The sequence below is a fragment of the Grus americana genome, chromosome Z, assembly GCF_028858705.1.
Source record: "Grus americana isolate bGruAme1 chromosome Z, bGruAme1.mat, whole genome shotgun sequence".
Classification (NCBI taxonomy): Eukaryota; Metazoa; Chordata; class Aves; order Gruiformes; family Gruidae; genus Grus; species Grus americana.
The window spans coordinates 81,010,704-81,154,882 of NC_072891.1; the positions used below are offsets into that span (position 1 = coordinate 81,010,704).

The 144,179-nt window shown below is 40.5% G+C and overlaps 1 protein-coding gene across 4 annotated transcripts; it reads right to left on the reverse strand.

Annotated features, from left to right (window-relative positions):
* Positions 1-20,616: 20,616 nt before the first annotated feature.
* HAPLN1 (hyaluronan and proteoglycan link protein 1) lies at positions 20,617-91,232 on the reverse strand. Of its 4 annotated transcripts, none has more exons than XM_054810472.1 (5): positions 90,872-91,232; positions 54,432-54,552; positions 41,801-42,172; positions 31,929-32,231; positions 20,617-24,627 (listed from the first exon to the last, which is right to left on the reverse strand). In XM_054810472.1, exons 2-5 carry the CDS (start codon positions 54,529-54,531, stop codon positions 24,338-24,340), a joined length of 1,065 nt encoding a protein of 354 aa, XP_054666447.1. In that variant the 5' UTR covers positions 54,532-54,552; positions 90,872-91,232; the 3' UTR covers positions 20,617-24,337. The 4 variants fall into 4 exon arrangements, with proteins under 4 accessions (XP_054666447.1, XP_054666445.1, XP_054666446.1 ...); XM_054810470.1 differs by having other exon boundaries at positions 41,801-42,175; XM_054810471.1 differs by having other exon boundaries at positions 90,778-91,232.
* Between the last annotated feature and the right edge of the window lie 52,947 nt (positions 91,233-144,179).

Consider the following 144,179-nt stretch of genomic DNA (forward strand, 5'->3'; position numbering starts at 1 on the left):
CATCTAGTTCCAACCCCCCTGCCATGGACAGGGACACCGTCCACTAGACCAGGTTGCCCAAAGCCCCATCCAACCTGGCCTTGAACACTTCCAGGGAGGTGACAGCCACAGCTTCTCTGGACAACCTGTTTCAGTGCCTCACCACTCTCATAGTAAAGAATTTCTTCCTACTTTCTGATCTAAATCTGACTTCCTTCAGCTTAAAGCCATTACCCCTCATCTTGTCTCTCCCTGCCTTTGTAAACCGTCCCTCTCCAAATTTCCTGTAGCCCCTTCAGGTACTGGAAGCTACTCTAAGGTCTCCCCAGAGCCTTCTCTTCTCCAGGCTGAACAACCCCAACTCTCTCAGCCTGTCCTCACAGGAGAGGGGCTCCAGCCCTCTGACCATCCTCATGGCCTCCTCTGGACTCTCTCCAACAGCTCCTTGTCTCTCCTGTACTGGGGCCTCCAGAGCTGGATGCAGTACTGCAGGTGGGGTCTCTCACCAGAGTGGAGTAGAGGGGCAGGATCCCCTCTCTCGACCTGCTGGTCACGCTGCTTTTGATGCAGCCCAGGAGATGTGATGGAAACTTGATAGCTGGTGTCCCCTGTCCTCTGTGTTGTACGTCAGTAACACTGGCCAGACTAGTTGGACACATCCATTTTGGTGTTTGTAAGTATGAAAAAAAGAGTGGATGAAACCTGAAAATGTCACTGAAATTAGATTCGTTTAAAACAAATACCACATACTACTTCGAAGGTCTTTAATTCATTTTTGTGAAGCAAATCTGTACAGTGTCTTTGTGGGCCATGTCAGCAGTGCTGCTAACACAGCATGAAGCAATAATATTTAAAAAAGAGATTCCACCCTTCCCAGGATAGTGCTTGCTTTATCTCCTAAACTCTTGACGCTGTGCTGATCAAGAGAAGAACAATTATTTCTTTGCCTTATTTCGTTGTGCAGTGCACTTGATACAAGATAAGCTATCTGCGGGCACTTGGTCTGACAGTATGAGTAATATGAATTTGCTGAATTTTCAAGGCTGTAAGTTTTCTTTCACAAATGGGTGGTCTTTGATATCTTTCTTTGATAGGTGTCCAATTCCTGAATGCTGCTGCATTTTTGAAGGTGGCATATCTCAGCAGGTGCACTTCAGAAGTAAGAGCTCTGTGGTTTTTAACCAGAAGATGTGAAAAATGCTGCATTCCTCTGCTTTCCTCCTCATTTTCTTTCTTATGATCAGTCTCTGAGACGACCTCCTATTTCATTAAATAATCTACTGAGCCAAAACATTATTCAGTCAAATGTAGGTGCCAACGAAAACTGAGTCACATACACAATGCAATGAATCATTTGAGGTTCAGCCTCAAAGACCTTGGTCTTTAGTGCTTATAGCTGACATATATGATTGTCCAGCACAATGACATGCTTTGCTGTGGTTTGTGTTCAAGGGTGCTTACACTCTGTGTCAGAACAATAATATTTAGAGGACTCACACTGGTCTGTATAAGGTAAATCCAAACCTACATAGGTTTTGATGCTGTTTTCTTAACCCAAGTCTGCTGCATGTACTTGGAGCCTTCACAGTCTACACTGGAAATATAGCTAGGTTAGAATGCAAGCCTGCACTGCCTGCGAGGCTTTGGGGAGCCAGAAAGGGGTGATTCAGCCAGCACTGCAAGCGCTGGACCTGGAGACTTTAAGGCAACTGAGCTTGCAGGTCCAGGCACTCAGGAGAAGAGGTAGGAGGCAGGAGGTGCATCCCCAAACTATGGCAGAGAACCAAATGCCGACCAAGGCCAGAAACCTGGAAGCACCTGTATCCACTTCTAAAGGAATCAAAATTTGTGGGCTGTATGCATCTGGGCAAGAAAACTCTGCTTTACTGTGTTGAATTTGCCTTTAAGGATGTTGTCATTACACAAACTGCTGACAAGTTATCCTGGATTGTTTAGCTTAGGTTTTGTTTTTGTTTTCTGCACTCTGCCTGGAATTAGGAGCAGCCAGCCAGGCAGTTGCATGTCAAAAGCAATGCCAAAGCCTGGCTATCCCATACAGTGAGATGTTGTGCAAGATGTCCGAGTGAGCACAGTGTGGTGAATCCTTAGAGCCAAAGATGCAGCACTTTGTGAGGGCATGGCTCAGTTCGCAGAAGTGGTGGGATTTGCTTTATTAGTAGGATGCTCCACCACAGCTGATGAACCCTGCCTGTCTTCAGGCCCAGACCTCCTAGGCACAAGGTTTTGCTGCTTCACAAGGATATTTCTTCACAAAGATATGTCCATTGTGTAGGAAAATGCACCCTTGAATATTCCTGGAAAAATATTTGTCTCTGCACTTGTTCCTAATTCCAGGTAAAACTGATTGAATCAGACTTAAGGACAAGTCCGTGACAAATGGGCATTGCAAAAGTAGCTGCTAGGGTACATCAGCCATACTCGCTGCGCTGTGAAATGCACTCTGCTATCCCCTTTCCTCCTCCCTCTTTTCTTTGGCACAGGCCTGGAGATTGCTCAACCTCTGTGCTGTCTGGAGCACAAACCTCTGCATGAGTGCTCTCCAATAAGGCAAGGAGAAAAATCGTCTGCAGTCAGGGTAGATAAAAATGTGTACACTCTCTTCTCAGTCACTTCAAGACCATGCAAGAATCAGGATAACAAATCTGGAGAACCCATCAAACAGATAAGTTTGTAGTAAACATATACTTTCTTAATGAACTGGAGAAGTTAGAGGAATCCTTTCTCCCCGTTATGACAAATTCCCAAAATGGGAAGGAGTGGAGTGAGAAAGCTTGATTTTGAAAAGTCCCATTATTCCTGAAAACAGGACTTGTTTTTTTATTTTTTTACATAAAACATGCTGACACATGACACCCCCATCCCAACTCAGTTTCTTTTTTCCCTTTCAGACTGTGCTAGCTCAGTTCTTCCTGTACAGCAGGACACGTGCTGCAGGTAGAAAAGATGTTGCAAAGAAATACCGGTTCCCAAATTGCCTGTACTAGGTGTGGCAACATGGATTCATCTTGTGTGAATTAGGCTTTTATTCTGGCACTTTTATGACAGTAATGGAGTTACCTTGTCTGTTCCAGTCAGACCAATTTCCCCTGTATGCACTCTGTTGCAGACCTTACTTGTCATTGAGGCCCTTTTTTCTGGCCCAATCCTGACAGATTTCCACTGATTTGTCCTTTGGTCCTTGTGGATACTTGACTTTTGTTAGAAAGCCCCCACGCTGGTCAGAAAGATGTGACCTGAGAAATACCTGCTGCCTTCATAAATGCCATTAGGGCTATGGGGCTTTTTTTCAATTCAGAAGGGACAATTTGCATTATCTTTTATGTAGAATTTGGACTCTACAAAACCATAAAATTCATCTAGTGCCTTCCAGTTCTATCCCAATTATTTGTTAAGAAGTCATCTGGTCTTGATTAAAAGGCTAGGAAATTAATGTAAACTGATGGAGAATTTCCACAAATGACAAATTCCATCAAACTGATTGGTCTCAATCTGATTAAAACAATACTTTAGAATTTGTTTGGCATAATATTTATTCTTCTGGGGAGTAAGGGAAGAATGAATAGACTCTTTTTTGAAATTTTGCCTTGAAACTATGGGTTTGTACGGCCAAGTTTTCAGTATAATTACTTTTAACATCAGAAGTTGGTCACTAATACAATATAAACTTAATGCAACGGCAGTTTCAAATATGTTCAAAGTGAGGTTCTTAAATACTGATCTAAACTTGTTATGAGCATGAAATAACATAGAGTTATTACTGTGTGACTTCAGAAATAAATTAAGCCAATAAATGAAGTGTAGGAATTAAATGGCACATCCCAACTCTGTTTTTATTCATTTTTTTCTTCATTAGCCTCAGTGCATAGGTCTCTCCCTCTAAGTGCAGAGGGTACGATGGGTCTGGTAGCACAGAGATCAGAGCAGCAGCTGGGACTCTGCTGTCCTTCAGGAAGGTCACAGGATTATATCATGGCTCCGTCCAACGGATGGTCGGAGTCTGACAAGACAACATGTCTCAGCAAATTTATGTTTCAGCCACAGATTCCAAACATCAGTAATTCAAAAGCCATCCTATGCAATGCAGGGTAAAAAGGGTAACAGCAAACACAGGGTTTCAAAGTTATCCTGGGAGGTGGCAGAAGTCATTGACCTCTCTGGTGTCACCTGGCAGTCACTATTCTTGGACTTTCCTTCCCAAATCCCCCTTCCATAAATAACAGAAGAGCAACAAAAACAATTTGGAGTCCGTTTTGGAGGATGTCACAGTGCTGAGCTCTGTAGTGACCTTGCTTTGAAGGACTTGTGGTATTCTAGTGAGGGCTTCTGGGACCTGAGTCTTTTTGTTGCTCATCTGGTGGGGTATCACAGTAAGCCCCAGCTGAAGTCAATCCAACGTGAGGGTGTAAACTTAAAGAAAGTAAAAGGAAAAACACGTTAGGAGTTAAGTATGGAGACAGAAATGTCAGGATCCCGAACTCCCCAGACCTCAAGTAAAAAGTGTGCAGAACTGGCCTCTGGTTTCTCCTTGCCTTCCAGAAATGATACCCACTTGGCTCTGTGGCCCCTAACGATGAGGTCTCCCTCCCTGTGCTTTTCTGAGAAATCAGAGAGAAACAGGCAATAAGGAATCCCTGCCTGCTGTAGCACATTACAGAACCAGCCTATTTTATTTTTCCGGTGTGGAAACGTCATTAAAAGGCATTTTTCTTGTAATTGGTTGGGGCAGCGTTTTACTCATGTCTAGATCTAACTTCCTGAGCAGAAGTTGTACCTTTACAGACAGCTGTACATTAAACTCAGAAAAAAATTAAAGAGGTCAGGAAAAATACTATCTCCTTTAGCTTCTAAAAAATATAATATCTTCTGTATTTTTTTTTTTTTTCATTTTGGCAAAGACTGCAGTGGATACCAGCCAGCAAGTAAGTAAAATACAGTCAAAGACTGCCCTTGTTCACATGTTTAAAATGGACTACCAATAATGCATCATTTTTTCCAACATTTTTGTTGAGTGGAGTGCGGAAGGTGATTCCCCCTTCACACCCTTACACAAATATTTGTACAGAACAGCTTTAGCTTAACCTGAAAGGAAAATTCTGAGAGTGCTTCAGAAAGCCTGTGGTAGGAAATAAAAACTTAAAACAATTTCCATTAAATTGCTGGCTCTGAACATGATGTCGTGGGCTTGGCATACATCGTGGGTTTTGAGTAAAACAAACGGCCCTACAGAAAACCCTGAAGTTTTAGACTACATCTTCACAAACTGTCTCTGTTACTCACGAACCACTGGAAAAGGAGAGGAGGAAATGCTTTACTGCCTTGGGAGGACATATTAAATAACCCTGCTGTCCTGTTCTACCTCCTCACTGAAAAGCAGAAGAATAGTGAAAGGATACCCTATCTAAGGAAAAAAATAAATGCGTAAGATCACAGACACAAAGGGGATGTATAAAGGATCATAGGACAAGGACCTTTTTTTCCAAATTAAAGAGGTCTTTTGTAAAAGGATTAAAGGTTTGGATTTGCTTGGTTTGTACAGCTGAACCAGCTCTGGCAGTGCTCCCTGCTCCTAATCCAGCAAAGGGAAAAACCAGGAACAGGTCTAAATTTGGTATTTGGGGAATGGCACTGAACTGAGTACTGAATTCAGACCTGTCCTTGGTTTTTCCCTTGCTGGGTTAGCTAAGCCTTATAATTATCCAGTGACCCATTCCCAAGTGCCACAGTTAGAGGGTTCAACGTCTTGTAAAGACAGAGCTGAGACTGGAAAATGGTCTCAGCTCCCTCCCTGCCCTGAATTTACCTTACTTACACGTCAGGCTTGTGCACCAGCACTGGTAACATTCCCCCAATTTGGGCTGCGACGTGATGGCACGGGTCAGGTGCATCACTGGCCCAGCTTTGTCCCTATGCACTGGATACAGCCCTCCCACTGCCGGTAGCCCTCGAGACTCCCCTTCACCCTCCTTGCTGTGGCCCCTGCTCACCCTGTCACAAGTACAGAAAGTCAAGAAAAGAGTGATTTTTGCAAGGAAGTGGAGGTGGCCCGTTCCACACTTGCATTTTCAGTTATAAAGGATGGCAGCTGATTGCTTGGCTAACCTACTGCAAATAATTTTGTTCCAGCTTGAAACTGAGAACACAAAGCTAATGCATTTTAACCTGAATGTGAGCAGAGACATCCTTCTACAACAGTAAATTTTGTCTTTGTTGTGCAAGGATACTGCTGTGTATCTCTGTATTCCCATAATGCGTGCAGTACATGTGGGGATGCTAGAGATGTCCTCACACTGACTTACCAGTGGGCTTCCACTCCTGGTTAAGCATCTGAGAAAATGATGAGTCAAGGAGTGAAGGCATCTCTTCTCATCCTGTCATCACCTTTATAACTGAAATTGCTATTTTGATGGTGCTCATATAAGGTGGACATGTGTCAGAGCAGAGTTTGGCCAAACAATTTTGTATGTCTAGGCCATCTGCAAATTAGATTAAAATACTATTTTTTTATGTTTAATATAATACCAAGAATTATAATGCCTTGTATAACTAAGGCAAAACTGTAGGAAAAGGTACAACAAAACCCATAGCTTTATGAGATGAGAGGTGTTGGTTTCTAGCAGTCTGGTATGTTTCTCTTAAGTGTGCTGGTTTTGGATGAGTGGGGAGGATTGGACAACATCAGCCTCTCTCCAAATTCTCTGCTTGTGCTAAGGCAAGTACTACTTCACAGTAATCTTGTGTACTCTTCTCTTAGGAAACCACAGTTCAGCATATCTGCTCCCAGTCAGGCCTAAATTGCTTTGTGTAATTAGCCAAGTAGCTGCTGTTAGTGAGCCTTAAAGCATCTCTCCCTACCTGTGCTCACTGTAAGCTACTTAAATACTTGCATGTTCATAATGTTGTCCCAAAAGGAGGCAGCACCTTTTATTTTATTTGAAGGTTTCTGTTCAGCTGTTCTGTGCAGCCTGTGAAGCTGCACTGCAATTGCTCTGAGAAACGGAACAACGTCCCCCGTCATGGATCCTGGAAAAGGACTGAAATGTGGTGCTATACTGTAAGGGTTGTAAGGAGGTTACTTTTGGTTCAGTATAACTCATTGATATTACTGTTAGAGGACTTAAGCCTTGAATACTTCATTTTCTGGCTCAAAAAACAATGATCCATGCAGGACCTGGAGGAGTCTGCAGTAGGAGTGATTGAGGAGAAAAGTGTAACTCTGGGGCTATTGCTGAACAACTGGGCTGTGCGAAGCGATGCCTGCAGGCTTGGACATCACACAGCAGCCTTCCTTGTCCCTGACGGCTTTGCTGGAGGTGCCAGCCTCCGCGTGAACACAAGCCGTGGGTGTGCACAGTGCATGTTGTCTGCTCACACCCTTACCTGGGGGAGGTGATGGGCACTAGTTGTACATCCCTGTTGGCCACACAAGCAGGGGTTTGCAGAGAAGGGGATGTGGGGGCCGTGGCCACCTCCCTGTGCAGTTGGCCACTGCTCCATTGTCACGACAGCTATGTCTAGCCATAAAAAACAGCTTCATCTGCTGACTTCCTCCAAGCCGGGTGGCCATTTACTCCTATGCATCAGGGCTAAAAGTCAGTAATTTGTGCAGGAATACAATTCGGTGGGGCAAGGATACCTCAGAGTCCTTGTCCTTGTGTTACTGAAATGCTGACTTTGGTGGGGTTTTTTTTCACTCAGTAAGTTAGGTCAGCTTCAGAGAAAGAAACAATGAAATATACACACTGCTTTGCATTTTTAATGCTTATAAATAGGCATTTACCAAATGGGCAGGGAATCTTTAAACAGCAGAACAAATGTTATAGCTTTATGACAAATCATTGCAACAAATTTTTACTAAAGAGTTCTGATTAATAAACCATTACTTTGCATTTGGGAGATGTGGTGGATTTATTCATGTGGACTTTTAATCCCTGCTGTGACGGAAATATGCAGCAGTACTGTTCAGATGCTTGATTTCGGAGTTCTCATTCATAAATCTAAGTCACATTTCCTGGATATAATTTTTAGTCTGCTAAATACAGTTTAGGCAAAGACTTTATAAAAGTGTTTATGTTTTAAGATATGGCTTAGATGGACTTCTGCTTCAAAGTTGGGCTGAAATGATTGCCTAATTTGTAATGGAAATGAAGTTTTAAAAAACTATGCAAGAGTAGATATGAATTGCTAATTGGTCATGGCCTTGTCTTCCCACTGACACGCATAAATTTTGTCCCCAGCGCAGTCACAAGGGAGGCTGTTACCATCTGCATGCAAATCACTATTTTGTGGGGTACAAGTTTTCATGATTTCTTCTAAAATATACCTCTGAGCAGAGGCCTTTTCAGCCCATGTGCTGACAGGAGGCTGAGGTGTGTGTGGCTGCACACTTAAGAAAGGGGCTGCCACACCAGCAGCTGCAAAAGAGGGAAGTTCTGGACATATCTTGCATGCAGCATGTGAAGCTTGACAAGTCTAGCTGTATGACTCCACAATCTCCTTTGTATTTTTTCTTTGCTCTCTTGCTTTCCTTCCATGCATTTTCTACTTGGAATGGTCTATAATGCTTTATACAGATTTGTATAAATACTATTTCATTTTTCTTGTATTTCTGACCCAGGATGGATGTGCAGAGCTGGTGGTTTTGACAGCTCCCTTTAGAAGCAGAACACACCTAAACCATACCAGACTTGTTTCAGATGACTGGCAGGGCAGGTTCTTATCTCCCACAGCTTCACTGCTGCAATACTTGGTCTACTTAGAAATTAGTATATCTGGACAGGCAAGCCAGACCTTTGTCTTGCTTGGCAGACAAAATTCAGGTTAAGGACGGAGAGGGGAGATAATTAGAAATTGCAAGTGTCTCTGGGCAGATCTGCAACATCTTTTAATGGGATTGTCTGTACATTTGCTCAAAGCTATCTTTTGGTATTGATGCTCTTCCCAAAGCCTTGTCTTCACCCTTCCATAACTGAGGAAGGTTATTCAGAAAAGTGTGGATAAGGCTTTACTAAGCATCTCTAAACCTTACCCTGAAGTTCACTTCCAGCTGGGAAACCTAGATAGAGATTGTGCTTGTTTCCAGAAACACCTTTCAATGTAGCTCAGACTCAACCTTGTAACCACTGGTATCTTCTAACACCGAAAGCAATGGAGAGGGATGGATTTCTTCTCTAGAATAAACTGAATGTGCTGCTGGGGAAGACCACAACTACCCTGAAATTGCAGTGAATATCTCAGATTTCACTATAGCAGACATCTGTGTCATTGCCAGACCAATGAATCTTTAGCACTGACTGAAGCCCACAAAACACTTATTTGCCCCATGTTTCTAGGTAGCTAACAAGCCAGCTGATCTGTGTTATGAACCAAGGTGCTGTGAATTACAGTTGCATGGTGGCTGTGCCTTTGCTCTGCTCTCCCACTTTGCAGCTCTTCCCACTTCTAAAGAGGTCCTTGCCCTTGGCCAAAAAGGAGGCTCTTGCTGCCCTTCAGCAGAGACATGTGCATGCCTGCAAGGCTATGACCTTATTGGCATTACCGAGATATGGTGGGATAGCTCCTATGACTGGAGTGCTGGGATGGAAGGGTACAGGCTCTTTAGGAAGGACAGGCAGGGCAGACGAGGAGGGAGTGTCACCCTCTATGTCAAAGACCAGGTGGAGTGCATGGAGCTCTGCCTGGGGATGGACGAGGAGCTGACCGAGAGCCTATGGGTCAGGATTAAAGGGAGCACTGGGGCAAGGGACATCATAGCAGGGTCTGCTACAGGCCACCTGACCAGGGGGACCGAGCAGATGAAGCCCTCTATAGGCAGATAGAAGCAGCCGTATGTTCACAAGCCCTGTTCAACCACCCCAACATCTGTTGGAGGGGCAACACAGCAGAACACAAGCAATCCTGAAAGTTCCTGGAATGTGTTGATGACAACTTCCTCCTCCAAGTGATAGATGAGCCCATGAGGAGAGGTGCCATGCTGGACCTGTTCTCAGCAACAAGGAGGGGTTGGTAGGGGATGTGAAGCTCAAGGGCAGCCTTGGCTGCAGTGACCATGAAATGGTGGAGTTCAGGATCCTCAGGGCAGCGAGGAGGGTGTGCAGCAAGCTCACTACCCTGGACTTCAGGAGAGCAGACTTTGGCCTCTTCAGGGATCTGCTTGGTAGAACACCATAGGACAAAGCCCTGGAAGAAAGAGGGGCCCAAGACAGCTGGCTAGTATTCAAGGGTCACCTCCTCCAAGCTCAGGAGATATGCATCCCAACAGAGAGGAAGTCAGGCAAAAACACCTGGAGGCCCCCATGGATGAACAAGGAGCTCCTGGGCAAAGTCAAACAAAAAAAGGAAGCCTACAGAGGGTGGAAGCAAGGGCAGGTAGCCTGGGAAGAATACAGAGAAACTGTCTGAGCAGCCAGGGATCAGGTTGGGAAAGCCAAAGTCCTGATAGAAATAAATCTGGCCAAGGATGTTAAGGACAACAGGAAAAGTTTCTATAGGTACATTAGTGATAAAAGGAGGACGAGGGAAAATGTGGGTCCCTTCCGGAATGAAACAGGAGACCTGGTAACCCAGGATATGGCGAAGGCTGAGGTACTCAACAACTTCTTTGCCTCAGTCTTCACTGGCAAATGCTTGAGTCACACTGCCCAGGTTGCAGAAGGTAAAGACAGGGACTGGGAGAATGCAGAACCGCCCACTGCAGGAGAAGATCAGGTTCGAGAATATCTAAGGAACCTGAAGCTGCACAAGTCCATGGGACCTGATAAGATGCATCCGTGGATCTTGAGGGAACTGGCAGATGAAGTGGCCAGGCCACTTGCCATCATATTTGAGAAGTCCTGGCAGTCCAGCGAAGTTCCTGCCGACTGGAAGAGGGGAAACATAACCCCCATTTTTAAGAAGGGAAAAAAGGAATACCCAGGGAACTACAGGCCGGTCAGTCTCACCTCCATGCCTGGCAAGATCATGGAGCAGATCCTCCTGGAGACTATGCTCAGGCACATGGAAAACAAGGAGGTGATTGGTGACAGCCAACACGGCTTCACTAAGGGCAAATCGTGCCTGACAAATTTGGTGACCTTCTGTGATGAGGTTACAGCATTAGTGGATAAGGGAAGAGTGACAGATGTCATCTACCTGGACTTGTGCAAGGCATTTGACACTGTCCCGCACGACATCCTTGTCTCTAAACTGGAGAGACATGGATTCAATGGATGGACCACTTGGTGGATAAGGAATTGGCTGGATGGTCACACTCAAAGAGTTGTGGTCAATGGCTCAATGTCCAAGTGGAGTAGATCAGTGAGTAGATCAATTGAGTAGATCAGTGATGACTGGCGTTCCTTAGGGGTCGGTACTGGGACCGGCACTGTTCAACATCTTTGTCAGTGACATGGATGGTGGGATTGAGCAAGTTTGCTGACGACACCAAGCTGTGTGGTGTGGTTGACACACTGGAGGGAAGGGATGCCATGCAGAGGGACCTTGACGGGCTGGAGAGGTGGGCCCATGTGAACCACATGAAGTTCAACAAGGCCAAGTGCAAGGTCCTGCATGTGGGTTGGCGCAATCCCAAGCACAACTACAGGCTGGGTGGAGAATGGATTGAGAGCAGCCCCGAGGAGAAAGACTTGGGGGTATTGATTGATGAGAAGCTCAACATGAGCCGGCAGTGTGCGCTTGCAGCCCAGAAAGCCAACTGTGTCCTGGGCTGCATCAAAACCAATGTGACCAGCAGGTCGAGGGAGGTGATCCTGCCCCTCTACTCTGCTCTGGTGAGACCCCCCCTGCAGTACTGCGTCCAGCTCTGGGGGCCTCAGTACAGGAGAGACATGGAGCTGTTGGAGAGAGTTCAGAGGAGGCCACAAAGCTGATCAGAGGGCTGGAGCACCTCTCCTGTGAGGACAGGCAGAGAGAGTTAGGATTGTTCAGCCTGGAGAAAAGAAGTCTCCGGGGACATCTAATTGCAGCTTACCAGTACCTGAAGGGGCCTACAGGAAAGCTGGAGAGGGACTGTTTATCAGGGAGTGTAGTGACAGGACAGGGGGTAATGAGTTTCAGCTACAAGAGTGTTGATTTAGATTAGAGATTAGGAAGAAATTCTTCCCTGTGAGGGTGCTGAGGTCCTGGCACAGGTTGCCCAGAGAAGCTGTGGCTGCCCCTGGCTCCCTGGCAGTGTTCAAGGCCAGGTTGGATGAGGCTTTGGGCAACCTGGGCTAGTGGAGGGTGTCTCTGCCAGTGGCAGAGGGTTGGAACTAGATGATCTTTGAGGTCCCTTCAAACGCAAACCATTCTATGATTCTATGGCCACTGGTGGGGTCAATGAGGGGTTTGGACTGTCCTGTGTGGTCAGCTGCTGACGTATTTTTATTGGTAAGCATATGGAAAATGCAATTTTCTGATGCCTTCATTCAAAGCACTGACTTAAGCCAAGACCTTGGAAAGTTTTTAAACACTGCCTTTTGTCCAGGAACAACCCCTGGGGTGAGAGCCCTAGCACTGTCAATATGTGCGTGCATACTTGAACACACCCACCTGCCTCCATCCTTGCCCCCTTAGTGTTTAGTGACAGTTCTTCCAACTTTCATCCCTTATTCCTGATAGGGCATTTTTAGAAAAAAAAACAGAAAAGTTGCATCTTATCACCAAATCAGGTGATAGAGGAATTTTAAAGCAGGCATCTTGCATTGCAGGAGAGATTGGGTGAGTATCCTTGAGTTATTTAATTTACTTATTTATTTACTTATTTTTGAGTGGCTTGCAGGGAGAACCTAACAATTCAGCACCAAGGAGCTCAACTGGGGCCAGTGTGCCTCCAAGATACATGCTGAAGCTCAGCATTGCAATGCCCAGTTTGACTCTGAATTTAGCCCTGGTGTGCTCTTGCAGAGGCAGGGTGATGATGTAGGCTGCAATGTCATACTGACATGGTGTATACCAGTGGAAAGGGGAGGCAGAGATGTGTGTGCTCATTTTGCATATTGCAATGCAGGCACTGACTCTTCCATGTTTGCGGCTGTGTTAATGGCCAATAACACTTATTTTCATGTTTGAGCTACAACAGTTGAGCGGATGACCCCAGGAGATGTGAATTTTGCCACAATAATCTGTGTTAGTGAGCTATTTCATCTGAATTTATGTAGCGCATTGATGTAATGTATTAACCCATCAGGATTTGCTGCAAAGCCTTAAATTATGTCTATGCCTTTGTATGAAAGCACACTGAGATATAGGCCTGTTGTTCATAAAGGATTAAATCTGAGCAGCTCTAGTGGAGCAGTTTGTGATAAAACCCACACAGGTGTTGCACATCTACTGCTGCACAGGTCTGGAAATACCATCAGGCTGCCTGGGCTGAGTGGCTTGATGGCTCTTTCTCAGACAAGGATTTTTTGTAATTTAGTCTCTAGTGGTCATCAGGCTTTGAAAAAGTTTAACCTGGAGAAATACTGCATCCTTACTGCTCACTCCAAGTCCTCTTGTTTTAGTTGTATTTTAAGCAAAACCAGTGATTCATCTATCTATATCCAAAGCAAACACATAGGTTTATATTGGATTTTTTTTTTTTTTTTTTTTGTGATGAAGCTGTCTAAGAGCTCTTCAGCATTTGATAGCTGATGTGTTTCTTGCTCTGTTGATGCAGTTACCGTAAGGTGGGTCTGGGGGACTGAGTGTCCCAATTAGAGGGAGTTTTGGTGTATCTGTTCCCATGCTGGGCACTTACCCACCTGGGGCAGCAGAACTCAGGTAGAAGTGCCCTGATTCCCATGTGACTCTCCATCCCTAGTTTCTCAGCTGTTAGTTTAACATAATATGGGATAATTTTTTTTTTGAGGCCTAATAGCATTTTAGAAGTGAAGACAATCCAAACATAAATTTACGTTATGAATTATATTCATCCCCCATGTTTCTGAAATTAGTGCTATTATACACTTACACGTAGCTGAGAAAAGTCTTTTTAAATAACAGAATTGGCTGCAAATGATCAAGTTCATTTGTATTATGGGTCAGTGTTGAAAAATGCATTGGAAATATGAACACCTATTTAAATAATGGTAATTGTGATTAGAACTATCATAAAGAAACAGTGGTCTTCTTTTGTAGGGTGTTTCATTTTTAGCATTTATGTACAAATTATTGTCCTTTTGCCAGAAAAGAGCAAGACTTATATGCTATCTTTATAATTTTTTTAATGTAGATACAGTTTTTTCTGGAATTATTCAGCCTTGGAGGTCATATTTTAAAAAAACAGAAAGGCTTTCCTGGTGCAATCCTTGATACACTCCTTTTATGATCATTATCTTTGAGATAATTTGATGTTTGGAAAAGCGGTGGGAATTGAAAACCTTTTCATAGCTCTGTGCTTTCTAGCTGAGGCTGTTCTTGTGCATTAGGATGTCACCTCTTAGTGCAATAAAGGTGAACATGTTACTACAGAGCAAAGAGGTAGTGAAATGAAAAGAAGGGTTAAAAATATCCTAAACATTAGTTTTGTGCTGAGAACTGCATTTTTTTCAGAACTAAATATCCCAAGAAACTCCCTTGAGACAAGCTGATGCAGTAAAGCTCAGCTATACTTGATTGCAGTCAGTAACAGCATAAAATCTTATTTTAACTGGCTTTCCACACAAGCAACGCTCTGTGCATGCTAATAATGCTGTGCTGCATTGATAACTAAAAAAAGAAATTTATTGTTAGTTTTCTATAATGAATGGACAGAAACCAGATTACCTGGATATTTTGGAGCTGATTAGGAAATAACAACTTGATGAAAACAGTATGATTGCAGATTAGTACTGTCAGGTTGGGACTCAGTCGGATAAGCCTGAAAGCTACTCTCAAACTTTATTTTCGTATTTTGACAGGCTGTGCACAAACAGTTTTAAAACACATTTTTGAAACTGAGAATATGTTTGAGGGCCATTTGGTTTGATGTCCAGCTTGGGAGAGATTATGCAAAGCAAGCTGCATCCTTGCTCATGTCTATGTACTTTGAAGTACTCAGTGTCCAGGACTGACCCCAACACTGCCACCATCTTTCAACCCAGCTATATCCCTACAAGACAGCTTTGAAGGACAGTCTTGTGATTGCCGTCCAAACTGCCTGCACTGGAGTAACTGGCTCACCAGCTTTCACTGTCTGATACGTCAGCACTGATCACTGCCAGCCACTCCTTCCACTCCATCCCTTCTACTGGGCATGAAAGACTGAGAGCAGAAGGAAAGATCCAGCATGCGTCTCCAGCCAAGCACACCACTCAAACACAAAAATCCATATTAAGTTTGTTCTTTCTATGAATTTAGAAGAGAAAATATTATTAATTTCTGTATGCAAAACACTTGTGTGTATAAAGATCCATGTAAAGCAAAATCCTCTATAAGCCTCTCTGGATGTGATGGCAGCCTGACTGACTCCTCCAGGAGCTGGAGGAGACCTGTATTACAGGTACAAGTGTGCTGTATCCAATATTCCTGGTGGCTGAGACCTAAAGCTGTTATGAAATACTGTTGGGACATGATCCCTGTGGCCACACGCTTGTAAACAGCACTCCAAGTTGTCCATCTGCGCTATGTTGGCATTGGCAAGTAATTCAATGCAACAGGAGTGGTTTGGTAGGTTGGAGCAGTTAGTGCTGAGATTCCTGCATCTGCACAGTGTGAGTTACAGGGCTTTTTTCATCAAGCTAGATTTTCGTTCGAGCCCTGAATCAAAAATCCACACTATAGATGTGGTTTGAAGACGTCTGAAGGATCAAGGATTGTCTCAGACCCTTATTACTCTCTTATGGCTGGGATGCATTTGATGTCCACCTCAGCTTCAGCTTCCAATTTAGTTTCCTCCAAAGGGAACCTAATTCATGCACACCAAAATTACCCTCTAAAACAAGCCAGAGGGCAAGAAGTGGAGATGATCAGAAGATGCACTTCAAAACCACATAGCTGCCTTCAATTAATTGCCCTGATTTTTTTTTTTAACGTACATGCAGCCATATGTAGCTGTGACCTTGGCCCACGTGCACAGCATGTAAACTGTCTTCTAACTAAAGAAATAATTGTTATTTTTGTTATATTGACAAATTTAGAAACATTTAGCTAGCAGATGTTTAAGTTCAAGGAAAGGCTAAGCAGGGTCAAGTGAGCAGTTTAAGTATTTGTTCCACCAGAGACCATTAATGTCATAAATACGAAAGTCAACATGGTAGAAATTGCCTGAGCATGTGAGCCATCCTTGCAAGTGAGCGTCCTTGACTCTGATATTCACTCAAAAAACCTTAATACATGGGCTTATTGGGGTACTACACAGGAGAAGCTCTCCCAATCTACACGCAGCCAGAGTTCAGAGCTCCTGCCAGCTGTGCCGTTTTCAACTTCACCCTTCCCAGAGTGCAAGCACCCTGTTGTGTTATCTGATGGGTATTCCCATCCCTGCTCTCCTTTCTGGGGCTGGAGCAAGGCACAGGATGGAGAGAGAAGTGGCATGAAGGTGATCGGCATGGGGCTATGCAAGGTCCTGGGTCTGGGACAAACCTTCAACAGAAGGAAGCAAGGTTGCACTCCAAGGCCAGGAACTGTGAAACTACCTGTTATTACTATTCCTTTGTTTTTCCTACTTCAGTATCACTATCAAGATACTACTGTCATGCACTGTTCTTAGTCTGTTGCGTTCTTAGTTTGTTGGCTTCTTCCTTCCCATCACCCTCTTGCATTGTTGTTTTGTTGGGGTTTTTTGGGGGGGAGGAGGGATGGTTTTCTTGTTAATTTTATTTTAATTGCTGGTAAAAATAAAGAACTTCTAATCAGGAGCACTAACAAAGAACTAAGACCTCCAAAAAAATCATTGAAAGTAAAAAAAAACCCACAAAAACCAGTCACTGGTGGCTCATGTTTCGTTACACAGAATACAAATTCATTTTGTGCTGAGATTTTGAAGTTTGACATTGTAAGAAGCAGCCATTGATTCAGAAGCCATTTCTGCTGAAATTAAGACTTCTTGATTTGCCTACCTCGTGTTTGAGCTGAAACATGAAAACTTTGAAATCTGTTCTTTTTTTCTACATAAAAGAAAAACAGAAACTTAATTTTCTTCTAGCTATTAAGGAAATCAGGATGAAATTAGGTAGAAAGCAAATGGTATCATGCATATAAGTACAGTGAACAGCAGCGTAGGAAGTAAGGAGCTGAAGTGCCATACAATGTATCTTTTTAGTAAGGGATAAAACCCCAACTGTTCTTATTCAACTAATATCAAGGCATACCATTTTGGGTTTTTTTGCTGGCCTTTAAAAAAAAAAAGAATCCATTAAATACCCACTGGACACATTGGAAAATATGCTAGTGCATAATTCATTAGCCGAGTCCCATGTTAAGGCTGTTGTTATTTGTCAAACAATTGCTTGCCTGTGGCATGATATTGAAGACATAGATGGACTTTACATTTTTATCTTGTTGTGGCTTTATGGATTGAGACATTCTCAGGCAGAAAGGGGAAAACATTAGATTCAAAGGAGTTCTAATGAGAATTTCGTACTTCCAGTGTGAGGCTTGATGAAGAGAAAAAAGAAATCCCTGCCAACTTCTTGGTCTATTATTAATCTGTTTCTTGTTGGGATTTTTTTTGCTGTTGGCTTTTTTTTTAAATTATATATTTAAACTTGTGGCTTAATAAATATTGGGCAAAATATAACAAAGGCAAACTCAGTGTGAAAGACCAGGAGCTGAAGTATTGCTTTCTGTCGTCTTTCCTTTTTCTTCCTAAAGAATCTTTCAGGTCAGCCCTGTTTTAAAGGGACCATCCCTATTCATGACATGGGAAGAAGAGTAATTAGTTTTCACTTGTAATCATTCATTATTTTTCAATAGTAATTATTTTTCATCAGTTCATCCTTCCTTTCTCTTAAAATCAAGACCATTTGTTTGTTTTGTATTGTTGATTTGACAAGAGAAATCTTGTCTCTTTTTGTATAGTAAATTACCTAGCACTGGAATTTTATAGCTCTACAGCATATTTGTTCAACCTTTGTAACTGCTTATTCAAAAGGGAGAAAATGGCTGACAAATGTGTAAGATTGAGCTTCTTAAAACCTTAAAGAAAAAAAACTAGCTGTTTTTGTTGAACAGAAAGCTGCTGGTATCCTTTGTGAGTAAATGAGAGAATGGCTAAATAAAATGGCAGCCCACTACTTCGTTTACTAAGCCTTTAGGTGAAAATCTAGACATTTCTGGTTTTGTGTAGCCCCGTCAAGTCTTAAATCCAGTCGCTTCCAGACATGAAGACAGTATCTCTATTTTGAATAGTGAGATTCATTCAATGGAAGCTGCTACTATTAGTGAAAAACCTAATTTTAATTTTATTTTATGCTTAACGTTGTAAAGTGAAAATGTTATTAGTTTTAAATTTGTTTTAACTAAATTGCTGGAAAATAAAGTATGTTTGTCTCAGTCATGTATTAATGGTAATACAGACTTCCCTTATTCTGAGTGACAAGTTTTCCTGTCCTGGTTTTTCTGGGATAGAGTTAATTTTCTTTCTATTAGCTGGTATAGTGCTGTGTTTTGGATTCAATATGAGAATAACGTTGATAACACACTGATGTTTCAGTGGTTACTAAGCAGTGTATACAATTAAGGACTTTTCAGCTTCCCGAGCCCTGACAGCGAGAAGGTGTGAGTCTTCTGCAAGAGGTGCGCAAGAGGCTGGGAGAGCACAGCCAGGACAGCTGACCCAGGCTGGCCAAAGGGATATTCCATACCATATGACATCATGTTCAGTATATAAGTTGGGGGGGAGCTGGCTGGGGAGCCAATGCCAGCTGGCTCCAAGACTGACTCAGTGATGGTGGTAGTGCCTCTGGGACAACAGAGGTAAGAAGGAAAAAACAAACACATCAAGAAGAATTGCAGCTGGAGAGAAGAGTGAGAAGATGTGAGAGGAAGAACTCTGCAGACACCCAGGTCAGTGCAGAAGGAGGGGAGGAGGTGCTCCAGGCACCGGAGCAGAGATTCCCCTGCAGCCCCTGGAGAAGACCATGGTGAGGCAGGCTGTCCCCATGCAGCCCAAGGAGGTCCATGGTGGAGCAGAGATTCCCCTGCAGCCCGTGGAGGACCCCAGGCCGGAGCAGGTGGAGGCACCTGAAGGAGGCTGTGACCCCGTGGGAAGCCCACGCTGGAGCAGGCTCCTGGCAGGCCCTGTGGCCCCGTGGAGAGAGGAGCCCACGGCGGAGCAGGTTTGCTGGCAGGACTTGTGACCCCGTGGGGGACCCATGCTGGAGCAGTCTGTTCCTGAAGGACTGCACCCCGTGGGAGGGACCCACGCTGGGGCAGTTCGTGAAGAACTGCAGCCCGTGGGAAGGACTCCCGCTGCAGAAGGTGGTGGAGGACTGTCTCCCGTGGGAGGGCCCCCAGGCTGGAGCAGGGGCCGAGTGTGAGGAGTCCTCCCCCTGAGGAGGAAGGAGCGGCAGAGACAGCGTGTGAGGAGCTGGCCCCAACCCCCATTTCCCGTCCCCCTGTGCCGCTGTGGGGGAGGAGGGAGAGAAATGGGGAGTGAAGTTGGGCCGGGCAGGAGGGAGGGCTGGGGGGACGGGGTTTAAGCTTTGGCTGTATTTCTCATTGCTCTGCTCTGATTTGCTTGGTGATAAATTAGGTATTTTTTTTTTTTTTCCTGAGCGGAGTCTGTTTTTCCCGTGACGGTAACTGGTGAGTGATCTCTCCCTGCCCTTATCTCGACCCACCAGCCTCTCCTGATATTTTCTCCCCCCTGCCCAGCTGAGGAAGGCAGTGACAGAGTGGCTTTGGGGGCACCTGGCCTCCAGCCGGGGTCACCCCACCACACCAACCCATGAGTTTTACTTCTTTTTCCATTCTCCCCATCTCACCGGGGGGGTGGGGAGTGAGTGAGTGGCTGCATGGTGCTTAGTTTCTGGCTGGGGTTAAACCACGACATTTTCTAAGCTCTTTTTCATCTATTTTAAAACACAGCAGATATACTGAAAGCTTCTGGAAGATAAGTATTTCTCAGCAAAGTGGTGCAGCGTAGGGAACTTTCAGGGTTAACTCTCCAGCACAGATCAATACAAGAATGCAGAAATAGTGTGATTATAGAAGCTGAAAAGCTGGCCCATTGCTTTGAATAACTAATTCTTTGCTTGACACTGGAAATCTTTCTTGTTGCACATTACAGAGAGTGATTTTTGTTGGTTTTTAATTTCTAAGGTGATAGGATTATATAAATAATTTCATAAATCTTCCCATACATGAAACACTGTTCTACATCCAATTTCTAGTGATGCATATGCAGTCTACTAACCACATATATCTATAAATCCTTCCTTATTTATGCTTTATTTTATTCTAGAAGGTGGCAGAGAACACGAAGAAATTGGTACTTGCATTTCTACTTTCAAAATGCTTCAAAGAAGCATAAAACAAAGGCTTTGGAATACAGTTTTCTTTATTTTCATTGTAAATCATATTCACAGAGTAGTTTGGTTTTTTTTCCCCTTAGTCTTGTAATCACTTTGTTTACTATGGCAAAGCAAGTATTTTCATGGATGGATCTATTCCTTTCCTTTTTGTGTTTTCTGGGACAGAAGTAGAAGAATGGCCAGTCAATAAGGAGGAATCCTCATATTGAAAAGAACAACATGATTTAATAGTTGTCAATTCATGGGCATTAAAATTCAGATACATGGTGAAATACAAGGTAATGACAGAGAACATGAATTGATTCTAATGATAGAATATTCTCTCATGAACAGAAAATAGCACAGACTTTTATCCAGTTCTTAAGCTGCTTTTTAAAGTTTTTATCCAAGCACCTAGCTAGCTTAGTCAAAAATAAGAAAACATCCTGACATTTGACTTTATAAAAGGAAATGGAGTCAGTAGCTGTAAAAATAAATATAATTCGTGTCTTTTTGTCTATTTTTGCCCACTTCTCAGGTAATCATAAACTTTTAATGGGTTTTATAACTGCTTACATTAGAACTAATTATTTTTTTCATACAAATGCATTGTCATTAAACTATCCAATTAACTGTATCTGTTATAACAATACATAATGTTGTATATCAACACACAGATCTAAATCTAGCCTGATCCCAAATTAGACTATTGGGCTCTTCATAAGTAACACGACGAATGCAAATTCACATACTGCAACTCCATTACATGGTTCCTAGCAAGCAATATCTTCAATGCGAACTTACAGGCATAACTGAAAGATAAATTTGGCCATCTGTGATCGTATCCCAGCTTAGTGTCTCTCTGGAGAGACCTAATTCCTTGTTGTCCTGTGCTGCCAAGCTGGGAGCTCAGGGGTTTTCCCTGGAGCTGAGGGATCACTTGGGTGGTGCAGAGCCTGCTCAGCCACCGGCCCGGGGTATGGGTGATGCTCAAAGCAGGGGTGGGTTGGGGGGATGCTACGCCCGGGCTGTCACAGCGGCAGCCCAGAGATATGGACACAGAAGGCATAAGCTAGCGCAAGCCTGAGATTGCTGTGATTTAGGACCTGACCAGCCATCTCCAGAGCGTTGCAAAGTTGGTGAAAGGCTGAATTAGCCTTTCCCGCAGTGCCTTTGGTCTAGCAGTGAGGGCACTTTAGCCAGCCCCACGAGTGGGTTGGATGTGTACATTTTTTATGCAGGCAAAATATAATCCCCAGTCCTGCAAAAAAGATGTGTCTGGGTGAAACCCTGTGAAGGATTTCCCTGGAGAGGTAAAAAAAAAAAAAAAAAAATTCATGAGGGTCTCTTCACCTCTGTGCAATAGGAAAACCATGCAGCCTCCTCCAGATCTAGTAGATCTTTGGGGAGGATAGAGCCAGCTGCATAACAGGCTTCCCTCTTTACAGCAACTCTGGATCTAGCTGGGGTAACAACTGGTATATTCCCTATAGCTTTTCCCATCCCACAACCTCCCTGTCCAAGCTTCAGAAAAGACTATGAAATAGTCTGCACCTTTTCCCCATATTTCTGAAGATTGGATGGGGGAATAACATATTCCTCTTGGTCATGGTCCAGTCTTGCATACCCCATTCCTTATCCTGTACGGATATTTTCCATTTCCATTTCCATTTCAATTTTTTCCCCAAAGGCTTCAGAAAAGGTTCTGAATGGCCTGAGAAAATGTGTGAAATGGACACTGATTTAAAAAATGGCCGTACAGAAAAGATTACATGGGTTTAGGGGCTTGACCTGTAATATGTCTGTATTTATAGCTAAGTGATAGAGGTTCAAGAAAATCCAATTCCTAGTGGATTAAAAAGAGGAGGGGGGGGGAGTTGGCACCCAGATTGCTTCATCTATATAGTATGAGCAAATATCCACAGTGGATGCAAATATCCTCAAAAGGATGGAAATTTGCCTCTGAGCTTGATGGGAACAAACTCCAAAAAGATAGCGCTTACACTATCCTACCTTTCCACTACAATCCTACCACATCTTGTTTGTTCACAGAGTTTTAAAACAGGACCACAACCAATCCAGGAAAGAGATTTATTTACTCATGTCCATGGGAAAAGAACTACATCAAACTATTCATGAAAGCACACCAGTTGTGTCCTACTTGGATAAATACCACACTATCTCATTTAGATATGGAAACAATGGGAAGCTATAAAATTTTGCGTATACAAATATTGGTCCTCTGAAATCTTCATAGTCAGCAAGCATAGAGTAGGAAAAAGAGTTCTCCATTTTTAAGTGGTAGAACCAATACTGGATAGAGAATGTCAAAACTGCCTAAGACATTACTCAAGACCAAGATATTTTTAATCAGTGGCCTCTTTTTTTTTTTTTTTATATCCAGCTTGAGACACCATAAGTGTAGTAAATTTTCAGAAAGCCTTGAGCACCCACTCTCTGAAAAACTGGTTGCATTAAGGTATCTGAAGATGAGCACCAAGAATTGCTGCATCCAAAATAAGTTTGCATCAGAAACCCAAATTCCCTCAAAATTGGTATTTAGGGAGGACCTAGTGCTTTAGGCAGCTCTAAAAATCCTAGGCACCATGCACAGTGCATGTTTATCTCTGACACTGGCAGATATAGGTAAACATCTTCCACCTAGACCACTGCAGATTTAGTGAAAAGAAGTATTTCCATACTTGTTTTTCTGTTAACTCTAAGGAGGATTAACTAAATAATTCTGGGTTAGCATCTGTGATACTATATTTTCATCAATAGTTTAAAAACCAGATGTACTTTTTAGATAAAAATGAGATGTAAGAAAACAAAGTATTCTTTTCTAAATCTTAATATCTGGTTTCAGATTTTATTTAACAATCTTGCTCTAAGACTTGATAATTTTAATGGTGGGGTCTTTTTCCTAATTTTTATTTCTTGTGATGTGTAAATAGATAAGAAATATTAAATATTGTAATGTTCTTTCATTAAGAGAATAGCATTTCAAAGGCTAACGTAAAATCAAGCTGCTAAAGTTTACAATTTCTCTGTCCAGCAGTTCATTTATACAACTGCCCTGAGTAGATGCTATATGCTGCTTAGCAAATGGCCTTTAAGAGTTTAAAAATAACTCAGTAAAGCTACTCAAAGGTAATACAACACTTCTCAGGCATCTTTAATTGGAGAGAAGAAGAAAATAGGGTTTTCTCATTAGCTAATTATTCACTCCTTCATCAATGACTTATACGTAACAAAAACACAATTGAAATGTTCAGGAGAACTAATTGTGCTTGTTCCTATGCATGGGACCATGAGCTTATTTTTCAGGAAGGCAAGATTTTAAATTGTAAAACTAGTCCTATTTTTGTGGACTGTTTTAGCTGCTTTTATTAAACTCTGTGTTGTTCCTGTGTGAAACCAGTGAAAACAGTTATTTTCTAACCTACGTTGTTGTGAGGATTTTTTTGCAAAACCTCACTGATCCCCTTTAACAAAAAGATTATCTTATTTTGAAATTCCTGATATAATCAATTTGCAGTGTTTCTCAAACCGATACAAATATGTAAAATTTGTGCTTTTAAAAGCTTCTGCTTTGAGTAGCCTTACATTCCATAATTGTGCCCTAGCAATCATCAAGCTCTATTGCATGCCCCATTCATGAAAAGTATATTTTGTTGGGATGATGTAGCTTCAAGAATTTGGCTCTAAAACTTCCTTACCTAGAGCTCCCATTAAATTATATTAATTTTAAATATCTATGGAATGATACTTTTACAAAAACATTAAAACAAAGAAAAACAAATTAATGGATTGGGTTTATGAAAATGATTCTTTACAGTAAGTAAAAAAAGGTTTATCACAGTTTTGGTAACTTGCATGAGTTCATATCGAAAAGAAATCTTTCACATGTTCTTAATGGATTAGAAACTTTTGTGCTCTAGGTATTTTCAGTTGTATGCCCTGAAACAGTAGACACCATACAGCTTGTGCTTTTTATCAGGGAAGCCTACAAAGCGAACCGCTGCTTCGTTAGGACTGCAGCGTTTCCTTGGCCTGGAGATCGGGTAGCGGACGCTGCCGTCAGCCAGCCAGCCGGCGTCACAGCGGTCGTACCCCAGGAGCTTCCAGGCAGCAAATATCTGGCCAACTTTAGCGATCTGAGCTCCATCCTTCACGCACGCCTGGACGGCTTCGTCATAGGTCAGCTTGGTTGGGTGAATCAGGTAGTAAAAACGACCTAGTAAGAGAAAGAAGGAAAAAGGGTCATTAGCAACATGAGTAAGATGATGTGGTAATAAAATGGTGGCTTTTGAGGAGAAATGGAAATGTTCCATTGCAGAATCACATCAAGAAGTGGTTGATTTGGGACCGTGCAATTTGGACGTTGAACTATTTAAAAATATCTTAAGTTTTTCTATGGTGAATTGATAAAAATTTGGGGGGAGGGAGGGAAGCCAGGTGGATAAAACAGACTATTTGAATAAAAAATGGAGTGCTTTATTTATTTCTGCTAACTTAGAATGGTACAGCATGCCCACCCTCACTTGTGTTCAGTGGTAACTGAACTGTTGCAATACATTTTCATCCTCAGAGGTAGAAAAACAGGAATAAAAAGATTGGGGGGAGAGGGATGATGGAAGACAGCCTGGGATTTGGAGGACTGCCCCTGTTCTGCATCTAAACTTTTGGTGCCAGATGCATTTACCAACAAGGTGACAATGACAATCCAGTGAAACATCTGAGGAACCCTGTAGATTTCGGGCAAAGCAAACCTCATACAGCTGTAACTTATTGCCAGAGAAGGGAAATCAGTTAAAGGTCCAAACATGTGCACTTCTACAATATGCTCCCAGCGTTAGCTTAAAACCTGTACGAGTTTTCCTCTCAGAAGCATAGCATAGCAAGATCTGGCCTTTGATAGCACAGGGTGAGGGTGGCTGGAGGTAACACACACAGTTTTACTCTCTGACAAGGCGGTGACCTCATTTCTGATTAAGTACAAGGACAATTTATTTATTTATTTATTGGGTGGGGGTAGGGAAGCTGAGATATTACACAGCTTTCCAGAAGCAGAGTTTGAGCCTGTGGTAGATCAAAACCATGCCTGTCGTAAGTCTTCATTAGCAGTGTCAAAACCACGCACAGCAGTTCTGCAGCTCTGTTTCTCTTTAGGCATCAAAGGTTATATCTTCACTGTAAGATGGCATTGAACTGATAGTGCTGCTAAGAAAAACGTGCATCTGTCTCAAGGTAATGAAAACATATGCCAGCAAGTAAAGCTCAGAAAGGAAGTGTCCTCTCCTAATCCATAAGCAGCAAAAATACTAACATTAATTTCATTTATCAAGGTAATATAAATTCATTGTAAGACTTTCATTCATTTTACTTGATTATTTTTCATCACTGAGTGGATAATTAACCAAGTGTGAGGTAGAAATAGATTGCAGAGGAATAGTGCTTATTTGAAGGAATAATAATTTCCAAATAAACTCACAACTTTTCAATCTGACTGTCCTGTAAGAGGCAAGTTAGCTGAAAAACAAAGGAATTTATTCATGTGGGAATCTTCTAATGCCAGAGAACAGTCTTTACTTCCTAATTAAGAACATGCTTCAGAATAATATCCTTTTTCTTCCTCATAAAAATAGGCAAACAGAATTCTGCTCAATTTCAAAATACTTTCTTGGTGAAGAAAAAGTGGTGAGCAAGAGGAAGAGTTACATCATCTCCAGATCCCTGCAAAAACACATAGCTTTTTACTAAGTGAAGAAATGTCAGGTCAGATGACAACACAAAGATAATTGAATTAACTTTGTGTAAAGGTTGGAAATTGTATACCATGACAAGAACGTTTTAAAAAAAGGCATATACATTGCAGCTGTGGTGGAGAAGAAACTTTTAAAAAATTTCATTGCTGTCAGAGACAAACTCTACAGTATTTCCACAGGAAACTGTTGAGAGCAGGTAATCTACCCCTTTGTAAAACAAAATGCTTGCTTAACTCCATTTCAGCAAATTCAGAGCATTTACAAGGTGCTGCTAAAGAGAATGTTTATTAAGTGGAAACCTGTTCCTGCTAAGGAACTAAGAGGTTTCCCCAAAGCAAACAGGATTTCAGACTTAGGGGAATGGGGATTTGGACTGATAGTATGTAAACTTCACCTAGCTTATTAGTTGCTCGTCAAACCATATGTCGATGGAATGTAATTTCCTAGGGATTTGCAGTAAGGTCAGGCTTCTGACATATGACATCAATAATAAAAACTCCTATGCTCTGCCCCTTCCTTAAATAGGAGAACTTTAATAGTAAACCCCACAGGGGTGCAGTGTGTATCCAGACTGTCTGATTAAATAAAATTCTGTTAATAATCTCAGTACAGATTTGCTGGTTTTTCCCTCCTAATCGGTTAGAAGGGTTCCTAACTGTTCAGTCTTAGTATTTGTTAATTGCTGTGGAAGGAGAGGGAGGCATTAATGGTCTCTCTCTTATTAATATCTAGTAGTTGGGTCACTCCTACAGAGAACGAGCATGCTTGATTTGACTTTTCACATCCAAATCATGGGGCAGAAAGTTTATGCAAAACTAATCAAACTCCATCTATAACAGCTATTTTAAGCTTTTCCATGTAACAGAAGAGCTTAGAGAGGAAAACTTGAGCACTTGACCCAAATACACTCTTGTGACTGTGGGAGTTTGAGGGATGCACCACCCTTGGAGATTTTTCCAAGCTCAGCTCTAAATTGAGAGATTTATTAGTAATTTTTTATATTGCAGCTGTGTGTACTAGACAGTGGGCCATCATCTTCAGAGGCACAGAAAGGCAGTACCACCCCATTCACTATTTTCTGCAAAAAGCATTAATGCAATGCCTTTGAAAGAGAGAGATTGGTGGAGTGCTCACAGAGCATGCCTCCACGTGCAGGCAGCCATGGAGTATCTGAGCGCTTGGGCTCAGCCTTAGGGCTGACTACTCCTGACAGCTTACTGGTTTGCTGCGGCAGCTCTAGCTCAGCTTCATGGCTTTGATGCTGTGCAGGGGCAGCCGAGCAGCAAGCTCTGCTTGGTGGGTGGCAGCACGCGTAGGAGAAATGGTGAGTGCAGGACTGCCTTTGCAGCCAGCGATTGACACATATGCGAAAAAGCTTATGGCCACAGAAATCAGTTAAGTCATTTTACAGTGTAAAACTGCTCTAATTTGTGGTTTCATATGGCCATAAAAGGCATTCTCAGCAGCCAGAAGGGTATATCTGTACCTCCACAACATATAGACCCTATCTTGTGCTCAGCAGACTCCGTTCAGTATATGTTACAGCAATAGTAAATGGTTGAGCGAGGCCATTGCTCCTCAAAAGTGAAGAATGTGTTAAAAATTTGTGCAAAGTGAGATGCTTTCCATGCCTTTAATCTTAAGGTCCTGATAAGTATTTTGATATCCAGTGATCATCTCAGGTCACTGATTTTGAATTGCTACACTAAATAGGTGGGAATAATTTTTAAAAATCCTCTTCCACCCCACCCCCCGATATCAGTAGTGACTCCGGTGACTCAGAAGCAATCACTTCTAAGAAAGGGTATGTAATTTTATTTTGGGTGTGTTTGTTTCTCTTTTTGGAACAATGGCTACATGTTCCCAGTGATAAAATATTCTGAAATGGTAAAATGAGCAGTCATCACGCATTATTCAGAGATGACTTTCTATACCTTTCTCCCATTTAAATGATGGCCAGCTTATCACATTCATTACTGTAGCAAACAGGTGGTTCACAGCTGCACTTTTGACATGATCCCTAAAAGTTATTCTTTGTAATTTTAACTTTGTTAACATGACATTTTTACTTGATTCTGCTAGAGCTGATAACAAATCAATTATGCAGTGTTCTGTGCGCAAGCTATATAACAAAATGCATGCTAGCACACAGAAAGTATGATACAGGCTCTACTTATACCTTTACTTTGAAAATCCTTAATTATAGAGGAGCTGATACATATGTTTATATTTAGCTCACTTAACACTTTTCCGTGCAAAAGATTCCCATGGTTTTTCCTTTGAGAAATTCACTGTTGTCCTTCAGAAGCTCTTTGAAATTAAGAAAAGAATAACCACTGAGCTCTACCATTATATATTCTCTGTCCTATGCTTTTTGGGCTCTGTGGGGAAGACTGCAACAAAAGGATTCATCTGTATTTATTCCTCCAAATTGATGTGTAGAAGCCCAAATTTTCCTTCTAGAGGGAATGTATGGCAGAGGAGCATCCCCATTCCTTGCGGCAGAGCAGGGAGAGAAAATGGGGTGGTCTGCAGCCCTTGCAAACCTTTGGATCATGGCAGGTCATCCCACCACACGGGATAGGAACCTTTAGCTTTTCTAAAGAGAACATGGATTAAAGTGGCTCCTACTGTGAAAGAAAAGTGGAGGAGAAATTGTCTGTGAAGGAACAGAGCTGAGCCCTCAGACATCAGGAAATTCCAACATGGAATTTCCAAATCTAAGTTAGATACTTCCAACTTGTGTATATTCATTTTCAATAGCCTTTATCAACACAAGGAATGTAAAAGCAGGTTGGGAAACGTCATCGAGTAGTTCTCCCTATGCAGGCAGAAGAATTATGTTATTTCACAGTATTCTGATGGATTTAATGGATAGCATTATGCTAATGTTACTCTTTGCAGTGTTTTATGAAACACATCACTATATATTCTTAAAAACTGATAAATTGCTGGTACTACTACATCAAAATGTATGAAGCATTTTCAGGTTTTTGGCTTTGCCCGCACACACACAAAATATGAACAGGTCTTTTATGAACCAACAGAAAGATTTGAGTATGAAGAAGTTATACAGGCAGAACAAAATGTTCAAGTATTGCTTTTACGCTAGTCTAAGAAAAAACACTGTAGAGGGCAAGTTCATAAAGTACTGAGATTATTTTATATTGCATTGCAGACAAACTTTGCTAAAACAATTGGCCTGTGCTGGTAACAGAAATGCATGTAGAATTTTTCACTAATGGTATAAGCCTCCCTTTTTTTAGCAGTATTTTTTTTGTGTAGTCAGCTTATCACAGATGGGATCCAACAGTTTCAGAGTGAAAACTGGAATCTGGATTTGAGCTCACTGCATTGATGACTTCATTTACTTTTTTCACCTTAATGTCTGAATGTAATTTTACTGTTTTGTACCTTTCTTCTTTGGTAAAAACCAAGCTTTGCATGTATTTTAGACACTTTTCGCTTTGACTGCTGAACTATTTAAAATTGAGCCTTTTTTTTTTTTTTATGATCCCTGAGATCATAAGGTATTTGGGGGATTTCTTTCCCTAAAAAGAACCCAGTTAGCATAAATCTAAACCTTACTCGCCCTCTTTCTTCATAGCAGCTCCCACAACTGACACTCTTTGAGGGGTTTTTTGGTTTTTTTTTTGGAGCTCGCCTTATACTCCCCTGATCCTGGGGCCCTTGGCATTTTTCCAGCTCCCTTACATAAAGCTGAAGGCTTCTCTGTTTCACACCGTCAGGAGCCTCCAGCAGTCACTGCCACCACTGGAAATGCATGGTGTCCTAACCACTTCTCATTTTCCTTGGCTGTTCCTGAGCTGAGAGAATCAATATTGGGTGTTGCAGAAATAACTCTTTGCCCGTAGCCACTATCTTTGGCAACTGCAACCTGGTGGCAAAATGGGGTTATTATAAGCTTTTGCCTTTACAGTGAGAAAACTAACGTATGCTGTTAGGCATACATAAGCAATCTATCTGAAGTGTTGAGCTGAAAATAGGAGGTTGGCATTTTGGGAGAGTGACTGGGTTTTTTGTGGATATTAAGGTAAGCTCGGGACACGGATAGCAGAGAACATAGCAGGGACGTGTGAGGATAACATAATCTGGTGAGCTGCTGGTTAAGAAAACAGGTGCTGAGAGAAGCAGAAGTCCAGATTTTCTGCTGACACCTTGAGAGATTTACATGGCACTGAGTTGTATGGAAGTAGAAAAGATGGTGCTCAGCTTTATATATCATCCTATGGCCGTACAGTATTCTGTCTTGCAGGTCGTTTTAACAGACTCACCAAGGATAAGATTAAGTTTAGTGTCTTGTCTTTGATTTCTCTACTACCTTAACCTCCTCACCTTACTATATTCCTCTTTCTCCTTTCTTTTTCTTGCTGTATCAATGCACAGACAATATTTATCTGTCAGTGCTCCCTCCCCCCCCCCCCCGAAATTATTTTTCTCTTTCCTTAAGAGATACTAGAGATACTGTCCAGCTGATAGTGTGGAAAAGGGTGGTGATTAGTGAACAACAGTCACAAACATTTACTCTGCAAGCCTGATAAATAGTGCAGCTACCACATTTTAATTCTTTTTCCTTGTTTATTTTATTCCTTGGTGCTATTTCTATAGAACGGGATTAAATCTGCATATCAGAGATGAGATCATATAGGATTTAACTTTGGATAAATGAAGCTAGAAAAAAACGAGCCAGCATTTCATGGAATGATGCAGCATCATAAAAATCAGCTAAACTTTTGTTTCAGACTGCATCCAGCCTAATTTAATATTGTTGGTTTGAGGATTTGGGATTTTTTTGAGAGGGTGGAGCAGACTTAGCACTAGAGCATATCTTCTGAGAGCAAGGCCTATGTTTATTTTTTGGTGTGCTGTAGGACAAAAATGCTTCATTGCGGATAAGCAATCTATGCATAAACAAAAAAGGCCATGCTCCTTGGTCTGGGTGGGCTGCAGGCCAAACATGAGCGAAGTTGTGTAGGAATTATCCACACGTATGATGCTGTAAATCATACAGCACATGTTCACTTGCAACATTCCTCTCATTCACAGCCATGTTTTCTAACTCCTCTTTAGCCACTAGATTAAACCTGAAATGATAGCAAGCTGAGATCCAGTAATTTCATACCTAAAGCAACATCTACTAATAGCAAAAAAGCTTGCAGTTGCTAAAATAAGGTTTAGAGCAGACCAAGCTCAGAGCAAAATTGAACATGGTTTTGGCAGTGTACTAAGATTAGGAATCTAAATTATTAAGCATAAAATCTAGAAATAGCTTTGCTGATAAGGAAGTATTAGTCATATTAGAGCTGGTACATGAGCAGGAGCTGCTTGACACAACAGCATAGTGCTGAACAGAATTTTGTTTTGGTGATATATTTAAGTTGTAAAACTTAATAATTATAATTGAATTCAACAGGAAAGCTCAATTAATGAATCGCAGGTTTCTTCATCACTTTAACTGAAATAAACTGTGCATATATCAATATTAAAAGAGTACATATAAATTTTAATGGGGTGAAAGCAGAGATATTAGAAACTCCTGCCAATACAAGTTCTGGGTGGTTGAAACAATCTACATGAACACGTGGCAAAGACAACTTTAGTCTGCGCATGTGTCCTTGTAAATTCAACGGTAACATTTTCCAAGCCTAACATAAGCTTTGACAAATCAAACACCACTTGCTGCCATTGGAGTTTCTTTCCTGAGCGCAGAAACAGTCATTTACAAGGTAGGGCTGAAGAACACTCTTACCGTTGAAGTTTGAAGTAAAACAGAAAACATCATATCGGCTTTTTTCTTTATCCCAGAACCCGTAATTCCTGACCCCAGGCACTGTGTTCTTCCCTCCACAGGGCTCTCTGGGCTTGGTGATGGGGTACTGCACGGAGCCGTCGCTGAGCCAGCCGGCGTTGCACCAGTCCAGCCCTGACCTCCAGGCATCGTAGAGCTGGTCAAAGGAGGCGATAACAGAGTCTTGGTCCAGACACGCTTGCTGAGCCTCGTGGAAGTTTAAGTTGTAACGACCCAGCCGTGGAGAGTAAGGGAATACGACACCTGAAGTGGTAGGAAGAGGGTGAGTTAGTGGACACCAAAATGGCAGAAAGAAGGGAAACAGCATGTACAGTGACCAGAAGGAGAAATAAAGGTTAACTATATGATGTATGTCAGACTGTTAAGTTGTTTTCTTTCTGGGGAAAAGCGCACTGTCAGCACATCAGCCATTAGGTTTGAGAAGGGGATAGGGCTGCCACCTTACCTCGCCAGCTCCTCTCCCTATAACCTCATCCCTCTCCCAACAGGAACCATGCCAAGTCTGTACATTGCTCCCATCTGCAGCTTTGCTGTTCCCACTGTGATCTCACCCTTGTGCACTCTTAGAGTGCTTAAAGATGAGCAGAGCTGGATGAAATTTTGCAACTACACGTTTTTCATCAGAAAATTCCAGTTTATCAGGTGTAAGATCAATTTTTCATTTAAAAAAAGTAAATTAAACCCCAGCCTAGTTCTATTTTTTGTGGGATGGGATTTGGGGATTTTCTGGCAGTCATTTAGAAAGAATAAATTGTAGTAGAGAGGCATATGAACTATTTCTTTTTACACATAGACATTAAAATGAAATGTTTTGATTGACATAAAAGAGTGCTATGTTCTTTGCATGGACCCTTGCCAAGATATACTGAGAAGTTCAATACAGTTGGTTTTTTTGTTTGTTTTTATTTTATTTCACATTATCCTAGGAATGGGATAGGTATTTCATGCCCAGCTTAATAACATCTCAAGGCTAGACCGGTAGGAAGTATAATTTTAGTGTCCTGAGTTCTTAAAGTAGGAAATCTATAGGGAAATAAAATCAGTGAAGTCGTGTGTGGTTTTAGGGAGACATTTCTGCTACTTTCCAGCTGTTTTTTGGCAGTTTGTCACCACTCAAGGAGGGAGAGCTCCTCACAGAGGGCATCAGGGAGCACGTTCCTTGAGCAGAAGACAGGTTTCCCCAATTGCAGATGGTGAGCCATGTAGCACACAGCATGCAGCAATGCAAGACAGCCCTAGTAGGAAGCCATGTGAGACACCACCTTCCCTCACTACTCCTATGGCTGCCACAAGCACTGCTGGCTTAACCAAAGGACACTTGCCGGAGAGCCACTGTGCAAGGAGCATGGACCTGCCAAATGCTTCCTTCCACCCCTGAGGACCAGCCACAGGCTGGCCCAAAGCCCGATCTGTTGGTCATCGGTGCTGAGCCACTGCAGACAGGTATGGCAGAGAGACCTTCTCATAAGAGGACATCCAAGTGGAGATGGGAAATGCGGGGACACCAGAATTATTTCAGCAGCAATATTTAATCAAAGTCATTGCCCTTATCCGACAGATTTTTCCACAGTATATTTTCTGCTTGTTTTATGAAAAAGATCTGTACTTAAAGATTACTTCTTGAAGCATGAAAGATGTTTCAGAAAATGCTGAAGAACCACCTCCCCATGTGGCTCTGATATAAGAGAAGAGAAAGACTTGAAACAACAGTTTGGATCAGACCACCCTAATCTTTGGCAGGGCTTAGAAACTTAACCTAGATCTAAATTTTACAGTTGGCGTTAGCCCAGTCTCATAATAAGCTGAAATAAAACAGCATCAGAGAAGATCCAGCTCAGAATGTTTATACTCAAACATCTCTGTAGAACTAAGTGCTGTAGGATGGAGAGAGACTGAAGACAAGATAACACATGAGATGAGCCAAAAACTTCACACTGTTTTAAACATCCATTTTTCTATTTACTTTCTCCCTGCTGATGAATTCTCCTGCCTGTAACAAGTTCCTTGTCTCCAGGGCAATGTAGCATAGCATAGAGAAATTACATTATGGTCATGCAAGACTGTCACCATGCAACAAAGCCATTCTTCTTTCTGAACATTCAAACCTACTTTGGTGTCTATTTGACCGGTATCTTGACGTCTCCTGTCCTTCCCTTCTCTCTGTCACCCATCTATTGTCCAAGAAGTGTTATTTTTGTTAAACAAAATCTTTGTTATTACTAAACCTCAGTGACCTGGTCCAAGGAAATAAAGCATGCAAATGTAAACTTGGCAGGGTAATAATAAACAATATTTTGCTCTCCTTTAGCAATTAATTAGAGAGTCTGTTGAGGTTCTTTTCTTTTGTAAATCCTTTGTTAAAGGGCTTTTCAGTTATTAGCTGCTCTGAACTATAAAGCATGAATGTAATGTGACACAATGTGCTGTTAACTGTAACTTCATAAACAAAAGCTGTAGATGTTTCATATTTTTCTGGATCTCTGTTTTTCCTTCCTCCTCCACACCTCTCTTTTAAAATAATTATTCGTTCCTCCTCAGTGCTAATGGATAGAAATATCACTGGCTATAATAAAAATGTAGCAAATGTCAGGAGTCCAAGCTTTATTACTGTATTAGAAATCCAATACTTATTTTTTTTCCAGAATTACACTTCCCCAGACAACTGACTCCTTGTCCAGTACATGTATCTGATTTGCATATACATGTAAAAAGAACCCTAAAATCATCAGAGGTGGGTATTTTTTTAACCAAGATCTAAACTTACATACTTCTAAAAACCGAGCAACAGTTAATTGGAAACTCAGCAGATTTGATTACTTAAGGTTTCCAAAACCACTTTTTAAAAGGGGTTAAATATGTATGTAAATTTGTTACAAATCTATTTGAGTTTGACAGTTTGGAACATAATGTTTTAATAACATAAATATGCACAAAACTGTAATATTAGCTTTGGGCTATATTTGGGTAGACTGCATAGAAGCTGATTTTTGTTTGAGTTCATCTGCAGTACAAGCCTGCAACTGATTAGCATTAATTTCACCCTGCAGATGGGGGTGGTCATTGGTGATTTTGTAGAGAAAAATTGACTGTGTATGTGTTCTGCATAGCTTTGTATTTTCTTACATCTTTGTTCATTTTTTTTCTTCTTAATTTCCCTATCAAACCTAACTGAAATTCATAGTTAGATCTTACTATTCATCTTCCTTTTGTTACAATTCAGCAGTGCTGAACTTTAGTTAATTGCAAAGCATCTTCTTCAGTCTTGGATCTTATAAGCTGTCAAAAGATAATCCATCCCATCTGTTCTTGAATGGACAAAAGCTGTCCTGAGGCTTGTTACTGTTTCCAAACTACAGACTGAATCTAAACTCCCGACTCCAACCCTGTGTTTTGCCACTAGACAAAACACTAGCTTCCAAACGTTAACAAATTCAGCTTAAAAAATGGAGGAAGAAAAAAACTTCCAGCCTCAGATGGTTAAAATCTGGTTAGTTTGTGGGAAGACTGAGCTGAGGAGCCTTAACTTGACCTTAGCGATTCAGCTCCCTGCCCTAAGGAAGCAGCTGAACCACTTGTGGAGCCTGAATGGGGAATATTAATTTACAATATAGACTCACAGTGTGGCTCCTCTCCCAAACACACGGTTCTCCAGAACAGGTCCTACCCCCAGGGAAGGGTCTCAGAAAGAACCTGAGACACATCATTTCACCGGAGAAGAAATCTGCTAGCAAAAGAGTTGGGCTGGGTGAGGCTTGCTGTATGCACCTGTGACAATGCAATTGCAAGCCAGAAAATGACTGTTTTAATGGAAATTAGAATTTCTACCAAACTGGAACATAAGAACTGGATGTATAACATATCCTCCCCATATGCTTACCTGTATTTCCATGAATGCCTTATATTCACTTCTGCAAATGTACACCTCTGCTTCAGGAACTGTGGTTTTTAGGGAATGCGAAAGAGGTGGTATTTGTGTGTCCTCTGTAAGCGATTTGCATTTCAGAGTCTTACATGCAGGTAATCCCTAAAATTCAGTGCAAGTGCTTTGCATTTACTCAGTCTCTACAAACACATTGTCAGTGCAAGGAGCTGTAACAGTTACCCAAGACAACAAGGTGAGGAAATAACCTTAGAGAGCTCAACTCCTGTAACAATTTATGGGTGTCCATTAAGCCAACACTGTACACAATTAGCAGTTTTTAGAGTATTTACACATAGAACAAAATAACACAAATTTCTGTTGACCCATATGGAAAAAAAGGTCTTTTTACAGCCAGAGTAAAGACATGGGCTTCCTTGAGTTCTAGCCCAAACAGAAAAGTAAGTTTTCTTGTAGCCAGTGTAAACACAGGGTAACAGTAGGGTTTGCTATATTCTATACTGTAGGGTACAGTTTTATGCTGGCAGGTTCATATACTTGATGGCAAAATTTTCCATGCTGGATTTTTAAAATTCTGTAAAAAGTGGTAAGTCCCTCATTTTCCTTGACACTCTATCTCCATTTCTCTGCCTGCAGGATTGTCAGACATCTGATTGTTCAGCACAGACTCCATAGGTGGGCCACTATCTGCCATTAGGTATCAATCTCCCTAAAAATGAAACTGAAGCTTGAGGTGGTGTCCCTCCAGCCCGCAGCATCCCATAACCATGCTGCCAGTGAGGTTGCTTATTTCTGACAAATACAGGTATACAAACTAGACTCACCTGGCCTGAGGGTAGATTATTCCCTTATTTTTCTACAGCGTTCATGAAAATTTGGAGACTGTTGTCTTTCCTTGCTCTTCTTAGGCTAATTTGTCCTAATTCTTTTAGCACTTTCCTTTTGGGTCATCATTTCCAGATAATTTTTTTCTGGTGTATTATGAACTTTTTACTCCACCTGCATCTTTCAAGTACCATTTCTCACAGCACTTGCAAACACGGCTGTGTCTGCAAAGACATGATACCCTGTCACAGAAGGAATTACATTGGTCTGTCATGACTTACTCTTGACAAACTCCTGTTGTCTTTTACAATACTTTTTGTTGTCTTCTAGGGACCCACAAGTATCATGTCCTATAAAATCAGTTTTATAGTAGAGAGCACAACAGATTGTCATGCAAAGGATATTTAAAATAGCTTTTTGTGTATGAATGTAACAGCAACACACAGAAGAAACAAATATGACACACAGTATTAGGCTAAATCTGATTTCTCCTGCTGTGGAGAGCATGGAGTTGGTTTCACATCGGTTTCAGCTATGAATTCCCCATTGCTTACATCCAGCTTAAGTGCAAATGATGAGATTAGAAAATGATTGCTGTGACAATTTGGAAGAATTTGTTTATATGAAGCTTATGGATTTGTTTTATCTATTTTGAACTATAAAGTCTGTTTTTGAAAGAGATGTCTGTTCTTTTTCTAACTTTATCTTGGACATAAAGGCTAACATACCTCTAAGCAAGATCATAAAACCTGATGGGTTTTTTTGGTTCATGTGGAGCCACCCAAAGAGTTACCTTCTATCTTGAAGCAGCTTTCTACAGAGATTTTTAATGGCTTTATATAAATCTGCATGTTTCTGGTACTGTTGAAAGTACAAAGTAATTATTTTATAGCCTGTATTGCAAAACGAATGTGTTCAGTTATCACCGCTCCCTGAAGACAGAAACTATTAAAAAAAAAATCTAATAGACTAAAAATTTGCCTTTGGCAGTTTAGCATTGTTCGACTTTCTTTGTCAACTGGACCATGAATCTCATGAAGGAATAGTACACAAAATCTGTGCCTGAGCAGTATAACCATGGGCTGGAGCCTTTGCATGCCTGGGAAGCCAAAGCACACAAACCTGATGTAGTGAGATTCATTACAGTGCCTAGTATTTGTAAGAAAGGAAAACAGTAAAGCACTAACATAAAGAAAATTTAATGTAGAACAGTAGAACACCAACATAAAGAAAATTTAATGTAAGCTGAGAATTCTTTCTTTGCTTATGACTCAGGCAACAATATCTACCTGGCATAGGAGACCTTTTAATTTTTTAAGCTTTTGACTCTCAGAACATTTGACAAAGAGTTTAAAACTCATGATCTGTATTTTATGTCCAGGCAGAGGGTAAGGCCATTTCAGTGAGAAAATAGCTTTGGTGACAAGGCCAACATAAAAAGTGTCCTGCTCTCTACGGTACTTGACTTTTCTTGTAGCCCCGTGCCCAGACCAGCCTTCCTACCCTTAGACCAGTCCTTGTACTTAAGGCTACAAACAGGATGATAATCACGACATGATTTAATAGCTCTTAAAGCTGGTGGTTGTGAAATACTGCAGTGAATCCTAGTCCTGAGCTTTAGCTGCTAGACAGCACTGTCTTGCTAGTGTAGCGGGGAAATGATGTCGTTCTGCATTAAATAATAGTGAAGAAAACTTACCAAAAATGTGTAAAGTGTGCAACGAGCACCTACTGAATCTAACTGCAGTGTTTTTTCAAAGCTAAAAGTACCCAATTATTATGAACAGTTTATTTAATGACAATCCCAGGCAGCCTTTAAGTCTAATAAGAATAAAACACTACCACATTCGGAGAAGTAAAAAGGTCCATTGAGGTAGAGGTCAACTATTTTCACATTGATATATGAACATGCTTTCACCTAGCCAAAGCTATACTGTTTGTACAGTGAGCTCACATTGGAGCGATCAGATGTTTTGCACTGCTAGTGGGCATTTCTGGATATAAATGGCTTTGTTTTGCTGCCAATTAACATCCTTAGGGCCACCATCTCAGGACATCAGGCTATTGATGCAAATCCTTCCCACTATGAGATTAACCTTATTATTTATAACAGATGTAGAATGTTGGAATGGGCTGATATATTTTTATTTTTGTCCAAAGACTGATTTTGTTTTTCCTTGATCTGTTCTGCATTGCTCAAATACATGAAACAGCAATTAAAGCCAGGCCTACCTAAAGCGGCAGATGAGAGGAAAAAATAAGCACAGAGGCATGCAAACTTTCCATCCACTGTATATGCCCATTGAAAACATAACTGCATTTTAATCATTATAATTTTAGAAGAAAACTTCAATGTATCTTAGACCTAGAATCATTGGATTTAGTTGCCACAAGCAGGACTGACACTGACACATTCACTAGTTGTATCTCACTTGAAAGGTTGCATTTTACCATAAGGTTTTGCAAATGAAAGTTTCCTGACAGTTTAGGAAACATCACTTTATAATATCAGAAATGAACAGTCTTACACCTGTCCCATGTCTGACAAAAATCATTAAAAAGATATTGTTCATTACATTAGCCAGACACTAGTTAAAATATATAAACTTTCCTTTGAGCAGAGATTGGAACATATTTGGCTGAAGAAATATGATTCCTCCTATCCTTATGAATTTCCTTATTTTGGAGGTGGGGGAAACAGGAAGGAGTGGTGCTGTTGCACAAGATGGGCTGGAGCTGGCATACGTCAGAGGGAGACACTGCTTACAGTAACAGCAGTAAGAAAGAGAGGACAGTGTATATCAGGAGGTGGGACCCAGACCTTGTATCCAATGGGCTGGTGCTATGTCACGAAACAGCCGCAGTAAAAAAGGTAGAAAATCTCCTTTTTTCAGTTGTGTTACTGTATGCAGTAAAGAAAACATTTCTTGTTGCTTTCTTACTCTACTACCAATCAAATATTACCTCTCAAATGTGGATCTCTGCATGTGCACAAGTATTTGTACCAAGCTTCAGGCAAAACTTCCCAATCTGCCATTACAGCCATCAGCATCTGCCCTTCCCCAAGCACTCCTGGCACAGCAGGAAGCATTTGTACTGGAACATCCTCACTTTTAATAGCGGAAAGCTAATGAACTTTTGCTTCAGAGGCACAATGCTAAGTGGTACCAGATGATGTGTGGTGGGATGAGCACTTTAGATTTTACGCTGGCTCTGGCCCTTTTACATTGGCAAAAATACCATAACGCCATAAAATGCAAGGAAATCGCAGTATCTGAAGGGGAACAAGATATATAGATGTTTATCTGGAGTATCTTGAAGCCTGATAGAGGTATGTACTTAGGATGGAAGGAGACTGTCAGAAGAATATTATGGAACTATTGAGCATCCTCGCAACCCAGGTACGGGCTCCAGGACCGTCTGTCTGCACAGCAGCACAAAAGAAGATGATGTGCTGGGGTCAAACACAGCTAAACAGATGCTGCATGTTTCTGACCTGGATTATGTAGTGTTTTCTATTCCTCACGTGCAGTAAATAGCAGCACTTAACCACATTTTTATTTACATCCTTATTGTCCGGAAACCACCCTATGTGGTGGATCATGCTTGTCCCCTGGGGCTGCCCATCTCATAAGGTGTCTCTCAATCACAGGGCCCATACCTGCAGCCTGGGCAGCCGACCAGAGCCTTGCTTTCACTTAGCTAAGCTGAGCACGCCCAGCAGAAACTGCTCTCCCTTCAGTAGCTTGTCTCAATGACAGCAGCTGCAACGAGCAACCACTGCAGTACCGAGCAAAGAGGAGGCTGAACACACCAGAGCCTTTGGCTAGCAAAGAAGAATAAAGTAAAGTGCTTTTTCCTCCTACTTATTTCTGTCTTCACTGAAAACTATTTTAGAGAACTTAAACAGGACACGTATATGTGCAGTTTTCTTTATCTCCTAAGTTTCAAAAGAACAGTGTGCATTCTTATTAGTGAGGTGAAACAACCTAAATTGACTATCCTGCTGACATGGAAACTGTGCAGGACCTTTCTGAACTCAGAAATTGAAGATTTCAGCAGCTCCAACCAGGAATGGAAAAATAGATGTAAAGAAGTAAGCTAAGTCCATGACATCTATTTGGTTCTTAGAACCAACCACTCAGCCAGCCTTATTGTGCAGGGTACCATCATAATGTACAATAACCTTTGATGAAAGAGTCATATATTTCACCTGTTTACAGGTGTGAGATCCAGGGGTTTGATTTTCTTCTTGTCTTTTCTATTTTCTTCCTAACTACTTTTCATAGATAACATGGCTTCTATGAAGTTCTCTCTGGCACACACTTCCTGGAAAGTATAAGGGTAAGGTAGACATCTTCATGCAACTTTTAGTTTCCTGCTGAGTTCAGTGCAGGGCTTTGGGGGAAAAGACCAAATGCTGGCTTACACGCACTGAATCTCATAAAATTTATCTGAGTTTCATAAAAGTAAAGGAAAGCTGAATTTCTGGTCCTCTTTAAACCTGTTTCACTAATTTTTCTAATGCTTCATACTCTACTTTTTTCAAGAATATTAATGAGGGAAATGACTACAGACTACATGTAGGAGTTGTCTCAGCAGGCAATATAGAGATCTATTTTATATAATTGTAAGGCTGGAAAAAACAAAACCAATGTCTCTGGAAAAGTACTTTAACATTTTTCATCTTTGTAAGAAGATTTGTATTTGCTTGATAATCTAAAATGTCCTGAAGTTCTGTAAAGTGGCTACTATGGAAATATTTAATATAATTCTTTCTAAGTCTACTGTAAAAGCATGCACTTCTGTAAAGTGATAGGAGCAAATTAAAAACATATGGAGTTCTTCATACTATGTTTGATCATACTATTTTGGCTCCCCTCACATCAGGTCTCACTGGGAGCTGAATATGCTGTAGGCTAGCATAAGTTATAGAAGTCCTAATGTTCTTTTAATTTATGATCAAGATCCCCAGAGCACAATGAATCCCACTTCTCAGCTTGCTGTTATCACTGATAATACAATATCAGCTGTAGTAGGAGAAAAAAGCAGGTATTCCTTAACACCAGGCAAATCTGAACGTAAGTATAATTCAGATGTTACCTACCTTGCAAATTCAGAGTTACAACTGCTGTATCGTCCTCTAATCCTTCAATCACCTCGCACTTGTATCTCCCGTAATCCTCCAGTATTATATTTGTGATTATGAGAGAGGCATCGTTTTCACTGCTTTCCCTCAGAAACACTCTGCCTTGGTAGTTTCCGTAGCTCTTTCTGTGGTGTCCCATTGCAACAAAGACGTCCACTTCTTTGAGGTAATCTGAGGTGAGTTTGGTCCACTTGACCCGGATTTTGTGGGTTCCTGAGCCAGCTGTTGATGTGTGTTCATGATAAAATTTACATGGCAGTGTGACATTGCCACCCCGGTGTGAGAAGATTTTAGCTTGCTCTGCTACCACAAGTAGGCGGGGTCCATTTTCTGCTAGGATTCAAGGAGAAAAACAAAACCAAGAATTAGTCTGCAATCTACCTTTTACAAAATGGATATGATCAATGCCATAACAACCATCAGCTATATTATATATTAGGTCTGCAGGATCATTTCCTGGCACTCATTTTATACCTGCACATTAGTAGGGTGTACAAACTAGTTACATACAATTATTTACTTAGCTGTAAGGATATCTGTGTGTGTTCTCTCCCACACAGGCAGAGAGGCAAACAGGTTCACAGCATTGCCCTCCCCATATAGGCAGAGGTCATCCTATGTACTCCATACTTGTGAGTTGTATAAATACATTTACAGAGTTGTATAGCTGGTGGATGAATGCCATCATCCATAAAAGGCTTCACACAAACATCCCATATTCCCCTGAGGGTTGTCCAAGAGCTGTCTATCAATGCTCTAATTTTTTTAATAATTCAATTTTTATGTATGGACTAAGCTTATTCAGGCAGCAGCTACAAAGTCCCTCATGATCCGGGATGCAGTGAATCACACTCATAAAGCAGAAAAACCATTACTGTATCAAATAGCACTATTTATATTGACACAAAAAGTGTCAGAATAATTCTAAAATGTCTCATTTTTGAATTTGAGTTCCTCTTCTGACATACTTCCCCCAAAGTAAGGAAGTCCAATTTATCTTCAAATGCAAAATCTGGTCCTCTCCTGCCCACTTTCCTCATCATCTCAATCTGTTTTTTCCTTATCTGTTGTCCTCATCTCCTTTAAACTCATTGCTATTTTATCTTTGATATTTTGATCTCACTTTTCACAGAAACCTGTGTTTGGCTGGCTCCTCTCCTCCTCACCTTCACCACAGACTCCCTGCTCTCTTCTCTCTCTAGCAGGTCACTATGGCTGATGTTGCTCTATGAAATCACTATGTTTAGGACGTTCGACTTGAGCAGGTGCTCGCTTCCAACCGTAAATCTCTGGGGCTTCTTTGACAGGTTGTGCTGCCTTGGGAAAACCCTGGAAGGCACAGGTTCCATGGTGGCAGTCAGCGGATGTATCCAAAAGTGAGAATATTTCCTTCTTTCAGTACCTCTCGTGTCTCCTCTTGTGCACAGTTTGCAAAATTGATTTAGCAAGCTCAGCGCTTCTGTAGATATTGCCATCCTCTATCACTGAGACACCGACCGAAACTAGCAATGAATCACCAGTGCTCTGCTCGCTGGGAAAAGAATTCCTGACCTCACTCTACATAACAGATTGTGAAGAAAGACTTCATAACCTACAGGAAAGCTGGAGAGGGACTGTTTATCAGGGAGTGTAGTGACAGGACAAGGGGGAATGGGTTTCAGCTGAAGGAAGGTAGATTTAGATTAGATGTTAGAAAGAAATCCTTCCCTGTGAGGGTGGTGAGGCCCTGGCACAGGTTGCCCAGAGAAGCTGTGGCTGCCCCTGGCTCCCTGGCAGTGTTGAAGGCCAGGCTGGATGGGGCTTTGGGCAACGTGGTCTAGTGGAGGGTGTCCCTGCCCATGGCAGGGGGTTGGAACTAGATGGGCTGTGAGGTCCCTTCCAACCCAAACCATTCTGTGATTCTATGAACTCCCTATGTGTGATCAGCAAGTCAATGTAACAGCCTAGAAATGTGATTCCAGGCTCTAAGGCTCAGTCTGGCGCTCTCTGACTTCAGCAAAAGCCAAGGCTAACTTCCCAAATTTGGGGGCTGCTGAGGCGCTGACCCTATGAAGGCTAGCAGCAATTTTCTGCTGGCATCTGTGGGGATGGATCTGGATTGATAGGACAAAACCATATAAATGCATGCAGAAATGTCAGAGAGAGGTGTGGATGACTGAAGGAGGGCAGGACTGGGATGGAGATGGGCTGACAGATGAGGTGTCAGAGATGAACCCATCAGGGAGCATCCCACCTGGCCAGCTGTCCACAGCACTGCAAAAACCTGTGGTTCAGGGAAATGTAAGGATCTGTAACTCATAAATGTCTCCAGGCAGTCCAAGACTTCTAAGTCCTATTGACAGGTCTGCTGGCTAAATGATATATTCACCTAAACTGCAGTTTAAGCCTGACTTCACTATTTGACCATGTTTGCTACACTAAGCAGCAGCAGAAACCCCAGGGTATGCAGCATTTTATGATTATGTGGACATGTTCAGTGTGGTAATTGCAAAGACAAGCTCGCTAAGTGCAAACTTGCATCTGCTTAAGAAAAACAGGTATCCCAAACGTGTAGTTCTTTGTCAGGAGATGCTGTGTTAAGAGCATTGCTATTACTCACACAGGACAGACTAGCCAGGGCACCAGCTTCCTCAAGAATGAACAAGCTTGAACACTGCAAGTTGTTTTACCAGGATGAAAGACCTTCCTACCTAGCAAAAAATCATTACTGTAGAGCAGATCACCTGCAGCCCCACATAACTGGTTTTCTTTTTCACTGTCCTTCTTCCCAGAGGTGAGCAGAGGCTCGGGGCTGCTCCGATAACCCATCTTCCACCTTTCAGAAGAGAGCATCCAAGGAGAGAGGTGATCTGAGGCAAGGCACCATGGAAAGTGTTGCTAACACTGTTTCCACAGGACAAGGAGAAGGAAGAACATGAAGGCAGCCAGGATGGTTTGTCAGCAAATTCCCCCGTTTCCTTCAGGGACAAAGATGTTCCACAGACTTCTGTCCACTTGGGAGGAGACATGTTATGCTTTGGGGTGTTTATTACCAAGAAATCTGAATCAGAGCTCAACTATGTTGGGTCTTTAATATTGAAACAGTCAAGTTAATAAATATTAGCAGAAAGGACTGGGGCAGGAGGGAGAGTCTGACTCAGGCTGCTAACACTCGCTCTTTCTAACAACAGCTAGACTGTGCCAGCAAGACCTGGAGCCTTGCCCAGAGCACTGTCACCTCTGACTCCAGCGTTAGCATCCTAATGAGGTGGTGTACTTCTCTCCTGGCTGCTTCCCACCTCCTCTGGCCCTTTGCAGCAGCCATTACCTGAGTTTATGTCTCAGTAAGTGTAAAGAACAGAGGAGGTGGGAACCTGGGAAAGGAAAGCATGGCTTTTCTCAGACTGGAACATCTCCTACATCCCTGGAGGTTCAAAGTGAGATACGAAACTTGAATTACACCTCCACTCCCAAGTTTTCTAAAAGCTTTTTTTTTTTTTACAGAAAAAGAGATGATGTGCCTTTCTCTGGCAAGACAGAAAATAACATTTCTGCTGCTCCCAGACCTAGAAGAGGAGGAAGAATCTCTGGCTTTCAAGGAAAAGCAGATGCCAGATTGGGGAATGCTGCATAATTTCTTTTTGGGCTAGAAGACATGCAGAAGACATGTAGGCAGCAGGGATTAGGGATTAAAAATGAGATGGCTTGGGGTTTGGCAAGAGGTCTTTATTATCCAGCAGCCAGTGAGAACCAGGGCCAAATTCACCCAACTGCATATTTTTGGGAGCATGGCAAAATGAAAAGGTCCTGGTCTTTCTGGAGTTGACAGAGAAGGAGTTAAAAAAAACCCAAACGACCAAAACACAACAAAGAAAAAATGACCAAACACAGAGCAAATCAGAATGTAAATGAATATGCTGTGAAAGTCAGCTTAAATGAGGGATGAGTCCTGCTTCCTGGGTTACCTTAATACAACAAGCAATGATCTGTTGTGAAATGGTGATCTGATCGTGGAAGTTGGGGTAAACACTGTTTTAAAGGCTTGTCAGAGTGGCTTCCCGGCTGCTTTCCTTGTGAGGTTTCTGACAAGGCTGCCCCTTCTGAATAAAATTATCTCTGTATCTAAATGGCAGGAATATCTAAAAGATGAGTGCAAGAAGGAAAAAGATGGGACATGCGAGTGTTATTACAGACTCTAGCATACTTGAAGAAGACAATACTTCTTCTTCCCCAGAATTACTTTCTTAAGAAGTACCATCAGAGAATTTGTAAGGTGAATGGCCAAATAACTATAAACTCCGCAAACCCCAGATAATCCCTTGCTAAACAGTTCTCTGCAACAGGACGGTTTGGATCTTTGCTGGAGACAAGACAGACCACATGCATGGCCACTCAAGAGCCTCATATGGTGGACTAACAGTGAGGAGTGTGCTGGGAAACCTCCAGATGCTCCTGCTGTTGATAACAGAGATGGCAACAGCCTGGTTATTGGCTCTGGTCTCAGCTCTGACTACAGAAATGGGATGAGAAAGCTTTGCTGGGTGGGATTTTCACCCTTCCAAGCATATTTTGCCTTGTAAGACAGGCAGCAGTCTAGCTGTCAGTACAGAACCAGGCACCACTGGTCACTAATTTGCCGTATTTTTTCCACTTCTGTTTCCTTACTATCGATCCTGACAGGCTGTGGCCTCTTGTTAATCCTCTTGGTGTGATTAGATGGACGACAAAGGCAACATAATGCAAAACCAGCTAAGCTAGCTAAGAATGAGTTTGTCCAAATTGCAGAAGCTATTCAGCTGCGTGGGATAACACACAACTCTGGGAGCTGCTTTTCCAAGCTGTAGGGAAAGGCTGCCTGCCACAAATGAAAACTCATTTGGAAACTTGCTATGTGGGTCAGCTTTGCTGTACCTTCACGGTGCCAAATCAAGCAGGTAAAAGTGTATCTTGCTACCTTAAGTAATAAGGCACAGGTAGCAGCACGCTATCCACCTCTGTTTTATTCTCCATCTCTCTGAATGCTATGCAATTAGCACTGCTGTTCTGTTTGTCATTACTTTGTACACATCTAACCTTGACTTCAGTGTGATTCCCATTTCAAGGACAGTAAGTAGACTTACTCTCACACTGCGAGAGCTCTCAATTCCATCTCACCTGCTGGCTTCTTGGTTTAGTTCCAAATTTTACTGCTGGACACGTATTCAGATTTGTTTGTCTTTTCAGGTTTTTTTCTTGGCATGGGGTTTTCTTGTTCTTTTTTTTTTTTTTTTTTTTTTTTCCCTTTTCCCCTCTTAACTGGCTTCTGCGCTAAAGAGTAATGGCAAGCCAGGTTTGGAAGGCCAGGAACACAGCGCAGGACAGAGAGGATGAGTCACACCACAACGCTTGGAAAAGAGCTTTATCCACTTTATCCATCAGAACTGTCCAGAAGCTTATGCTGACCTGGCTACGAAACTTGATTATTCCCAGATTTTAATGGACTAACTTACAGATCAACAGTGGAGGAAAAAAATGTGCATTTTTAGAGGAAAAAATAATAAGTCAGGGATCACTTCATAGATGTGTTTTGTCAGAAAATTCATGTATTGCCTAACTGTTCCATGCTGTTAACAAGCCATTAGGTTAATAACACCATGTGCTATCCTACTTTAAATAAACACAGAGTTGTTTCTTGCTTTCCTGTAGTGTTACCAGGGACTTGAGCATAATTCTCATGCTAAAAAAGTCTCACTCTCCCTATAACAGTGGCATGTTTTGTTATCCTACCATGCTTATTTAAAAACCAAAAATAATTTCTGTGATAACAATAATTCCCACTTGCTATAATATGTACAGAATGTGTTATAGATATACACAGATATGTATGTAGTACTTAGAGAATCTGAAGGGAAAAATGTGAGGAAGAATTATGATCACACATTTTTCCACATACTTTTCCTACTACATTTTTATCTAACTAAGTTTTAACCAACTACCTTCTTACTTTTGTTTTGGAAAAAAAAAAAAATCAAACTTTTATATATCAGCTGTAAGACTAGAAAAAGCTGTTCTTATTTGGCCCGAGCATTAATGTCATTTTGTTTATATCACAAGAAAGAAAATAAAAGCATCAAACTCCCATGTTCCTACCTCTAAACTGACAGGATAAAATACTTCCTACACATTACTTTTAAGTTTTGACGTACAACCGGTAAGAGAGATGCTAGATAAATCTTAGTTAAAAAGTTCAGGTACATGGTTCCAAAACTAGTGCAGGTAAAAATACCCATTTTATAAATGGTAGAGAAGAAATCTGTCTCTCCAACATAGAGATGACAAGATTGAGGAAAAACATTTTTCAGCCGATCTCATCTACTCAACCTGAGTAATAGGTTGGGGAGAATTGTTAAAGGCCCATATTAACTCAAGTTTATGTTTCTAGGAGACCTAACAACACATAAAACCATCAGGGAAATAACAGACTTCGGCTCTTCTAAAATATTGCTACCTTTTGCCTTAAATAAATTTTAAGTATGTGTTTACTTCAGTATAAATAAAGAAATTGCATGAAGATCAGGCCTCATAGAGCAGAATAGAACACAAATCATGACAATGTCTCTGCACCTCTTTTGCACAGAAAGAAATCCCCATGGGTGACATTGAGACTGTTTGACAAAACCAAGATATCACATAGAACCAGTGAGGAGCTCTTCCAGTTCTTTAATTACCTTTAAATGCCATATATATGGAATTAGACTGATATGGCAAGTAAAGAGTAATTAGTAATTTAATTTATGTTTAATGAGAATCCTTATGCTTCTGTAGTAATTTTTCACAATCCAAATATACTGGTATCTATCATTTAAGGTCTATTCCAGAATATGCAGTCCTGAATGCCTTTAATGAAACCGACATGCCAAGAGGAGGCGAGGTTGCTCTTTGCTGACATTTCTATTACATGCTGTTGCAACATGCCATGCTCTGAAGAGGAAAGCAAGTTGTGTTGATGTAAAAGAAGCATCTCAGTTATAAGAAAGGACTGCAAAATGAATCATGACATAATCTCAAGTGTCCTGAATGGTAACAAACTAGTGTGAAATTTTAAGTGGGGAAAAAAAAAGCAAGAATATGGAAAGAAATAATAGGTAACATAGGAAAATGCAGAAAGGTGGACCAAAGGAAGAAAGTCAAAAGCAAAGTGGAAAAGCATGAAAGCAAGAAGAATTAGTGTAAGAGGTAAAATCAGTAGTGCACCTAATCTCTTATCATGTTTTTGGCTAGTCCAGCAAGTCTATGCAGCTTCTTTCTCTCTGTTCATTGTGGCTTGTTTTGAAGAAAAGGAAGTGGATTGTGAATAAAGCTCGTTAACATGGAGAACAAGTTGGGAAAAGATTTATTCTGCTTTTGTTACTGATTGATGGATTTAACCTTTTTTTTTTTTTTTGATAGGACAATATTAGAAAGTTTTCTGCTCATTCCATATTGACATATTTCTTGGTATGTATAAATATATCTGCACAGACTTCTTGGTAGGCAAATGGGTGTATCCTTGTATCTGAAGGGTAAAGAAATGTTGCATAACATAAACTCACTTGTATTCAAGGAAAAGCTAAAAAGGTAAAGGTCAGTCCTTTTCAAATCAAACTTTGTATTCTCTTCGCTGGCCTTTCTTGTTGTATTTCTAAAACCTGAACAAACTAGAAGCATATGTTAAAAGCTCCTGCCACCCTTAAGTAATTAACTTAGCAATTACTGTAATGGCTTAGTCAACTTTGTTTATTTTGCAGAACAGCTACACACAGAAGAATGCTCTTATCTCTAAAGGCTACTCTGCCTCTTTGAATAATTGGTCATCAACTAGCGCTATGAATAGATGAGACAGATATTCAAAGCTGAGCATTGAAAAGAGTCATCTTCATCTCCATGGGTCACAGAGTCCTTCCCATATCTTGACTTCAGAGAAAAATCCGAGTAACTACATTGATATGCTTACAGTACTATTGTTTTCTTGTTGTGGACACTTATGCGGCTAGGGTAAACTTTTGTCCCATTTTCACAATCACCAGATGATTTCATTTAGGATAATGATTTTTTCTAAAGAGTGAAACTGGTATCCCCTAAGGCACATACGGTTTATTGCGGGGGGTGAGGGGTGGGGGGTGGGGAGAGTGAGGGGGACAATAATTAATCTCATATAGTTCTCTCATTTGCCTTTATTGACAAAAGTTAAATTGGAATGACTTTTGTATGCAGATAAACTACAGAGAGGAAGGTGATATGGTCAAACAGGCTGGGATAAGAGAGCAGCCTACGGGCTTCAGGAAAGGAAATAAAGTCACAGAAGAGAGAAAATGCAGTTTTAGATATTGCATAAATTTTGTTCGTACATATTGGAATAAAAACAAAGAAGAAAAGATGTAAACAAAAGAAGTGGGCGAGAGGAAAGAAGCAGAAAGGAATACTGGTAAAGATTGGGGGTAAAACTGTCTAGCAGATGAAAAATTTGACTGAGGTCCAGTTTCACTTTATTAACCAACAAGGGGAGAACTAGGAACTAGAGCTGACACCGTCAGCAGGAACAGACATATTCATGAAGCCAGTGACTCATTTCTAAGAAAATTGAAGGATTTAAGAGAGAACATGATATCTCTGCCTATTACAGTGTTATAGAGGTTGGCAAGTGTTTGGTAAAGCTAAAGAAATCCACAGTTTCAAGACAGTGGACATCTGAATGACAGAGCTCTGTGTTCATAAAAAGCAATGACGTGTCGGTATAATCAGAGAACAACATGATTTATGAAACACTGTTCGCTCTGGTTAGCAAATGCCAAGTCTTTGTACTAATGGAGGGGCAGGAAAGTTGGGTAACTAGATCTTCTGGTTCCTGACACAGCTGTTTAGGGAGTCAGAAGCACACTGAAATAGCCGTCAGACTGTAATACAGTATTAATAGGTGGCTGCTCGTTAGGAAGGCCGAATGAAAGATAAAGGTGATGAGGTGGCACTGTACATTAGTGCTTTAGCAGGTTGTGAAGAAATAAGAAATGATATTGAGGACAAACGGAGCATAGATCAAAAGCATGTCAGGAAGGACTGTAAAAGATCTTACTCTAGCAGTGAAAAAAGCCTTTTAAACAGGTATAGGTTCATTGTGGAGTATGGAGTCACTACACAGATAGAGGTGGAAGACAACGGAGAAATGTCCCAACTGTTATATTAACAAATCCACTCTTTTTAATAACATTGGTTTTGATGCTCTGAAAGTATGATGTGTTTTAAAGTATATGAGTGCATTGATATGAAATGAAAACATAAAGATGAAAGCTGAACTCAGAAAATAGGCTGTTCAAAGAAAAGGGTAGAAAAGGGTAGAAAAACTCACAGCCTGAAGTACTGACGTTACTACTGACACTTGGTATGGCAAACCTGATGGCAGAGATACTAGCTCATCTATTGCTTTGAGAACGGTACCATGTGTTTCTGAACAACAGCAAAATAACAAATATATGTAAGGAAAGTAATTTAACTATTAACAGGCTGATTAGTCTGACCTCAACAGCAAACAGGACCTTCGAACAATTTTTGAAGAAAAGTTGTTGAAGAACAGAAAAAGAGTAAGTTACTAAAAGAGGGACAAAATGCAGGTGATGCTTACCAAAGGGTGTCAGACTAATTTGATATCATTGGTATAATAAAAATAAATGTATAAGGCCAGGGAAATGTAATGTATCAATTGCTTGGAGATCAGGGAAGGAAGTGAGATGGGAAATACAGGAAATTAGACAGGCTGCAGAAAATCGGTGTTACGGTAGAAACTTCGCTAAGTGTCTAAGAACTAGATACAGAGGAGTTAGCAATTGATTGGGCTGAAACATAACTGATTAGCCCAGAAAAAGTCTAGTGAACGCTCTCCAGTATAATTTTTGAGACTCTTTAATATTTCCACTAATTTTACCTTATAAAGTAAATGTGACTATCAAATTGATATATTTTCACATGGCATATTAAGCATCCCTGAAGGGAGGAAAATGGATATTTATAATGTTTGAAGACAGAAGGGTGGAAAAAGTATGATGTCATTTAATACTGAAGGCATAATCTAGATTTTTATGGCCTATTATGAAGAATTACTGATATAAACCTTGTTAATTGCAAGTGAGAATCTGGGATAATGACTCCTAAATATTGTTTGTCACAATAGACTATTGATCAGCACTGCAGCATGGCTGGGAAGAGTACAGATTTGATCCATGGTATGAAAAACAAAGCATTATTAGTTGGGAAAAAAATACCAGCCTTAGATCGCATCTGGAATAAAATCCTGGCTGGGTGCATTCAGGAAGTATGAATTCAAACAAGAACAAGCGTAGGGGTGAACTACTAACATTAACAGGCAACTGGAGGGTATACACTTAGAGAAGAATTTGAAAAAGTTTACTCAAATGACAGCTGTGATGATATGGTGTTATCTTATTAATGTTTTAAAGTGAACATCAAAGAAGAAAAACTGTTATTTGAAGCTAAGGAGCAATGCTAGGAGAAGCATAACGCCATACAGTGGCTGTGAATAAACATGGAGAATTAGGAGAGTGTTTTTCATATCAGAAAAACTGGGTCCAAAACTACCTTGTAGTAATGAGATTTGAAACTCAGCTTTTTCAAAAATTAAACTAAACTTACAGGAGATTACATGATGTAAAAAAAAAACAATAGAAGATGGATTAGTTCATTGCCTCAGGAGATCCCTTTCAGCTCTGTGTATTTGACTACACAACATCTATCCTCACCTTTTGTAATCCCAAGGCATTCCAAAGCATGCAATCCAGGAGGAGATTAGCTGCACATCTCTTGGATTTCAGCTGTGGAGGGGGATGCTGCACTCCTTAATGTAATATAAAATACCTTTTGTATGAAACTATAACACATGTGTTCCACAGGCTTTCCTGATTTCCAGCTTGTTTTCAGGGGTAGATCATCTTATGTGTTTATGCACCATTGGGCAGAGCAGAATCCCAAGCCTGATGGGATTCCACAGTGCAGAGAGGAATGGAAGAAATCAATAGTAAAAATGCCAATTTTTGAACAGTTTTATTCTTTTTGATTTGTGGTCTGTGTATTTCAGAGCCTGAATCAGCTGATGTACAAAGATCATGGTAGAGCTCAATTTTAAGCTTTATCCAGCTTTCCTTGAAGGAATAAACTCTTGAGGTTCAGATGAGTTTTCATGGGTAGGGAGAATGGTCCATCTTGAAACTTTTATCAGCTTTAAGCTATTTAGCACTTGCAGACTGTACTGTACACATGCTGAAGGACTAGTAAATGATTTGCAAATTACATTAAACCACTGGCTAAGCAAGTTTAACATACACAGATTAAGGAAAAATAATTTTGATTTGTTTTAATTATTTCCACTAATTTAATCTTCCAAAAAGAGAAATAAAGTTCATACATAAGAAACTGCATTATACAAGGAAAGGCAAACTACATGTTTATTCGACTTCGGTGTCAAATTTGAAATTTATGCTGGGGAACAAATGTTCATCATTTCATGACAGTGATATGTCTTCATTTTGATATAACACATTCATTTGACCTTCATCCTGTGAGTTTCCTTAGAGTGCAACCAGCTATCTGTTATTCTTTATTTGACCTTGACAATCCGAGTGCCTGTTTTGATAGGTGCAGGGTACCTTTAACTTCTGTGACTTCCCTGTGAACTTCTAAATGTTCAGGCTTTTCAGGCTTTCTTAGTAACCTGCCCTAACTTGGTAATTCATATTTACATGAATACTGAAATAACAGAATTTGCCAGCTGTTGAAAGTAATCAAACTTTAAAAAGAGAGAGAACAATAATTCTGCCTATCTTAATTTTGCAAGATTAATATTAGACAGCCGCAAGAAATACATAAACGAAAGCAAGAAAAACTGTTAGTTCTGCCTGTCTTTACTGCATAAATCCCCTGTTTTTTCTTATACAGGATGACCCTCAATGACTGAAGCTGAAACCAAAAAAACAGCTGCATTGTACTGCAGATTCAAATCCTGCTACAGCTATAAGCTCTAGGATTCAAACATGAACCAAGCAGGATTATGCAGAAGGCCAGTATAATACTCAGTGTGAATTAAAGGTATGAGGAAAGACACATTTCTCTTGGGGTAAGCTACTTTTTTCTTTTTTTTCCCCTGGTTTAAATTGCCCAGTTATGATCTCAGATATGCTGAGCTTTTTTAAACAACAAGCAGCAATAATTTTCTGTAATGTGAAGAACCATGCATGATAGTCTTAAAATCAAATATATTCCATATTAAACTAAAGGTATTTCAAGCCAATGCAGTTGCTTATTACTTTAGGATGCATGCTTTTTTTCTTTATCTTAAATCATGCTATACTTTACTCAATATTTGCAAGGTTGTGACTAAGTGCTATTAAACAGTGAAGCTTTCATTTTTTTTACTTTACTTAGGAGCAATAATAATGCAACAGAACCAGAAAAGAAAAGGTTTGGTCACCAGTAATAGTAGTATTTAAAAAACCGTGCAGCAGAATAAAAAAATAAGGATCATTAAGCACATTATTCTGTTTCTCTCAGCTATTTGAAGATACTGGCATTTTCTCATGTATTTCCTTACCTTGAACGTGAACAATTCTTTCATGCTCCAGACTTGAGTTGTTAGGATGAGGTTCAGCCCAGCAGACAGAAATCAGCACCAGAAAAAGTAGGCTCTTCATCTTTATAGTCAATCTTCTTCACTGCAAGGGCATCACATACAAAGAGGCTTGTGAATTTTTGGAAACCTTTACAGTGTTGCACCGCACAACTTGTTACAGGATTCATCTTATGAGTGATCTATAATATATTTAACCCACTCAGCTGAAACAGTTACAGCAGCTACTAATTTTTTAGGCATAAAGACTGGACCTTTTTAACATGTACTTTCACTAAATGAAACTGGCAATCCATATATAACTCTGCCTATGCAGAAATACAACATGAAAAAATAAAAGCACACACACAAATATCCATAAACCAAACTCCTTGCAAGACCATATGTAAGCAATACCTGTGTTTCAAAAAATGTTCTAACGTACTTTTGCTTTTCCAGACCTGCTCTAGATCTGGTCTGTAAATACACTTAAACCAATCAAAGCCATCACCATATCTATGTCCACTGCATGATGCAATCTGCTGGTGATAGATTTTTTCAAGATTAAAACAATCTTCTCGTAGGTTTTGGCATTTCAACTAAGACTGCAAGTTAACTTAGCAGTCAGGGTGGTAAGTTTGCTTGAGTTAAGCAGTAAAGATGACAAAACATTTCTTAGGCTGACTAGAAAGATCTATTTTATTTCAGATTCACTTACCATTTTAAAAGATGCCTAAATACACAATGAAATATTTGAAACCATGCACAAAGTAGGTTAGAGTTGTATATGCTACCACTGCAGTTGCCCTGATTGATTTTTCATTCATTTCTACCTAGAATGCTGACGCACTAACTTAGTGTGCCAGGTAGGGTCTCTGCAGTCAGCAGAGCTGAGCGCTGCAGGGAAAATCTCTGCCAGCCTCTGAGTAGTAATTAGGCAAATGAAGACCTGAAATAGAAAAGGAGGCATAAAATACAAGAGGTTTTATGTAAAGGCTGCTGTGTGTTTTATAGCTATGATTTTTATGACCGTGATTTCTTGAAATAAAAGATGGCTATTTCCCAACTTCGCCTTGCAAGAGACTAGGATTTTTCCCCCCAATCATCAGTGGCAGCATTATTAATATGCTTTCTCTCTAATGCAGAGAGAAAATTATTTTTCCCCTTTTTCTCTATCAGAGCTAGAAACACATCAAAGTTGGAGGGTACTCTCGGTCAGAACCTGGGTCAAGGTCTGAGCTTTGCAAAAAGCCCCTGTCTCTAAATAGACTCAAAGACCTATGTGTTTCAAGCCTAGATCCAAATATTGTAATCCTAACCAACCTCTATTACAGACTAAAATGCAGAAATTCTATTGCCATTTTTTTTATAACAGAACATGCATTTTACTTGCCTGCCCTTCCATTTCTTCAAAGCCACTTTGGGTGGGAGTTCAAAGCCAATTCAGCATTCCTTACTCCTTACTGTGGAGTGACTAGAGGTAGGACAAGTGCTCGCTGCTCACTGTTTTCCAGGTGGTCCACGCTCAGTAACTCAAGACTCCCCAGCCACTCCCTCTTTCCTGGAAAGCTTGGCAGGCTGATGACCTCCGTTCCAGAAAGCAAGGACAGATGTGGCTCCACCTAGAGCACATCGGTCTGAGCCTGGGCTGACCGGAGGGGTCACACAAGTGCAGCAGGGTGTTCCTCCTGCACAAGGGGACGGCTGGCCTGTCTGCTTGAGAGAGCAGGGCACGCTTGTGTAAAACCACACTGCTCTTGCCCTCACAAATCCGAGACCAGGCACCCAATGTATTTCCTCTAAGAGCGGTACACGCTTCAGGTTTCGGGTTAGAGTTTTTTGGCTGTTGGCTAACAACAGACAATTCTTTTTTTTCATTGGTGGGGAAGAGTATTATTGATTTAGAATTTGGTTAACAAAGAAGCTTTGATTTTGAAGGCAAATTTTATGGGGGTATTCCCAACTCAATCTGCAGCTTGGAGCCTATGCTGGATGCAAAACCTCCTGGATCCAGTGAGTGGGGAAAAGCCCATAGGGGCTCTACAGACCTGCTCTGGGAGCGCCTTAGCTGCTCGTTAGCACTTTGCCTCTGCCTCTTGCCACAAACCTGCTCTTCTCCATGGCACTAGTGAAAAGAAACAGCCATATAGCCAGATGACAGATAGTACTACCATTTTGGGGACAGCATCCCCATCTCCATAAAACTCCGTGTGCACAGGGGCTGGTGGTCTGTTGTGGAACAAGAAAGATTTACCTTCTGGTTACGTCGATGGAGAACTCCACACCTGTCCCCCTTCCTTGTCAAGGTCTAACTAGTATGATAGGGGAAAAGTCCTCCATGTAACATCATCAGGTGATGATTCTCATAACAACTAGTTTCAGGATTAACCGGAGGGGGCAAATATCATGTTACTCTATAGAGTTTATGTGATAGCATCACACAAGCAGGATGACAGGCAGGTCAGCGATGACCTGGAGATCTACCCTTCCTTCTCCTCAATTTCCTGGATGCAGCTGAACAATTTAATATGTCACATGCCACTGACATGGTACGAAATCAACCTTACAGCTACAGATCAACATGTTTTAGGAGGGGTACGCCCAAGGTAGTGGTACTTTAGCTTTATTAACAGGCAAAGTTTACAGTGAATGGGTTTCTGGTTTCCTGTAATTGCCACAGGCAGAAAGGACAGCCTAACATGTTTATTGTGTGTGCTGGAGCCCCCACACAAATAACACGTGTGTGCACATCTGTGTTCTCTTTGATTCTGGTAATGTTCATCTGCACTGCTAAGGTGTGTTTGTCAGCCTGCACAAAGCTAGTGAGAACTAAAAGACTGTTTCCCAGGGGAGCAAATGCCTGGTCAATGTTCTAGAAAATGCATCCATTGTGTATCTTTGCTTAGGTCACCAGATGCTTCATACTGGAGGTCAATCAACTGAGAGTAAAGTTTTAGCTGGGCAGAAGCATCCCATTGGAGGCCATTCCAACCCTCCATATAAGTCTGATCAGCTTTAAGGCTGCTTCCTTTTATTACCATGTATAGCAACAGCTGAGAAAATGTGGGTATCTGAAATCAAGAATACCCTGACCTTGTAATTCTCTCCTCCTGGGATTCCCCGTGTTGGGAGAGGTGGGCATCGAGCCAGAGCAGTGCACAGCGACGTTACCAGGCCAAGAATCTGACCTCTGGTGTTTTGTAGGTTATCCAAAAAGCAATTAGCCGGAGGAATTCACATCCTCAACTCTAGCCAAAGCAATGGAATTCAGACTCCATTTCTGCAGCAGCCTAGGAAGACCTCAGGGGACAAATGATAGGTGTGAATGTTTTCATATTAAAATTAATAAAATCTTGGCTGGAAGGAAGTGAATTTTCGGTAAGAAATGGTAATGATTAGTCATACTCAAGAAATTCGCAGTGGTTTCAATTACTGCAGTTTATGAATCTGCTATCTCCCTGGATAGGGACACAAAGAAGCTGAAAAGTAGTTTTTACAGAGAGACCTCAAGGCTCAGGGAAGTGGGCAAGGTGACTATACATTCAGTTTTTAAATTCTCAAGAAGTGTTCATTCTTAGATAAAATTTGAAATTCTGATATTAATCACTATTTTGTCATACTTACCCAGCCATAATTCATCTACTACGTGCAAATCTAAAAGGCTACAAAGCACCAATGTTTGCATTTTAATATAATATTCTGAAAATTAACAGAATGCCTCCAAGTAATTCAACTGCACAAGTAACAAGCATTTCTCTGAAGGCCAGAGTACTGAAAAATAATCTCTGATTTTAATAAAATAACATATTTATTTACTGCTTTCTAGCTACAGAACAGGAGAGTGTCCACTGTGTGAGGACAAAGGTCCATCTAGCTCGACAGTTGTTAAAAGCCTGGAGAATGCCATTGTTCATAGGAGTTAATTTTTGTCTTATATTAAGACATTATTATGTCCTATATCAAACGTTTGTTTCCCTGAGAAGAAAGACCTGTGGAAGCCTGTACTCACAATGGCTTAAGAGCATATGGTAATACAACCACCAGCTACGATCCAGATGCTGACATTGTCATCCTAGTAAGATAGGTGCTTGAACTAGATTTTACCTAACTCATGCAAAAAAATCTAGTTGCTTTTGTGGAAGCATCTCTGCTGCTTGAGATCTTGCAGGAATGTGATTCCCTCACAGCTGCCCACGTATCCACAGGACCCTCAGAGAAGAGGGTATTGCAACAACACATTATGCCATCTTCTCATGTGTGTAACTTCATGGTGCAAAGGTTTAGGAGGAGAGAAGGACAAAAGCAGATATCTGTGGAAGAAAGAGTTGAGGTACCAGTGCACGGGGACAGTGAGAAAACCAGCCTAGGGCAGACACAAAGCACTTTTTCATAAAAGGCTCCATCCTTCTGTGGAGTTTCCTATATTTAATATAGTGAGACCCAGCAAGTAAAGGCAGTAATCAATGATATCTAAACCAGGTAACAGCATCAGTAAAATCAGTCTCAATAATTTAGGACTGAAATAGCCCCCAAAACTGTCCAGGCGTGGACACCTAATTTAGTGTGTCTATATGTAAAATGTTTACATTTCACTTAGGAGTCCAAGCTATTCTTACAGTCATTTTATACCTAGCCAGTGTGGTCAGTGGAAGGTAGATGTGTGTTTAGTTGACCAGGGATGCCTTTTGTCTATTCACTTTTTTCTTTGAGTAACTTCCTCTATCCGCAGCGTGACCTCTATACAGAAGTGGGAATTGTGGGCTTGAATCTTGCACACTGATGTGGAGGGCACACCGTGCATGGTCCTCCTTGACTGAATGATCTAACATGAGGCTGTTTTGCAAACAAGGTACAGATGCAAATTCATTTAGTCAAGGACTCATCATTCAGTATTAAAGGGACAGCAATGGACGGAGGTGCCTGAAGTGCAGATCTGACTCAGGGGCTCCTTACAAATGGAGATTCAGAGTCCCTCTTGTAATTAGCATTTCTTCTGGCTAGCTCTAGACAGCTTCCCACTCAGCATGGTAAGCAACACTTTAAGAAACAAATACTCATCTCTCTACTGACTGCAGAAAGAGGGTGAGTATTCTGACTCATCCTGGTAGCACTGACACACTTGTTTTAGATGTCCTGATGCCAAAAGTGGGCATCTAAAGCAGGCAACAGCAAAGTCAATCTTACTCTTGAAGGGCACCTTGCTTCTTATAAGTATTTAGAGTTATAAGTATTTAGAGTTATTAGTATTTAGAGTCCTTCAAAGACCTTTCATTCTCCAAAGGCAACAGTAAAATACTCATTTCCAGCTACAGACTTAAGACCTCAGCTAATAAAATCAAATGAAAATCCACTTCTTGCCCTGATATGCCCTTACACCATCTAGTCTTGATTCTACTTTTCACTTGTCTTGCTAAGAAGACAGGTTCTTCTCAGTGAAAAAGTGCCAATGCCGTAGCAAAAAGAAAGTAAGTTGATGGCATAAGAATTATAATGTTGTATTAGAATGACTTAGGGCAAGCTTTCCAAGACCTCCTCCCATGCTACTTCATTAGTTAGGGCAATTTGGAAATTTCTGAGACTGTGTGAGTCTTGGGGCCATCTAAAGTGCCAGATGGTCAATATCTGGAGAACAGGTTGTCATAGTAGTTCCCCAACCATAGGCAGAACAGTTCAGTGGAAAAGCAGCATGACCATTCAAAGACATCTGGAATTCCCTGTAGTCTATTAATTCCCTGGGAAGAATGCTGATAAATTGCTTGCAGGGAGTAAGAAAATATCTTTACCATCTTCGAAGTATCTGCCTTGTGTTAGATATTAAATTTATTCCAGATACACAGGGTAACAATGGTAACAATACTTTTGACATTATTCATAGAGTATAGCCAAGGTCATGCTGTCTGGCTTTATGACTAGAAGTTAGAAAATTTGGTACTCTCGGTTTAAGGCAAACAGGAATAAGGGAAATGTGCTGCAGTTAAGATCTATCATTGATAGAATACTGGTCACTAAGTGCTTTGAGTAGTTTTCTTGTTCTTTATAACGGACTGTATAATAAAACCTTTAGTTCAGAAATCTGGATGTTTTTGCTTGAGGTATGGCAATGGCTGTTGATAGTACATAGCAGATCCACTTGTTTGCAGTTCCTTTCTTTAGAGAAAGTACTTGCTGCAATCTCCATGTAACAGTGGTCTTCAAAGAATTTCTGCAATCCAGGTCAAGAGCTGGCTCTCCAGCCAGCTTGTGCTTGTATTCTGACATCTTCTTCATCAAAAAGGCTCTTTCAGCCTGAAGCATGCAAGCCTGGAGGTCACTGGAGGTCAGCAAGGAAACTTGATCTCTCTCCCTCGTTTTTTTTGCCTCTTGGTCATATTTACAAAGTTAACTTTTCATCAGGCCCTCACTGCTTCCCAGGTCCCCTCCTATTACCTACACCTCTTCTTCAAGGTGCTTTCTTGGTTGCAGCTGTATTTCCCAGTTGCCTGCGTAACTTCTGCAAGGCCCTTTACTTTGGGAAGGTCTGCCACAGTTTTTTCAGCTGTTCTAACTTTCACCCCATTGATGCTTCCAGTTCTGCCAGTTCTCTTTTGGATGCTTGGATTTTTATGGGGGCATGAATGACTTCAGTTTCTAGTGCTCTGTTCTCCTACCAAAGGCAAATGAAAGCTAGATGCCTATCTTCTTCAGGTCATTAAAAAAACCTCATATATGACATATCATTAGACAGGTTCTTACAAGGTTCTTATTTTGATCTGTTTATAATACTAAATAATAATAATAATATGATTATATTATTAATTATTATTATAATTGCTGTCTCTGGGAATTTGCCTCTCTGTATCTAAACTTGCAGTGCTAGATTTCATGCTATAAAGTGAAGGTTTAGTCCAATCCATGGACCATTTCTAAGCAGTCGGACAGAATTGAGGAGGTTTTTGTGTACAGTGAAAAGGTAAAGAATTTTACTTAAAGTTCATTCAAGTGAGTGGACATTGTGACATTTAATTAGTTAGCATTACATTGGGACATTTGAGTAGGGAGACTTTAGGACTTTTAGTTCCCATTGGTAATCTTCAGGTTACTGAGCATCAAAGCAGCACTGCGATCTGTTGCCTGGCCACTAAGCTCTGCCAGGTACAGGACCCAGGATGGCAAGAAACATGTTTTCTAAATACTAGTCTCATCTCATAGTGTTCTGTGGTGAATGGCTGCTCATCCATCCTACAACCCATGCCATGTGTTTCCCAAGAGTCCTCCTGTGTGGTTTCAGCCAGCTAAAAAATGCTGATGTTTTGAAGCAGACTAGAAGATGTATTTACAAGACATAAGTCTTCTCCAGTTTCCGCCAAGTACAAGTGTAAATTTGGTGGAAAAACTGCTATTACACATTAAAAAAAAAACAAGCCCCGAACATGACTCACCCATAAGGACAAAGAAAAGAAGGAAGTTTCCTTTCGGGAAATATGGCAAAAAGGAATGAAATCGAGAGAAGCCAGAAAAATCACATATTGATACTGTATGCAGAAATTCTGTGTCATTGTAGACAGCAGCTTTCTAAACTCATTCAAGCTTTTTATTAAGTCACTTGCGCTAAATGATCTAATCACAACTTAAAACTTAGTTTTATAATTTTGCTTAGGAAATATTGTGAATGTTATTGGAATTATAAAGTCAGGAAATACTCCATGTAATGACAATACCTTGAGATATGCAAATAGGCCAGATCCTATCTGTTTTACCTCAAGGAGGTGCAAACCCTTATTCTGTCCCACATTTAATTCAATGGAGTTCTCATTCCTTTTCCCCACCTAAGCTGACTGTACCAGCAACATAAAAGTAAAAAATAAAAACATTAACAGTGCTTTCACATCCTTGAAGGATCCCACTATGTGAGAGAACAGATGCACTGCCAGACTTACTGAGGAGGAGCCTGGTGCCAGCCTGCTGTAAGGAATTACTAGCAGTATACCATTTTTGGCATGGATCCTGGTGCAAGGCATAAAACAAGACTCCTCGTCCAGCCAACCATGAGTGCTTAGTCCTGTCCTCCCTCTTTTTTTGTGGTCTGAGAATTGCACTGTCTGCACTCTCAATGTCATTCAGAATGACTTTAACAAGCCACTCAGTTTCCTAAAGAAATATTAACAGTGATATAATGTTCTGCATATCTTTTAAATTGCTGTTACACAATGCCAGTGTACGTCCCCATTGAGTCATTGCTTATTAGAAGGTAAACACTATAGTTTTACAACAGCACTGTTTTCATCAAGCATCTGCTTCTTACTGCAATGATACATAAGTTTTCTTTGGGTATTTGGTCACAAAGAAGTAGCTGTGGGTGCAGTCAGATCAAAGCCATAAGGGGATCACTTGTAAAAGCACAATTCTTTCAACAATTTTTTAATTGAATTAATCAGCAATCAATGACAAAACATACTTTCTACTGAGATGAGTTGTTCTAAAGAGGAGGAAGGTCTAGAGGTTAGGGCATGAGTTCAGACTTTGTGGAAGATGAGTTTAACTCTGCCCTCTCTACCCTTCACGTGGGACCCTGGGGGGTGTGGAAGTGGTGGGGAGGATTAGTTTTTGTTATCTTAGCTCACTATCTGTGACACAGCCTAACAGTATTTTCCACTGCTCAGTGGGTATTGTGGAAGTGAATATATTTACAGTTAGAAGGACCTCTCACATTGCTGCAATGAAACATATCAGTATGTAGAACAGAAGGGGACTTCGTTGTAAGGGGACCACTTACAACCACTACACACTTGCATATGCTGAAGCACCGTGTGATAGCTGACCATATGTATACATGCAGACAAACATGCAGATGTCTACTTGTGCCAACTCTCCCCCTGCTTTTCTTAAATGTCTTTTCATTGCAATATCTTAAGCCTGAGACTACCAGAAAGCATGAGTCATATGACTGTTTAGTTAACTTCTTGTTAGTTAAATTCTATTGAAAACAAATAATAAACATTTTTAAGATTGTGCATGTTTGGAAGACAATTTATCTAAATAAAGGCAACACTTTCAAACTTTATTGCTAAACAGTGTCACCTCAGTATTATGTATACACTTTTTCTTTTGTTTTGGTTTACAAAACAACCAACAATAGCGAGAATACCACAAATTCAAACTATGGTCTGAAAGCTACTTTTTATTTTGAGTCAAAGAAGTGCATGACTCAATTAGTTATTAAAAATATTCTTTGTTGGTTTACAGCAATGATAACAGAGACCTGCACAGACGTCCTTGGTCAATCAGATGTGAGAAAGATGACAAAAATCAGTCTTTATTCAAAGGTCCAGACTCCACATATCTACTTGCTGCAGATATTGGCAAATAGTGATTGCAGTTCTGCACTTTGAACTAAGTGAGTTCACAGCAACTCTAGAAAGAAATAGGAAAAGAATTTATTGAATTCAATAGGAAAATATAATAATTTGGAAAATAAAGATGTAAACTGACAGTCCTGAAGAAATACATCTGGGAAGCTGGAATGGTTCTTTGTGATGAGTGAACAGTAAATGTTGTGCCAGCAAAGGAGAAAAGCTTTGCTACAGGTATATCACACCAGACCAGTTCTCTGTCTAGGTAAGAACTTGATCCAATTATGCTACCTGGTTTCCAGGAAAGCACCAAAACAGTGGCTGTGACTCAACACGGGAAATTATTATTTAGGATAGAGAAGGAAGAGACTAGTATATGGAGGCAAAGAATTTGAAAAAAGGTAGATGATATTATAGTTGTGCTAAACCCCAAAATTTTGCTACAGGGCATCAGCAGATGAGTTCAAGGAGTAACCTCAGGACCAGATATTTCACATGGAGTATTTTAATTGATGAGCTGGCACGGAAAGTAGATACATACTAGTTTAAACTGTGGATGAAAAAATGTCAAAGGCATTGTTTGTATGGAGCAGAACCAGCATGTGGCAGTGGACTAAGTGGATGGTTAGCTAGATGGCCTAGTGCTGCCATAGAAATTGGAAGTTTTGGCAACGGAGCTGCCAGGGGGCATCACAGAGCTGGACTGTCCACTTTGTCTCACCATTGCCTCGACAATCTCTTTTCCAAGTCCACACCACTGGCAACACTTTCAGACATATTGCCTGCATCCCTGGTCCTGTGGGATTAGGAGGTAGTAACTTGCAGGTAAGCAGACATGCAGGCAAGGGTTTATTGGGGCAATCAGAGGAAAGGAAAACCTGTTTTATAAAAAGGAGACCAAAAAAGCTTGTCTTAGTCTGGCAAAACACAGCTGAGCAAGGATATAATTGCTCTCTATAAATATGTCACAGAGTAAATGCCAGAGAAGAAAAAGAACATTTCAGTTAAAATTTAGGAACAGAACAAGTGGGGCCATAAATAAGTTTAAACTGGAAATTAAATGATTTTAAGCTGTAGAAAAACATCACAGTCTTCCTAAGGACATTTTAGCAGGGAAGAAAGAAACACAGCTAGTTTTAAATCAGAACTTTCTTGCTCTATGAAAAACTGCCTGGGATAAAGTGGAACGTGGATAGAAGACGACTAGGTTATGACACAGGGGATCCCTTTTGTTTGTTCTTGTATACCCAACTTTTGGCAAAGTCCTCAATTTAAGTAGGTTAATCAATTCCTATTTCAAGTAGAAATTTTTTTTCCTTTTATGACAGGTCTAAACTCTCCTGGCTACTGCTATTAATGATATGATCCAATATATTCAGATGCTCCATATACAGCTACAAACACGCCCTCAGTAATATGCAGTGCCAGCAGTGAAGCACCTTTCTCATCACTGGGACTTCTTAAAGCAGCTTTTAATATTGTGACTTGGTATCTGACTCCTGTAATTTACTAAGTAGACTCTGTGCTTTACTTAACAACACTGTTGTCTCCGATACAGATCATTAAATATCTGCAAATGAAATGGAGATGCATGTGGCTGGCTTAATGGCCTGACTTTTGCAATGCTCAGTCAGACGGAAGGTTTGGCTCTGTCTGCTGCAGTGGTTATGTGCAAAACATGAAGACGACGGCTCTTCTGTTCTAGAGATGTGGCAGGGCAATGCAACTTTTTGCCAATGCATTTTAGTTATGGTGCTTTTGAGATTTAGGATGATGTAAACATAAAGGAAAATGGTAGTTTCATTATCACTCTGGACCGCTAAGATAAATGACTCTGGATATTGAGAAAATAAAAGATAATTTCATCACATACTTGTAAATCAAAGACGTTACATGAAAAAGAATACAGGAGCTCCTCCAAACACACTATCCTGGTTTAACATTCTCATAAGGAAATAATGCAATGGTTTGAGTAAATTTCAAAATTTATAGAATTAAGATTAACTAAATAATTTGCAACTGTTTGATAAAATCATAATGCAGAACATATCATGGTAAATAAAACTCCTAAGTTGTGTAAGCAAAACAGCTTGCAGAGTATGCAGTTTAGTGCACCTAGTACAAGAACAAAAGTACATCATATTTTAGATTCAGGCATACTCAGAAGTAGGAAGACATGACTGAAGAACCTATATCCAGGAAACACCTACATTCTGCATTACAAAATTAAGTATCATATAAACATATATTAAGAAAAAGAACATGTGGAGAGCCACAGACAGCACAGAGTTGAGTTTCATATACACAAAGATAAGGAATGTGAGAACAAAAGCCTAAGGATGGGTTTTAATTTGTTGAGATATGACAGGAAACAGAAGACATTTAAAAAACCCAAAAACCCACAAACAAACCAAAAACATGTCATTGTTAATTGAACCGTTCTGACATTTATTTTGGTTGCCAGCAATACCTGCTGGCTTCAGGTAAAGTAAACCTGTGCAGATTTCAGAAAAAAATCCATAGACTGTACAGCAGATTTTCTTGACAATCTCTGAATTGGAAAACTCAGTTAACAGGAAATTGTATTGATTTGGATTATGCCAGACAAGACCATATCCTTGCTTAGTCAACAAAAAGAATACCCACAACACTGGTAGGCTGAAAATGAATGGGGTTTCGAAGATACGTAAGTAGGATATCCAGTTTAAATAAATGGCAGACACATAGGATTCACATACTTTTTGCAAGTGCCAGTCAACCAAGCTAATTACAGGGATCAGCATTTCTACAGTGATCCAGAATAAATCAAGGCTTTTGTTTGTGCTTTAACGACCTCAGGATTATGCAGGCTGTTTCAACTTCACAGACATAATTCCCAGTTCAAGGCTTTGAACACCCTCCAACCAGTGCTACCCAATCCACATCCCCACATCTGAAGTGAAGCTGTGCTTGTGAGGCAGGGTTTGTCACACTGTGAAGGACGGCGGGAATCCTAGGAACAGTCATATGCTACAGATAGTGATCTCTTACAGAGATGTTGGAAACAGGAGCTAGAGAAGGTCTGCACTATTCCTGCCCTTTTTTGGGAATATATATTCTTTCCTTAAGTCATTACTGGACACTGGGCAAGGTTGACTTTTGTCTAGACACAGTATAGCCCTTCTCACGCTCTTTTTTTTCAGTTGCCAAAGCTTCATTGGTACTTTCATGCCAAGTACCTGTCCCAGAGACTAGAGTGACAAACTGCATGTGAGGACAACAGGAAAACATTGCAAACAGTGTTGTTGAAACTGTGGCCTGGGGTGAAGAACTGAAAAGCAATGGAAACAATGCAGTACTCCTTCCAAAACTGTCTGAGCGGAGATTCCCTGCTACAAAGTGCTGCTAGTGCAAAAAAGATTGGTTTTCCCTTTGGTGTGCTAATGGCAGGTGTTGCTGCCGCTAGCTTCCATTGCCCCGCAGGGAAGAGGAAAACACAGGAGGATCTACTAAGGATTGCCCTGCAAAGTTGGTATTTCTGCTCATTTCTTCTTAGATGCTCCACAGTCTGTGCTATGGAATAATTGTAATTTTTGTCCATACGACATGTAACACCACCTACCTCAAATACTCATCAGACCATGAGAGATCTGTGCCAAGCATCAGCAAGTTTTACCATTTCCTTGTTGCTTTTAGAAGTTAGGGTTGTGATTTTCAGCTAATACCATAAATTATCAAATAAGCTGAGATACTGGCTTCTGCTTAAGCCAGCTTTCATTTCAGTGAGTTGTAGAAATTTCCCAAACTACATAAACTGCAGAGCACACAGAGCATGGGTCACTGCCCTCGGATCTCTCACTTACCAGTAGTTTCAATCTTGTAGGGTCAGCTCAGTTTCATTTTCTTCTCAGAGGCCAAATGCTCAGAGTCACTTGCATCCAAATATCAGGGTTCACAGTCTAAATGGCATTCTCTAGGCTGTTTTACCAGGGCAGGGTTTTTAAAGAGTCAAATAGCAAGGGTTAAAAAAAAAGACCCAAACCTATCCTTGTGAAGACCTCCATAAACTAACCCTAGCAGAGCTCCACCTCCCAGCCTGAGGGCTGCCAAACAAGAGACTGGGAGCTGTGCTAATCCCTAATTAAGTTTAATCTACACCAGAAATGGTTTGTAGATTAAGCTACCTAGGTACAGCAATGCTGACAGGTCAGTCCTAATGTAGGCATAGTTATAAGAGAAAAAAAAAGCCTCCAAGAGCATAATTGATAGCAGTTGGTGATCAAAGTAAGCTGTATTACAGAAAGCCCAGGTTTATTACATTTGCTCAACTGCACCAATGGTACATGACGCAGTGGACAAGTGACCTGTGGAGCAGCTACAGACCCTGAGTCCTACTCTCCTGTGCCTATGGCTGCCTCACAGAAAGCCTATGGTTTGCATCCTTGAGCCAGCCCAGCAACTTGCCCCTGTTTTGGCCAAGATGGGGTATCTGCTGCTGCAGTAGCTGCTACTGCTGTGAACTGGAGGGCAGGTCCTCTGCCTGAGCCACAACAAGAAAAAAAGGTGAAACCCATCTTAGGTCCCGCATTGTACATATACAATGCTACACACATATATAGACATATTTATATATGTTTATATATGTATATGTACATGTATATGTATGTATGGATGGATAACCATTTAAACTTTGGCTGTTGAACTCACTGTGATAATGCACGATATGCTCTTGGCTGACATGACTGCATCAATAAAAGCTGGGAAGATAAGCCAGCATGCAAGAATTTTGTCATCCTCTCTCTAGAGATGTCTGCGTGAGACAAGGAGAAAAATTACTAAACACAAAATCTGCAATAAAATAATTTGTCTCTCTTTTTTACTCTTGAAGCATCAAGACACATTATTACCTGCTCTGACAAAAGAATGACTACTTATGCAGTTATTATGGATCCCAGACAGAAAGTGAGTATTTATTCATGAACTATTATCTTGCTGTTCTCTGGGACTGGAAACTCACAGGATGGACTTGAGCAGGTCCCAGATGCAATCTTCACACCCACCCCTCCTTCATCCTTGTGTAATGGGTAATCTGTTTCTAAAATGGGTTACTCATGTACAATTGCTATTTTAAAATTCTTACAGGGACTGACTGTACATCCAATGAGAGAAGTGTGGTGGGTTGACCCTGGCTAGAGGCCAGGTGCCTACCAGAGCCGCTCTCTCACTCCCCTCATTCACTAAACAGGGGAGAAAAGGCATAACGAAATGCTTGTAGGTCGAGATAAGGACAGGGAGAGATCACTCACTAATTGTTGTCACAAGCAAAACAGACCGAACTTAGAGAGGGAATTCATCTGATTTATCACTAGGCAAAACAGAGTAGAGCAATGAGAAAATAAAATCAACTCTTAAAACACCTCCCCCCACCCCTCCCATCTTCCCGGGCTCAACTTCACTCCCGGCTTCAACCTTCCCCCCTCCCAGCGGCACAGGGGGACGGGGAGTGGGGGTTACGGTCAGTTCATCTCACGGTGTTTCTGCCGCTTCTTCATCCTCAGGGGGAGGACTCCTCTCATCGTTCCCCTGCTCCAGCATGGAGTCCCTCTCACGGGGTGCAGACCTTCAGGAGCAAACTGCTCCAGCGTGGGTCCCCCACGGGGTCACAAGTCCTGCCAGCAAATCTGCCCTGGCGTGGGCTCCCCTCTTCACGGGTCCACCGGTCTGGCCTGGAACTTGCTCCAGCGTGGGCTTCCCACGGGCCGCAGCCTCCTTCAGGTGCCTCCACCTGCTCCGGCGTGGGGTCCTCCACGGGCTGCAGGTGGAATCGCTACACCCCCTCATCCTTCCTCCATGGGCTGCAGGGGGACAGCCTGCTTCACCATGGTCTTCACCACGGGCTGCAGGGGGATCTCTGCTCCGGCGCCTGGAGCTCCTCCTCCCCCTCCATCTGCACTGACCTTGGTGTCTGCAGAGTTTCTTACATCTTCTCACTCCTCTCTCCGGCTGCAAAAGCTCTCCGTCTCTAAGTGTTTTTCTTCTTCTTAAATATGTTATCACAGAGGTGCTGATGGGGTCGGCCTTGGCCAGCGGCGGGCCCGTCTTAGAGCCGGCTGGCATTGGCTCTGTCAGACACAGGGGGAGCTTCTAGCAGCTTCTCACAGAAGCCACCCCTGTAGCCCCCCCGTTACCAAAACCTTGCCACGCAAACCCAACACAGAAGAGTTTGTAATGTTGTGGGCCATAGCTAGTACTATAGCAAAAACTAGTACAGAAAATGTCACTGAAATTAGCAAATGAGTAAAACCCATGGTTTAATTGGCTGACACATGATAACAATCTTACAAAATACCTTTGTCTTTTGGTCAATTTGCAAAATGGATACCATTTTAAAAGTACTTTCATAAGCCTCAAAATGCAATAATCTGAAAAGCTTAAATATAATAAATGAGCTTTTTAGTAATCTAGTCTCACTGGAATAACACAGTAGAAATCTATTTCTAAAAAATCAGGTCATTGCTTGAATTAAATCTGACATAGACATAAAAGCATGCATATAAAGCCTGCTTTTAATGAAGAACAACTTTGCACCTCCAACATGCCACTAAAAGATTACACTACATAGAATTAGTGCCTTTGAACCCTGCTGTTTTCATGTGAAATTTACATGACACATCTTTTGAGGTATAGTCATGGATTTGTTTTATATAAATGTAGAGTAAGGACCATTTTCCTTGCACTTCTAGACTAACTTGCAGCATTTAGCTTTGATCTTTGTTGGTGTCAAGATGGAACAATTCCTGCTGTTAGATACCAGAGGCATTTTACTCTCAGGGAGTCACAGCATCTCAGATGTGCTGTGGGGAAAAACAAAGAAATGTGATACTTTCTCTTCTATGGGAAGGGCAGAGCAATTGCAGTGACAAAACAAGGGTTGTCCAAGAATGTGGGTGTGGAGCTGGGGGAGAGGAGAGGAACACTTTTTAGCTGAGCATCTGTAGGTGTGCTTTACATGGGTTACCCAAGGGAAGACGGCCCTTCCTCAGCTGTAATGCAGCTCTAAAGGCAGAAGTGCTAAGCAGATTGTAGTCTAGATTTGGGCAGGAAGCGCAAAGGTACGACTGCAGGTAGGATTGTGGCTTCCCTGCTGAAACGAGAGGGGGAACAGGAGAGAAGACTGAGACAAGTCTAACACTCATACCCACAAATCATCAATCGACATACCATTCTCCATAAAGCAGAAGGTGGTTGCAACAGATCACATCTCTGGGGAGCAGAGTGAGAGCAAGAGGAGAATACCTAAGTCAGAGAAAGAACTGAGAATGTGCTGTGGCTGTGCACCGTTCCTTACAGTTACTGTGTGAGTTAGTGGGTGACCTCTATTTTACAACTGGGACATCAAAGGCTATAAAGCCAGATGCTATTTAAAAGCTGAGAAATTCCCTTCATTTTTACTATAAAAGGACTGGTACACATATTTTATGAAGGATTTCAAATTGGTCATAAGACAAGAAAAAAAAAAGCCTTCAGCACTAGTCCTCTACTACAAACACCTCTGTTTAAATGTCTCAAATTAGATTTTGTTGGAAAAAAGATACTGGCACACTCATAACCCGACATACTTTCCATTATAAATTCATTTCTAGTGTAAACTCTGAACGTACAAGCTATAAATAGCACCTTGACTATAACATAGACTTTCATTGTGTGCTCTGAATTCAGAAACAATATTTGGACTTTAGCTGGTTTCTTTCTTTATAATTCTTCATCACTTCTACCATTTATTTACTATTTATTTACCTTTTAATAAAATTTTTTAAGAAACTTTTTCCATAATATTATTCAGACAGGAAATAAAAGAGGTATTTGCAGTGAAAGGCCTCGCACTTGCTGCTCGGTGAGCAATACAGTGCAGTTCCTTGCTGTGCCATGGCATAAAAAGCAGTAAATCCCAGGAAGAAAGAACATCCAGGACTATGGTCCAGTATCTTTTGATTTAATATCCAACCTCTCTGTGCTTACTTCAAACTTTTGTGACTGTTAAGCATCCCCACTTTGTCAGTCAATTGTGATTTTATCCAAAGTATTTTTTTTTACCTTTCCTCAGAAGCCTTCTTTACCTTCATGAAAAGTTTTAACTTTTTTCCACTGTCTTGCCACCTGCATGTTCACCCCCAGCTTAAAAATTCTCCTATCTTGTGTTTACATGGTAAGAAAATAAGATAATAAAACCTAACTAGTTAGCATTCCCTAGGACACCTAGAAATAGATCCCTAGATGCTCTAAAACACTTAGAACAATGCTACTAGTTGGAAAAAAAAACCACAAAACCTATGAAAAATGAACTAACCAAACACAAAACCCTAAGGTAAACCTTTCTAAAGTGTATGAAGGTACTTGACACTGCTGGTTTTTAATGTTTTACAAGGATAAAGAAAAAGACAATAGTATCTGTCTAGGCACAGCTTCCATTTTGCTAACCATCAGAAAAAAGGAAAAGTGATTTTGTTGGCAAAACAGAGTAGTGGGTACTGTTAAAGACAAATGTTTGTTTGTTAGAATGCAAGAGGAGTAGTTAAACAACACTGTCTATACTTCTTGGTCACTGAAGCAAAGGTTATTAATTTCACAAGAGATATCCACAGCTTACTGTAGTGATATGCTATAAATTCAGTAAACATTTTCAGCAGTGCAAGCTACCTGAGGCAATATCCTGACCTGAAAATGTTTTCTGGCAAAGTGTTCCTTGCTGGTCTGTTACTTGATGGTGACTCTGTACAGTGTCTTTGAGCAGCGCACAGGATGCAGTCATTGCATAGACACTGTAAATGGAGTTTGTTAGGATTCTTTCGTAATGGATGTGCACAAATAAGCAAAAGCTGTAAGATTTCTCTTTGCTTTGAAATGGCTAAATGTGTTCCAGAATATGTTTTTATTTAAAAAAAAATAAAATTCATAGAATCATAGAATCATAGAATCACAGAATGGTTTGGGTTGGAAGGGACCTTAAAGATCATCTAGTTCCAACCCCCTGCCATGGGCAGGGACACCCTCCACTAGACCAGGTTGCCCAAAGCCCCATCCAACCTGGCCTTGAACACTGCCAGGGAGCCAGGGGCAGCCACAGCTTCTCTGGGCAACCTCTGCCAGGGCCTCACCACCCTCACAGGGAAGAATTTCTTCCTAACATCTAATCTAAATCTCCCCTCCCTCAGCTTAAACCCATTCCCCCTTGTCCTGTCACTCCATGCCCTTGTAAACAGTCCCTCTCCAGCTTTCCTGTAGGCCCTTCAGAAGGAAGGCTGCAATCAGATCCCCCCAGAACCTTCTCTTCTCCAGGCTGAACAATCCTAACTCTCTCTCTGCCTGCCCTCACAGGAGAGGTGCTCCAGCCCTTTGATCAGCTTCGGGGCCTCCTCTGGACTCACTCCAACAGCTCCATGTCTGTCTTGTACTGGGGCCCCCAGAGCTGGATGCAGTACTGCAGGGGGGGTCTCACCAGAGCAGAGTAGAGGGACAGGATCACCTCCCTCAACCTGCTGGTCACACTGGTTTTGATGCAGCCCAGGACACGGTTGGCTTTCTGGGCTGCAAGCGCACACTGCCGGCTCATGTTGAGCTTCTCATCAATCAATACCCCCAAGTCCTTCTCCTCGGGGCTGCTTTCCATCCATTCCTCGCCCAGCCTGTAGTCGTGCTTGGGATTGCGCCGACCCACGTGCAGGACCTTGCACTTGGCCTTGTTGAACTTCATGCGGTTTGCATGCGCCCACCTCTCCAGCCCGTCAAGGTCCCTCTGCATGGCATCCCTTCCCTCCAGCGTGTCGACCACACCACACAGCTTGGTGTCGTCAGCAAACTTGCTGAGGGTGCACTCGATCCCACTGTCCATGTCGCCGACAAAGATGTTGAACAGTGCCGGTCCCAGTACCGACCCCTGAGGAACGCCACTTGTCACCGTTCTCCATTTGGACATTGAGCCATTGACCACAAATCTTTGAGTGCAACCATCCAGCCAAAAAATTAAAAAATAATTTTAACTTTACCTCCACTTTTACCAAATGACTTAATGCTGGTTGTCATATTTGTAATGCAATTTAAGATGTAGGGATGAAAAGTGATTTGTAAGAACTATTATTTTCATGGTTCTGAAGAAAACCTTCCAAATACAAGCTCGTGGCAAGCAGCAGCAGCTCCGTGGTTCCTAGCTGAACCTGCAGTATTCTGCCTAGAACAGTATCTCCCAGAGGGGCCCACCGCTCCTATTTGTTTCAGAGAAGTAAAAGTATAATGTCAGAAGTATAGCAATTACTATTTAAATATAACACAATTAATGCTTTCATGGGTAATAGCTGTAGCAGAAATACTCAGCTAGTTCACCTAAGTCAACTACTGCAAAAAGGTGAATGGGCACATACAAACTGCTCAGAAATATGGGGTTAAACCTCTGGTCCTTCCATGTGCCACTTCTGCCACATTGCTATGGTGCATATCATATCTACCCGCAATGGGGATAGGATTAAACATCACACTTCTTAAAGCATCATTTACTACTGTTTGCCCAAGTTCATGTTGGCTTTCCTGAAATTCCAAGGTCATAAATGTCCTCTTCCACATCTTGAATACCCTAAATTCCCTAAATCTAAATGTCCCCAAAATCTTCTCATGCAATAAATACTCAGCTTAAATGTGAACATGGTGTATAGAAACTGGTTTTAATATCAAAGTATCTTGGGAGTGCACTGAAGAGTGTGTAAAATGGTGTCCTGGCCAAATGCTTCTTATGAAATAAATATGCATAAGACGTGCTGCACTGACTGGGCTGAATAAGAGGAAAATAGAGGAAGATTTGATGTGAGGGATGTGAGAGGCATTCCTATTGCAGTCGTTAAAGAGTCAAGCCTCTTTGATATGTATGCTATCAAAGGTGACTCAGGGCAGCTTGTGCAAACAGGCAGTTGCCAGGACTACTGGAATAGGCATGATGTCACCGCACAGTTTGCCTATGCCAGAAGCCAAGGGAAAGGCTGATGCTGTCTCCACTTTGGAGGGTAAGTGGAACAACGGATGTTACTGGAGCAAGAAGGGCAGCTGCACCTGCCCAAGCATAGCAGTTGCTCTCCCTATTGCTGCTTTCCATCCAGCAGCCAGGGGAGAGTTCTCCACACCTCTCCCGCTCTGCTGTCTGTTCCAGCTCTGTCTGTCTCCCATCCTTTCCTTGTGGCAAAAGATGCTTGACCAATAAAAGGCCTGAACTCTCCTCCTTGGAATAACAAAATTCAGTGTCTCCTTTGTGGTGGTAAACCTTCATGACTTAAGGTGTCAGGAACCAAAATTTGAACTTTACTTTGTGACATCTCTATCAAGCATGTACCCCCAGAAGTACAATCAGGAAATCAGCACAGCAGGGATTAACATGCTGGCTGAGAGCCAACCCAAGAGCCTGGACATGTCCTAGCTGGTCAGACCCATGGCACTGTTTGCAAAAGAGGTTTTGTGAAACTTGAGAGCAGACTGATGGCACAGCCCAAGGCTACAGCGCAGTGTGGGGTTCACAGCCTGTCATTGCGTAAGAAGTGGTATGGCTAGATGAGGACTTAGCAGTGCAATGGGAAGCTTGGCTTCCCAAGTTTAGCTTTCTCAAACTTGACTTAGACACCTTCCGATGCCTTGACACAGAGATCACATACTGTGATAACTGAATCCTTCAGCACATGGAGGATAAAACCTTTATGACAGTAGCAATCCATCTAACCCAAGGAGCTAGGATGGACGACAAGACACATTGACATGACAGATGATGTTGTTGGTCAGCATATGAAATACTTTTACCTGCTTTGAATATGAAGTAAGAAATACCTAAAAGTATTCCCACCAAGTCTATGAATTTATAAATTAATAATTTCATAAGCTATATATACTTTAAAGGGAGGACGAAGTCAGAAAATCAAAAGGAATATTACTGGCCTCTGAGTCAATGAGCCAGGAGACATTAGCATATGCAATCTTTACTGTAATTATTTAACATTTTTCAGGCTGCTGTATTAACCTTTGCAAAAGTAAATAATGGAAAGTTACATGACTATTTTCAACAAAGCATGAACCAGAACTTCTTTTTTTGTCTTCTTCACATGGAGCAATAAACTTATTGCTCAAAGCATTTTGGCCAGATTTTTATTTGCCTTCTACTCATGTAGACATTTGTATCTTCATAAAGTAAATGCATAGTATTCACATACAATATATCCTAAACAAGGTGAAGAATAGGAGTTTCCTTGCATTGAAAAAGGTGCATAAATTTCCATATGTAATTTCTATTACTATATATATTTTTTAGCTTTAACTTTGATCACTAAAATGTGTATAGATCTAAAGGGACAAACTGTATGAATTTTTGTAGGTTTTTGTTGTTGTTTCTACATTTTCTCTGTGTAATTTGTTGTATTTTTTCTAGAAGCATATTGAAAATCTTCTGGGGCAGCGGATGACTTTTTTTAAAAACTATATAATTCCTAGTACTCTCAAGCTATCTAAATTCTTTTCTTTACCTACATGCCCATTTTCATTTCCTTACTTTCTTGTAGTCTTTACCATGCAGAAATCTACTTTTTATTTGGAATAATGACTATTTGAGGTACTATAGAAGATGACAGCCCCAAGCAATAGGAGTGCTGAGAACTATTGCAGATTCTAGAGGAATTGTTGATCTGGGCTCAGAGACTAGCTTGCTGTGATTCAGTGTTGCATGAAAGCTCACAAACCCCTTTGAAATCACAGAATGGTAGGGGTTGGAAGGGACCTCTGGAGATCATCTAGGCCCACCCCCCTGCTAAATCTGGATCACCTAGAGCAGGTTGCACAGGATTGCATCCAGGTGGGTTTTGACTATCTCCAGAGAAGGAGACTCCACAGCCTCTTGGGGCAGCCTGTTCCAGTGCTTGGTCACTCTCAGAGTAAAGATTTTCCTCATGTTCAGATGGAACTTGCTGTGTTCCAGTTTGTGCCCATTGCCCCTTGTCCTGGCACTGGGGACCATTGAAGAGAGTCTGGCCCCATCCTCCTGACATCCACCTTTAGATATTGATAAGCATGGATGACATCCCCTCTCAAGTCTTCTCTTCTCCAGGCTGAACAGACTCAGTTCTTTCAGCCTTTCCTCATACGAGAGATGCTCCAGTCCTTCTAATCATCTCTATAGCCCTCCTCTGGACTCTCTGATGGGTGCATCCCATCAGGGCCCATGGATTTGTGGATGTTGAGTATGCCTAGATGTTCTCTAACCTGATCCTCTTCGACCAAGGGAAGGTCTTCCTTTCTCCAGACTTCCTCTCTTGCCTCCAGGGTCTAGGATTCCTGAGGGCTAGCCTTAGCAATGAAGACTGAAGTGAAGAAGGTAGTAACTGCGCCTTCTCTGTATCCTCCATCACCGAGGCACCCATCTCATTCAGCAGTAGGCCCACATTTTCCCTAGGCTTCCTTTTGCTGCTGATGTATTTGAAAAAGTCCTTCTTGTTGTCCTTGACATCTCTTGTCAGATTTAATTCCAAGTGGGCCCTAGCCTTCCTTGTTGCATCCCTACATTCTCTGAAAATTAAGTCATGAGTTTAGCACAAAAACAATGATGTGATATCAACTGAGCAATGATTGATGACACAGATGTACTCTTGTGTTGGGTTTGTGTGGCAGGGTTTTGGTGGCGGGGGGGCTACAGGGGTGGCTTCTGTGAGAAGCTGCTTGAAGCTCCCCCTGTGTCTGATAGAGCCAATGCCAGCCGGCTCTAAGACGGGCCCGCCGCTGGCCAAGGCCAAGCCAATCAGCGCCTCTGTGATAACATATTTAAGAAGTAGAAAAACACTTGGAGAGAGCTTTTGCAGCCGGAGAGAGGAGTGAGAAGATGTAAGAAACTCTGCAGACACCAAGGTCAGTGCAGATGGAGGGGGAGGAGGAGCTCCAGGCGCCGGAGCAGAGATCCCCCTGCAGCCCGTGGTGAAGGCCATGGTGAAGCAGGCTGTCCCCCTGCAGCCCATGGAGGAAGGATGAGGGGGTGTAGAGATTCCACCTGCAGCCCGTGGAGGACCCCAAGCCAGAGCAGGTGGAGGCACCTGAAGGAGGCTGCGGCCCGTGGGAAGCCCACGCTGGAGCAAGTTCCAGGCCGGATCGGTGGACCCGTGAAGAGGGGAGCCCACGCCAGGGCAGGTTTGCTGGCAGGACTTGTGACCCCGTGGGGGACCCCACGCTGGAGCAGTTTGCTCCTGAAGGTCTGCACCCCGTGAGAGGGACTCCACGCTGGAGCAGGGGAACGATGAGAGGAGTCCTCCCCCTGAGGATGAAGAAGCGGCAGAAACACCGTGAGATGAACTGACCGTAACCCCCACTCCCCGTCCCCCTGTGCCGCTGAGGGGGGGAAGGATGAAGCCGGGAGTGAAGTTGAGCCCGGGAAGATGGGAGGGGTGGGGGGAAGTGTTTTAAGAGTTGATTTTATTTTCTCATTCCTCTACTCTGTTTTGCCTAGTAATAAATTAGATGAATTCCCTCTCTAAGTTTTGTCTGTTTTGCTCGTGCCGATAATTAGTGAGTGATCTCTCCCTGTCCTTATCTCGACCTACAAGCATTTCGTTATGCCTTTTCTCCCCTGTTTAGTGAATGAGGGGAGTGAAAGAGCGGCTCTGGTGGGCACCTGGCCTCCAGCCAGGGTCAACCCACCACAACTCTCCATGCAGTTCCTCTGGATTTCCTTCATTATAATCCCTCCCAAAGCCATTGGCGATGGTCAGGATTAGATTGGCTTGTACGAAGGCAGATACATACTTTCTGGGATAGTGTCACAAGAAGAAATTTATATGGCACTGAGCTGGAGGGAATGATATGCCTTGCTTGACTGAATTGGTTTCACAGCCACATTTTACAGGTGGCTCTATACCACTCCCAGATAAAATGATGAGGGCACCTACATGAATACCTGTATCTTCATACCATCCCTGTGAAAAAGGGGAAGTTTTATCATCCCTTTTTTATAGATGGAGGAATGAAGGACTAAGAGCTCCTAACTTATTCAAGGTCATGGAGGGATTTAAGTTGCTTCTCAAGCAACAGTAAAATATCTTTACTTTCATTCCTATTGCAAGTAGTACATAATTAAAGATAACAATTAATATCTGTTTTCAGATGCCTGAATCTCAAATTGACATTTTGTTACACTCTCTCTGCTAGTACGTCAATCACATTTCGTCCCTTCAAACAGCAAGGAGTTAAGATGGCAATGATTCCCTGCAAGTCCTTTGTGGGCACTCCATTATGCAGGGAGAAATTCTCAGCCTCAGTGGCAGGGAGATATAAGCAGTAAGGTGCTGGTCTTCAAATTTGCAATAAAGTTTGCTGGTTTGTAATCATACTAGAATTCCTGCAGCAGTGAAATGATAAACTACATTAAAAGGATACAGCAAGCACTAACTTATTGCTAATGGTCCATTTTGTGCCTGTGGACCTTTGGCTATCCTCTGCTGTGATTTTTTTTCAGAAGGAGGAAAGCAAAGGTCAGAATCATAGGCAAATCTGTTGGTTCATTCCTCACTGTCCAAGCAATACACCATATGGAATATATTTGAAGTCATTTTGAGATGAAAGATAACACTTGAAAAGGCTCTTCTAGCACTGAATCAACCATGAAGTACCCACAGCTTCCTGAGTCAATCTAGAGATGCTGATCAGTTTAATGCTGGAGAATTGAATTAAAGGTCAAAGCCAAGAGCAATTAAGGACTGCATGATAGGAAATGGAAGAGTCATTTGGGAAACATAGTGTAAATGAACCTCATGTTTTCTGTACACTGTCTTTCTTTGCTTCCTTCTCTAAATTCCACTAAACAGTTTTAAGAGGACTGTTCAACATCTGAGAGCAGTAATTACCATGCACAGAAGGGGTGAGCTTCCTCCTCACATCTCTCTGTTCTTGTTTGAGGAAAAGCAATATCATAGTTTTGGTATTTTTTACTCTTTCTTTCTTCCTCATTATTTTTGCCTTTCTTCCTCTTTCCTTGAATGGCATCAGAAAATGGCATTGGACTTTTTACAAGGGTAGGTAGTGATAGGACAAGGGGTAATGGCTTTAAGCTGAAGGACAGTAGACTTAGATTAGATATTAGGAAGAAATTCTTCACTGTGAGGGTGGTGAGGTACTGGAACAGGCTGCCCAGAGAAGTTGTGGCTGCCTCATCTCTGGCAGTGTTCAAGGCCAGGCTGGATGGGGCTTTGGACAACCTGGTCTAGTGGAGGGTGTCCCTGCCCATGGCAGGGGTTGAAACTAGATGGGCTTTAAGGTCCCCTCCAACCCAAACCATTCTAGCACTCTACGAAATGCTGCCAGAGTGGAGGTTTGGCATAATTTTGTAATATCTCGCCCTTCTTTATTCTTGTGCTTTTGTATATCCAAGTAGCCAAGAAAGAACCCATAGCCCTTTTTAGCTAAACTCAATGACTTAACTTTCTGTTCAGTACCATGAGTCTAGGTAATAGATGAGCAAATATGAATTTGACTGTAGAAACCTAGTCTGACTGCCCTGCACAGCAAGGTCAGGTAGAGTTGGTTGCTCAGGCCTGTGTCCTGCTGGGTTTGTACCGTCTCCAAGAACGCAGCTGCTTCCACCATCTCAGGGAAACCTGTTCCAGTGTTCAACCACCCTCACAATGGAAGTTTTCTCTTATGTTTAAACAGAATTTCTTGTATTTCTGTGTGGGCCCCTTAGCCTCCTGTTCGTGTCACTGGGTACCATTTTCACTGAGATGAAAATGCCCCTTTCAGTCTCACTTAGCCCAGCAATACAGAGAATTGCTAGACCAAATCATGTGGTTAGGACTCTCTACTTCTGCAGTTCACGTATTCAAGCTTTCTATTGTAAGCACAAAGACCAAAAAGACTTTTCTTAGTGGGAGTCAAGACTCTTATCTAATATTATGACTTTAAAACTGATGACCTAATAAAACAAACCCACAAAATGTTATGAGAATTGCAAGAGCTGACTGTTATGTTTTCTAGGCCATCTGCCATATTTAAACTTCCATGACAGAGAAATATGAACCAAATTCTCTTTGAGAATCTGTATTCCCTTTGTACTAATTGTCCATACTGAAGTCTGGGAAGACCTTATAGAGAACCAGAATTGCCTTTTACATTTTTTTCAGATCTGCAAGATTTCCTAAAAGAATATGCATCAAAAACCATGGGAATAAAAAGTTACAGCTGTTGACCAGCAGAGTGTTGATTTGTCTTCTTGTTCATATTTATTTGGACATCGCACAGTAACTGAACTTGTAAACCTTTAACTGCAAAAAAAGAGACATATTCTTGCTTCTGGTTTTCCTCTAGACTACAAAGACTATCTATAAATTTCCCTGAAGTAGACACAATGGGACTGTGACTCCGTTGCCAAAAAAGCCATTGCTCATAGGTGGCATTTCTGTGGTCTTAAAAAAAAAAGCCAAAATTTATTGAACCAAGATCCTGGATTTCTAATGACTTTGGACCATAGTTTAGGGCATACTCAAGCCTGATATAAGAAATGTGCTAAATTGGCTATTTGGTGTCAAAGGAACTCAAATATGGAGAACTCTTACATTGGACACTCGCATGTCCCTCTCTTTTGATACATTTGTTAGGGCGAGGTCTTGCCCACGTGGGCTCCATTATTACACTACATCTGTAAGATTTTATTTAACTTTTATGTGACAAACTCAGTATAAATTGGACGGTTGGTACATACATATACACACACAAACATATATATATATATTTAAAAAACCACATGAAACCTGTAAATCCTAGTTCCATAGCAGTTTCTGGAGTAATAAATAAATAAATAAATAAATAAAAAATCAATTAATATCATTGTCTGCACAGGGAGGGTAGTTTTCTGAGATGACTATGTTGCAAAATGCAAGTCACAGAAACAAATACAAATTTGTTCAAACTCATAATCAACTAGAAATAAAAAGTCACATTTCTCCAATATAACGTCAGAAGGCGGCTGAGGTCCAAACAAATTGTAGTAATTCAGTAATGGTGCAGTCCTGAACCAACATTCCTCAGATAAAATAATAGAAGCTGCATCAATCATCAGATGAACCAAAAATAAGTCACGCTCACAACATGGCTTGACAGGATCTATGTCTCCTGGTCTCGAAATAAATGTTTGTGCTTTCCCTTGACACTTGCAGTGTTTTCCATAAATGTGGTAGCTTTGATTTGGTGATAGATGACCACTATTCCTTGGCAATGTTCTATTCAAGCATCATTATCTCATAATTCTCTGCATATTTTTTTTGCTGCTTGATACTTCTTGAAAAACAGTAAGTCTAAAGTTTCTATCAGCTTGATACCTGAAATGAATCACTCAGTGCAGTGATATGCATAGGTGAGGATTCTTCTTTCATCTCAGATTTGCAGTACATGATTAAAAATAAGTAATTCTCAAACTCCATTTACCCAGATGATATTTGAAGCCAGACTGGACTCAACCGTATTTGTGAAGATCATGTATTTGAATTACTGCATTCAAGAACAAAGACTTATCTTCATAAGCCACAAACTCTGAAAACTCATTAACCTCTTTAGATTTTGTTAAATATTATTCTGCTTGTTTAGATGCTGAAGCAAGTTAGTTTTCAAAAGTATTTCTCCAAACAAAAGTATCTAATTCAGTAGAATTATAGAAAAGTTGTCCAAGAAAGAACCCAAAGGAGTCACCACCTGCATACTTCTATCCGTTTCATCTAATGTGATATTGAAAACTGAAACAATGGGACTTCACAGGCTTTCCAGGCAGCCTATTCCTGAGCTTTCTCATGTTTTAGAAATCTCTTTCTCCATTCTTTCTTCTTGCAAATGGACCTAATACTTCTCTTTCTCTGCCATAGACATAGGGAGCAGATGGTTTACTCTATTTTTGTAGCATGTTTTTATGATTTAAAGACTATTATTATGACTGTCCTTCCGTGTATTCATCTTTAGGCTAGGCTAGATTGGGGTTTTCAGCTGGTTCTTCCAACTCATGTTTCCTAAACTATCATTTTTATTATTTTCCTTATGACTTTCCTTAGCTGGTTTATACAGATCTCAAAATGCAGTACCTGGCACCAGAACAAACTCAAATGAGACCTTAAACCTTATTCATGTCTGTAGATTGTTTTCTTTCTGCCTCAGTTTACCATATTCTATTTCTTGAAAAGATTTTTTCCTATTTTTTTCTGCAATTAGGCAAGAACATTTTCACTTCAAAGCATAGCTTCCAAAATAATTCAATATCTCCCTATTTCGTGTTGTCTAAAAACTTAAGCATATTTTCTATTCCATTATCCAAGTTACTAATGAAAATATTGAAGACTACCAAAGCTGACTAGGCCTGGCAAAATCCTATTTGATATGTGCTTCTATTTCACAGTGAGCTATTGATTTCCTAACCAGTTTTGAAAACATGTCACATTAGTTTTATCAAGACAATATCTTCCTAGCTAGCTTATGAAGATGTTATACCTGCCACTATCATTCTCCCATCCTACTGGGGAATGCCGTACTAGATTTGAAAATTTTTCTTATTGTCTGATTTGATCAGAGCAAAACATACAATAAAATGCAGATGCAATCAGATATGGAGGTTGCTTTAGAAAAACGTAAGAGTCGCATGCTTCTCTTAGCCTGCTTATGGGGGAAACCAGAATGAAATGCCTCGAAACTAGAGGCAACAACCCATTCATTGGCTAAAAGACCAGATGTTGGTAATAAAGAAAACCATTCAGACACATTGACAAATGTTTTATTATTCTTTTGATCTACTCTGAGAGATTCTTGGTTAAAAATTGCATTTTTTCCTGCTGGATTTCCCAGGACATATCGTTGTTTATTTAACTGCACCGCACCTTTGGCTCCTGTACAGACATTCTACTTGTACCTGTTCTTTTCTGCTTTTTATATTTTATGTTACCAGAATGAGACCAGTATGCCACACATCTGCAGTGCAACTGTTTTTTTCTGTGGCACATGGTTTACAGGCTCAAAGGAGCTGTGTTGAAAGACATATAACGCCTGCAGCAGTCAAGTGCTTCTATCTGTCTCCTACTATGTGCTCCCTTATGCATGAGACATAAGGAACCAGGTCACTTCAAGCCAGCACAGGGAGCAGTCACATCAGTGTGCCACATCAGGCACCAGACATCACGTAAATGACTCTGAACTTGGTGCCTCTTACCCTGGTGCTTGAATGTGTTGATAGCCTACTTCTTTAGCTAAAGCTAAAGCTAATCTATTGTCTTTGGTGTCTTTTCTCATTTGCAATGACATTTGAGAGAATAGATCTGCAGTACAACGTGGCCAGATTATAATCTGGTTTACCAAGTCTTTTAATCAATGTTTAATAGTAAAAATATAGTAGTCTGTAGTTATCTTTATCACTCATAACAGCTGAATTACCATCCTCTCTATTCAGTGTTTCAGCTGGGAAAAAATCTGAAAAATGTTTGAGATCAACATCTTTACTGTCACTCATTGGTTCTTGGCTCACAGAGATGACCATTAAGTCCCCAAAGTACATCAAAACAGCATGACATGATATATACGTGACCAGACACACCACCACATGCACCACGAGACAAACACACTACATTAATACAGTTTTTAGAATCATTATTTAGGTTGGAAAAGACCTTTAAGATTATCAAGTCCAACTGCAGTTTATTTCAGTACACCAGTGAAAATGTGCTCTAATCAAACCAATCAAAGAATAAATCCAGCAACATCTGAACAAAAACCCAAACCAAACAAAAAAAATCTGCCTGCTTGACTTGCTAGTAAAGGCTGAATCACACTTTGCACACCTATTTAAATCTACATAATCCAAGCTACTAGAGAAGCAAGTTACAAAGACTCAGCAAAACTTGACATTTTGCTTCAGACATTTGGAAATCCAGAAACATAGTTTATCTGAAAATAATCATGTGCTCATTAATCTTTCAAGTTATGCATGAAATTAAAAACGGAGAGCTTCACTACTGCCTGTACAGCATGCTGGGTGTTAGAAAATGGGAGCAAATTACCTTAGGCAATAAGCAGCATGTATCAGAAGGTGGCAGCACCGTTATGGTTTGCTGTAATTGCAACACACAAGTATCACTGCAATTTCAGTAAAAGAACTACCGCACCTACTGTAACATTATTTTTCTCTGATATAGTTCTTATAAATGTCTTGGTTGGGCCCAACACTATAATGTTTTCCACAGCTTTTACAAAACAGGAAAATTCGCAATGTGCTTTTCCCATTTCTAGGCAGTATTTTTGTACATGACTCCGGGTTGCGTTTTTCTTTTGCCTGAAAATATGTTTGTGGAAAAAACAACCACCGCATAGATATTTTGGGGTGTAGCATGTATTTTTCTCAAATATTAATAAATAGATAAGTAGTTACTCAGTTCCATTTGGAGAGTTTGGGAAGTGATTCTAGCAATAAATTTGTTTTTCTTACATTAAACATGTACTTCTACAGAGAGATTCCATAGGTGCAGGTCTTGATTCCTCCACTCTTTGTAAACGTGCACAGTTTTACTTAACACTTTATTGAGGTACTTGTGTCTACAAAGCTAAAGAGATTTGCAGGTTAGGAGATTTATGTACTGCTTTTTGATCAGCCATGTGGGATATTATGAATGCCATTCTGCAAATAGATGAATAGTTTTATTCACTGAGCCCTGTCTGAGTTTCTATTGATTTCACTGAATTACTAATGTAAGTAAAGTTGCTTATATGTTGTTTTGCTGGATCAGAATCTCACAGCACAGTGGTATTGTACCATGCCTTTTGTGTATATGATCTGCCAAAATGCAAGTGCCAAGCAGTGATAGCCACTAACTAGCAGAACAATGAATCACCAGTTTTAAAACAATGGAGGGTAATGGTCTGCATGTTAAAAACTACAAATCAACAGCAGCCTGGCATTTTAAACAATCGATTTTCAATCACCAGCCTACAAAAAAATAAATTACACATTCTAATAGAGCATGTGAACATATATATACATACATACACACATATATATACATATGCATAGATGCACACAAACTATCTTTTCTCTGTGTGTATAGGCATTATTGTAGGAAAGGAATTGTGAATGTAAAGAAATGTTAATCACAATAGATGTCTGTATGCCTCATGATATAATGCACTAATACTTATTGATACACTTTAGATGATGAGTTGCCAGGTACCATGACATAGGCAGTGTAAATTAACTTGATATAACATGCAAAAATCCCCAAACAACCCAAACAACTTAACACACCCAATTGCAAAAGTACAGACTAGAAGTGATCAAACAAAAATTTGAACTCTAAGTAACTTTCCCTTCTTTTTCGCCGGAGTAGTTTGAAACATTTGTTTTCTACTACTTAGATTTCTGCCAAATACATTTCTAAACTAACCTGTCTCCATTGCCCATATGTTCCTAGTAGGCTGCAAGCATTTAAAGCAATTAGGAGATATTATTAATGGAAGACTGTCTCAAGATAATGGTCTTCTGCTATTAGACAAATGCCAAGATGACATTTTTTGAAGCAAGAGACATATATCCAGGGACATTCTTCTGGTCTCATGATTTTATTTCTATTATGCCAGACAACTAATGATGTAGATTCTGCTGTAATATCTGATGTGCCCTGCTGTAAGAAATGGCGGTGACTCTGTGTGCCAGTGACACTACTGGAAAGCTTTGTTTCAGGAGAGACTCTGCAAAGACTCTCACTAAAAGAGTTTGGGTCTAGTTCCATTAGCGGCTCTTGTGATTCACAGTACCAGGCCAGGCAGAGCTAAATAGAAAGGTAGCCACCTGTGAAGCATAGAATCAAGTCAATTAGCCCATTTGCTGCCGTGGTATTTCACCTTCCTGGACTTTCATTTGTAAACTTTGCCTGATTAATGGAAAGGCAGATTTCCTTCTCACGTTAGCCATTAACTCATGCATCATGTTAACAACCTCCTATGGTAATATTTCATACAACTCTTGAGAAGTTTTTGAAGTGGTCAGTGCAGATTGCTGGTCCGTGACTTCTTAATGCATGTTTTAAAAGTTTGTTTTCAGAGCCATTGATCATGTTCAAGATTTCCATTCTGTTGTACTAATTAAAAGGAAACAAAAAAATGTGTTTTCAAAGCCAAGTGAATGAGAAGGACATGGAAATTGTTTGTTCTTCTAAGTGTGATGTTGCCATTTGATTTACTGCTCGGTGATGAAAATCAGGAGGAAGCAAAGCACAGGGAGCTTCACTTTGCCCAGTATTTTAATACTTTTCTCCAGTAGCCATTGTGGCACTTACTTGAAAAATGTAGGATCAGAACCATAGATTCATCACTTGGTTTAGGCACCTAGGAGATGACTGCAGTGGTAGCTGTGATGATGGTGAAATTTTAAAAGATCTTAGGAAGTGGAAGCATGTAAACTGGTCGTGTAGCATAGAAACTGTCACAAAGTATATCCAGATTGATGCATGCCTGCTTAAGACCTGGTCATTTCATGGGATCCTTTAGAGCTATGAGAATTGACAGCACCCGAACATCTACTACTGAAGAAACAATCCAGTGGTCCAAAAAGCAATTTTCCTTTCCCCAGTAAAGAGAAAGGACAGTCCAAGAAATAAGCACGTATGAGGTCTGAGGAAGACAGAGATAAATGACAGAAGAAGAAGATGGAGAGGGATTATTACCTTTTATTAGCCATCAGAAATAATTCGACATTTTCTTTGTCTATGGCTGTCATTGACAAAATATTCAGGGACAAAACAAAAAGGCATTTAACAAAATCACAACTTACATGATAAAGGAGTTTTGCAAGGAGCTTTGAAATCCTTATTGCTGAACATAGCTTCTCCTGCCACAATATTTGTACAGAAATCTCTTCAGTTTTACAGTAACAGCTCAATATGTGAAACTAAGTGTTAATTTGTGGATGTGCATTACTGAATGATTTAACAAGTGTTTGGAAATAGATATTGGTGGCAAATTACATTAAATAAAAGCTGAACTTATTTTTACCAGATCTAATAGGCACTTAAAAAGCAGAAAGAACCTCCCCTAAAAATCGGGGGGGGGGGGGGGGGAAGCTAGCTGATAGTTTTTAATCGTAAAACCAAGTAAAAGTAACTACTTGCAGTTAAGTTGCACCTGGATTAGTTACAGATGTTCTGAATAAAAGGAAAATCTTTTGAAAGACTCTTTGCAATATCCACTAGGTGGCGTACAGTGACCATCTTTAGTCGTCTTATCTCCACAAAACCTCCCATTCATATAGCAGATAAAGAACTGCATTATTAATTTATACCACTGCATCCACTCTACACCTAATATTTGTTTAGCCAGCTGTTTCCTCTAATCCTCCTTAAACACCATTGATTGAAATCCTAAGTATATTGACTTTTTTTTTTACCCCAAAGAACATTTTGTTACCTACAAGTTACAAGCTACCTTTTCAAGTGCAGTACTGTATGCTACAGTTACTAACAGTGGAGACAGAATGTCTAATACTTCCTCACAAGCAACAGAAGCAGCTTGTCATATGGCAATATTTTTTTTTCCCCAAAACTTTTCATTTTCAGAGAGTTTTAAGTAATGCAATACAGTCAGGTTTACAATGAAACAGAAATGCAAAGTATTTCAACTTCCAAGGATAGTTTAACTACTGCTTCAATGCAAAGGCAAATGAAAAGCAGAAAATATTAATTTCAGTTATCACACTTTAATCCCTGCAGTGAATTGGAAAACTTTGAGTATAGTTAAATATAAGCAATTGCAAAGTCACTCTTCACTTGAAGATCTCAAAACACTTTTTCAAGGTTGGTCAATATTATTTCCAGATTTTTACTGTGGGGCAAGGAGGTTAAGTGACTTGATTAAGTAAGTATTGATAACAGCTCTTTTGGCTCCAGACTGTGACCAATGGTGGACAAAAATATTTCTTTTAAGTCACATTATCGGCATAAAATCAGAGAGGCTGGGACCTGCAATAGAAAATGCTCTTCTCATCCTTTTACAAACCGTAAAAACAAAGATGCACTGCAGCATGCCACAGAAACCCTCCATCCTTTTCTGAAAACTGCCCCCCCCGCCGCCACCAGCCCCAAGCATTTGTACTACATTAGGGTTTTTTCAGTAGCTGATACTTGTTTTAACCATGCTAACTGAAAATTAGAGGAAACTGAACTCGCGAGGTTTATAATGAAAGGATGCTTTACTGTGAATTACACTGTCAGTCATGTCTGTGAAGAGGACACTGCTGTGGATAATACTTTTCTTCATAATGACACAGGGTGCTTTTTTCTCTTTCTTATTGCAATCTGCTTATACATTCAGGAATCATATTAGGAAGACAGGCTTTTTGGCACAATTTCAGCGTAGACCAACAGTGTCTTGATTATTACACTGACTTTTTTTTTAATTATTATGTTACTTGAAAAAGCCACTCCCTACAAAATTATTTTTCCCATTTTGCTTTAACTGTCATATTGAAAAGTATCACAAATTCATCTTTTTTTCTGTCTTTCTGTTCCTTCCTGCATTCTTCCTTCTTCCCTTTCCCCTCATCACTAAATGTAATACAGGTAAGTACATACAGGTTAGAGTCTCAGATAATGCATTCAGAGCAACTCCACATAGCTATGCTTTACGGGAGTTGAAGACTTGCTTCCATTAGGTATGATAACCAAGTAAGCATGAGCTGTCTCTTTGTAGCATGAGGATTTGGCATTCTGCGTGACACGCCTTGGCAGGAGATTGCTGACTCCTGGTTCCTTCTCCATAGGAGCCGATAATAATTTTCCTGTTTATGATACATTTCTCCACGTGCTGAAAATACTCATCTCTAGAAAGAGTGTCTATTGAGAGGGTGTGTATCCATAGCTACACAGCCTCACTGTATATACATTTTCAACATCACACATATTCCTAACAATGTTTTCCTAACAAAACAATAGGAATCTTTCCAGATTGCTTCTTTCCACATTTAGGCACTAAAACGGTCTTAATAGAAACTCATTGCTGTTAACAATCTACATAATTCTCTTGTACACATTGCTAGGTTCCCAGAGTCTCCAGAAGGTGTTATATCAGTTACATGACATCACACAGCAACACATACAGAAACATTTTCTGCCCTGAAAGATCCTAGCAGCAATGAATTCCCTTTCTAATGATGTACCAATAGCAATAAATCTCCTTAATTGAAACTTGCAGATACTTTCCAACCCTTTATATCTAAATGTACCACACAAGTAGTTTTGCTCTGAAAAAATTTTGAACAACACCTTTATATGTATTTGACCCCCAAAACCCACAAATAAACAGCCAGTAAAATGATACAGTTATCATAGCCATGGACCAGCTAACGTCCAGCTACACATTCAAAATGCTGTGGCATCTTAACTTCCTTGGTGAGCGGAGACAATACAGAAACCTGTGCCAAATGTTATTCGGGCTTTCTCTGACAATAAATAGCGAAATATGACATCAGTATGTAATTCATCACATCTTATCAAAATCCTTTTCCTTCTAACTGGATGGTCAGTACTTTATACTTCCAGCCCTTGAAATTATTGCTCAGTCTGCTGTCCTCCTTTCCCTACATCCTAAAACTTCTAAAAGCATCTGACTGGATAGAGAAATCCCTCAAGAAAGACAAATCTCTGTGAAATGTATAATCCCATCGGAGGAAGCCGCAGAACACAAGTATACAACTTTTGTCTTTTCAGACAGAATCTGCAGTTGCAATATGATCTCTCCTTTGGTAACACAGAGCACTTAAAGGCAGACACATTGAAGTTAGCCAGCTTCAATCTGTCTTTCGCCCTCGCCCCCCGCCTCAGCTGCCAAATTAGATTGCTTGAAAATCCCTTCAGTGCAGCCCTGGAGCTGATGCCACAGGCATTGCTCACTGGATCCCCATCCGAATTAGAGAAATAAAGGAGTAAAAAACTTTCCCAAAAGTTTGATTTTTTTTTTTTTACCTTGCACAGAGCTCCTGAGTTGAGATGCTCTCAGAACTCTCCAGCAGTTTGGAACAGAGGACAGCGAAGTGCGGAGAAAGTTTTTGGTGCTCACCTTAAGTCAGTGTGTGCGCCTATGTCCCGAATGTCTCTTTGTGGCTCTGGGTGGCAGAGGACCCGATTCAGGGAAGAGAGAGCCACTTTCTCACCGAGAGGAAAAGAAAAGCAACACGTCATGAGTTAAGTACGCCTCCAAGATGTCTTAATTACAGCTCAACGTGCTTTCCATTCAGACCCCAGGAATGAGAGGAAAAAATAAACCCACACACGCGGTTTCTCTCTCTCTCACACCCACCCACCCACCCCGTCCCAGCACGCTGCCCTGTCCCTCCAGGTCCCTGTCCTCGCCCCTTAGGTCCTGCCCTCCCAGATCCGCACCTCAGAAAGCCTCTTGCACCGCACACGAGTCTCGAGCTAAAAACTACACGGAGCTAAAAAAAAAAAAAAAAAGGGGAAAAAAAAAAAGAAGGAAAAAAAAGTTGGTAGTGTTTCTCGTGAAGGGATCATTGAATTTAGGGATTTAGGGTGTGTGACACCCTGAGAAACATGATACTTCTGACCACTTGCCTCTGCTCGCTCCCAGCCCCCTCTTCTTATTTACCCCCCACCCAACCATTAACTCTGAGGGTGGGAACGTGGTTTCAAACGGGCAGAAAGTGATGCATGAAAGGTGGGGGGTGTGTAGTGGGGTGGAAACAGCTGGACCTAACAGGATCCCGTTGTGTTTTGGTTTTACCCCCAACTTCCAATTGAGTTATTAATCCAGGAAACAAGCCCAGCTTCTCTTATTACACCCCAAATACAGAACACGCCTTGCTCTCGGCACTGGCATCACAAAACCCTAAAGGCAGGCAACTGTTAGCCCCAGTCTTTACGCAATTTCTAAACACTACCTCGGGCCAAAGTGCTCCCACAGCATCAAAAAAATCTCTGGATTATGGTGCATTTCACACCAGGAGACACACGATCCCAAAGGGGTCTGCTAAAATCCGTGCAATATGTGGCTTTAACCCCCTAAATCCCATGGCATGAAAAGCATATACAATAAACGTCGCCTCTTACAACTGCAGACAAAAGGTGCTGCCATTGTTGTATCTCTAAATGTGTCTGTTATTTAAAAAACAAACAAACAAACAAACAAAAGCAAAACCTCAAATCAAACAACAACAGAAGAAAAAGGCTAAGCCTTGACAGTCTACTACAGGTTGGCAAATTAGAGCGCAAATAATATTATTTGATTTGAAAGCAGGTGTAGTTGTTATTCCTCTGCTTGAAAAAAATAAGGTTCTTGATCTCCCTACAGCAGTAGGAAATGTATGCCTGAATCCTCAACCTCTAAATTCTGCTAGGTTAGAAAATGCAGGTAACTCAGGCAACTTGGTCTTGCAGATTCATTTTATCCTTCCCCCCCCCCCCCCCCCTTCTCCAAAGTTAAACAGAACAATGCAATTGTGTCATATCCACTGCAACTCTCCAACATCATTTTTCAGCCTGGACCCTGCTAAGCTTTTATCATTGTGGGTGTCAAACTCTCAGCCTACACCATCAAAAGAGGCTGCAGCTCATCAATCCTACTTGATCAGGAAATGCCAGAGCCTAACACATCCTGGTGCAAAAGCATGTGTGAAGACATCGGTTTTAGCAGTCACCAAGCAGGGGTCAGCCACTACTGTGTCTCATCAGCTACTTCACAGCAAATCCCACTAGGAAAAGAAAATCAGTGAAACATACCAACAAATAAACAGGACTCTGCCTATAAATACCAGGGTATTCGTTTGTGGTTATTATTAAAAGTGAAAAAAAGGCACAATGCATTTCTCCGATGTACAATAATTAGGTACAGGTGGCCAGAAGCGAGGCTTTTCGGGTGCCAAGGATGAAAGGATCGGGCTGCTCTGATCCAGACGCGGCCCCGGCCCCAGGCGACACCCTTGGACGGCGGCACCGGCGCTCCCTTCGTGCCGGAGCAGCCCCGTGTCCGGCACCTGGCACTTCTCGGCTCCCCCTCGGGGCCGGGGTCAGACCTGAGGGGGTGTCTCAGAGGCCCGGGTGGGTTGGTCCCGGGTGCCGCGGCCCGAGGCTGGCCCGGCCCGGCCCGGCCCGGCTCTCCCGCCCGAACAAAGAGACGTTTCTTCACGGCGGCGGGTGATCGTACCGCCCCGCCGATCCCCACCTCCCGCCAGCGGCCTCCGCCGGGGAGGAAGCGGACTCATATTTCAATAACAGAGGAGGCTTTGATGGGGCACGGCGCGAAAACACACCTCCGGCGGGGCGAGGGGCGGGAGGAGGCCAGCAGGGGGCGGGGACCCCGCGACGCGGCCCGGGCGGGAAGGTGGCAGCCCGCCCGGGGACCGTAGCGCGGAGGGATACGGCGTGCTGTATGGAACGGCGTGGAGCTATTCGAAATGTGCTGACAGGGCTGAGGCCGTGGGGTGGCAGCTGCTTGGGCCACGTTCCCCGCTTCTCGCCCTGTTTGGGGCCCTGCTCGCCCCGGCTTCTCCCCCTCCGCCCGCCCCCCCCCCCCCCCCGCCCCATGGCGTGGCTGCTTGGGGAGGCTGGCGGGACGAGGTGAGGCCGGGCGATGTGTCTCTGCCCCCCTGCCTGGGTCCGGTGCCCTTTGGCGGGCTGTGAGGCGAGACGCGGGTCCCTGCAGCTCTGCCGCTTCGGGCAGCGCTGCGAAAGTGACCCGAAACGGGCATTCGCTGAGTTTTTTCCACTGCCGTTATTTTTCAAGATGTTTCCTTCTCCCCAGCCCTTTCTTTCCGTTTGTTTGTTTTATTTGTAGGGGGGGTTGGAGTTGTTTGTCGGTTGGTTTGTCGGGGTTTTTTTAAGTGCACGACTCCTCTCTCCTCTCCTCTCCTCTCCTCTCCTCTCCTCTCCTCTCCTCTCCTCTCCTCTCCTCTCCTCTCCTCTCCTCTCCTCTCCTCTCCTCTCCTCTCCTCTCCTCTCCTCTCCTCTCCTCTCCTCTCCTCTCCTCTCCTCTCCTCTCTTCTCTTCTCTTCTCCTCTCTTCTCTTCTCTTCTCTTCTCTTCTCATACTTTGAAAGCTGAAAAGGCTCGTGCCAGCTATAGCATTGGAAGAGAGCCTGAGAAATTGAAATGTCTGTGGAAAGCTATTGCAATTAGGCAGGGCTGCTCCGGGAGGTGATAGACTCCAGTTAATTTACACCACCAGCGCTCCAGTCTAATGCTTATGCTGTGGGGTTTATGTCAGCGAGTCTTCTAGGGGCCCTATTTCTGCTTTATGAGACAGTCGTAAACCAAAAGAAATAACAAAAATGTCCTGGAAAGTGAACCTGGATTTTCATTGTATTTTAGAACTATAAATCATGTGTGGGTAACTAGAGAATGAAACACCACAAAGTCTTAACATAAAGCTGCCTAGTATAGTTTAAAATGAATTCTCACACATTATGGCGTTTGAAGACTTGCTAGTAGAATGGTGTTAAGTAGTATCAACACAACAGGGTTTTTTATAAATTACAGAGGCGATAATCTGTTGTGGGCAAGTGGGGCTGAAATGCTCCATCTCTCTGCATCTAAAAGCATATGAAAAAAATGCTAGGACATTGTATAAAGCCCAGAAGCAATGTGAGTGAAATACCTACTGCCTTCTTTTGCTAATGAGTGGGAAAGAGGAAAGAAGGCAGTGGCATGTGGACATTAGGGGAGTCCATAGCACTCAGCGAGTGGGTACAGAATTAAGGTAGGTTTTTTTTCTTTTTTTTTTTTTTTCCTTTTTTCCCCCTTTTCATCTTTGAAAAAGTATCAGCTCAGTACATATATTTGAAACAAATAGAAATGGAAGCGAATTAGCTCATAAAATTCCATTGTTTTATTTTATGCCATTTTTGAAATCCATGTGCAATGCTATACTGGACGTAAGGGCTTTATAATCACAGCTTGATGTATAGCTGAAAGTCTAGTGCACAGTATTTACTCAGGAGCAATCTGTGGTTGAGGAAGTCCCTAAGCTGCTGGTTGCTGGACATCAGGAAGCTGTATCAGTGAAAGACTCATTTTTTCCTTGCTGTTTTTCATAGTCATCCTTGAGGCCCCCACTACCAGATATCGCTGAGCAAGATGCTGGGCTAGATGGACGTTGTTCTGAGGCAACATGAATGTTTCCATGAATTAAGTTCTAGCAAGATGCTGTTGTCTTGTTGAGCAAAGATAAGAGTTCAAAATAAGCATAATATTAATAATAAGCTTTCCTCTAAGACGACAGTCATTATATTGCGGTAATGTAGGGTTAAAAAACCCTCTGCACATCACAGCGTGAGCTACAGTGCACTGTCTCAAAGGTACTTACCTGACTAACACTCGACAAAGATAAAAAAATGTTATTTCTTATTGTTCTGTCACATTTTGAGGCCTAATCTGCATATCTTGATAATGATGTTTCTGTATAAAAATCGTAGATGGTTTTAGAGAGATGTTCAGGTAACTCCAGCTGCAGAGCAGTTCCACATGCAGATCACTGCTCCGTGCACATTCATCATCTTTGGGTAGCATACGTAACCACAGTATCGTATCTATAATGGTGATGAAGGAAGTTGCATTGCCTTTCTTCCAAGCGTAGTTTAGATATTTTTTTCCCCCTGATATCTGACCATGAAAGCGTGCAGAATGAAAGCTGTTTGCTTAAACCCAGCCCAGATAAGATGAACGGATATTATGTTTGCCTTTACCTAGGAGCACTGTCATGATGGGCAACTTCATAGGCCTGCTGTTTAGCATTCCTAGCACCTCAGACCATGACAACTACTCAAAAAATGAATGTTCAATATCATTGTACCAAAGATTTTGAATTTTCCTTTTCAATATGGATCCAAAGATGTCATTTTCTGCAAAAGTGAAGACTGGTTCATGCTGCACTGGGCAACTTTGAAAAGAATTTGGAAATTCCCACTGGTACCACTTAAAATTGACTATTTTTCAGGATTTGAGGAAAAGCGTACTGGGAAAATGGCAGCTAAAACATAGACTTCCTGATAAACCAAAAGAGCAAGAAAGGAAGAGTTTCAGGGGGGTTTTTTGTTTGTTTGTATTTAACAGGTTTATCACTTAAGCTTGCTTGATTTTGGATTGATCTGTTCTAGAGTTACTCAAGCATGTTGAAATCCTGGAAGGACTGAAATTCTTCTCAGAGATTCTCAAGTCACAGTAGCTGGTGCCTGTCTGTTGGGTTTTTCGGTGGGGAGAGAGTGTTGCAACCATAAACATACACAGCAGGTTTAAAAATTAGAGTTCCTCAGTGTTGCACTGTAGTCCATTTAGAATTTACCAAAAAATCAGGTGTTAGCAAACAGTGCCAGGTGCATCTTCCTGCAAGATGACTGTCCTACAAGAAACGTACAGTCCATTCTACTTACGCAACTGTTTTTTGTTCTTAGTGCTCCTTTATTTACATTCTTCTTCAAATTTCAGTGTCCTTCTTACACATATCTTCCTGATCAGTAATGGATCTGCTAAATGACACTGGTCCCACAGGCACCACAGACACTACCACCTTCAGACGCTCCCTCAGTTCTGTTTACTGCCACTCACTGTGATTTTTGTTTGCAGTCATTCCCTCACCTTCCAGTTCATGTGACAGTGATCTTCCTTTGCTAGACAGTCTTAATAACTGTGAATCACTTTCTTTAAAGAATAATAAACAGCTAGCTGAAACTCCAGGTCTCTGGCAACTAATGCTATGCTACAATACTCAGTGGAGTAACCTGACAATATTTATGTGATCTTTGTGTGCTTAATTTTTTTTTTTTCTCTTTGCCTTAGCTATTGTCCTCAATTCTTGTTGAGTTCAAAGCTAGCTGTCATAACTGTGCAGTTTTAGCTTAACAGTGATTATCTTTTGATAATATATTCATGTACAGTGAGATGTTCCATCCTAAGCCAGAAAAGGAGAAAGCTGCTAAGGAGTCTGCTTGACAGCAAAAATGAAGCACGCTTGATACCAATGAGGAAGAAGACGTAAGGTAAAAGCTAATAATATGGTGAAAAATGTGAGTTATGCACTTCCTCTCTTTGGAAAAATCAGCAGGATGGACGCTATGACTCACTAGTATAAAGCTACGGAAATCTACAGGAAGAAAAGCAGCATAACATACTCATTTTAAAACAAATCCTACATATTAATGAAAATTTATTGCTGAAAAAAACCAAAAGCACTGAAGAGAAATACAAACATGAGAAATCAAGCAACATCTATAAAAAACAAAATTATAATCAAAAGACAATATATTAAAACATTAGTTTTCCAAACTGACTGAAAATAAAGGAAATTATTTTATGCCAGCTGAAAAGCCAGCTTTCCATTTGAGATTATTTATAGTTTCTTGGACTACTGTGTTTTGTCTTTCACAAGTTAGGCTTTTTACAGAATGAGGTTGTTTTCAGACTAATTGTCAGGTTTTAATGAAACTGAGGTTTGGACATACATAGCTGTTTAATGTTCCTGGCTACATAATCTTTTCCTTTCTACACTGTTCTCATTTCTACTGCTTAAGAAACAGAGCACCAAAAAAGTTAATGAAAAAATTACAGATTATATCAGTTTTAACATCAGTTTCTCTGGAGACAGATGTATGGGCTCTGTAAAAGGAATTTGCATGGTCTTCATTTTGCCTGATAATATCGGCAGAATCATTTTCATATAAATACACTTTTGACTTAGCACTTCATCACACAATCTTTACACATTTCCCTCCAGAATATTCATTGATTTTGTCTTCTGATCTATGTTATCTTTGCCTTGGAATTTGATTGGACTTATTATAAACTTGGGCCAGCTCCAGGCTTTTCTGAGAACTCTTTTAATGTTAATACTGTATCTCGCAAGTAGTTGTGCCTCTTCCACACACCAGACCAGTTATGTTTTTCTTCTCATCTTCTGTAAGCTCTGTACATTTTGTTCTTGATTATGTTTCTGTTTTCCTGGGAGACCCTGAAGATGAATTGATGAGCTGGAAATAGAGTGTGATCTAGAAGCAAAGAAGGGCAGAACGGAAGGAAGGAAGACAAGAAGAAAGACTTTGTAATGTCATGTATAAGCAGAAGCAGGAAACACTGTCCTATTAGAATGCAAGTTAGCAAAATACTTTGCACTTACAACATGTGTCCTGCGGGTCTCGGAGGTCTCACAAGTGTTCATGCACTGCACACCCCAGAAATAAGCAGGTTTTATTCCATTAGATAGAAGAAAACCAACCCTTGAAATATGTCTTAGGAAGTGATAAGGAAAGTATTGAAGTAATCTTTGAACTGCAAGTTCAGTAGTGGATAGGATACTTTCTAAGCTACCAACTTTAGTTGTCTTAAATGCTGATTTTTCAGATAGTCAGTAAGATGAAAAAAAATCATCAGTTCCTGTACATGACTTGATTTTCTTTTACCACGCTCATTTGTTAAAACTAGTACATATGACTGCAATGTCAATTGACTTAGAAATAGCCATGAATGTCCACTGAGACTGTTGGAAAGTCAGTGGTTTCACTGTGCATGATGAATGTATCATGCCAGAAAGATCACAGATACTCCCTCACAAAGACTAGGTAACATTTTTTCAATCCATATGAATATCACTGCTCTTTGGTATTTGATATCATGAAAGAGATGATTTCAGGTAATTGTGGTGTTCTCAAAACTAAAAGAAGTGTGTCCAAGGAGTGGCCTCCTCAGATGGAAAAACTAAGGCAGTTTTCACTCAGTGTTGGACCAATATCAACAAAATGTTGCTAAACTGAAGCACCATCCCTGATTGTGCTGTCATCTTTTAAGCCATTCAGACAGGAAAAAACACTTTTTATTACTGAACTACTAGGCAGTCCAAACCACTAGTAATAGGTTTTTTTCCTTGCTGTTGCATGTCCTCCCAAATTATCAGAATTGAAGTGGTGAAGAGAAGATTTTGGCCAGTCTCCAAAATATCCAATGAGCAATCTCAGTACAGCTTTTAACCAGCTGGTTGTACTGATATAAAAAGAGACAGTTTAGCTTTCCAATGGCATATTTTCAAGTATCTGTTTTTGCAGGTAGAGAGCGTGCTAGTGAGCTTGGATAACTGGTGTCTAGTCCTGACTGGGTTGTGACCTGCTCTGTACCTCTGGGCTAGGATTGAGCTGCAGGAGTTGCAACTTTGCAGTGCATTTGTCTTGGGCTAAAGGGTGTTTTCTGAGGCATTTGGAAATGTGGGGAATTGTACTTAACTTCAAATAATAGTGCCTTTAAAAATTTTAGCATTAGAAGAGTTTGGATCATGAAGTCCATGCAGGAGCCAGTAGCCATCGCCACTTGGCTGTCAAAGAGGTGGCAGATGTGTCACACTGTGGCACACTGTGTTTGCCTGTGGACATCACGGCAAAAGACCAGCTGCTCACCAGAGGCAGAGAGCTAAGCCTGCAAGCTGGCTTGCTCACACTCTGAGGCCAACTGGCCTAGAAATATGCATGGCTGAAACTATGTCACACGGTTTTGGGTCACTTTTTAGTTGCACATATCGTTGCCTGTATTTGCAGATGCAGTCTGAGGTTTGGATGGGTGAATATTTTTGTCATCCAGAACTGCACAGGCTGATGTCTGCATTTGCAAGTGTTTGTCAGTAACTGTCCCAAAGAGTCCTTCTTTAAAGAATGTATGGAAGCTTATTTTAGAGCTGCCATGCTATCTGAGGGCTATGGTATTACACTTATACCAACCACCTTCCTTCTGTATCTGGCTGAAACAAGAGACAGACATGGTATACCATTTATTCTGGGAAATTATTAACACTTGCTCAGATCAGCGGTTCCATTGAAGTGAGATTTCTGGTGTGAGTAAAGGAGCATACTATCTAGTCACAATTATTACTGCTAGTTTAGCTGAATATTTTGTGTAGGTAGATGAGGTAATATGAACAGTAATGCTGTCAGTGTGTGACTGGTACACCTCTTACATCTCTGAGCAAGGCAATTAATTATTTTTGCTTCCCAGGGGTTGTGAACAAAATTAAAATTTCTGTAAGAGCAGATTCCCTGAAGGTCCAGGGTGACCTCTTTTCTCATTTTGCATGATAGGACCTTAAATCAAATGCAACAGTTTTCAGTTAATATATTTCGTTTGCTGACAGCATGACATTGTTGGTATTTAGGCTTAAACTCATATTCTGTCAAATCTCATTAGTTTATTTTAATAAGGATCATCTTGATTGTAGCTCCTTGGATTCAGTAATAGCTAGGATATCTTTTAATAACCGTGCAAAGCCCCAATATCACTTTCTTATTTCTTTAAGTACTGCTTTGTGGTTTCTTATGAGATATGCCTCAAATGAGAGGTGTTAATATATGAAAAATACTTTGTGAGAGATAAAGCTATTTGAGAGGTTTCGCCATTTGTATAGTTTAAAAGGCTCTACTTCCGATTATTGCCTTGAAGTCTACTAATGTTTTTGTGTCCTAGCTATCAACAAGTATTTTCTCCAAACAGTTTGGTGGATAGTCGTGGGCTACTGAAAGAGAAGAACATGACAGCCATTTGTTTCTCTGTTTTAAAGAATTGTCTTGGGGCAGTTTGTATAGGCAACAGTACTGGAGTAATAGTGAAACAATGACTTGTTGAGCTTTTCAGGCAATTCAGTATCAGCTGTCATGCACAGCAGTTTTGTGTGGTGCTATTGGAAAGTTATGGATTGCATGATTCTCTACAAAGAAAGTGCTCACTTTGTCTTTTGAGTCTATTAAATCATTTTCTGCAGGAAGTTCTCTGCCCTGCTGTTTTGTTGTAATAGAATACTCATTTTTGATAGTATTTTTACCTGTATGTATGGCTTTCATAGTATTTTTTGAAAATGCTGGAGTTAATACTCATTATTTCAGTATGTGTATGCCCACATGGATAATTTTACTAGTCCTTGGTGCAGGGCTTTGTCAGTGTAGCTGTACCTACTAACGCAAGAGGGAAAGCTGGATGTAGTTATTCTCATTTCCTGTTTACTTATCCTCAGAGAAATTGCCATAAGGGACAAAAACCTGGTCTAACTTGTGACAAGATCCAATGAATCATTTATAATACTGTCTTTTGATTCCTATCTGGGTGGAGCATTTTGAAGTGGAATCTCTGTTAGTGTATATATATGACACATAGAAGCACATAAGATACAGCTGCCAAGAATGTAATAATTTTAAATATTTAGAAGTGCAGCATTTGTACATTGGAGCATATTCTTAACCTGATTTTAAATGTTATAGACTGTTATTTTTCATTTGTTGAATGATTCAATGTGGAAAATATTCATCAGGCTATAAAAATATGTGGACTTTGATCCTCCTTTTTTCTTTTTAGGAGGACTGAAAATCTTTGCAGTTACTATAAGTGGAAAATCAATATAATAAGAAAAAGTTGATTTAACTTTTCATGTGGAAATGCATCTTCTGAGTGTAGTTGGAAACAGTCTTAAAGAGACCAAATTCAAAGATTTTTTCCCTTTTTAAATGACGATAGTTATTTAAGAAAAAACAATTTAAATGGGAGAAAAATCTTATTCACCAGGGTTGAAATTAACTTCACCTGCATGAATTCTAAGTAATAATCTATGAAACCATTCATATGAGAAGGAGAGCCAAATGTTTTTGGAATGCTGAAGTTTTATAGTTGTCAGCTAGGCCACATTACTAAAAATCAAGCCTGACATAGTAACAGTCTTTCAGCTTAGCCCAGCTTTCCCGATACTTTTGCAATAAATGCAAATATATCCTTAGCAACATGAGAATATATCTGATTTGAAACATACATCACCACTCTTGGTAGAGGAGCTAGAAGAAGGGAAGCAGAGGTAAAGACATGAAAAATGGTAAAAGAAAAAAAAATTGATGAAGCCTTGCTGGCCAAAAGATAGGATTAATGGAAGGTTTCTATCATTTGTAAAGGATTTAAACTAAAATAGCAATTCAGGATATAACCGTGCAGAACTCCAGTCATGGGGACCCTTACCCTTATCTATAAAGAGGATCAGGGTATTTGAAAAGGGTTTCCTATCTTCAGAGCCTTTGCTCTTCTCAAGCTTAACCACTACCCATTCACCACAAGCAGTAGGCAAATAACTGGCTTAACTGACGAGCTAGGATAAGCTATAATAACTGCTTAGATTTTTTTTTTTTAAAGTGGGTCCTATACTATTTTATGTCGAAAAGTGCAGTGAATAATCACTGTGATGTTTTCATAGTTTCACAAATATTTTGCACTCCTAAAATACCTAAAAAGACATTTTTAAATTTTTGTTTCATTTGTACTTTCAAAAGTAATTACTATGTGTAATGTATATGTGTGTGCATGTCTTTTTAAAAATCTGACAGTATTTGTGTCCTCACCAATGAAGAATTCTTTCAAACATGCCATAGTCAATACAAGAAATTTCTTTAGTCCTTTCCTGTGTCACATACTAATTTTCAGATGAAGCTAATGTTATCTTTTTGTCCAGTTCTTTGTGCATGTTTGGTTTTTTTGGGGGGGTAATATCAACAGAGATGAAATAATGTGTTTTCCAGTCCTCTGAACATTTTCTGTAGACACCTTTGCAACAGGAGGACATTAGTGAAGTAATTTGTGAAAGGAATTATCTTTCTTTCTAGCAGTGAAAAAAAATTTGTGGTCACAGTAAACTCTTAGAACAATGATGAACAATGAGGGCAACATTATCTTATTTTTAAGTATTTTGTGAATGTGATTTAGATTATGTTATTTTCTTCATATCAGCAGACTTTTGAGCCATGCACATTAAGGTGTCTGTGCAATCCACTGGACAGAAACTCAGTTTGAAAGAAGTAGGTTTCTGGATATTGAATTTTGGCTTCTCCATGTTCCTTTAATATAACAATAAAATAAAAATAATTCCTCCTGCCTTTCTTGGGCAGAATACCCACTGATCTTGGTGGCAGCTTCCCGATATTAAGAACTACAAGGGAAGAACCTTAATGAAAACAATTCTATGTTACCAAGGAAGTTGTTTATTAATTTCCGTTTTAGAGAACCAGAAAATCATGTTGTTTAACAAAGAGGTGTTTATGAGGTATTGGGTGCAGCGGGATTATTGAAGTTTATAGGGAGACCAGGTCCCAAGCAGTGAAAAAAGTCAGTATTTTTACACACACAGTCTTAAATTTCTGTATTTCCTGCATATTTAGGTTACTATTTCTCATTAAAAATAGATTTCTATTTCTGAAGCCACTTAACTTCTTTTACAGTATACTTAGAAAGGTATAACATAGAATATACCAGAAAGTATACCTATCTATTCATAGTTTTATGCTGATTCACGGTAAAGAGAGAGGTAGCCTTTTTTGCTGCCAGGTAGAAACCTGAGAATACACAGCTAGTGAGATACACCCTAAATAGATGTAATGATATGTTATGTGGTGTGAGCCAGAGGGACATTCTTCAAGCTATGTAAATTATGCAACGGAAAGGCAGAACGAAGGTACTGGCTAGAGCATGGTGGTACAAGAAAATAGAATCAGGCATCTAGGACATCTGTTTTTGACTTTAGCTACCTACATTTAACCTGCATTTTATTTTTAGACCTACAGTATTTAGATCTTGCCTTTACCATATAATCCTGAATAAAGTATCCCCTATTCATATGGTGAGGTTTTTTAGGGTGATGGGCAAACTGCTGTTGGTATTTTTAAATATCTGATAAATATTACGCAACCTAAGTTTATAAAAATATTGCAATTTTGGTGCCAGGCTTTCAAGACCAAAAGAGCAATTGGTACAGGATGGCTAAGATTAGATTGGTAATCACGTTTTTTGGTGGGATCTGCCTTTCTTGCTGGATACATAGGTTCATATTCTGAAAATTGTATTGATGCCAAAAGACCTTATTTTGCAAGTAAATGAACTTAGTGGTTTCACAGAATAAGACAAACTCAGTCTGAATAAAGTTTCCAATGTGTGGCCTTAAATTCACTTAAAAAAAAAAAATCTACCAAATTCACACATTAGCTAAAACCCCATGATATCTAGTATCTCTGATAGTGAAGAATATTTATCCTGCTGAAATTATCTGGTCTTGACCATGTGCTATGAGAAATTTATGGACTATAGGTAAGAAATTAAGAGTTACTTGATTTTAAAAAAAAGAAAAGTCAAAAGTGGGCTGGATACTACCACTGAAAACCAATACAGACCTCCTAATAGGAGTGATATTTTCTCAACAGATGAACTTTTCCTGGAGATTACTTTTCTTAGTGAATGGTGCAATGTATTTATCTTTAAGCAGAATTGCCTGTTGCCTTTCTGTTCCATGACTTTTGATGGGTGTCAGTGGAGTTAATTTTTATGAAATGATGCATTGCAAAACATTCAGAGAGAAAAAAGAAAGCATGAAGCAAATGAATATCTCTCACTGAAAGCTAAAAGTCTGCATTTGCAGTGGGTAAAAAAAAAAAATACTGCTTTCTGGACTTGTGAGCATCGATGGATATGAAGGTGCAGCCACACTGCAGTATGCTGGGAAGTTCATTGAGCCAGTCCTTCCACATAGTCGTTTTTAGTTGAGCTAGTCATTTTTAACTAGCAAAAAGCTATCTAAGCAATCTCTAAGTTGTGGAGGTAATTATACTTTGGAGGTAACTCTGTGTTTAGACTTCTTCCAGCGTCTGAATGTGTGCGTTCTGAGACAGTGCACGTAGTGCAGCATTAAACATCTGTCTGTGGCATGGGTATATACTGTGTGTAGGCAATGCTCGGAAGATGTGAGGTTGAACAAGGTGTTTAATTTCCCTGTAACAAGTGTGTAATACCAGTGCCTGTGTCCTGTGAGAAATTCCAAGCTGCATTTAAGCTCCTGCTTTGTGTTAAATGCCAAACTTTAGACAATAATGTGTAGGGCTTTTCCAAGTTTGGGTGCTGACAGGTTCACCCTGAATGACATGCTGAGAAATACTAGTGAGCAACCTGATGCATTTCACTATCAATCAGAACGATTTTCCTGCCATTTCCTTTTCTCTATTTTGTTCCCTTAAGTAGTTACTCCCTCTTGGGACATATGTTCACTTCAAATATATGTAAGTCTTTCTGGATCACCAGCCTTCATCTTTCCCTAGTCACTTTCCTGGTCATTTCCCTCTCTGCTGATGTCCCTTCAAAGTAATAAAGTCCTGTTTTGATACAGTGCTGAAGTTTTCCAGAAATAAATTATAGTTTTTTCAGGTTGAGTATTACTGGAATTACTGAACACACATATTCACTGCCACTTTACTAACATTTTGTGTTCAAATTGAACAGAAGGAACACTTCTTATATATTGCAGTTAAAAAGTGGTATTTAATGTTTGCATACATTGAGGCTTTTCACAGGCATTATCCATGACCTTTTCTGCAGTTCCTGGAATTCTGCTTTGCAATTACTTGAAATGGTTTTCACACTGGGTCCATTTTTCCCCCTACTTTTTCAGCTGAACTCACAACATTCATCAGTCACCCTGGGTTGTTCATCTGCTTCATGTGGATAACACGAAGTTTAAAAAGTGTCAGTTTTGGCTACCCTGTATCAGGTAAAAATTGTTTGGTTGTAAATTGTATAGCAGATATATTAGCATATTTTAATTTTGACTAATAAATGTGAAGCTAGTTTTGCTAGTTTAATGGGGGAGGGTGGAAGAAGAATGAGCAGTGACAGTGTTAAATTTGTCTTCTGGGATGGGTATCTGAGCAAAAAATAAGTAATGGTGAATGAAAGCGTAAATTGTCACATTTTTATTGGAGAAAACAGCTCCACCCTCCCAAAATAATTTTATTCAGTGCAAACATCACTTACAAAAATAAGAAAATAAATTAAATGCAGGTTAAAGTCAACAGGAGATGTCACTTATAACCCAAGTGCTGCTGGATTAGAGCAGCTGCTCAAATGGAGTTCTCTTATTTCCTGGAGGATGTGAACCTGCATTTCTCTAATGAATGTCTACAGGGTGTGTTGGAGAGACAGGGAAGAGGCGGGAGAAGAGCCTTCTCAGGTCTCCCATTGAAACTGTACTGCTTTGAATAAATAATTAAGCTTTCACACCTCTCAGGCAAGCGTTCTCACCACTGCTGACAGTCGCCTGTCTGTTCTCACTGTTTAAGTATTTTATGGAAAAGAGAAGCATTAAGTGTCAGAACAATCGCAGTGCATTGATAAAACCAGTTGCACCCATGCACACAGCATGCAGCCAGGTGTGAACCTGCCTCCACCTTCCACTTCTATTGGTTATTACTGAGAGAGAGAGAAAACTTGTCTGACTCACCTAGTATTTGGGTGAAACATCTGAGTGCTGGTGTTTGTCCTGGTGGGTGTTTAATTATTTATGCAGCATGGAACGGATATGGCAAGAAGGGCAGAGCTCCAATTACGGCACAGTGGTTTGTCTCTCACAGCCATAGGAGGAAGCTGAATTTTTTAACCTGCAGCTCAGGCGAAAGCACCAGCTGCTGCACTGTGGGGCGGATGTGGGGAGAGAAAGCTTTGTGAATTGAGGCCATATATTCTAACAGGACACTATGCGCTACTTCAGCTTTCACTGAGCACCAGTCTCAACCTCTTTCCCCACTACGCAAGATATGCTAAATGTATCAGCCAAGAAATCCTCTCCCAGTCTGCTGAGGTCTCCTGGGAGAGCTCATCACTGCCTGCCTCTCACCTCCCATCTTCCAAACTGTGGATTTGGTGTTGCACATGCTCATCAGCTCTCCTGAAACCATTTCTGGGAGTCCTTCTTCATATTGCTATGTTCCTTGAATTTTTTAATACAAAACTAATGACAGTAATCATGTCTTTTTTTTTTTTTTTTTTTTTTTTGAAAATGAAACGCTTCCAGACAGCTGTCTGTTTTCATGGAGGTGACTCTGTAGTTCATAAATACATCTTTTTCCCTTCATGAATCTAGAAGAATCCTATTTGGCACCATATGGCTCATGCTATTGTTTCCAATATCTTTTCCTGGTAGCTGGACTTCAATATATCTGTGATTTACCAGAAACTAAATATTTTGGTTTCTTTCTTCAAAATGACTTAAAATTTAGTTACAGGGCTGTCAGCACTTTCAGTGGCTCAGCTTTAGTTTCCCTCTGTAGATAGGTACTGAAGTGACATCAGTTTAGCAATAAATTGAACAGATCCTATGGGAAAATGACTGACCTTGATAAATTAAAAAAGCAAAATATGAGTCTATGTAATTAGACCAGCAAAGTGTAAGCCTGCTTCTCCAATGAGGGCAAATTACATATATGAAAATATTAAACAGCTGCTGGCAACCTGGCACTGAAATACCAGATAATCCCAGTTCTGATCTCACATGAATTCCAAAGGCATTGCTTCTGGAAGCTCTCTTATCACTGGGAGGAACCATCTGAATTTTTCATATACCTTGATGGGTTATAAATTAGCTGTAATCACTCCGGAGAGAGACCTGCGCCTCACAGGGGAAAGCTCAATAAGAACATCTGCTCAATGTGGCATGGTGGTCAAAGAAGCAAAGAAGATAGCAGGTTATGTTAGGGAAAATATGTAGAATCATACTGAGATTGCAGTATTACTGTTACATGTATAGATGCATTATCTTTATTTCTGTGCTTAATGCTTCAGGAATTTTAATGCTTCAGGAATTCCAGTATATCAGGAAACACACGTATACAGGCTTGATATTGACTGTCTTGTGTTTGGTTTTAAGGTGAGAGATGACAGCTAGTTTTATTTTTATTTATACCTTCATTTTTATTACATAAAAATAGTGCTTAAAGCTTGAACAAGTATTAACTCCCATAGCACTATCATAAATAAAAGTGAGAGAAAATCTATATGTTAAGGTCATCCTGTCTTAAATAAAGATTCAAGTATAAAGCACATTATTTGAGACATAAGAGGATTTTTCTTATGAAGAAAGCATGAAACAATGGGAAGAGTTTCCGTTATTGGATGTGCAGACTAGCTGTGGCCATAACGTAAAAAAAACCCAGCAAAACAAAAAACCCAAAACAGAAGATGGAGCAATGGAGTGAGCTCAGCCTCTTTACTATTCCCTTGGGAGGACTGAGGGATGCTCAGTGAAATGAAAAGATGACAAAGGCCAAAATGATATGGGAATCCCTTTTACACCCCTTCCCATCATGACCTTTGGAATTCATCTGCTGCAGTATTGGCAGGCAATGGTCAAGTGGCACTTGTGGTGGTCCTCCATTTTTTTGTAAAAAGCCTGCAGAAGAGCTAAAAGCATTAATGCCGCTACCCCGTTGCCTGCCCAGGGCTCTGTAATTCTTCCCTGGGTTTCTGGTGTTGTCAGTAGATGCCTGGAACTGCTGGTGTGTACACCCAACATGGCATCTGCTCATGAGTCAATCTTCTCTATTTATTTATTTTTTTAAGAACAAAAAGTTTTTTGTGATGCATACGGGAAGATACATTAATGGAAACAGAAACAGTTAGTGTTTGCCTAACGTGAAAGAAGAACTTTTTCTTGGTTGGAGCAAGGAAGTCAGAATGACCAGACATTCGACTGATGACATCGTTGTCCACATGAAAGGGAGAGAGTCAACTCCCTTCATGCTAAAACCTCTCTCTGCTGTCTCTCGTGTCTTGTTAACTCTATACACACTGTTTAGACTTTCAGGGAATGCAGTTCCCCTCCTGCTGTTTTCACAGTGTTCAGTGTCTCAGAAAAAGCAGAGGAGATTCAGTTTAATAAGGCTCTTACCACTAAAAAAAATGATGTCAAACCTAGGGATAATGAGAAATATTTATACTGCCTTTCAGAATGTTTGTGGGGATTATCCATCCTCAGCCATAACAAGGCTGAATGTTACAGTATTTAGATATATGATGCATGATGTTTTCCATGGTACCTATTATGAGTGCTTGTTTTGGGGCTATTACTTAGTATACGTTTAAGTCTATATCTTAATATATATTTTGTTGTTAGCATATTACCTGGAATATTGGCAAGATACTTAAGGGGGTGATTTGAGCAAAGACTATTCTGTTGCTCAAACCTTCTGCGTCACACTAAAAGGTATATTTCTACACACAGTTAATGCCTTTAAAAGCATTGACCCGTGTTACCAAGAGTTGGTCACTGAAAGGCACTAAATACTTCACTCTGGGACCTGTGCTAGCAAGGGGAGGGAGAGTAATGTTGCAGAGAACAGGTGTGGCAGAATCGTGTACTCAAATACTGAGGATAAAAGCTAAATTTGTAAGTAACTTTTTCTCAATATAGAAAAGACAAGTGTAAACTGTTCCCTTCTGTATCATTCAGGAGAATCCCCTTATGGTGGAGATGACTGTCTATAATCATCAGCATTTTTCATCTGGCCAGGGAGAGCTTTTTTCTTTCCCTTAAATTTGTGCATCTCTGCCATCCCCATAAGTGGGAGGTGGAAACTGCACAGGATGAGAGGACGCAAGGATGAGAGGTGGAAACTGCACACCCCACGGGAACTGAATCCACCTCAGCTAGTTGTAGCTTTGGACTTGCTCCATCTTTACTGCAGAAGGAAGCAAAAGCCAGATGTCCAGTGTTGCTTACATTTCTGGAAGCCTTCATCTTACACAATTTCCTTTCATTGCACTTATCTTGCCGGGGTGGAGGGGGAGAGAAGGTCGTTTTCTGCTGTTTCTCCTAATCTGACTTTCTGTGACCTGTTGTGAAGATAGTACACTTTCTTTCTGACAGACTTCTGACTAATGTGCAGCTGAAGTTCTTCCATGGTCTCAGTTTCCCAAGTGAAGAAAATTAGAAGCTCACTGAAGATTTTCCAGTTTTGCTTTGCATCATTTCAAAGCACTTGATACTCTTTAGCAGACCTCATGGAGCAGCGGCAATATATCTTTTCTTGCCAGTGCTGTGAGAAACTGAAGAGATCCTAATGAAGACAACAGATAAAAACCTGGGGGCAGGAAGGAGGCTGGGAAGGGCCAAGAAGAAGTCAGTTTAAAGAACAAGTGGCAAATGCTAGAGGCAAAATGTTTCTTTGATGTTTCAAAATGACCAAAGAAACCAACAATAAGTGATCATCGAGACAAGTTTGTTTTACCTTTATGTATTTTAAACAAGCAGTTTTGTGCCCTTAACAAAGGAAGGATGGAAATAGTATTTATAAATGTTTATTGGATTGTACATGGTAGGTTGCACATGGAAGGCAGTCGTATCAATAGTAATATGCAACTATTGTAATTTGAAGATCAAAATCTCTCTTGGGCAGATAGGATAGTGCTGACACATCATGGCAAATGTGGTACCATGCTAACTGTCAGTTGCAACAAATTCAGTTACTTTGAATTCGTCATGCCAGGATGACATTAAAAGTACTGCGAGCCTCTAAGTCTGAAAATGTTTACAACATTGAAAAAATTGATATTCAAAAAAGCCAGTCAAGTGATATAAAATGAAATCACTAAGCTCCTACGTATATGAAGGCTGATTTTCCATGAAAAAGTGTTGTTTTCAATTTATAAAAGAGACATTGCAAATTAGGAGGGTTTAAGTGTTACAGTGGGAGAAAGTAAATGAGAGTGGAAAAACTACTTACCTACTAGTTCAAAGGCAAAAAAATGTATTTTAAAATTCAATCAAGGAAAAAAAGGCTTATATGCGGTAAATTAAATGTCCCAAACTATTATTAGCTAAAAAAAGTATGATATTAATATTGCCACACTTGAGGTGAAAGCTAAAGCTTACTCTGGATCCATGAATTAGGCAAAAGGTAAAAGATTGCAAATAGTCAGTATGCCTGAAGTTTTACAGGGAAAAGAGTTCAGGAAATGTAATTAACAATTGACAAATGCTATTTTTTTGTATTAGCAAAGGAATCTAATGGATATGTTCTCTTCAAGACCCCCTGATTTTACCTGCTCATTATTCAGTCAAGGTACGAACAGAAAGGCCAAAATTCTCCAGACCTGTGGAAGCTTCCACCTTCAGCATGTTGGAGATGCGCGCTCCAGATGTGCTGCATGAGTATGGCTTTAATTTCCGTCAGAATTGACTGATTGCTCAGCTTCATGTGCGGCAACCCAGCTGTCAGCATACAGGAAGATCACTGAAGTCAGTTCAGAAATAATCTCAGTTCACTCAGCCAGACTAGATATCAGCTGTGTTCTGAAGTGAGAAGTTAATAAAATGATTTCAGAGGTACCTGAAGCAGTGCTTTTGGTGCGCACAGATTCAGTGGTTCCTGCCAGGCTCGGGCGGGTTCACTCCACAATGGAGCAATCGCAGCTCAGCGAGTGTATGACAAGTACACAAGGACAATAGTTAAGAAATGTCTTCCCAGATGTTGCAAAATACAGTAAACTGAAGATAAAAATTGTTCAGAATTTATTCAGATCTGTATCATCTCCATTCAGTGGTTTTAGTGGGTATGTTTGTACTGTTGCCATATATCTACTTCTAATAAAGAGACTAACATGCTTCCGTTCCAAAATCAGTGTTTCCTTAATTAAGAAATATTTTAATTATTATTAATCTCTGTTTCTGAGGGAGAAATAAACAAGCTGTGGTCCCATTTGTTCTGTAGCTACGTTATTGATGCTGTGATTATGTTGTTAAGTGATTTGTTGTGACAGCAGGCACAGAAGGCAGAGGTACTTCATGCTGCCTTTGCCTCAGTTCTCCCCAGCCATGCCTCTGTGCTCGAGAGATGGGTCAAAGAGAAAAATAACCAGCACTGGGTGAGCATCAAGTTGGAGTGGCTGGAGACAACCTCAGCCATGGGTCACTGGGACAAGACAGCACTTGAGGGTGCTGAGAGCTGGCAAATGTCCTTGCAGGGCAAGACATCTACAACCTCCAGGAGGTCATGGAGATACAGCGAGGTCCCAGTGACTGAGGAAAGGCAAATGTTGCATCCATCTTCTAAAACGGCAGTAAGGATGATCTGGGAAACTGCACTGGTCAGCCTTGCTTCTGTCCCTGGGAAAATCATGGAGCATGTTTCTAGGCATGTGAAGGAGAAGGTGAATGGGAGCTGTCAGCATGGGTTTACAAGGGGTAAATAGCACCTGACCCACCTGATGGCCTTCTGGGAAGAAATGACTGGTGGGGGGGTGGGGGGAGCGTGGTGGGTGCCATGTACCTGAGCTGGAGCAAGTTCTCACATCCAAGTTGGGCAATGGTAGTTTGGATGGATGGACAGTAAGAAAGATAAAAAAAATGGTTGGATGATGGAACTCAGATGTCTGTGGTTGATGGGTCATATCAGCCTAGAGCTTAGTAACAAGTGGGGCATCTCTGGCGTTTGTCTAGGACCTCTCCTGTTTAACATTGTTACGATTTAACCCTGACTGCAAGCTCAGCCCAAACCACCCCTTCACTCCTCCCTGGTGGGATGGGAGAGAGAATCAAAGAGTAAAAGTGAGAAAACCCATGGGCTGAGATGAAGACAGTTTAACAGGTAAAGCAAAAGCCGCACACACAAGCAAAGCAAACCAAGGAATTCATTCCTCACTGCCCATGGGCAGGCAGGTGTTCAGCCATCTCCAGGAAAGCAGGGCTCCATCACGCATAATGGTGACTTGGGGAGACAAACGCCATCACTCTGAACATCCTCCCCTTCCTTCCTCTTCCCCTAGTCCTTTATATGCTGAGCATGACGTCACATGGTGTGGAATATCCCTGTGGTCACTGGGGTCAGCTGTCCCGGCTGTGTCCCCTCCCAACTCCTTGTGCACCCCCAGCCCACTCGCTGGTGGGGTGGTGTGAGGAGCAGAAAAGGCCTTGGCTCTGTGTGAGCACTGCTCAGCAGGAACGGAAACATCCCGGTGTTACCGACACTGTGTCCAGCACAGATCCAAACCATAGTTCCATACATAAGCTACTAAACCATACAAGGTACTATGAAGAAAATTAACTGTATCCCAGCCCAGCCCAGTACACATCTTTATCAGTCACCTGGAGGAGATCACAGAGTCCTCACCCATCAAGTTTTCAGGTGACACCAAAGAGGTGGGATGAAGTGATATGGAATCCCTACAATAAAATCGCTGAAGTGACACAGAGTCCCTAAAACAAAAATCAAGATCACAACCGAGTTTTTTTCCTCCCTTTTTTCTAACTCTGCTAGTATAACTGAGGTATACACTGGACTTGTGATTTTTCCTGGGAGCAGACATTGGAGTTTATTTACAGGTCATCTACCAATAATTCCAAATGGAAGCAGAGATGATAAAAGTCCTCTGTAGGTTGTTCTTCACAGGAAGCTTAGGAAGTAAGCTTAAGCCTCATCTCTATTTTGATATTCTTAATTTAAAAAAAAAAAAAAGAAAATCAAAGCAAGGCTGTCTTTCGTAGTTGATAATTTCCTCTTTCAGCAAGAGATCAATGCCCCAACATGATGGCAAATGACCCCATGTCATTAGAAGTATAATCTTTTTCTTATTATCAGGCCAGTTCCTGTAAGAATAGAAAGCTTCATTACATGCATATGCTGTACTATAGCAACAGATACTCTATACGCACTTTGAGCTACTTAGTTGTGGGTTTCAGCTAAGTGTTGCATTGTGTACTTTCTAATCTGAGTGATGCTTTATGTTTTTCAAAGCTTTCCACCTTTCATTCAGAGTGTCACATTTAAGAGACAGGTGACAGGGGCATATAGTGGGAGTCTGATCAGCCAATCTGATGGGAATAGACTTCATGGACATAGGTGCACCAGGACAAAATGTTTAAATCTTAATCTATACTGAACATATAAAAATTGAATTAATTTGTTGGCCTTTGTGGGATCTCATTATCTTTTTTCTGCCTTTTGCTTTGGGATAGTTTCATTGTGCATAACTTTGTCTCAGTGGGAAATTTGCAGGACTCTGCATTTTCTCCTTTCATTCCTCTTCTTGGATTCTACTTTGAGGATGTGTACGGATCTCGGTATCTGAGATACCAAAGGCAAACGTAGTTGTTAAAATGCCAGTAAAGCTGATTAAAATGCCTGTAGGTTGCACAAAGCGCCATAAATGGGGCAATCTCTTGGATGCCCTAGCAGTGAAAAATCTTGGATGGGCTATTTATCTGTCAAACCGAAACCTTCCGAATAGATCTTCATTTGGCAAATCATCCAGAACTGGTATCAGCTCTTGAGTGGGAGCACAGATGTCATATTTCATCCTGACCTAAACACCTGCCAAACTGCACTGTGCTGGCCTCTCAGGCACCAACAAATCATGACCCTGTTAGGAGCCCACTGGGACATTTTAACGTACTTTTTATAGCTGTAAAATAGTTAATGACTTCAGTATATAACAGATAAGGGATTTTTTTTTTTTTTTTGAGTTGGCAGATTGCCATCTTCCCCTTTCCCCTTTGGCTCTGTGATTCTGCATTTGAAGCATGTTGCTTCCAAAACAGATACCCTATCAAAAAGTGAGTATACATCTAGCTAATCGGAGCACAAAGGGTCATTGTCTGTAACTAGGAGGCTATGATTCATCTCACATCATTGTTTTTAAAAATTTAATTTGGCAGTCATAATGTGTAACAAGTAAACTAAACTGAACATTTTGAGACTCACATCAAGATAATCTTTCATTTTAAAAACAGGGAAGTCTGGTGGCTACCTCAAGGGGTTAGGACTTGGGAGATTCAGTTTCAAGTTCTCACTCTGAAATAGGCTAACACCTGAGCTTGGGAAGTTCACATAGGTCAGGCTTTTCTAAGGTCATAACCCAACTGAAAAAAACACTGGGAGTTAAGCTTCTGTGTATCTCTGAGGATTTGGGTCCAAGTGGCCCCAAAATCACAAATGCTCTTTAAGCAGAAAAGTTTTGTGATCTGTCCATTGTTTTCAGTGAAGTGACCAGTAGGGCAGGGATCGAATCCATGTCTTGAGAAATACCTTAATTCTTCCCTCTAAGCTAGTAGATGACACCGTCATGAGCCAGGCAGGAGACAGTGAGGCCAAGCAGTGTGCTAACTGCTGAGGACCCACCATATCCATACAGACTGGTCTGTGGCCATGCAGCCAGTCCGAGATAAGGTTGGGAAGTCCTGTGAGCAAGGTGAGTACGTGAGGCTGAGCACCAGCACGCCTACATCACAGCTCCAGCAAGGACCAAATGCAGAGGTCTGAGCTGAGGTGCAGCTCCTGCCAAGGGTGGTGGCCCCAGATGGGGTGTCCCAGAGGGCTTTCTGGCAGCACGGCTGTTTTCATAGCAGCCTGGTCCCAGGTTATGCAGCTGTGCCGTACTGGAGCCAATCTGAACACAGGCAGCTAAGATCCCAGGAAAGGATGGGGGGAAGAGATTGATCACAGGACATCTATTAAAAACCAGGCCTTAATCTTCCTTTTCTCGAAACCCTGAAAAATGTATAAAATCTTTAGTAGTGTTAGGAAGGTAAACATATTATATACCATTTGAGGAGTTGTAAGGATAATATATAATGAAATTCACATTAATAGTAAAGTCACTGGCAGTTGTCTGTATCCCTCTGTTATTTATTATCAGGGTGGGTCTTAAAAGGAAGCACAGGACTAGTATTTCTTGGTACTGCCCATGTATATATACCTGGATTTCTGTGAGGCCTTTGATAGAGTCCCCCACAACATTCTTACCTCTAAATTGCAGAGCAATGGGTTTGATGGGTGGACTGTTAGATGGATAAGAAGTTGGCTGGATGGCTATGTCCAAAGAGCTACAGTCAATGACTCAATGTTCAACTGTAAACCAGTAATGATTGGTGTCCCTCAAAGATCCATACTGGGACCAATAATATTTAATATCTTCATCAATGACATAGTGGGACTGAGTGCACCCTCAGCAAGTTTGCAGATGACACCAAGCCGAGTGGTGCAGCTGATATGCTAGAGGGAAGGGATGCCATCCAGAGGGACCTGGACAGGCTGGAGGAGAGGGCCTATGTGAATCTCATGAAGTTCAACAAGGCCAAGTGCAAGGTCGTGCACCTGGGTCAGGCAATCCCCAATACCAGTCCAGGCTGGAGGATGAATGGATTGAGAGCAGCCCTGTAGAGAAGGGCTTTGAGATACTGGCAGATGAAAAATTGGACATGAACTGTTTATGTACGCTTGCTACCCAGAAAGCCAACCATATCCTGGACTGCATCACTAGCAGCGTGACCAGCAGGTTGAGGGAGCAGATTCTGCCCCTCTACTCCGCTCTGGTGAGACCCCACCTGCAGTACTGCGTCCAGCTCTGGGTCCCCCAGCACAAGACAGACATGGAGCTGTTGGGACGAGTTCAGAGGAGGGTCATGAAAATGATCAGAGGGCTGGAGCACCTCCCCTGTGAGGATAGGCTGAGAGAGTTGGGGTTGTAGAGAAGAAAAGGCTCTGGGGAGACTTTTTTGTGGCCTTTCAGTACTTGAAGAAGGCTTATGAGAAAGACAGAGAGAGACTTTTTATGAAGATCTGTAGTGATAGGACAAGTGGTAATGGTTTTAAACTGAAAGAGGGTAGGTTTGGACTGGACATGAAGAAATTTTTAATGATGAAGGTGTTGAGGCACTGGAACAGGTTGTCCAGAGAAGCTGTGGATGAGAAGTGTTCAAGGTCAAGTTGGATGGAGCTTTGGGCAACCAAATCTAGTTGAAAGATGTCCCTGCCCATGGTAGGGGGGGTTGGAACTAGGTTATCTTTGAAGGTCCCTTCAACCCAAACCACTCTGTGAGTCTATGATTCTATATATCTTTCTTGCTAATTCTGCCTATATTATTCCAGCAGCTCTCTTTTTGGTGAAGTCATTTTGCTTTCCTGAGCTGCACATAGTGCCAAAAAGGTAATTAATAAGGGTTAAAGTGAGCTAAAGCAAATGGAATAAAAAAGGACAAGCCTTGGCACAAAAAAATTTCTATATCTGAAATTTTATATACAGAGTTTCAGACTAGAAATATTTTTATAGCTGATTCGCCAAAGCTGATGTTATGTATATGTAATACAATTGCAGAAATAATCTCTACACAAATGCAAACTGAGGAACATGAAGTTCAGCAAGGAATTCTACTCATCAGAGAACTTACTTCTCTTTGAAAGTTTTTCTCACTCCTTTCTTATGCTTTTAGTATGGCACTATTTTAAAATGAAATTAAGGTCTTAATTTTTTAAGGACTAAATCCTAGGCAGGCAGTGCAAAAGGCAAGACGTGCAACTGCGTTATATTTCTTCTAAGTAATAGAGTCTTACTTCTAAAGGCTAGTGTCATCCTGCTAGGTAGGCTTGGTCCAGATATGTTTGCAATTTGACCAGAAATGATGAATGTGTTTTCCAGGATGGTGGTTCTGTTAAGCAAGGAAGAATGACTATTTAGCTAATTGAAGCAAGAACAGCTTTTTAGTTACTTTTCAAAAGATAAGGGCAGGGTCACAGTGTAGTTGGGCCTGTAATCACAGCAATTGGCTTGGACCTGTGACAGTCTACACAGCAAGTGGTATGGGATCAGCAAGATCAAGCAGACAAATAATAAAGAGTGGGTAAGTGGGAATGCAGCCCAGAATCACAAAACAGATGATAACAACACATCACAATTGAGGTAAATCAGATATGCGTAGGAGGGACCTCAGCTTATTCAAGCATGAATAGGATAAAAGTCATGTTGCTGTTCCCCATCTAAGACTGCTGCACAGACGGTGCATGTTGCTTTGGTTGTCATGCATGCCTGTCAGTTCCTCAGTGTTTTATTCTTATTGTTATAGGTGCAGCAGTGAGACTCCGCCTATTTGGAATGAGCAGACATTGGTTTATGCAATAATCTTTGTTCTGATACGGTGTGGAGTGCCCACCCTTCCAGTGGACACTGGGCTTCCCACGCCATCAGCCTATCAATCACATCAGGTTAGAGCTGCATCCTTTGAGCACGTGAAGTCTCTCAAAGGGATAAAAACCGTTGTAGCTAGAGATGTCAGTGGCTGCAGCTGAAAACACAAAAATTGAAAGGCAGTGAGATTTTTTTACTACTTAGCCTGTTTAAAATTATGACTGCCACCCTGAACAGAAAACAGTGACTGCTTACATTACTCTTCCTACTGAGAGTAATGGAAAGAGGAGTAAAAATTTCCTCGCTTGGATTTTCTCAATGGCCATAGAAAGAGTTATGTTACATGTCATTTGTCTAGGCACATCTTCTTTTGGTCCTGAAAATTTTGCTCAGGAGGATTTAAGGTCTTCATCAATTTGTCCACAATTGCTCCATGCCTGATAGCCCTAACAAGTCAATCAGATTGTGTGCAGACTAACAATGTTAGAGGTTTCCAAATGTCTAAACAAGTCAGAACTGCATGTCTGTTCTGTGGTGTGGCCACCGACAGTGAACACAAAAATTCTGACAATCACCACTGTGGTTAACTGTAACAGACTCAGAAAATGTCAGGTTTACTCCAGCGTTTGGTTCTCAGTGCACACAATTGTGCAGGGCACGCTGTGTAGGTCTGAAGGACAGCAGTTCATGACACTGCACAACACATGAGCATTTCTGGGGGGGGTGGTGCAAGAACTTTGTTTGCAGAATTTTTATCTCCTGAAATTGCACCATTCCTAGACTTCATGCTTTTTTCTGCAAGGCACGAGCAGTTTCATTCACAAGGGAATTCCGTTAATAGCTGACTTCTCTCTGCAGGAATTCAGAGATATTAGAGATGATAAAGACCTGTTTGTACATTTTGGCCTACTTCTCTGTAAAGGCAGGGTTAAATCTGTTGTACCACCACTTCAGTTTTGTCTATCCAGCTTTATTTGACTCAGTTGATAGGACTTCCATTATACCCGGGGGAGTGCTCCATGGTGTGATGCATTCCACTTCTAGGAGTTTATCCAGACATTTGGCTTAGATTTTCCTTTCTTAATTTTTATCTCATTACTTTTGGCTATTCTCCCTTATGCTACGTGAGATATCTTTTTTCTCTGCTTAGTTTTCATATCCTTCAGCTATTTGTTAATGGTTATCTTGATGCCTTTTAAGCGTTCCGCAGCCAGGCCATGTTTATTTAGATCTTTTCATCTTTCTTCATAAGTCAATGCCTCCAGCCCACTTTAATCATATCAGTGTCTTTGCACTGACCTCTCTCCAATTTACAGCTCTTCTTAATAATGAGAGTCTCAGGGCTAAACACAATTTTCCAAGAACAGCCACACACTGTAGAGAAATTATTTTACCTGTGATTTCAAGTGTGATGTATTTGCAGCTGCAAACTGTATTTTTCCTCTGCAGTTTTGCATCAGAAGGTCTGTTTGCTGTCAAGATTACCTGATTTGCTACAAGATGCCTCATGTTGGTTTTTTTTTCTCTGACTTCCATACAAATTATGAATGGGAAAAATGATTCAGAGGAATGCGGAGACCAAGCGCACATGGAACTCTCATCCAAATGATGTGGAAGTGTGTGGAGGGTTTTCATATTTTTACTCAAGAGATCAGAAATATGGGCATAGTCACTATCTTTATGCATCAGGCTCAATGAATATGCACTGCATAGGAGACCTGAGCATGCATAATGGCTGTATTCCTGGGAGTTCTTGATTTTAAGAAATTTCATCAAAACTGGTGATGTGGATGAAGATCCCTGTTCATGCCAATGGAGATGGAAGAATTCAGTGCCACCTGATTAGCTTCACCCCTTCCCCTTTTACTAGCCCCAAACGCTGTTCCTGAAGTTGCCTTATGAAAGAAAGGCTTTCAAAGTGAAAATCAGCAGCTTCTGTTTAATGTGACAAAGAAAGCCAGCAGAGGGTAGCAAAACAGTAAAATGGTCAAGGGGAGAGCCACAGAAGGTTAATTTTAAGATTGCTTTTATTAAGGGTAGTTTTGTTAACTAGGAAAACGTTTGCTGTGGTTGAGAACATTAGTGATGCACGGTTTTTTATTTAAAAAGACATCAACACTGGGGAAGGAGTGAATGAAGATGTAGTACAAGTCTGACTTGTCACTTATTGAGTGTTTTGTTGTTATTGTGAGCTCAACATTTCTAGTATTTTGGTCTTTTCTCATAGTGCTTATTTGTTGTCTAGATTCTCCCAAATTCCTGGGTAAACTACGTGGGATTTGTAATAGGAAAAGAACCGACTGTGGCAAAAGTGGGTAAGTGGAGAACAAATCATACTCTGCAAACTTCAGGCAGGAAGGAAAAGGAGATACTGTACTCCTTTAAGATTCAAGTTAAAAATCACATTCATTGCTAGCATGGTTTAGCAGCATGTCTGTTATTTTTAACCCATTTTTTCTATACTTAGCTACTGCAATGATCACACCGTATAACTTGTCATAAGAAGTGCATGTTTCTCTTGAATATGAAATAGTCTTGTAAAATTATTACAGAATGTAGCTGTATAAATTATGGGTGCTCTCATGATGTCATGAAATATATGCCTTCATTTTCCCCTTTTTGTTTTTTGTTTGTTTGGTTGGTTGGTTGGTTTGTTTGTTTGTTTAGACAAATGACTGTTAGTGGCACATGCAAAATATGGTCCTGAGCATACAATTACATATGTGAGTACTCCTGGCTCGAGTCTTTCAGTCGCATGGATAAAGTCCTTCAGGAAATCTCAATGGGATTACTGATTTTTTCTCAACATGAAATGGGGGTTGTTCAGTATTTCATCCAGATTTGCTGAGTATTCATCCTGTGTCTGTCTTCGTTTTGGTGCATCCTCCAGTGGAAATGATGTGATGACCCAAATCGTAAAAACACAAGAATCACCCCAGATTTATTTAGTATAAAAAAGGATATGACTGAAAGGAAAAGGGAGATGGGATGTTTACTAGGTGACTACTAGCAACACAGGCTATCCTTTGATCTAGTTTTCATCTCTATGTGTAACAACACAGACCAACTGGGTATGACAAAGAGGCCTTTAGAAATGTCACACAAACTTGAACGTTATAAATAGAAATAGTAACTCATATTTTTTTGGTTCTTGCCTCTGTTTGACTAATGATTCATATGAATGATCAGTATTCAGTCTAGTGGTTTTTCTATGTCTCAGATTTTAGACTGAAAGAGCATATCCTTTCTCTGTTTAAATATATGTATGTTTATCCATGATGATTTAGCCATGAGCCGAACTCTAATGTGGAAAATACTATCATAAAACATTAAGTTTTTCTTTGACTAAGCCTAGCGTTTTTGGAGGAAGTCTTAATTTTGTATGTGATTCCATTGCAATTAATGAAGCTTCAGATTCTAACCAGGATATAAATGGATGTCTGATTGCTTATGTATTCAGAGCAATTATTTCTAATTTAAAATACAGAACCTAATCATGCCACTTCCTTCATTTTGTGAGCCTTTGCTCTTATGTTTTGCCATTCATCATTTTCTTTCAAGTTGCTGCAGATACAGAGAGAGAAAGAGATGGTGATTTTTTTCTTTTATGTTTCCTTAATGCATTTTGATAGGTAGGGGGAAAAAATTGTTAGTCACATCAATGTCTATAATAGTAGAACGATATTTTCAACCACTGCTAGTTGAAAGAAAAAAAAAAAGAAATTGCTTAAAATCGTAAGTCAATCAAACTTATGAGATTTGATCTTTATTTGAGAAAAAAACCTAAGTACCCAGACCTTTGATAGATAAAAAATGAAAGTCTCTTTGCAGAGTTAAAGAGTGAAGGAGTAACCACAAAGGGTTCAGAAGCATAAGTACATAACTTAAGATGGTTGGTCACTTAGTTACAACCTTTGATCTCCTCTGATCTTCACCTCCTGCTCCTTGGGAGATGTAGCCTTAGCCTTGCTTTAAGGCTATGACCTCTTGCAAAGGTCTTCAGGCTTCTGAAGTTTTATGTTAGTACCTACTGGAAATCCTTTAAAGGTAGGCTGAGCAGCAAGTAGCTTCTGTAGACAATCTTACGTGCTCCTTAGTTATGTTTTTAGGAATGCCAACAATTATGGAAAATGGTCCTCCAGAAATTACTAACGTCAGTGGAAAATCGTGGGGGCTTTTGAGAAAACTTATGTATATATAACTGTACAGATTTTATTCCAGGCAGAAGGTTAACCTGCATTTAGCAGGTACAGTGAAAAATATCCTTATGTAGCTTTTTTTCCCCCCTTTCCCATTTTGGTCCATTTTGGCTACTCCCTTACAGTAGCCAAGTGTCAGCTTTGTTTGTGGGTGCAAAATAGAATATCCACGATGGCCACAAGGCCACTGTTTTTCCCTGGCAGCTGTGAATAGCATACAAGCATCAGTTCAGCATTGCAGGGTCAACCAGGCATAGCAGCATCCCAGCTTTTTGTTGTCACTTCATCTCAGCTGAACCTGGAAAGGAGTGGCATGGAAACCCATGGGATCTGATCCACCACCAGCGGTGCAGAATTACCACCCAAAATAAGTACACACAGATTTCCTTTCAGAGAATCTCAGGTCAAAAAGCTGTAAGAAGTAAAGACAGTTCTGATTATCTTAGGCGCAGTCATACTAGCTTTTCAGACACAGACATCCTGACAAAATCAGTGGGGTATTCACACACCGAACAATGACAAGAGCAAGGATACACTTGTTATAACAGAGATTGGTTTGGCTACATGTGCTTATGAGACACTAATCAGAGAGAATCGAGATCTACAGTTTCTCCAGGTACAAACCTTCCTCTGAAGTCAACAGGACTTTTCTATGCAAAAGAACAGCAAGATATGGCCATGATCCTTACAATCTGTTACCTAAACCGATGCTGTCATAGTCAGGTACTAGATAGGGTTGTTACGAATCGGATCCGAGTCTTCTGCCAGCTAATTACAAGTCAACGTCTGCGTGTCCCAGAAAACACACACTGAACTGACAGAATTACTTTGTGCTCAGATAATAATAAACTGATGTTGTTCTGTGGCATTCCACTGAATTTATAGGAGCTCTGTGGGCAACAAAATAAAATTCAACCTGCTATTTTTAGTGAACATACAAATTAAGGCTCAGAACAACTCCTTGTTACTCATACTTAGCAATAACATTTTCTGTGAATAAAGCACCGTATTTCCTAGTTCAAAAAATCTCTTTCAGCATCTGCTGCAGCTTCACTGAAGTAAAAAACTTTCTACTGACACTAAAAGAACTATTTACGCATTTAATTGTTCCTTTGCAATGTTGAACAATAATGTTTCATGATTCTTGGTGCTTTCCATACACCATCTAATGCAGCTGTTTCGCTTCCTTTCTACAACTTCTCTGCTTCTTTTCTGACTTACTCTTTCTCAGGGTAACTTTATATATTCATAAATGTAAGCAAAGTGTGAATTGTCACTGTCATTGTTTTCTTCTTCTCTCTTTAAAGAACTGACACCTCTGATCTTAGTTTAGCATCTTATTAATCAGAGCTATAATTATCTTATCAAAGACAGCTCACTATATGAGAAATTAGTGGTGAATATGAACAGGCATGTGTATATTCACTGAAATACTTGTATTATCCATGTCCCTTCAGCATCGCAATTAAAAACACAATGTATAAACCTGAAGTTATTTGTAGGAGGGGTGCAAAGCATGACAGTCACATTGCAGTAAACTATTTTCAGCTGTCAAAACCAAATACTAAAGTTTCCAAACTCAGTGTTTGAATGCTGAACTCATCAAAAACCGAGCTTCCTACAATAAAGCTATCACAGTTGTCTTGCTGTTGGTTCCTCCATCAATAACATCAGTTGCACTGCAGCGTCTTTGAACCTCCGATGTCTTTGAGCAGCTGATTATCTGGGCTTGCAGTATGAGAAGTAACAGGTAGAACAAATCTTGCCACACCTTAGAGCGCTGTCCCAGAGCTGAGCTGCAATGCAAACGTTGCATCCTCACTTGGGCAGAGAGTAGGGTGCCCAGGGAGCACTCCCCTTCCATCGAGGGCAGAACAACTCCCATCCAGAGGCAGGGAAAGGAGAGAAGCGCGGGGTGGGGCTGGGCGATTTACCAGCAGTTTAAATTGACTGTGCTCAGCTCCCGGCCGGGTGGGAAGAGCAGCCTCCTGTAGCATTAGCAGGGGCTGGGGAGCAGCGCTCTGGATGCTCTACTGGACTCTCTGCGTGGCACTTGGAGAAGAATTATTGCAGCCTTGATTTACTGTTTCCCTGTAGTTTTTATTCCTAATTTGTTGTCGCAGTATAATAAATCTGCATCGTACTGTATCGTATCTGGACCAGATTGGGCAGTTACTGGTGCCAATACATTTTTAAGCTCAGAAAAAACAAAATCAAGGTGCTAAAGGGAATGTTCCCATGAGACATCAGGGAGGCAAAGAACAATTACATGCTGAATTCAAGTGACATTTCATGTCTTATTACTAACAGAAGTGCAAATGCATTACAAATTCTTCAACGTGCTCCTTCTTTACCTCCTCATCTCCTGTAATCACTTTTTCCTGTATGTGTGTACTCTCTCACATGTACTGTTTTTAGAGAAAATTTTCAGAAAGTCCAAATAAGAAACTTGAGTCATCCTTCAGTTTGGGCTGAACTTGAACTTTTTACCTAGTGGTCAAAAAACTGACTGAATATACTGTTCCCTTGTTTTAGTCCATCAGGTTCCACAAAGGGACCATTTTTGTTACACATGTATGAGCACACTGCGGTGGGATTAATCATAAACCTGGGCCTGTGAGTGTCTGTGCGTGTGAATGATGCTTTCTGTGAGCTGAGTTGCAACCAAGAACAAAGTAAGGCCTAAGCCTCAGAAAGCGGCCTCTGTGCTCTCCTTTAAATGCACTAATTCATCTCTGGGCAAAAGAGGCTAGAACATACCAAGCAGGTCCCCTGAGGACGAAGTGCCGTTTGTATCATGACAAATGCACAAGGCGAAGTCTTATATCAGATGTACTGTGCGCTCTATTGACAAGTTTGGAAAATTATGACACTTTTCAGACCTTTCCTGCTTTTCATGTTGTTGAAAAATATTTCATCTTGAAATGTCATGTGGCCGTATGTATTAATGTGTAATTTCACATCAAACAGAGGCAGAATAAGGAAAAGGCCAGCAAACTCCCATCCCTTTACCTGTGTTCAAATCTGAGTGTGAACTGACATTTTTAGAGTAAATGTGACAAAAATGTCATCACTTGACAGTGTTCCTGAGTCTCAAGTTTACAGGGAAAGCTGGAGCTGGCTGGCTGTGTTGTGCTAAGGAGTAAAACTTCCTATCCTGTGATTCACGACGTGGCAGTCCTGCACGCTTTTAACGACCTGCTCAGCCACTGAGTACACCGAAAGGCAGCCTCAGGAAAGTCGGCTCGATGGGGTGATGTGCTTGATTAGGGCTAAAATATTGTGCTGTACTGAGTGAACAAACAATAATAAAAAAGAATTATGCCTCAAAAATAGAAAATAAGTGTGACACCAGCCTCTTAGATCGAATGAAACAGCACTCATATTTGGTTTCCTGGAACAAATCAGCAAGCTGCTTAAGAAGTTTTTTGAATAATAATATTTAGAAAACATGAGAAAGTAGCACTGCCCCAGGGATGTCTTTTGACACATTATTTTTGGAACATTTTCTAATGTCTCACCACTTGATCTTGTTCTTAGATGAAAGAATTAAGCTAGCAGATTTAAATTGAATTACAGTTCAGGAGACCAAGTCACATGAAAAAGAAGCTGTGTATCACTTCTCATATGAGGCGGCTCTTTGTGCATTCCCTAGACTTTCCTTGCCCTGGTAGCACCCTGCTCGTGATAACTAGCGACGGGCCATAGCATCCTCCCTCACTAACCTCTGCTGCCAGATCAGCTCAGATGTGTTACCTGCTCTGGGAAGGTAAATGCAAAACTTCTCTCATGGTCCACCCTGCAGGCTGGAAGGAACATAAGGCAGAAAACGGAGAGCCTCTAGCATTTATTTTCCAGGCAAAATCTTGCTCCAGAGGCTATGCATGTTACTGCTCTCAGCTGTCCTGCCCTACCAGTCTTGCAAAAATGCTAACCGCATTGCAGCGTTGGCTAGAAGGGCTTTGCGTCCATGAAGGTGGGTTTATTGTGAGAGGAACCGCTGAGACCCAGGTGCACTCGTTCTTCTGCAAGCTCTGTCATGGGGATGGCAGCTCCGACAGAGGAGGGGACCTTGCAGCCTTTCGCTCAAGGCAGGGTGTCAGAGCCCTTGTTCCTGCGGCTTCACGGGCTGGGTGAGCTGGGCTGCCTGCCCAGTCTGACAAGGAAACAGAGGCAAATAAAGTAAAATAAAAATTCTCATTAGCAATGGAAGAAGATTACTGGATAATAAAGAAGAGATTTGTGTATTTGCGGTAGTTTCTTTGGTGAGGAAAGTGTCAACTTCTATTGCCATTATAACTATAGGTAATTTCCTAGCACTTTGGGTTTCATTATGCTTCAGAAAGTAATGACTATGTGACATTGTTCAGTGAACTTGGTTTCCAGGAGCTTAGTAATACTATTCCAAACATTATGAATTAATTTGATAGTTGATTAAAGCTGATCAGAATAAATTCATTTAAACTTCATATAGAGGTCATATACTTTTCCAAATAACATGTGGTGTGATTTTGTGGTAGTTAATGGACATTTATCATTATGATTGAAAGATTGAGTCTTCTGCATCAAGATGAGAATAATGGCATAGAATAACACTCATTCTTGTTGATACTTAAATGGCCAGTCTCTTATTTCAGCTAAAGAGATACGGAAACAAAGAGGTAACAATCACATTTCTGGATTAACTTTTGGAATTTTGGAGGATTTGGGGGGGGGGGGTTAAGGTGAGGTCACTTTTCCCTCCATAGCTTGAGCTTTCTCTTTTTTGAAAAACCTGTATGACCTTCATTATCAAAGACTGAGTGTGTATATAGCTTTTAAACATTAATGAATTCATTCTCATACTGTACTGCAAGACTGACCAAATCTGCTTCAATCTCAGATGTCTCCTTAAAGACTATGCAAAAAATTCAGTTAGTGCAGAACACTGTCCTACTTTTAATATGTATTTATTCAGATTTCAAATAATAAACTATGCTCCCAAGGAACTCAGCTACACATACCTAGTGAATGAAATTCTCTCAACACCAAATAAATATATGCTTCAACCATCATAGTTATAAAAGGCCTCTTCATAGCAGTCAGAAAAGTCACACAGTCCCCACTGAAGGTAAGAAAAGTCAATTCACTCCAGCCTTGCACCTACCCCACCCCAGTGAATGGCAAAATAGATGGACCTGGCATCTTACCTAAAGCATTAAGACGTAAGAGCTCTCTGGATTATAGTAGGAGACAGTCCATAGATCCTTTCATTTATTTTGAACCATCTCCGCTGATACGAATTACAGCTGTGCAGCATGAGAAAGAAGGAGGCAGTCTCTTAGCTTACCACCTCTGAAACCATGTATGGTTTTAGAGGTTAAAATTCAATACCATCAGACTTATCATCTGCCAGTGCTTATCCTGAGGCGGTGGAGCCATGGCTAAAATACTGGTTTGTGAGAACATTTTGCTCTGCCTTTAGTTTCTCTAAATTTACAGCGTGTAATTTCAAGTCTAAAAAGGGCTGAAAAGGAGTTCAAGAAGACATACAGTCTATTCCCATGCACTGAGATTAGCTAAACTTATTTAAGCCTCCCAAATCAAGTATTTCCCTGCCACAGTGCAGTGGTTCCTGCTCTGACATGGTCTACCTCTCTGATACAACAGACAGCGTCCCAGCTGAGAGTTTACTAGTCGTCGTAGAGCAGAATAATTGCTTTTTGTATCCTCTGTAAAACAGTGCAGTATTACTATAAAACATAATTTTTAATTTGTGGTCTGCCTATAACCCCTGGAACCTTTCCTGCCACTTGACTTATGGTAGCTGCTTAACCCTCATTTGGTATTTGTGAATTCAGTGTCTCTGCCAAGCTGAATTTCTTCCCGGATTTCAGAAAATTTCTTTGTTGATACAATTTTGAATTCCGATTCTATCTTCTAAAGTACTTTGAACACAGTCATTATTTAATGTTAAAGCCATCATCATTGTTCAATTTCTATACAGAGGTACAAAAATGTTTGACTGCTGCTTAGTCATGGAGAGAAAATTATTCAGTTTAGTGGGAGAGGAAGATGGATGTTCAAGCTGTGAAAACTGCTAAAACACCTCTCTCCAGTCAAGTTGTATGTGTCTAATAACTGTAACACAGTAGCTTTTGAAATAGCTAAAAAAAAAAAAGGGCGGGGGGGAAGACAGAAAAATTCCCGACCATAATCAGACTGCTGAAGAAAACACATTCACAACCCTGCTCAAGAGAGGGGTTTTGAGCAGAAGGTCCCCTAGTCGACTAGATTAGTCCTTGGTGAATGATAAAGTGACAGCAGAGCCAGAACACGGGTGGACACATGTGCATGTGCACCTCTGCGGGGAGCGATGAGACTCCCGGGAGGTTATAGAAAAGCAGAGAAAAATGCTAAGACACAGGCAGAGAAACCATTATGATATCGCCAATAAAAAGAAGCCCCTTGTCAAGGGTTTTGAGCAAAGCCTTTGGTTCTAGAAATAATCAAGGGAATGATACTTGGTACATCCTTTATAAATAAATACTAGTAGAATGTCATTACTCAGTTTCATCTTTTTATCCTTCCCTGTAGGAGACAAAACTTTAAAATCCTAACTATTTGGTTGAAAGAGGCATTACAGAATGTGATTTTCTTTTGTGACTAGGGATGAAGTTACAGCAGGTATTGCAGTGAGTGGAAATTCACTACAGGCTACTGCAGAAAGATCCTTTAGTAAAATTCACAGATGATCAATTACATCAAAGTTCATCAGTCAAAGAAATGAAACAAGTTACATCATCAGGGTCTCCAATCTTGATGTAGTACGCAGCTACAGTTAAGCCAAACTCCAACGACAAAATGGGTTTGGATAGGGCCCTGCTGTTGTTTCTAACATCCCTTCCTTCATCCCCTCCTGCAATATAGTACTGTACTATCCTTCTGCCCAGTTTTGGTCTCCATTCGCCTTAGCAGTAATTTGGATATTAATTTTGATTTCCTAGCTGATTGTGGAATATAATTTCTTTCCTGCTTCTCCAAGTGCAGCAAGCTAATGAGTTGCATTTTTGTCTGCTCTCAAATGAGGTATTTCTTGCTGCATAACACCCCATTGGATTTTCCTGGAGTTTCTGTTATCTTGTATTATCTGAACCTTATTTTGTGCCCTCAAAAGACTAAGACATTTAGTTTTTCTTATGTCATGATTCATTTTTACTACCGCTGGCATTTCATGTAAGTCCACCATTGTCGGCACCACAAGAAAGCTGTTATCCAGTCTGTGTGTGCTGTCAGCATGACTTTCTGGTCAGTTCATTCACTTCTTACCTAAAAGCATCATACAGCTATTAAAGAGGTGACTGTTGAGCACCATGGGAAAAATATTACAATCTTCTTGTGAGAAGCTAGTAGAAGGAAATAGCTAAGACAGGGGAGCTGAAAGCGTGAACAGCAGTTTGTTCTGCATTTGATGTGCTCTGAGCAAGGATAGAGAATATTTTGTGATTATTACTGATTCTTGCATGATGATAATGTCTAGCGTCCCAGTTTTGGGAATAGGGTAGCATTTTCATAGGTATTGCCACAGGTTCCCTCCTGCTGGGAACAGCACTGTATTTTAATCATTGATATTTGATTGCATATGGTGCGGTGATGATGGAAAATGACAAACTTCTTCATAGCAGCTTCAGCAACAACAAAATACTGAACCTAAACTGTATGTATGAAGCACATCCTTTTGAGGAGCTCAGGCTTTGAGATTGATTCATCCCTGCATCTTGACGAGAGTCTTTGGGGTTACGCCACCATAAGCCTGTGTAATGATGACACAAGCACTAGGGAAGCAATAAGTTCTCCAGATATTTAGGAATTGTTCTTTGGATCTTATCCTGGCAGCTTTTGTTACCTCTTTGTACTCAGGTCTTTGTCATCACTGGTGTATTACCCCTCAAAGTCTTGCAGCTTCCACAGAAGGCTCAGTTGTAGGAAATGCCGGTCTTTGCCTTTTGGTATTTTCTGTAAAAAAGGGTTTGACAAGAATAGAAGAATGTTGCAGATAGTAAAACAACAGAGACCATTATTACTCTTACCCTTCCCTCTCACAGGCTCCACATCCTTGCCTATCTTGTGAGGGCAGCTGATTAGTTCCTGAAAACCGCCCCAGGCCCATCCTATACTCTCAGTTACCAACCCAAATCTCTCTGCTGCTCTTATTAAAGGTGGTTACTGGTGCTGGCTTGCTCAGTGTCCAGCTGTTTCTCTACACCAGAATGAAATGACAGAGATACTTATTCTCTCCTAATAAGAGTTCAGCTTCCTCATTTCTCAGGCTCTGGTATGCAGCGGCAATATGTGAATCACCATAAACAATTTCTTCTTCTTCCAGGTCTTTAATTTCTGGTCCTGTCCAACTGCTTGTACAGTCATGTGGTGAGCTAGACCACCAAACTGATCGGTCAGCAAAACTCATTTTGGGATAAATAAGAAAAAAGAGTTATTCTTCAGCTTAGGAAGTTCCCATTTTCTGGAGTTGGTCAGATGTACAAGCAGATGTGCGGGTACAGCAGAGGGCACAAAAGCAAAAGGTGCAGATGGGTGTCAAAGAGGCAGGCAGAGAGAGTAATGCAGTATTACTGCCACGGCCTTATGTCAGCCGAATTAGGTCATTTCCTTCTACCCTCCTGCATAAGAACTTTCAATTAACATTTTTACTACATACCTTAATTGCTACGTTCCTGGCTTCAGGCTGTTTTCCCCTGTTTATAGCTTCCTTAAAATATGATATTATAATTTTATAAACGTGTAATTTGCATATGCAGTGTGTAGCCCCTTTTTAAGGTGTAGGTGTAAACTTGTGAGCTTTTCTTGGAGTCCTTTTGTCTAACTTGCAAGCACATAAAAATCACTGATCTGACTATGAAGTGATCCTTTGTACTTTATCAGATTTAGGACCCTCAAATTATACACATTGAGCTGGGCACATAGCCCAGATGATTAGTAGTATTTAAATAACTGATTAGACAAAGCGGGTTTTAACCTATTATCACTTAAAGCTTCCTTTGAAGTGCAGAATTGTTCCCTTGTGCTTATCACAGCTTCTTACCATAATTGGATGCAATCACACTCCTCTATGGTCCCCTTTAAATGACTATCCTTTTTTTGGGGGGGGGGCGAGGGAGGAGGATGAAACAAATTATAATTCTTGGATTTTTTTTCAAACCCATGTTGTAACCTTAACGCATCTTCAACTTGCAGAAAGGTGCAAAGGTGTCTTAATTTTCTGGAGAAATTTCTATTATAGGGTTCTCTTCTTTTTCTAGGTCTTCTTACAGGAAAATAAACAAAACACCCTAATGGCAACAGAATTATTGCTTTCTGATGATTCCTCTCTAATTTGGGTTTCTTTGTCTTTATCCAATTCTGTAGTCTTGACTTTGAAAAATTTTACAATGATCCAGGAAATCTATTTCTCTTTTCTTCTTGGCACATTGATGCTTCTGCTTTAGGAAGGCATTAACAATGCATTAAATAAGAGTCATTACTCATAAGTATGAGAAATGCTTGTTACAAGTAGAATATCTCAGTTTTAAATCAGTGCTTTATATCATTGCTTATAAGATCCTTTCTTAATCTCTGCCATCAACAAAACAATCTATATAATGGTTTTAGCATTTGCAAAAACTGCTTCGCACCTAGAAACAGGAAAAATAGTCTATGAAATTTCTATTTACTGATAAGACTGGAACATGGGTTTGAATCATGAAGAACAGATTGCTGAATGTATTAAGCAATGAAAGAGAACTTGCAGCTGACCAGCTTTGCTAATAGATACCTCTGCAGTCTATGGGAATAACTGCAGGTCCAAACAGGCATAAACATTAAGAAAAGAACACCTTCTTGAAAGACAAAGAAGGTTAATGAGTTAGCCTTCCATTTTGTGGCTACAAAGCAAAGTAATTAAAAGGTATGTAAGTGAGTATTATGAGATGGTGTTCATTTCAAAGATAGAGAGATGATGTCAGCTACTGAATGGTACATTAGTATAGATGTGACCTGCTATTCTAATCAATTATCTTTTCCCCACAAACATGGGAAAAACATATTGATTTAATCTTGTGATTTTGTTTCTATATACACAGACTAAATTGCTTTTGGCAGCTTGAACATGAGAGTAATTTACTGTGCTAATACTATATTTTTGTGGTCTCCAATGGATTTGAATACTCCAATTTCCTCTTCTTAAGCTTAAGCTCCCACGAAAAAAAAGAATAAAAATGGTTTTGCAGGTTATATTTTTGGTCTCTGAAGAATCACCTTGTAGCTTTTTCATGTTAGAAAGTGATTAAGTTTTAGAAGGAATATTTATTCCGCCTCTCCACTCTATATACTGTAATTTGTGAAGTTTATATCATAAATCTAACCAGTAATCAGCATAACAGCATGACATTTAACATATCTCTTTCTTGAATTATCACGCAGCTTTTGTCTTACAATTTGCTCTTGAGTACAGGCTGGAGTATTAAGATTCCTTCCATGAAAAATGCTTCCTGAAGCCCTCATTAACTTTCTTTTCTTTTTAATTTTCCTGTGTGTTTCCTTGTCTTTTTATCAGTGTCACGCTGCAACAAATGGCTTTATTCTGACGTTCTCTATTACAGTTACATCGCGTTAATCCTTTTTGGTTTTGCCACCTTTACTTCCAAACATTATTACTTCATGCTATTTTAACCTATCTTTATGTCTTATAATTTTAGTTAGGGATCACAGTAGTCTGTTTCTCCATCCGTCTACCCGTCTCATCCACATTCATATATTATAGCCAGAACTTAAAAAAAAAAAAAAAGTTACTGACATCAGAGTACTTTTTAACTTCTCCAGTGTTTTAAGCAGATCTAAACCTCTTTAATTTCAGAAATGTTCTCTCTCTTATTGACACACCATGTTTCACAGTTCTCAGTTGGCAAACCAAATGAAATGTCTGTGATCATTTGTCATCCACAGATGGAAAAGCATTCGGTATGCAAAGTGAGAATACTGGGACACATAGCTCTCCACTGCTCTCTTTGAAACATTAACAGAAGCCTCAAATTGAGGTAAAATGCACATTGCCTAAGGTGAGGTCTCCTGTGAAGCTTTGTCCCATGGAAACGAGGCAGTCTTTCTCTACACAACTTGTGTCGTTAGAAGGGAAGGTCATGAGATCTCCTTTCTTTGCACATCTAATTTTCCATGCATATTTGTGTAAAATTACCTTCCTGTTTCATACATGTTACAAAGTGGTACCACTGCCCGTTTAGGCATATTTATTCTGTTTACACACAATGTGTCCTTCCATATGTTTTTACCAAAGCAATTTTTTGGTGAGCCTGAACAAAAAGTTACAGGGCTGTGTTTGAATTTAGATGTGTCTTCATATAGGCACTAGGGGACAACCTGACTGCGTTAGTGGATAATGGAGTGGGTGCAAATAGAGCTACCATTTATTTCTGTTTCTGATCCTGAGGTCATCATACTCCAGATCTCCTGCACTTTCCTTCGTGGTGGAACTCCTGATCAAGATGCAGATAATTAACAATAAGTACTGTCAAAATGGTCCAATGGCTGAAGTCCTTCATTGGGCTGGGGTTAATCACTGAGTCATTGCTCAGCAAACAAAACCTGTTGTGCTCATGGTTGCAGGACCAAACTATAGGAACCGACACAAATTCTGTGATCTTTGAAAGGACAGGTCTGTGCTGCTGAAGAGTAATGGTGGCTTAAAGGAAATATGGATACTTTTGATTTGATGCGCCTTTTCAAATATCTGAGAATCTCGTGGAGCAAATTTATCTACATATAGGTACTCGGAATAATTTTTTTTTTCTTATTTCTGTCTGTGCAATTGGAGTTTGTTAACATATATTTAAATTACCTAAATTATATGAATTCTTCTTTACTGTTTTATATATGAAAGATATGAATAAGTGTAATATGTTGGAACAAAGGTCTGTCTGTCTCATATCTTTTCTTGACATTGGTCTATAGCAGCTGCTCAAGTCAGACAATCTAGCAAGAGCAGGACATGATGAGGATGCCTCTTTTATCCAGATGCAGTCCGAGTTTTAGAAACTCTCTTGGAGTATTATTCATTTTTCATCACTACAGTTATCTTACATTTCACATTTCTGGAAGTCATTTTGCTCATTTATTTGTTCCATTGCTTTGGGAAATCTCCACAGAGTGTCCCTACTTGATGGAAAGGTATTTTGGGGATTTCCTTGCCACACTGGGACCTCATCTGAGAGAACTTCAGAGGTCCTTATCATTTTTCATTGTCCAGACACAGTTTCATTTCACTCACCCACACACATGGGGACACACATCAATACATTTATGAAGCTTAGGTATTTCTATATGTTTTCAAGAAAAATGATATTCAAAAGCCTCCCATTGATTTTTTGATAAATGGTTCATGCAGAAACTTGCTTGACAGCCAACAGGAATGAATAAGCTTATTCCAATAAAATCACCACCATGTCTGATTACAATATTTTTCAATGGCCAGTTTTGTGCAGAGAAAGAGATCCCTATGGGAAGGTCATTTGTCAGCCAAAGTCAAAGCTTTAATGTTACTCTGTAATAGCTTAGTTGAAGTTGAGTGAGACTTTCTCTTTTTCCTTTCAAGAAAAAAAAAAAGGTATAAAGAAAATAGGAAAAAAATACGGAGAATCACAGCACTTGTATAAATCAGGACACAGTGGCCATGTGATTTCATGTAAGCTCCTGGTGCCAATATACTCATTTTATGTTTTAATGGGGCATTTATTTTTGAAAAGTCTTTTTTACTTTTACATTTTTTTACATCTATATTTTCTTTAAATCTATTGCAGTTTATTTTGCCAGGGTCTGCTTGAGCACATTTTAATCATGAGATTATCAGAGTCATATTTATCAGTGCAGTGGCTACAATAATATATGCTCTATCCCTAGGAATTAGTTTTGCTCTCAGCTCTTCCCATAATTTTTTTTAAATAAACAATAATCCCTATGTCTGAAGCTGCTTCTACACTAAACAGTTGTTCCAGTGGGATATAAAATTTAAATGGCAATAATTCTACTTGCTTTACTCCACAGTTGTCAGCCAAATTAGATTTTTTGCATAAAGTGTGCATTCTCTTGTCATAGTAACTATTTCAACAGCAGCATGAATCTTCTGTCCTCAGTTAACAAGGTCTTGATTTTAGTGGAGTTACTGGGTGAAGAGTGAAGGAAAACTTTTACTTCAGTGTGATTAGCAAATGCTAGCTGATACAGTGAAAAAATACAAAGAACAAAAACAATTGCTGCAGATCCAGAGTAAAGGTTAAAGGGGGAAGGATTTCTCTTAGTTTTTCCTTGCAGCTATGTTGTTTGATACGTAACTGGAATTAAAAAATTTCATTGTTAGTGGAGAAAAAAAATCGAACCAAGTTGGATGAGAGTACATGTTCCGCTACCCTTCTAGTATTTAGCAAGACAATAATGTTTGGTTTCCTTTTGCTTCCCAAAGACACAAGGAAAAATTAATTCCTAGCAGCAGCCACCCGTTTGATCTCTTTTTTGCTCAGAAGGGTAGATTTTGTATGTTAAATCAAAAAAAAAAAAAATTGTTCCAGAAAAAGATTCTAGTACTGTGGTGCTGAGTGTTGCCACATGTAATTTTTAGGTGGCTTCTGCCTAGAGTGAAATCCCACGTGACTAAGCTCCTGAAGCAGTTCATGGGGAGATGTCAGGAAAGAATGCAAACCAGACAGACTACCGAGCAGGGAAACTGGATGGAGCTAACCAGCGGTACATGGGGTCAGGCCAGATCTGAAACCTGACTGTTCCTCAGATGTAGGTACTACTCAGAGCAAGACCATCAGGTACTGCTCAGCACACCTCATCTTCATTTGGGCTGAGAGGTTAGTCATTTCCTTCAGTACTGAGTAGAGAGGTGGTATCATCTTCTTAACGAGATGTGTTTTAGAAGAAACAGGTGGCTCTCTGAACATAGGAATAGGACTGAGTGAGTCCCATAAGCCGATATTTGAATATGAAAGCTTCCTTTGCTGCTGCCTTGCTGCAGGCCACAAAGACTCCAATATCTAATAAAAGGAATTTCCTTTCTACCTTTTAAGACTCATGGCTAGCACTTTGTGTGAAGCCGTTGCAGCTTGGTAGAACGAGGCCTCAACACTAGGTACCAGAACCTGCCAGAGGCACGCTGGCCACGGGTTTGTGTTTTGCCTTCAGTTAGGTCGCTCTGAGCATAACACAAGATTTTGGTGGAAAACAAAAAAGGAATGTTAAAGTACTAAAGGGCAAAGTCAACAACGTATTTCTAGATTTGGAAAGCAAATGCAAAGAAACAAGGCAATTACGTACCTTATTAGCCAGCTGTACTTGGCTTGGTTTCCTGCCTCCACTCTGCTTGTTTGCCCAAGAACTGACAGGATGGATTCGTAGCTTGTTAGAGTGAGGACCAAGTTCCTCTAACGAGCCACATCCATCTGGCATCATCTCTCCTGAGTTGGAGCCTCCGACTTAGGACAGAGTCTGTCTTTAATGAACTGCTTTACTCACCAAGGCTTCTACACAGTGTAAACATACCCCAAGGGGATTGCCAATAACGCACAGTCTTGATAGTTAATTTGATTACTGTTTGAATTTATGAGCCTTCTGCTAGTGTAAATCTGTCTGATGTAATATTAGCTGCTGGTACACAGACATGTTTTTGAAATACTACTTCATACTGTGTTGCCCAGATAGTGTTATCACTCTGTTCATGAGATGATGCACTAATACCATATAAATGGTGTTCTTCTTATTACACAGGTTGATGAATATACATTGAATCATCTGAGGTTGTAAGATTTTAAGTAACTAACTTTGCTAGAATTATTATCAGAATTATTTATAATGAAAACACTTCAAGGATAACAAAAATGTAGGTGAAATACTGGGGAACAAAGGAAAACAGAGAGTACAGCACATATGGTTTATTTGAGAAAAACTTAAACAGCAAATGAGTTTTTCAAATTTTGTGAATTTTTTTACCTTGATAAAACTCTCATATTGGCAAAATAAAACAGACCTTTTTTTGACATTTTGTGAGCTAAGTAACAAAAATGTGAAAATTAAGTCAGCCTGAAATATTTTATTCAATAGAAAAAAGCATGTTGTTTTCTTTTTGGGTTAAGTAAGCTTTTATTCACCTCATGTTTCATTCAACTTTTAATAAAAAATAATGGCTTCAAAATGAAAAGACACAAATGGTGAAATTTATAAAAATGTTGACCAGGAAATTTTTGAAAGTTCAAAATTCAGTATTTTATTTCATTGTTATGTTGACCTCTGATAGCAAAATTCATCTTCATTCCACTGGAAAAGTCCTCTCACTTGGGAGGGTTTTCTCCTGTCTCACACTCTGGGAAGACACATTGTCCTGAGTGACAGGTGAGACCAAGGAAGATGCTCAGCATCTGCAATCTAATTAAGGGTAAGTGTTTGTTCCGTCTTAATGATGACCAACATGACCAACATTAGGCTTCTTCAAGATAATTAGAGGTGAGCAGGATTTTCAGGGTTTCAGCTTTAGAGCTTGAATTCTGTACAAATTTCATTTTGGGTCACTTGCTTAATCTTGCCCAGGGCAACAGGCAATCTTTCATTACTATGTGTTTAATCTTGCAGACTTGGAATAAGTGGGAGTTTTCTTTTGCCTTTAGTGCAAATGTACCTGGTACTATTTGAGGTTTTGATAAAAAAGCAAGAGCTAGTACCAGCTTTACTGAAAGCATCTTACTTTGCCAGGGAACCTCAAATCTCCAAAGCCTCCCACTTGCAGCATATTTGTGTCTAATTCACTAATTTCTGGTGGCAACTGTGTCTTACCACTTGTTCTATGCTTCCAGTCAAAAGGTAGAGGTGGGTCTTTGCAGTGCAATAAACTAAACACTTTTCCAAAATAAATAACTAGATCTCTTAATATATGTTTTCCTTCCAACTAGTAAAATGCACAAGATTAGCTGTCATTACCTACACATTCACTTCAAAACAGTGTATGTGTTTTGCAAAGGAATTGATGCCGTGCTCGAGAGCAGTGCTAGACTGGCAGCCTTGAAAATTGAAGTGGTCTGTCCACAGATGGGCTGCTGTGATGAAGCCCGCTACAGTATTTCCTCTGTCAGGTGCTGTTGGGATGCACAGCCCTGTTTTGGAGCCTCAGTTCTTTGTTGTGGTATAACTGTGATGGCCTGTACAGGCTTTGTAAAATAATGCATTACTAATTGCAGACTAATTAACACTTACTAATGCATTAGAGCATTACGGCATTTGTTTACCACTTACCTGTAGCTCCGTAGCCCAGTTCGTGCAATACTGTCATGGTTATTAATACGCCACAGGCATTACAGTGAGTTTGCAAGATGTCAAGGCTGAGGCTTCTTAGGCTAATTTTGTCTGAACCTTTCTTGCATTGCCTGGAGCTTTGTTTTTTCATGGTTTAGCCGCAGCAGTAATTTTTCTAAAGACTAGATGGCTATACCTGATTTATTTTACTTTTGCTTATCTTTATGTAGTACAACCATAGTTTTTATGCACATAACTGTAACAAGCCATTATTCTGTGTAGAATGAAGTGTTTCTGACTAAGATAGTGCTGTAGTGTAGAGGAATACACTCCCGGTACGATAGCAGAGCCCCTGAGACGTGAGGATGCGGGATGTGGAGTAGGGGAGCAGTCATGGGGCGATAAGAGGCAAGGCACAGACCAGCACTAGAGAGTCTATAGCTATAAACAAGTCATCGCTGATCTGCAACAAATGCAGACCTGAAGCTGGGTAAAGTCAGCTTTTTAGGGGTAAAAAAGGGAACAAAGAACCAGTATATAATGTGAAAAAGGCCCCATATATATTGTGAATTTGGATGTAATGTGACTTACTTACAGACCAATGGAAGAAGACCAAAGTGTAAAGCATGTTAGCAAACATAAAATAACCCCCAGGTAGATCCTAGAGTAAGGAAGAAGAAACCCTCAGCATCATCACGCTGCTCCAAGCAAAGGACTTGGGATGCTGGCAATTTTCTGTGCTCCTTGCCAGGCTGAAGACCTCACCGTTTGTATCCCAGAGAGTGGTGAAAGCATGAACAAAACACCTGGAAAAGGGGTAGAATCTAGAAATATGTATACAGTTTTAACTATACTATTATCATTGAGACTTCTTTTTGGGTAACTGTATTTATTTTCTTTTTTTTTTTTCTTTTCTTTTTTCAATGATAATTAGATCTGGACTAATAATAGGTCTTTGATTAGGCTGTTAAGATTTTACTTATCCTGATAATAAATTCTTGATTTTACATACCATTGAATTATTTTTTAACTGTAACTTATCTGAGCTATATCTGTAATCAGTGACATAATCTCGACCGGGATTGCTCTGTGAAAAGCCAGGAAACTAGAGAATTTTACTGAGACATTGTGAAGAAAAATGTTCATTGCTTTTCTTGCTAACTAGGAGTTCCTGAGCCATGAACTGTTAGGAAAGTTTGGTTCTTTCAAAGCAAAATTGGGTTCAGTGTGAAGTCTGTGACGATTAGAAAGACCATTGAAACGCCACCAGCTGAAAACAGACACGCACTGTGAGTGCAGACTCTCTGCCTTGACATCTTTGTCTGAGGAAGCGTGTACTTTAAGGAAATAGCCATTTCTGGGAATAACCTAAGTAATGTCATTTTGTATATATAGCCTCCATTTTACTCAAAAGAACAGATCATGTACTGCATTCTTTTTTCTTACCCCTCCCAGCTAATCAGTAACACAAAGAGGGATAGATTCAATTCAACCCGGATTATCGTGGATGGGATGTAAGGAATGAATAGTTATGAGACAATGTAAAACAAGGGTGTGATTCATACTGTGACAAAGGCAAGGCACTGCAGATGCAAATTGTTTTCAGGAAAGAAGTTAAAGTGTAAACATAACCCAATTTTTCTTGGATTTTTCCACGACAAAGGCATTAAAATATAATCAGATGCTAATAGTATTAAAATTTGGGACAACAAGCTTAGTGGAAAGAAGAGCTGAGCATAAACAAGGTGGGAAGACTGAAGACCCACGTGAAAATTAGAGGAACCCACCCTGCAAGCTCATCAGCAAAAAGAGGGATACACGTGGCTGTATTTCATGGTCTGGGGTCTTGTTAACTATAAGAGCTTATAATTTTTAGTTAAAAGAATAACAGAAAGGCAGAAAGAGGAGGAGAGCTCTTGGAGGTGGTGAAGAAAGGATAACAGAAGGAGGTGGAAGAAGTTGAACAGTTTCCCAGTAGTTAAAAAAAAAAAAAGAAAGAAATTAATCTTTATGCTGTTTTGCAGCAATTTGCTTTTTGCTTATGTCTTACTTATTTAACCTCCTCATTCATAAATAGTTATTAAATTAATTAATTAGGGACTCATTAGGTATCACTAACTTCGGGTTCTTTGGGAAGTTAATGGGAAAATCAGTTACCTCTCCACAGAGAAAGCTCTTCACCAAGCTGAGATGTGAGAAAGACCTGAGAATTCACCACCTAGACATGATCTGGACTTCCTCATTTCTGTCTCTGGAAGTTTCTTTCTCCAGGATTTTTGGAAAACTCTGCATGCCAAAGTGGAATGCAGAGGTGGTTTTTGAAGGTGAATTTGATGAATCTTAGGACCTGTGAAGAGGAATGCTCCCCTAGAAGTGGTGATTTATGGCTGAATGGTAGCAAAGGAACACCAGCTTTCTTCTCAATTTTAGGCTGATATTCACACGCAAACAGAAATTAGTGATAAAACTCTAGATAGGAAGTTACAATAATTTCTTCTTTGCAGGCTTTTTGTTTGGTGTTTGATTAGCTCTGAGCACTGTAGTGTCCTGGTTCATGGCTGGGACTCCTCCCTGCCATTAGCAAATAATAACAAGAGGGAGCAGTTGGGGAACAGAAACAACATAAAACTGGGCGAGGGAAATACCTGATTGGATTTAAAGGAAGGAATGAAAAGCATTCGTGTAAGTAAATTGGTCTGCTTAGCCCACATAGATTGCACCTGAGGAAACACAGAGGACTTGTGAATTACTGCCTACTTATAAACAAAACCAATTAAGACACCGTAATCAATGGCAATAAACTTAAACAGAGAGTCCTGTGGAGACATGCACCAGCTAGATTATATCCAGTGGAACGTGATACCCTAATAGTGAAGGGTGGCCTCTGAGACAGGTAGAACAGTATGTTGGTGCTACAGAGATTGTATACTAAGTTACGGCCTTTTCCAAAGAGGAAGATAACGTGTAAAGGCATTAAGTCACTGTTCTTCATTACTGCAGGCAATAATTCATTGTTAATGAAATAAAAAATAAAATTGCAATTTTTCTAAAGAACATCCTTTCTGCTACTAACATCCTGAAACTACCATGCTATATAAAACTAGCAAAATATAAAGTCTGAGCGCCTCAAAAATTTCCAAGTAGAACTAGGAGAGAGTCAAAGAGATAAAGTGCAGAGCAAGACAAAAATGTTTAAAATGGTTTATTCTAATATTGAGAATTTCTTCCTCATCCTAAAAGTTGTTGAACAGTGTAATTCTGGGTGCATAAATGGGGCACAAGAATCAAATGTAAGAAACATTTTCCAAACTGTGGAAGTGCAGCAGCCCATCCAAAAGATACACCCTAAGTCTAGGCATGGTCTCGGTAGTGAAAAATACCTAGAATTTGTCAGTGAAAAGGGAGAATTGTCCCATGATCCCAAAGGCAGTTAACAGAAGCTTAAAAACATGAATATTTAATGGAAAATAGCTTACAAGCAATATTTTGAGTACATTGAAAGGTGCAGAATTGTCTTTACTTCTGTCACTTCCACATATTAATTCATCAAACTCCATTTTGATATAATGTAGGTTTCTTGCTCTCAAATGCCCTGTTTAAAATTTGTACCCAAACACTACTTTTCTGGTAGTTAGAATATTAATGGTCAGTTCATACCTATTTTCTACAAGCATTCACTGATTAATCAGACTTAATTTTTGTTTTCTGGGCTTAAGTTGCACTTCTGTTACCCCCATAAGGAAAGTTATGCACTCCTTTTATCATTCTGGTAGTCCTTCTCTGCACAGGTCCAACTGAAGCTAACCTTATTTTTGACTCAAAGTGACTTGAAATACATTTAATGTTCCAAATGAGCCTTTATGGATGGTCTGTAAAATGATGAAGAACCTGTTTCATCTGAGAAGCCAGAAGTTTCAAGGAGAGCAGTCTTGATATGGGCCAGGCATGAGAATACATATTGAACAGCAGCATCCTAAGCATTTCCAGAAATACTTAGTCTCCACGAAAGCAACAGCACATTTGTGTCCAGACGAGTGCAGAGATTGTATGGACATATTTAATTCATGAGGACTTTCTCAAGGAGGATTTGGAACTCATTCTTATCATTAGGCCTGATTTATCTGAACAGGCTCCAGAAAGTTTTGGGTTGATCTGCTTTGGAACAAACCCCAGACCTTGGAAATTGTATTTACAGACAAATAAATAAACGGGTTGAGTTGGCCATTATAGGAATAAGTATTTTTGTAAAGTGCCTCTAATCTGTGCACTTTGTAGGCCAGCCTTTCGAGCACAAAATTATATGCTGACTGCTGTAGAAGTCACCTCATTTACTGTTTTCCAGAGTTTCAAGCTATCACCCATCCTTGTGACACTTTTTATTTTGTATATATATTCCTCTTACAAGCTTAAGTTCTTGTTATTTTGATTTAAACACTGCTAGCCAAGGACAATGGATAAAAAGTGGACTATCACATTCAATGACATTTTCTATCACATAAGGTGCCAAAAAGGCATTACATTCAACCATACATATTAGCACTAAAAGGAAGGGAAAGCATTATCACTCAAGAAGCAATTCTGTTCTTTGGTATCTACAAGCGGGAATGATTCTCATTATAAGCAGAAGTTGTAATGCTGTGGTGAGACTATATTGGATTTTCCAATATTCATTTTAGCGCCTTCGGGATGATTACATCTACTGTGGCACAGTGCCATCCTGTGGACCCTAAGGTTATCTAAGGCAACCACACCAATATAACAGGCATGACAACTTAGCATGTTGAGTAATTTTTCATGTAAAGCATTAAACCAGATCTCATTCAGTAATTGCTGATGCATTAGTTAAATAAAAGCCCTTGGCTGAAACCTGTGTCCCTACTTCTTCATGTAACCACGCGCTTCCTCCTGTGGCACTGCCGACATTAAATTCTGAGCTGCCTGGAGGGCAATAATCCTTCTTCATGCTAGCTTTCAAAAAGTCCCAGAATTTATTTTACTTCCACATTTTATCAAGGCAACCTCTTGCCAATGCTTTTGTCAAAAAAAGCAAATCAGATCCAACTTGTGTCAAAAGTCCATTTTTGATGGACAAGTACATTTTTGGTGGTATTTGATCAAAATTACTTTGAGTGCGTACATGCTGGTGGTCAGAACACAGGTCACAGACACGGGAGAGGCAGGCTGAAGGCCTTGCAGAGTTTTTCCTCACAACTCATGCTAAATCTGACCATGAGGTCTCACATCCTAAGGCAGGTTCAGGAGGTCCATCTTTCCCATGTTCCTTAAAGTTTGTGATCCTTATTTGTGTGCTGGTGAAATGACTTGGCTCCATAAAATTTCATCGTATTGAAAGTATTTCATCTACCTCTGACAAAATTATCTTGTCTTTTAAAGTGGGCATATTTCCTGGAAAATAGCTGTGTCGAGCACCTTTTTTTTTCCCCTGGAGATTGGGTCTACATCCCTGGTTTTACTTTTTGATGGGCCTGGAACAAGAGATTCAGCAGGCTTTGAAAGCTTTTAAAATAGCTCTAGAAAAGGCAGAAAAACCATCTATTGCCTTGAGAGTTCATTCAAGGGACTGGCTGGTATCAAGTGTGTGAGCTGAACGCTCTGTGACCCCAACTGGATAAAGACAGTTCATCTGATTTATGCATGTGCAAATATAATGCTACTCAATGCAAAAGTGTTTCACTGAGTGTTGAATGAATGGTCTCTGGTGACTATTTATGAAGGCAGAGTGTTAAAAGTGTTAATGTAATCAATAAAAAGGAGAAGGTCCTGGAGTAGCACTCAATCTAAGCAGTCGAAGCTTTACAGAACGTTGCCACTGAAATAAATATTTAGTGACTGTACACTGAAGGTGCTATTCTTTTGACAGGATGAGTTTCATGCCTCACGGCACAAAAGTTATGAGATTTCAGTCAGTAATCAAAGAATAACTCTATATTTTTTCATAGCAAAAAGACATTGCTTCTTTTCCCCTCACATGCCAATGATTAAATGAAACAGTTCCACCTCCGACCCCCCCCGACTCTCATTTTTGGGCAAAAAGAGAACAAGAGGGTAAAAAAAGAGTCCAGAAAGAGAAGAGAAAGAGGTGAAACAATGCAAGAAAATTTATGTT

Excerpts from the sequence above, each read along its gene's own strand:
- HAPLN1 (XM_054810470.1), bottom strand. The coding sequence starts at position 54,531 with ATGAAGAGCCTACTTTTTCTGGTGCTGATTTCTGTCTGCTGGGCTGAA. Across the intron at positions 42,176-54,431 it reads AAGAATTGTTCACGTTCAAG|CAGAAAATGGACCCCGCCTA; the intron begins GTAAGGAAATAC and ends CTTGAATCCTAG. Across the intron at positions 24,628-31,928 it reads TTTTACTTCAAACTTCAACG|GTCGTTTTTACTACCTGATT; the intron begins GTAAGAGTGTTC and ends TTCTCTTACTAG.